Genomic DNA, 117,041 nt, shown 5'->3' with positions numbered 1-117,041 from the left:
TTTATTTCCAAGTTTCCCATGTTTTGTTAAAAGGTGGCCCACAACTGGACTTCCGAAGTCCATAACTTTATCAAATTTTATCCGATTGCAAAGTGACATACCTCGAAAAACTTGTGGCTTGATTCTCAAAAAATCTGCATTCAAATTTTTCATTTTAACGTTGATCCAATTTTTGACCCATTTTCATGTCATTTATTTCCAAGTTTCCCATGTTTTGTTAAAAGGTGGCCCACAACTGGACTTCCGAAGTCCATAACTTTATCAAATTTTATCCGATTTCAAAGTGGCATACCTCGAAAGACTCGTAATTTGATTCTCAAAAAATCTGCATTCAAATTTTTCATTTTAACGTTGATCCAATTTTTGACCCATTTTCATGTCATTTATTTCCAAGTTTCCCATGTTTTGTTAAAAGGTGGCCCACAACTGGGCTTCCGAAGTCCATAACTTTATCAAATTTTATCCGATTCCAAAGTGGCATACCTCGAAAGACTCGTAGTTTGATTCTCAAAAAATCTGCATTAAAATTTTTCATTTTAACGTTGATCCAATTTTTGACCCATTTTCATGTCATTTATTTCCAAGTTTCCCATGTTTTGTTAAAAGGTGGCCCACAACTGGACTTCCGAAGTCCATAACTTTATCAAATTTTATCCGATTGCAAAGTGGCATACCTCGAAAGACTCGTAATTTGATTCTCAAAAAATCTGCATTCAAATTTTTCATTTTAACGTTGATCCAATTTTTGACCCATTTTCATGTCATTTATTTCCAAGTTTCCCATGTTTTGTTAAAAGGTGGCCCACAACTGGACTTCCGAAGTCCATAACTTTATCAAATTTTATCCGATTGCAAAGTGACATACCTCGAAAAACTTGTGGCTTGATTCTCAAAAAATCTGCATTCAAATTTTTCATTTTAACGTTGATCCAATTTTTGACCCCTTTTTATGTCATTTATTTCCAAGTTTCCCATGTTTTGTTAAAAGGTGGCCCACAACTGGACTTCCGAAGTCTATAACTTTATCAAATTTTATACGATTCCAAAGTGGCATACCTCGAAAGACTCGTAATTTGATTCTCAAAAAATCTGCATTCAAATTTTTCATTTTAACGTTGATCCAATTTTTGACCCATTTTCATGTCATTTATTTCCAAGTTTCCCATGTTTTGTTAAAAGGTGGCCCACAACTGGACTTCCGAAGTCCATAACTTTATCAAATTTTATCCGATTGCAAAGTGGCATACCTCGAAAGACTCGTAATTTGATTCTCAAAAAATCTGAATTCAAATTTTTTATTTTAACGTTGATCCAATTTTTGACCCATTTTCATGTCATTTATTTCCAAGTTTCCCATGTTTTGTTAAAAGGTGGCCCACAACTGGACTTCCGAAGTCCATAACTTTATCAAATTTTATCCGATTCCAAGGTGGCATACCTCTTTCGACTCGTGGTTAGATTCTCAAAAAATCTGCATTCAAATTTTTCATTTTAACGTTGATCCAATTTTTGACTCATTCATTCATTCATGTCATTTATTTTCAAGTTTCCCATGTTTTGTTAAAAGGTGGCCCACAACTGGACTTCCGAAGTCCATAACTTTATCAAATTTTATCCGATTCCAAAGTGGCATACCTCGAAAGACTCGTAATTTGATTCTCAAAAAATCTGCATTCAAATTTTTCATTTTAACGTTGATCCAATTTTTGACCCATTTTCATGTCATTTATTTTCAAGTTTCCCATGTTCTGTTAAAAGATGGCCCACAACTGGGCTTCCGAAGTCCATAACATTATCAAATTTTATCCGATTTCAAAGTGGCATACCTCTTTCGACTCGTTGTTTGATTCTCAAAAAATCTGCATTAAAATTTTTCATTTTAACGTTGATCCAATTTTTGACCCATTTTCATGTCATTTATTTCCAAGTTTCCCATGTTTTGTTAAAAGGTGGCCCACAACTGGACTTCCGAAGTCCATAACTTTATCAAATTTTATCCGATTGCAAAGTGACATACCTCGAAAAACTTGTGGCTTGATTCTCAAAAAATCTGCATTCAAATTTTTCATTTTAACGTTGATCCAATTTTTGACCCATTTTCATGTCATTTATTTCCAAGTTTCCCATGTTTTGTTAAAAGGTGGCCCACAACTGGACTTCCGAAGTCCATAACTTTATCAAATTTTATCCGATTCCAAGGAGGCATACCTCTTTCGACTCGTGGTTTGATTCTCAAAAAATCTGCATTAAAATTTTTCATTTTAACGTTGATCCAAGTTTTGACCAACTTCCAAGTTATTTCTTATTTTCCGATGACTTTTAATAAAATGACTCAAAATTGTTCATTATTATACCCGTTACTCGTAGAAAAATATTTAAATATTTCAGAAACGTAAAAATGCAGTTTTATTGTGTTTATCAATACCTATCTAAATGTAGAAGAAATTTTTCAAATCGGACCATTCGTTAAAAAGTTATGCGTGATCAAAGTTTCTATCTCCATCTCCCTCGCACTCCCTTTACCTGAGTAACGGGTTTCTGATAGTCGGGGCACCCGACTATAGCGTTCTCTCTTGTTTTTAGTAATATAGGCATACAAATTGAAATGTAGTCGTTTTGTAATAACTGCAAGGGTATAAACTTCGGCTTCGGAAGTTTGCTTCCTATCTTGTTATTTTCTATATATGTAATATATATATTTTCTATAAAATATAAAATATATAAATAAAATAAAAAATTCTTGAGCGTCACCATTGCATTCCTACAGTCAGAAAATAATAAATGTTGTTTATAAAGACTGTAGCATCTTTCATCGAGCCAGCCTTATCAGCTTGTTGTGATTTGGAAGAAAATGAAAGATAGGGTTTTATTGAGAAGTACAGCGTCTTCAGTGTAGAGATGCGCGACGACTGAAGCAATATAGATGGTATTTCGAGGTGGACGATGTTCACGATGATAGAGATGCCACCGATAGAATGAGAAGTAGCCAGTTTGCTAGTTTGATTTACAGCTCAGCTTTTGCCTTCCGAAAATATTTAAAAATTGCAACTGTAATTAGAGACGCTGGTGTGAGAGAATTAAAATGAGTTTTTTTTTATTACTCATAACATATTTTGTATGTTTTAGTATTTGCACGAACAAAAAATACACTTTTACTTTAAATATTGTATACGTTATTTAAATTAAGAACCATCCTTAAAGACCAAAATCTTAAGACCATTATCCCAAAATTAGGTCGTCGATATAATCATCAATTGCACGCAATATATTCCAAACGCATTGGGTTCTCTTTTTACATAATATATAATCTCTGTAAGAAAAGGGTAAAAAACGACTGTTTTTTTGCTGCAGAATACGTTAAAATTGTCGGACAACACATTAATTCACTTCAAGTTTTATTTTCAGGGATTGCAGTTGCAATACAAAAGTATCTTTTATTTTTTCAGAGATCTTGGACAATGCTACATCGACAAAGCTGTTTATGCTGATTAGAGAAATCTGAATTTAGTTGGTTAAGAATATCAAGGCATATGTGTAGATTAGGGCGGACCAAATTTATTGAAAGTGCATTAAAGCTCACTGCATTATTAATTGAGAGAATGGCCTTAAAATCCATTCTCTCAATTAATAATGCAGTGAGCTTTAGTGCACTAAGAGTAGGGTCTGCCAATTAACAAAGTACTCACTCATAAAATGTATCACTGATCAAATAATTTGTTAAATGTGGCATTCGATAGGTATAAGTCATTTCTATGCAAACTTTGCTTCTATAATTAGAACAATTTTTTTTTGATAAGAAATATAAATTTGGTTCTCGGTCTGAGTAAAAACTGCTCACAATTAATTTCGTGATTTTTAATCTTTAATCACAATGCCCCATCTGAACTTGAGTACCCGAAATAAAATTTCAGATTCTCTCTGACGACGAAATTTTGTTAAGCGATCGAAAGCGAGCGTTATCGCTAACACTATCTTACAAAATAAAATAAACTACAGCTAGATATCTAAAATCGGTTAGCTGGAACTCAATAAAAAATAAAATATGCATAAAAAGGTGCGAAAAACATGAAATACATTTTAAATATAAATATATGATTACAAATTGTAAGTTTTATTGACGGAATCCAACTGTTGACATTCCCTAATTTAATTGTGTTAAATAGTGTTAATTATTCCGACATGTCAACAGCATTCAAGATTTCCTCTTTGCAACAGTCTTAAACTTCTCGCCGTAAATGAAAGAACAGTTTCGGACGAAATGCGGTACCTTTTAGTACTTATCCTTTGCGGGATTGCCGGACTTACAAAATTCACAGACGGACAGGTGAGCTTATTTGATTATGCGTTTCCATGTTCTCGAAGAGAAAATTATTTTTCTATAATTTATGACAGCGTCTCAACAATTTTGACTTTGGCCCTGACTTTGGCCCTGACTTTGGCCCTGACTTTGACAGCATGGATATAAACGAAAAAAAAAAATTAGCAGAACTGCTAAGAGACTCTTCTTCAAAATATCTCGAGTTAAAACGGCTACATGAAGAAATGATGCAGAAGATGTTTTTCACAGTGGTAACAAGTGAAAAGGCGTACCATATTGAAAATAATGAAAAACTTACTTGGTCAGAAGCTTGGAATAAATGTACCAGCTATGAAGATACTTACCTAGTTAGTCTAAAAAATGAACAGGAATGGAGCGCTTTAAAGGAACACTTGGATTCGCAAAGCAGTTATTTTCTCGATATCAGGAACTATAATTTAGAAAAAGAAACTTTCCTTAAATGGGAATCGGGAACACCAGAAAAATTGAATTCATCTGAGGAATGCGTGGAGTTGCAATCAGGTAACCACTTTATGAATAAAGTGAGCTGCTCTAACAAAAATAAATATATATGCGAAATCAAATTGTCTGAAGAGCAAAAACAAAAACAAGAAATGATTAAAAATCATAATGCAGAAGTATCAAAAAATAATTTTAAATGGCTGATGTTCAAAGTAATACTTTTTATAGTATTAGTAATAGCAGCCGTTGTAAGGTTAGCAAATGCAAATTCTTAAAAAAAATTTTTTAATTTAAAGTTTTTTATCGCTCAAAATTGTATTGTTCCTAAGTTTGTTAAAAAATATTCTGTGTACAAGCAAAAAATACAATAAATACCCATTGCAACTTTTTGAAACATTTCGAATACATTTGAAATAATTTGTAATTTTATTTTGTGTATTATGTCCATAATTATTGTCGCATTCTTTCTTACTTTGTCATATATCAATGACGTTTCAGCATGTCAAAACGTCCGCATATCCCAACAAAATAAATATATTATCACCCGGACTAGCATACAAAACAAATCCATCAGAAATTCACTCACATTTGTAAAGGGCAAGTACGACATTTGCAGCATTTTCCCCGAATTCATTTGACATTGCATTGTGTACCATTTTCTATGGGAAAATCCTTAGCGAAGCGGCAACCAAGTGAATTTTGACGAAATACTAAGGAATCCAATGAAGCGCCAAGGATAATGGAAGGACCTCGAGGAGCGCGATGAAGAGCTGCTGACCGCACCATTCATTTTGTCATTTTGCAAACAAGTCGCTGTAAAAGATAAGTCGCGCCAAGTACGAAACTTAAGCCACTGAAGCGTAAGATACACACAACAGCAACAGGACGATGATGACAAGGATGCTGTGAGGCAAGTGGAGCAGTAAGAAGATTTACAACAGGAAGGAATAAAGGAGCAGCATTAAGAAGTACCAGAGAAGGACGCTAAGGATAATTTTCCAAATAAGAGATATTCGATAATATACAATTGCAATGACCACATTAATTTTAATTTTTAGAAAACCCTTTTCTATCATGTTGAAACATTTTAATTAGTTTGGTTTCAGTACAATAAAGTTTCTATTTTGCATCTTAGCATTTCAATAAAGTATTTTTGTAAACATTATAGACACGAGTAAGTGTTTTCCGCAATGCTTTCATATATTTTGGGACGAAGGTTGGATTCCTTAAACAGATAGAAATAAAATTTGGAAAGTATGTATTGATTGCCAAATCGAAATAGCATTCTTATGATAGGTATAAACAGGAAATGGTCGAAAAACTTCAGCACCTGCAAGTGGGACTTTGACGTACATTGCGACTGAGACTGGCACTTCGACTTCGACATTCAATATGGCCAAGCGACCGCAACGAGGACTCAAAGGACGAAGGACAAAGGACGGGCCCGAAATGTTTCGCTACAAAATTTCCAAGAAGATGAATGGTGAGTAGTGCCAAGCACAAGAAATGGGGTCCGATGCCTGTGGTTTATTATTTTCGGGGTGCGACTGGTTTTGCGGTTATGTCAATATGACGACAATAGGATTTGCCACGATAAGCTTCTCTGTGGTCCTTGATTTCCGAGAGCTATTGGGCAACTGGGGATTTTCCAGCTGCTCTGACGTCTGAAGAGTTAGCTGATAAATGAAATTCGCAAAATAAATGCATTGAAGTGAGCTTAACGCACCCCCGTTTCTACCATTTTCCGCCTGTGTATTTCCCCCTTTGCCGACTGCCGACGTCAGCAGTTCATAAATATTTTTCCTCATTTTGCCGAGTATTATTTTATTCCCACTTGTCAAAGCAAAGTGGAACACAATCCACACAATCCAAAATAAACCATGTCGTTGCCAATTGTTTGAGGCTTCCGAGACAAATATCTCAACGAATTTTTGATTGGCTTTTATTTCTACGTAAATTATATATCAAATTATTACTTTTGTTTTTCGGACTGAACTCAAAAAATGCATATTTGCAAATATTACTTCTGTGATATTTAAAATAATTAATATCCAACACAATATTGACCAATAATTTAAAAATGGTTTGGGGAAATATTCGATTATTAAAAAGGGATCATTTCCACTGTTCTCTCTCAGATAATTTTGAGTTCCATTACGGTTAACCAAATAACTCACTTAAAGAAAGTTCATTCTCATTAACCAAGCTTATTTTTATTATTTATAATTTTTTGCAGCTTTTGAAACTGTGCAACATTACTAAAATACGATTCAAATATTTAAATAAACCTAATAAATAAAGATAACTGTAATTTTGAAATATATCTTAAGTTGCTGTATAAACTAGTATATGTCAACGACCAGTTACAGATTAAAAAAAATATTTTCAGATAAATTCAAAGGTTTTAACGGAGTGGAAAGTGTTTCAATTGTGTACAACAACAAGAAATATTATCCTCTTAATTTTTTAAAATTAAAATAAATGAAAATATTTCTGTGAGTTTGTTATTTTGATTTTATTTGCAGACGTAAGTGTAATTATTATGCAATATTTTTGTGACACTCACACTATTTGTTTCCAATTAACAAATTTAATCGACCCCGATTTACTATTAAATCGACACTCATTTATAGTTATGGATCACACCTGCCTGTCTGCGCCATTAAAATTGATGTACGTGGTGAACGCTCTCAGCCATGCAATTATCGTTGTTTTGTCACATGCAACATTCGCATTAATTGAAGTGCCACATGAAATATTTCCCATTTAATGGTGAGTATTTTAAATAATTTTAAATGAACCGGGCACGGTCATTCCAGAGGGCCATTAAAGATATAATAAGTGGATGTAATTTATGGGTACAGTTTTTTAAACCGCAAAATAAGCGTACAAAAATAATAAAGGGATTTTTCGCATTTAAAGGTATGCCAGTTGATTTTGGGGCGGATCCCTTTATTTTTTTATTTTTTTGCAAATCTTGGGCAAATAACTCATGCAAAGGACTTTGAAGGCTGCAATCTCAGCAGGTGGATTGGGGAGGATTTGCGGGGGCCTTCTAATATGGCCATATATCTTCTGCTGACATAACTTTTTATGCCCAAAAAGGACTAAAAGGACTGAGCGTGAGATGAGTGCCAGTCCCTGTCGCCGACGTCGTCGTCCTTGCGGGGGGTGACCTGTAAAAAGGGGCGCCGGAAATACGCTTCACGTTTTACTGAATTTGAAAATTTGAAAATTATTCATGAGCATGTGGAAATTAAATTCAGGTCCACACAAAAGAGATTTATTTGCCCGCCTATTGCCCTCCCTTTTCCCCCCATCTATTCGTCTCTTTCACTCGGCATGCAATGAAATGAAATGAAAAGGCAGCAGAACAGGACCAAGCGGCTATTTATTTGCCTGGAGCTCTGTCTCCTCCATAAGGATCTTCAGCTCCAGCTCCCTTTTCATCTCCATCTATTGCCTTCAATTTTTTTCGTCGCCTTCTTAGTAGTTTCCCCATACCCTTTGTACGAGTTAACAGAAATATTATATCCCAGTTTTATGTTTCATTTAATAATACTATTTATTATGACCTTAAATAAAATAATCAATTCAATTAAACCAGTGCCCTAATAATAAGTTCTTTGTATTGAAGAGATCAGAGCCGAATCTAACATTCCAGAAGACAATATAGTTTACGAACTTTAAAACATAAAATTTTCTTACAATTAGGTATTTAATTATATTCACAAAATAAATATACTTTTCAGAAAGTGTAAAATTAAAATTATAAATGGTTTGCCCCTAAATCGTTACAAAATTGCATTTTATATCAAACGTACACAATATTCCCATTGCAAGTGTATCAGAAGCTTTGCCTTTTAATTTTCCGCATTTTTTTTTATGTCCGACTTATCGCAAGTTTTCCATTATAAAATTAGGTCAGCTGCAAAAATAACTCAACTCAACTATTTTACCAGTCACTCTTTTTATATATATTTTCTGAGCTGCGGTCGCCGGACAAATATTTAGTCGGCGGGGCGTTGGTGGAGTAAGGGAAGGTGGATGGAATGGGCGGGTCCGGAAAATGGAAAAAATGCTAATTTGTCAGTTTTACGCTGACATTGGTCCGGATCCGAAAGCAGAGACTTGATTCAGTGCCCCAGGAAGACGGCATCCTCCCATGGCCATGGCCATTTCGGTTCCAGGCCAGCCCATACCATCCGATTCCTTCTGATGTTGGTTTCGTTTGGTCTGTTGTCATAAAAATTGTTTCCATTACATTATGCTGATTTCGTGCATTTATTCAGGCCGACTGCCGCTTGCCTCTTGGATATCTGCTTTGTAGCAACTTAATTTCCATTTTTTTTTACTGTTTGCCCCGGTTTTTTCCCTCCTTTTTTCGCTGCGAATTCCACTAGTGTGTATTTGACCAAAAAGCAATTTCTATTTTCTTCATATCGCACAGAAAAGTTGAATTTGTTGTGCTGCAGATAGCGATGCTAGAGGAAAAAAGCACTGGTCAAACAATATACCTAATTTTTTTAGCTTTTCATATTTTCTGATTGCCCAGGACAAAAAGAAGAAAAATTGTAGTTTATCCTGCTTTTCGATAATGGGGCTGATTTCATAGAGTTTATTTGGGGAGCTCAGCAGTTGGTTTGATTGGAGTGGCAAATTATTTGGGTCACTCTATCATATTGATGGCATGGTGAACAGAATCCATTTTAGGCAAAAACGATACTAATTTTTCTTGATTTATCTCAAAGGCCAATCTAAGTGATACATTTTATGTAGATCTAATTTTATTTTAATATACAAATCAATGTTTGGAACAAGTTAATTTATATTTAAAATTTAGATTACCATTTAATTATGTTTCTGTTTAAATAAACATGTTTAACTTATTTTTTAAATACATCAATTGAAAATCCACTGTGGAACACAACCATTTATCATCCGTATGCTACTCATAAAAGAGCATACGTTTGTTATTAAGAATTTCTTACATTAAAATATGAACGTTGTTTAAAAAATATGGTACATATAAATATAAAATAAAAATGTATGAAATAAAATTTCTCAATTTGTATTTTTAAATCAAAGTTTTTTTTACATTCTACATTATGTAATAGCATTCAAAAAGTACATATATAAAGTGTTTGTCCAATCAAAAAGCGTATTGTAAAATGTTTTAATAAATTTAAAAAAATTTAAATTGGCTTAGCTTAAAAAGCGAACAATTTAAAATGCATTCGCTAGCTAAATTAAGTTTCAGAAACTTTAACCATAGCATTGAACACCTTACCTGAAAGGGAACAAAATAACGCAAGCCAATCGCATCGAACTCATCAAACCGCCAGTCAAATAACCAATGGCAACAACAATAACACCAACAACAACAACGCGGACCACCAACAACCCGAACAACGTGCGACATGCAACGCAACCCACCAGCAACAACAACTAAAAAAAATTTTAGGGTAACGAAAAACGAAGGACAAAAAATAAAGAGGAACTCGCAAAAAAAAAACTGTCACTTTACGCTGATTGCATCAATTGAAGCTCCACTGTGGCGCACGTCCATTCATCATCCGGTTGCTTCATCAACATGATGACATGACAGCGGCGGTTGAGACGACCCACCGATACTTCTACCCCTGTACCTCTGCCCCACCCACTGAACGCCCATGGAACCACCCATAAGACCAACCTCCTGAAAAACCACCCACTATTCGCTATCGCCTTTGCTCCTTCGCGATCTACGCATGGTCAAACTAAACGAAGGTTTCAAACTAAAAACAGAAAGGAAAGAAAAGAAAAAACTTTAAAATAAGATAGAGTAATTTAAGCAAAAAGTATTTAGTATTCTTAAAAATATACACATTTGTTATATTATAATATTATATTATGTATTTCATAGTTAAAACATCTTTACTTATCAGATACAAATTTGTTTTTATTTTCTTTCGGACTACAAAATCGAAAATGGCTTTTCTTAGAATATTTTTATTATTTACTTCGAAAGCAATAAACTAAATTTTTGAAAATATTTTCCAAAACAAAAGGCAAGTTTTGGCACAAAATAAAAAAACCCGGTTTAAGGGTATAAAAAGAAAATGAAGAAACAAAAAAAGAGTGAAAAGTTTGCAACTTCATTTCGTGTTTTTGGGGTCTTTTTGATGGGGGAGGGGAGTCGGTACACAAAGAAAATAACGGATTCTTGCGCAAACAGAGGACTAAACGAATTTCGAAAATAGAATTACAACTTTTTCGCCCAGGACGAAGACGAAGGCACTGAACACAGGATGTCTAGAGCAAATTTGTCCGTTCGCTTGTTTCCCGAAAAGGAATTGGCGCTTGTGTTCCTCAAATTAGTGCAACGAAATAAATGGCGGTGCTAGCAACAACAATAGCAGCAAAGGAAAAAGGATGATCTAGGGATAAGCGATAGGATACTCTTACCCAAGGTTTTTATTGTCTTAAAAACCTAATCAAGTTTTATCGGTCAGTTTACGAAACTAAACTTCTTCTCAGAGTCTTTTAAGATATGTTTTAGCTGACTTTACTTTTGTAAAAATGTTTTTGTTTTAAGACAATCTGTATCGAATCACTAATCACGTTATTAACTTAGATCTCAAAAATGTTATTTTCTTGCCACACACAGCTACAAAAATTATCGCAAACTAAGCCCTTTAAAGAGTACAGTGTTAAGTTAACATTTTAGAGCTGAACATCGAGCACGTTTTGCTGCCCCTCAGCCCCCGATTCCTTTTCCCCCAATTATGTGACCCTGACTGTAGCAGGTAATGTTCCAGAGAGTAGAATGCTAAAATCTCACAACCTTACATGACCAGGACTTTTGTTCATAGCTAATTCCTTTATTACGATTCGTTAGAGCCAACTTTGATGCAGGCTTTTGGGCCAAAGCAACAACAATGGCAAATTGGCCAAAAGTAATCAGGCAAAGGAAAATGAATCTTTCAGGAGCAGTTACTAAGCCCCCTCCTAACACCTTTTCCAGCCCATTCCGGATCAGACCTTTTCCTCCCCAGACGAAGTCGAAAAGTTGAGCAGCTTAATTGCTTTCATTTGGCTTTGCACTCGATGCATCAATATGACGTTGATTTTTAATACTGCCAGCAGAGAGAAATCAGTGTGGAATAGAGGAGAATGGGGAGAGCTGCTCTGTTGGCTACGAAGAAATTTTCCAGTGCACTTCACTTGGCAAACAATGATGCAAGAAATTGATTTTCAACAAGCTCAAGCTCAAGTGCCCTTCACCCCATCCTTCACTCACCCATTTTGCCACCCCCAACTCCCAATCCCCCTTTTTTCCTACTTGAGGGCGGCGACGTCTGCCTTGATGATGAAACGTTGTCTAAGACAATTGCTTTTTGGCCAAAGTGCAAGAAATAGATAAAATTAGTGAGGGGCGTGGCTGCCTCGAAAGTGCTCCTTGACAATTGCAGAAAAGGAAAAAGGACTTTCTCTTGAGTGGTGGAAATGCAATCCTCAAGCAGCTGCAATCTCGGCCAAATCCCAAAATGGCTGAAATACGGTAAATCCCTTTTCTCCACTCGATTTCCCCATTTGTTTTGTTTAATTTGTGAATTAAATATATTTTAGCCACACACTTACTTAAATTAAATTTATACTCGTTTTCCGTTCCTTATTTTCCGCATCAACGGCATCCTTTGTTTGAAGCAACTGCATTTGCATAATGCACAATTATATATAGCTCTCTCATATTTTTCTTTCATTTACCTGGTCGCAACTTCTGCCCACTCGCTATGTTAATTAAAAATTATTGTAATTTTTTAACGCGTTATTATGCTCGAGCACTCGACCTGGCCAGCCATTTTATTTATTGAAAGCACTTTTTTCCGCGCACACGGCCACGAAAATTTCATTAACACAATGGCCCGTTCACACTCGCATTCATAAACAACGATATATGAGCCTGCCTGCAGCAAAAAATGCATTTGAGGTGCCTCCAACAGAAGCAGTGAGACTTGTCCAAGCATCCCAATTAATTCTTATTTTAATAATTATTTTAAATTCACGTTCTTTGTCATTCTTCTTAATGTTTCGAAAGGTAAATTGAATTTACTTAATTTATTTAGTCAAGCCAATTGGATTATCTTAAGACAATGTAATGTAAAACAAACCGGTTTGATGAAATTAAAATGTATAACGAAAATGGAATCTCTGTAACACAACATTCTCTTGAACTTCGATTAAATTACGAATAAGTACGTGAATAAATTCTGACGCCCATTACAAAGGTTTAACATTGATTTTAACGAAAGGTATTTTTATACCCTTGCAGAGGGTATTATAATTTCAGTCAAAAGTAAAGCTATTTTGCATTTCTTAATTCAACTTAAAATTTTTGTATTTCTTAATTCAATTTGCTTATTTTTTGGTAAATTTTTAATTCCAAAATTTGTTTGCCAATAATAATACACTAAAGAAAATTCCTGCATCTGCATTAAACTTTTTTAAATAGGGAGAGTTCATAGTACTATCGCACTGATTTAACGCCAATTCCTATTGTTCTGTGTTTTCAATGGCTTTTTTGGTCCTGGTCAGGGAGAAGGATTAAATTCCAGATGGCTGCTTCATTATTATTTCGGCTGCCAAGCCATCATCGATGGCTTAGTTTTCACAAAACAAAAAGCCTGCAGGTAACAAAGGCACGCACACACACACGCACACCGAGAGTATTTCCCCACACGGATACACCCACACACACGCACACACATCACTCGGAGAAATTGTCATTATACAATGCAACCGTGAATAATAGGCTGACCCAGATGAGGTGCATTAACCAAATGAACCGCATCGCAAGCCATAACAATATCGCATACACCCACGAAAACACCGACAAAAGGCTCACACACACGCACACACACACATAAACGTATCTCCTGTGTGCGGCCCACGCGGCGTATGCGTAATGTGAGAACTTTAACATTTCGAAAACTGCGTTGGTGGAGAAAAATAGAGAAATGCCAGGAGCCCAGGGGAGTTGAGAGTTATGGAGTGCAGAGCGACATAATTGAATTTTAGTGCTGAACTAAATAAATTAAAACTTTTGCCAATCGGCTGGCGAAATTAAATAACCTATCCTTTGGTCATTAAGTTCAGGAAGTGCAGCAAAACTGTGTGCTTAATATTTCAAATGAAAGTGAAAATAAGTTTGGACTTCTTTAAACTTTATGTCCACCTATTGAAAACTACATTTTCGCTCCATTAAATAAATTTAAGGTAAGAAATACGTCATTTACGGAGAATAGTTTTGTGTGCTATATGCCTTATTCAAAGTAAAGTGCTGTTATTTCTATATAATGTGTATAGAATGAGGGGATAAGAAAAACTATGTATTATTTTGAAATCACTTAAACATATATATCTTTGGGTTTTATTAAAGAAACAAATAAATTAAAAGTATAAAAAACACAAACTAAATCAACCTTTTCTTTTAGACACTTATGCTGCTCCCACCTGGCTTTAGTGGTTTTTGGTTCAATGTGGCATTTCCATTCCAGAAACCCAAAAAAAACCTCCTTAAATAACATATTACCCTGGCTTAGAAAATTAAATCGACAATTTACTCTACAGATGAAAGTTTGTAAGATAGTTAGACTCAAATATTTGTTTTGAAAGTGTAAGTTACGTTTTTGACCCGTTCTTAAACCGATTTTATTTTTTATCTTGAGTTCTGGTAAACCGATCATTGAGTGATTATTTGAATATAAATAAAAAATTTTCAGCCTTCCAATACAAGCTTTTGGGATTGGTTTGTTAATAAAGATGGTAGAGCTTGACAAACTTTAAATATGTTGTTCACATCTAAGAGCTGCTTCTATAAATTTGACTTTAAACAACACACTTAGAAAAGCGCAAATGAATTCTATCTCTTATACTCAAAATTGGAACTTTAGCAAGGCTATAAAGCAATCAAACTCAACTTCTAAGGATTTTATAAGCTTAGGAAAACGGGTGTTTTCAATACAATTAATAAGTTCGCAAACCTTTACGTTTTCCGGCCTGCGTTGCTCAAGTGCATTACAGAATTTTCTTGTCCGCCATGGTGGAATGCATTTCCATTGGATACACCAGTCCGGCTACTAAATGCTACCAAGTTAGCTGGCAGCCAAATAATGCCAAGCGAATGCGCCACACAAGTTCTGGAATCGGTTTCAGCAAAGACTTACACAGCAAAAAATAAATGAATTATCCTAGAATTAAGTCTGTTCGCATGTATCATGCATTAGATAGGGCATTGCATTTTAAATTTTTTCATCGTACCATATATTTGGTGTTTTCTAAAAGTAATATTTACGTGATGTATGTAACCGCATGCTATAAAATAATACATAATAAAAATGACATACAAGTATATCTGTTTCTTAAAACTGAAATTGCTTATTCCAAATAGACATCATTTGTTCCTTGATTTTCTTTTGACTTGTTTTGATGTTTTCGAACTTTTTTCCTGTGTGCAGTTTAGAAAGCAAAACATGGTTCAATATCAATTATCGAAACGAGACCAATTAGGCTCCGCCGCCCTTCCTCTAATTCGAATTAATAAGCAAATCCCAAATTGGTGTCCTGCCTCGTTCTGAGCAAATTCCATTTCATTGAATTGTCGATCAGCTTTGCTGATTGAAAGGAAACTGCATCTGCAGCTCAAAATCAAACTCAAACTGCATCGAAATTTCGTCTTTCAGGCTGACGAGAATTGCTCGTTTGCACATGAGCTTAGCTGAAAATTGCAACGCGAAACACGTAGAAATGCGGTGGTGGCGAACATTCATGGGAAAGAGATTGGAGCCATGGCCAAATGATTGGCCGTGTCAGAAGAACTTATCATGCATTTCCCCAACGTCCGTCGATGGTTCAGTTCCCCCTTATCGGTAGAGCGATGGAATTTCAATTACACCCCAAGGATGGTAGATATGCCACAAACCAAAAATGTGAAACTCTCAATAATTCATCATCATTTTCGTCAGTTATTTAGTAACCCTGCCATTGACTGGCAATTGTTGCAGCTAAGAAAAGATAAACTTGAATGGAATATATTGCAAACTTCAATGAACACTTTAAGTACTTTCTTCTCTGTAATATAAAATACATTTTAAGGATTCTATGAACCTACCACCTTTCAATACTCATTAAATCTTTAAAATTGAATAAAAAATCTTAAAAATGAAAATGTATGCAAAGTGAAATACAAAAAAATATATAACATATATTATTTATATTTCTTATTTATATTATATTATATTATATTTTTTAAATATTATTACCTTTATAAATCTTCCATGGAAAACGCTTAAAAATAGGTACCGAAATTCTCAATTATCGTCGTTTCTAACTAAATACACAAATAAAAGGAAAAAAGAACATAATTACAGAGTCCTAAAACACAAAATAGCGAACAAACATCTGAAAATTTTTAATGGCAACCGCCCAAAAATGAATTCAATTAAAAAACAAACGGAAAATAAAATCATAAATCCTTAAACATAGTTGTTTCCAACTAAATTCATAAATAAATGGAAAAAAGAGCCATAAATACAAAATGAAAAAAACACAAAATAGTGAGAGCGAACTAATGGCAGCGACAATGCGCCGCAATTACGAAAATAGTTGAAAACTGTGCGAGCGACAACGGAAAAAACGGGAACATAACCAACCGAGAATACCGGTTAAACTATAGTAAATATTTTGCAGCAAACACGAAAAAAGAAACCACTATATATTTATATATGTAGGTATGTGTGTTTTAAAAGCGATGTGGCACCGTTAATATTTTTCCTGCCAACTGTCAGACAACAAAACCCACAACAACAGCGACAAGTTGGCTAACACGCATACGCCGCATACGCCAGGGAAAGGGGGCCAAAATGCAGAGATGCAGGAGGCGTGGCACTCGGGATTGGCAATGGGAAGAGCAATTTTTTGGTTCATGAACATGCTGCAAAAATTAGTAGCGAAGCGAACCAAACACAAAACACACAACTGACAAAGGAAATTGTTTGAATGGCGAAGCAAAAATCGACGCAACCATATCAAATAAACTTCACAGACAACAGAAGAGAACGAAAATTAAGTATAATTATATATTCTCCTAATATATAAATAAACGTATGCTAACATATGGTCAGTTAAAATTAAATAACAAAATATTTTAAATATCTCTAGAAGTTAAGTTATAAAACAAATGTATATTCAAAAATATACATCCATTTTTAAAGTTTATTATATATTTAGCATAAAATTTAGTATAACCCATCTTTTATAAACAGTATGTATATAAAGCAATAACCTCAAACAAGGTCAGTTATAACACCAGCCTGCAATGGTAAATATAATACAACTGCAGAGACCACAGCAAATATTGAAAAACAACAAATGCCGAATACTTATCTTGTAAAATGGCGCAACAACAACCATGATAATAATGTAAGCAAAAACGCTGATAAAAATTGCCAAATGTTTTGTATGTTTTACATGCAAACGTTCTGTTGATGTTGTTTTTGCCATGGTTTTTGGTGTTATTACTGCTGCTCCGGGGTTTCACGATTGCATAAATATTGCCAGGATATCCGCACGGCCAACAAATCGCTGCCATACTTTTATATTTTTGCCAAAATGTAATGAAATTGAAAAAAAAAAATAGATAGGTAGAATAATTCAAAAACAGTTTTGCCTTGGGGAAACAAAATTATGAAAAAAGGCAAATTTTACCAAATGAGTTTTGCAAATGTTAAAGTTTCATTTTTTTTTTTTGCTTAAAAGACGAAAACAATTATTTCTATTATTTCTATAATAATTATTCTATATTTTAAATTTAAATCATAATGTTGTCATAATTAATGTCATGAAAACCATAGAAGTAAAATATAAAGAAGTATAATGTCCCTATAAAACTAAACTAAAAATTAAACATAAAATGTTTGTTGTATATGTTTGCATTTCTACCAATCCTGGTCAAGGGGAATGCAAAAATTAATGCAAATCGTTTAGGAAAATAAATTTAACCAGCATTCCGCCCCTTCGATTTTCTGGACCCTTTTTTTCGATGCAAAATCACTGGCAACCACAAGAAAATGTTCGACCTTTACCGCCTGATTATGAGTCCAAGTTTTTCGTTTGAAACTTTCCGTTGGCCCCATCGGCTGGGTTTCGGTTTGCAATGGCTTTGCTATGCTTTTTGCCTTTTTCGCCTTTTGATTTTATTATTTTTCCATTTGCAGCAGATTGGCTTAGGCCCAGCCAAAGGAACCCAGGAGAGTGCTCCACTCTCTGCCAGTTTCTTCTTAGCTGCAATCCCCGTGGGCAATTTGGAAGCCATTTGTTTAGTCCTTTTTTCACCTTCTCTTTCTTCTTGTTTTCGCTTAAAAAATGTCAAAAAATTTGATGGAAAAATGGTTTAAGCAGGTGGCCAAAAGTCAAACTTGTCATTTTTGTCATTTCTTCAATTTAAATTTAGTATCAAAACTTTAAATAATCCTAAGTGAAAAAAAAAAATAAAAACGAATGAGACCTTTTTCTGAAATAATGTTACACAAACAAATTGAAGACTACTCGATAAGATGTTTTGAATGTATCTGAAGTAAAATCTTTTATAGGTGACATAATTTTAATAACTTATAAATTTTACTTGTACATTTGCACATTTTGTAATGTCTCAGCTACTTTCCTGAACTTTTTTATTAAAAACAATCAATTTGAAAGTCACCTTGCTACATGTATTATTTTATGGCAGAGAGGAACTCGTAAAATCATTTACAGAAAGTGCATTACAAAAAGGATTAAGGAATTACAAAACAATAACAAAATATATTTTTAATATTTTTGGCTCGGCAAAAACACCTCTTACAATATTACATATTAAACATAGATATTCCATTATATTTACTGAATCCGACAAATATTTACAGCCAAATATTCGCGCATGAGCCTAACAGTATCACTTTAGAAATTGTGTAAATATTTCATTTACAATTTTTGTTGCTGCGTATGCCATTTGCTTAGGGTATATTTTTAATTACCGTAGTTGCATTGGCCAAAAATGCCAAATGCAAAAGACAAACGCAACAACAATTTCAATTGCAACTCTTTGTAAAGTAAACAACTAGCAAAAATAAAACAAAATGCAGGCGAAAGCCCCAAAAATAATATGGGGGAACACGCAAATTGTTAAGCTGCTTGTAAGCCGCAATGCAAATGCGGCTTTAATCAATTAAAAAATTTTCCACAAGCAAAAAGTTGCCATGTGTGTCAGTGTGTGTGTGTGTGTTAAGAAAAACAAAGCAAATCAAATACAAAATAGGGTTGGGAACACGGGGCGTATGAGCAACTTTTGCGGCCTGTTTCCAAACGCCCGCCTTCCCTTTACTGTCATGTTGGCAAGGCTTTTGCCAAAAATTTCAACTTTCTGCCCCTGGCACTGTGTTGTTGTTGGCTCTGCGGTCTGTTGGCTTGACTTGACTTTTGGTTTTTCCCTGAGCCCTGCTGAATCCTTCGCTGCCTTTGTTTGTCCTTGCCTAATGCTGCTCATCATCGCATTGTTGTTGCTGCGCTGAGTCTTATTTATGCGACATTGTTGCTATTGCTGCCGCCGCTATATGCAAAGATAATAAGATAAATGTTCTCCAAGGACTGGCCGACAACGTCGTTGCTTATGCGAGCAGGACATTTGCACAAATGTTTTGTGATAATAAATATTACTCAGTGCCCCATCACCGGGACCGGTCCTCGCTCCTCTGGTCCTTTGGTCCTTGGGCCAATGTTTGGGGACTGGCTTGCGGTCGTTCAGAAATGGCAACAAAAGAGCTGCGAGCTTGCGGGGGAATAGGAGATATTTCGAAAAATGTTGCATTTACTTTTGTATCATGTCTGCGGTCCGGTCACGGATCTGGCTCATATTTTATAAATGCCCTTCACTCGGTAATTGAAATTTACTTTGAAATTATCTGTATGATTTCGCCTTGTCGAAATATGCAGCAACCAAAATTTTAGGTAAAGCTTTTAGTGAAGATTTCATTTTGATTATTAAAATATAAAATGTGAACTTTTTGTACTTTATCTAATAATTTTACTTTTAACACTGTTTAATATGTTTATTAGACTAACAAACTGTGCCTTATTGAAGCTATAAAACTTCATTACTAATAATTTAATATGTTTTTACTTCCCCTTTAAGCTCTTTAATATAATTTCATTTTATTTAAATTTCACAACTTTTGTTCATTTTTACAACTATTTTCCTTCCTTTTTTTTCTCCCAAACCCAACCTAATCTAACTAAACTTTCAACTTATCATTTTGTAGTTTGCAACAAATTTTGTTTGGTGAGAAGGAAATCAAATTAGACAGTCATTTTTGCCCAGCAGGAGGTAAAGTATCAGGCCGCACAAGGGGTCTACTTGAAACTTATTTTCTAATGAATTTATAAAAACATTTCGGAACATTTGGGAGAATTTTGTTGAGGCCATATAAGCGAAAAGTGGATTTGCATAATTGACATGTGCCGAGTTTTTGGTCAAACCGCAAAGCAAAAATATATTTATACGAGCTAGATTTTAAACCAAACTTTGGAGTATATTTGACGAATGTTTATTGGTATATGTTAGTTTAATCGTTCAATTTGCGGTCAGCTAATTTTAAATGAAATCAAATTTGGCAATTTGAGAAACCAACGCAAAACCCATTAACCTTTTTCAAACATAAGATAACATTTAACAGTTTTTATTAAATGGTTTTCTCTAATTTATTTACTCTTTTAATCGATTCTTAACAACACTTACATTTTTTGTCAAAAAATACCGACTGTAGGTTTTGAAAAAACTCCAATCTTCTGGTATATTTCAACTTTTATTCTTTTCTTTCTCATTTTTACCAAGAAATACGTCTTAAGATGTTGTTTTAGGCCTGACTTCTCCGGCATATACGAACAGAAATTGATTAACAAAATAAATTGAAATGAAAGGGGCTCGTAAAAGGAAATTCGCCAACATAAACAGGAGGAAATAAGTGGGCCGGAATGGGTCATAAAACCAATTGGTCATCACCCCCATACCAGATGCCAATGGAGTGCAAAATATACCCGAAAGACGAGCCGCCCGTCTGATGAAAAATTTATGCCTCACGTGATGGTCGCCGAACGGAGACACAAAAAAAAAACACAAAAAACGACTGCAAAAGGGAAATGAAAAACCGTAATCATTTAAATAAAATTCAGAGAAGGAAAAGTAACCTCTGATTATCTGAGGAACTGAGGAAGTGGCTGTGGCTGTGTCAGTGGCACTGCCAGTGGCACCATCAGTTTAACTCGGACAATGAAACCAAGCGAGTGAAAAATTACAATTGTCACAACAGCAAATCGGTTTTTCATTGCTCCTCGTCGCGCGAGACTTTTCACGGCGCATTGAAGTTGATATGAAAATAATTGCATGGAAATTCTCGCCACCGGGAGATCTATATCTCCACTTTTCCACCTCTTCCTCTGTCACTTGGAAAATCATTAATCTTTGGCAAGATCTTTCCGCATTACGTATACGACGCGTTGGCCGCCGTCGAGTTTAATGAGTTAATTTTCAATTCCATTGGCGTGGCGAAGAGCGGGGCAAAACAGGGAAAAATGCTAATTTTACACCGCCTGGCATCTTGCATTCCAACTCTAACCACCCAAGCCACCCCGTTCATTAGCCATTAGAGCACCATTATGCGTTGCATGTTTAATTATGGACCTTTTGGTTTGGGAAAAATGGGAGGGAAATGGCCGGCAAAAGTTTAAGAATTCCATTAGATAACAGCCTTGATGACTTTCAAGTGGCTCACAGGCATTTATGGTCTGGTTTGCATTCGATTGGCTCATCGAGTATTGATTGCTGGATATTGATGGTGATTGCATCCGTCCAGTGGACCCATTAACGATGCCATTGTAAGCCTGTTATCAAAGGGCTTGGTCCGGTCGAGTTTTCAATTCCTTGTAATACCTATTTGTTGGAAAATTAAAGGAGTTGTTTGACTGGACTTTACCTTGTAATCCTTGTTAGGCAAGTTTGAAAAGATTGTTTTCGGGCAGAACTTTGCACAGCTTTTGTTGGTCAATGAAATTCAAATTATTTTAATAATCAAAAAAAGTTTTGGTTAGATGGGTGGGGATTATATATTGTTACTTTACTTTTAAGACACTAAAAATATAATATTGGATACATTACCGCATTATTTAAATAATATCTTTAGTTCGATTAATAACGATCTTGATCATTTTTTTTTATTTAATTAAAATTGTATGAAAACAGCTTAATGTATCATAACGATTTTCTTTATATTAAGAACCATCTAAGGAGACTGATGACATTGATGAAATCTATTATTTAAGTTAAGTCCCATCGACATTTCACCGGCTCTTAAGCTTCGTAGCCAGCATCCAAGTAATTAAAAAATATACGCAAATTACTCGACACAATGGAAACAACAACGGCAATGGCAATGGCAATCATTATGATTGCACGAACGTAATGCAATTTAATGGCCAACAAACAGGGGACAGGAGGAGGGAGGGCGGAGGATGGAGGATGGGGGCGTGACCGCACTCGGACAACGGAGATGAAACAGAAACAGCCAGCAGCGTTTGAAGTGTTGCAGATATTGGTCAAAAGTGCTGCCGCCGGGTTTCAAAACCTTACACTTAAATAGAAAAATACCGAAAAATCTATTCGAACTATTTTCATGTTTTTAAATTCATTCTCTTTATATAAGATTCATTCTATATATATAACTTGAAATCAAAACTGAGGAAGAACAACATTTTTGTTTAATATTAATAGCTATCTAAAAAAATAGTAAAGCTTTTTATGTCATTTATTTATAAAATATAGGAAAATATTTTCTAAAAATTAAAGAACTTCTCAACTTTAAATTATTGACAGCCCATCTGCTTTTTAATTTAAGAAACCAACCATGTATTTAATTTCTGGCTCAAATTTCTTAAGATAATCTGCAGAACAGTCATCTATTCAGATAATTCTTGTTTTGTTTCAAGTTTATAAATTAACCACAAAAATGGTGAGGTCTTAAAAATTTCTAAAATGTAAAAGAATTTTTCTTTTGAGTGTAGAGGTGTGGTGGGATACAGGAGTGGACGACAAAAGCCATACGAGAGATAAACGCCCACATGAACAGTTATCACGCAGGACACAAAAGAGGTTGGCTGGCGGAGGAGGCGGAGGGGGCGGATGAACTGATGGACGGACGGCGACAAAGTGCGTTCACACAATAATAATGGAAATAATTTAACTTATTGGATTTTAATGGGATTACACATGCGCAACATGGCCAGTGCGGGTATTAAAAGTTGGTCAACTTCAGTAATGGCCCTTGGCCAACTCTCCGGCCCAGCGGAAATGCCAGCCGACCAACAATGATAACGGTAATGATAATGATGATGTTGATGGCCTCCGGTTTTGGGGAGGATGGAAGGGGAGTGGCACATCGGGGCGTGGCACCCGAGCGGTCCATTTGAAGCTGATTGCTTTGATTGCATCTCGTCTGGCTGACTTATCGATTGTTTTGACTGCAGGATTAAACATTTTTTTTTATAATTATATGAACAGCCCCGATTCCAAATATATTGTGCCATATAACAGTCTTAAAATTATTAATGCTTTTAAATAACATTTTGGAAATCATAATTAATTTATAATAATCAATTTTAAGGTAAGTCCAACAAAAACTTTTTTACAGCCTCATCTTGCATAAGCCTTTTGTTAGTTAATGTAATAATACTGATGGATTAAGTACCTAAAAAGGTTTATAAAAGTCATTTGAAAGCGTTCTTTCTGTGAAAAATAATTCCTAACGCGAAACCCCCGCACATATTCAAATTTATCTGCTTATAAACCCTAAAATCGGCTCTATTTTAAAACCGCACAAATACCGCTGGCTAGCAATTTGTTGGCTAGGGCATTTTCATTTAAAAACTTCAGTGGTCTGGCGTCTGATGTCTGGATGTCGGATGTCTGACCCACTGCCGACGGGCCAAACTTTAACTGCTGTAGTTACATTTACGGTTACAACTTGGCCGGGCCCGAAAAAAAGTTTTTCCGTCAGCCAGTCGTCATTTCCATGCCCAACGTCATCAGGGCAACTAACCAACCACATCATTTCCAGGCGCAAACTGCCACCATTTCCATGTCGGAGGGATATTGGTGTAGATGGTTTTGACATGTATACTCCTTTCTGCCAGTTCTTCTTCGGTAAAATCCGTATTTCGGCTTACATATGTGAAAGCATTCTGGACAAAACTTCTCCAAAAGTTTTGTTTCTATCACACGCAATTTAAGAGTCGGAAGAGACTGGATCCGTTGACCATATCTTAGTAATTAGATCTTCATGCTAAATCTCAAATCTCTAGCTCTTAGATCGCAGTTTCCGAAATCTCGACTTTGATATGGATGAATATCTAGCTTGCCGAATTGTTTTGTTACACCCTGTGAGCCAATTCTTTAAACTCAACATTTAAATTCTATCATCTTTGGAATGTAAGTTTCAATTAGCGTTACTACTCTGCGAGATGAAGATCATAGCAGTAATCCTATTGGCAAATCTTGGCTGCAGTGAGTAGTACTTAATAAGCCCTAGACTTACATATTTGAAAATAATACGACGCAATTCACAGTCCTATGTCAAGTTGAAATTCTTATCAACAATGCTAACCGGCGGATGCGAGATTATGTTGAAAAGTATAAAAACAAAGCTACTGGAAACGCTGAACTCACCAAGTGGATAGAAGACCTTTTCCATATTTACACCGATAAAGACTACGACACTTTTCAAAGACTTTTAAAACTACATACATTTGTGGCATACGATGAGGACCGTAAACAGCTAGAAGATAGAATTACTGAGCGCATTAACGAGCTCAAAACTCTTATTCGCTTGAAAACAGGAGGTAAACGATGTGTTATGCACTACGAAAAAAAGCTAAGCTTAGTGCAAGGCGCATATAAATTGCACAATGATAGGAAGCAACGCATTTTGATTGAAAGTGGTGGACCATGTTCAATCATAGCTCGAAAAAAAAGAAAACAAGATCCCTATGAAGATTATAATGAAAATGAAAGCAAAAAAGATGATAATGAAAATTTTAATGATTATTACTAAAGCCAAAACAATGCTTGATTTTTCAAAAATCCATGTATTCATGAAAATTATATATAAGCAGTATAATAATTAAAGCTGTTTACATTTTGGCAATAAACTGTACTTAATATCCAATACAATTGAATCAAATTATATTCTCTTATGTACCATTTATTACGTCTCTTGAGCCAGATGGGGTTATTTATTAGCTTAATTAAAACCGAAGAATCTTTTATTCGTAAAGCTAAATCATTTAAGATAAAACTATTTGCGATGTCGGTCATATAATAGCGTCTCGAATCATTTTGTTACACTTTTTAATACTTGTAGGCTAACTTATATTACAAGTCAGTTTTAGTTAGCTTTTCGAATTAGCAATATGAAAATTATAGCATTATTTCTATTGGCAAATATTGGCAACAGTAAGTACAAAAAATAATAGATTTTCAACTCATATAAAGATACCTCCAATAGTCCTAGGCAAAACACTTGAGCACGAAAATGCAAACGCAACAAAGAAACTAGAATATATTGTGGAAAAATATAAATATTTATCCACTGGAAATGCTGAATTTGCGCAGTGGATTAAAAAACTTTACAAAGTTAACATGGGAAACTCAATGATGGAAAAAATGAAGCTGTATGCTGAATTTTTGCTCTATGATGATCGTCGCCAGTATTTGGAAAAGAAAATTAAAAATCGCATAGACACGATTAATGAGCTAATTAAAGATACTAAAAAGGATAAAAAGTGTATTAAGTATTATCAAAGACAGAAAAAGTCTCTCCAAATGGCCTACAAGTTTGCAAATAAAACAAAAATTAATAACATTTTTCATAATTCGAAAACTTGCGAGGAAAAAACTGAAAGCAATGAAGACAACGACCTTTACAGTTATTACTAAAACAAATTAAACGAATGAAAAAAAAAATTTAAGTGTTGTTCTTTATTTAGCCCTTCCAAAAGGTAATCAGACCGCACAATTTTAAGGTACATACGCTCTTAATTTGGTTATATTTAACTAGTTTATACAAAATATATATTTTATTATTTTACGAATTTTGATAAAAGAAAATTTTGCATCGAGTTTCAGCCACTGTCTATATTGATTATAATCAATCTTGTTGACCGTTCTACCACTTCGCTCTTTTTTATTGCATCCCCATTCGGCCAACCGCACTTTAGCTTCATTTACAGTTATTTGCAATGTCCCACCTGCACACACTTTTACCGCCCACCAAACAACGTCCCCGCCCCCGCCCACAGCCACGCCCCCGCAGGCAAAACCGCAAATTCAATTTTGGTTTAGAGCCTACAAACATTTTGCAGCGTGTTTATGTCCGCTGCATTGTTACGAGTAGTTTTCGCTCCTGGCCCGCTTTTAATGCAATTTATGGGAAGTGTTTGCCCCGGTTTCGGTTGCCATTGACCACAAAACGATCTTTTGTGATATGGAGAGCGGACTGGGTTGAGTTAAAATAGTGGTCGTGGTCAATAGTTGGATTTTCATTTAAGCATGACCGGGCACCAACTGACAGTTCTTAGTGGCCATGTCCGCATCACTGTCGGCCAGGATAATAGTCATCAAGCGAACTGGGAACAATTTCCCAATTTTGCATATTGCATTTGTATCTAGATCGGGTACTTGCCGGGACTTGGCAATATTGAAGTTCGTCCGCGAAGGAATTTCGTTTACCAAATTTTCCGAAAATTAATAAATCAATAAATAAAAACTGCTTTAAAATAAGTAATCTAATCTCTATTTTCTAGATTTTTCTCTATTCTATTGCTAATACGACTTAGTTAATTAAAAATGCGTCTATAATTGTTAGATGTATGCCAGAAACGTATTAAAACAATTAGATACGTCGCCACCGTACCACCTGAACAAAAATATTAATTTTACACATCATCGTATTTCTAAACTAATTTTATTAAATCGATTTTAAAACTGTTGCTTAATTTTCTCATAAATATTTGCTTTTCTTGGCCGTTTTTAATTTTTTGCTTGTTTCAAAATCATAACCTCCTTTCTTGACTGATGATTGTGATTGTTTTGCTTTTAAATTCAAGGTCATTGGACCAAACTTATGGTTATAATATTTTACAGATTTCCAAGATTTCTGAAAGATCTTGTGATGGAATCTCAATATATTTGTCACAAAACAATAATGTAGCATTTATGAACCATAAATATCAAATTTCTACATGTAAGAATTCTTTTATAAGCGTATAAAACCAATTAAATTTATATCAGTAGAGCTATGTTAGATCAAGGTTACATTAAAAGGTATTGCTGACTCATTTTGAACCCAGTTCTTCATACAAATTCATTCAATATGTAATGGCCGACTTTATTAAAAAATTGGAAAAGGTTTACATGGAAGTCGACCAGTAGACCCAGACAAATTTTTAAATCATTAGTAGTTAAGATAACGCAAAATAAAGATAGTAGGTACAATTTTGAGCGGAAGTCGAGTTTCGTCTACTTCTTGTCGAACCGGACGAGGCGCGTGTCATCACCAACCTCCTTGAGATCCTGGGAGTCGCGACGGAACCGATAAGTGCCCACATCCTGGTTAGCCGTCTCCGGCAGCTTCACCTTGATGCCTTTGTACTCCGTCTGGGCTTCCCTGATCTCTGGCACCCGTAGAGCCATCTCAGCCTTGTACTCTTCGTCACTGCCAATGTCCACATCCTTGCTGTTCTTCTGCACGGTAGGATCCTCTTCGTCCTGATTCCAGCCATCGATCTCGATGGGCACAATGGGATTGCCGTCAACGTCTAGTACCGAACTGGGTGCACCAGCTGGCAGGATTTCTACGGTGGTAGCGGGAACAGAGTCCTCCGTCGATGGTGACTCGACAACATCCGTGCTCTTTGGTTGAATTGCATCCTGGAAAAGGGGGGTGTCCATCGATGTCAACGAATTGACGAAATTACGATTGAATTCGACGTCATTCTTGGCCATATCATTCATATTAATATCTATCACGGTCACGCCATCGATGTTCCTCGGACGACTAAAGGTGAGGCACGTACGTCCAGTGGACATATTGGAGCGCGAGGTCAAGCGGGAAACGAGAATCCTCTGCAGCGCCAGCTTGTTCCTTAGCACCGACAAGTTGCGAAACATGGTTTTAATCGATGGGTTTAAGTTTTGGAATTAAACACCTATCACACCAAAAATTCAAAATTGAAATTTTAAAAAATTACGGTTTTTACAAACAAAAAATCGAAGGTCTTGAGTTGCCGAAATTTTTGATATGACTGAAGTTCACAACTTGGCTCAACAACTGACACAGCTCGAATGGGGAAGAAGTTAATTCCAAGGCCAAATTGTTTTTGAAAATGTTTATTCTGATAAGGAGAATAAACATTAAACCTCTTAAAACCTTTTTTTAAAGGGTTTGTAAACAGGTGTTTGTTTCCATTAAATCTTCCATTATATTAAATAATGTTATATGTTTAAAAACAAGTTCATATATTTTTGCACTTTCTTAATAAGTTTATTTATTTTAACAATAAGATTGGTCCATATATATATTTTATTTAAAATTCAACAGGCTTTTTAACATTTTATAATTAGATTCCAAGGAGCCTAGTAATGGCTTTACAGATAATCTATGGAATAAGATTTCCAAGAAACAACTAATATTTAAAATAATGATAAATATGTTGAAATATGTAGCTTCAATTAAGTACCATTACATTTTAAGTCAAATTAATTGTGGTACTATACTACCCTAGTTTAGGTAGAATTAAGAAACTAACAAAAATCCTCAGGGGATAACATGCAAAATGTACTTATACCTAATTATTTTAAATTTTATTCAACTTAAAATTCCAATTAACAAATACTATATAGTACATACCCACCACTTACTTAGGGTAGCATACATATTTAAATTTTAACGTTTTCGCTTGGGGGCATTTCCGGATGCCTTTAGCGCCTTCCGCTTGCCTGTAGTGGAGGTTTCTGGCTTCTCCTCAAGGGAATCCTCCGCTTTGCCCGTTCGCACCTCGCGATTTACTTTGTAGGCGGCACCCATCCGCTTAATGTTCTCCTTGTGCACGACTTCGTGTTTAACAATGCGGTGGGGATAATCTGTGCCCAGGACGCAACCGTATGCACGCTGATCCGCTAGCGAGGCCTTCCAGGGCTCGTAAATACAGCCAGCTGGATATTTCGAGAGTTCCGGCACATACTTCCTGATATAGTGCCCCTGGGGATCCGTTTTCTTGCCAAACGCCACGGGGCTATAGACGCGAAAGTACTGATGAAAGAATGCAGAGGCGGAGAGCCACATCCAGTTGCCAGCGTTCAAGGCCCAATCCTGATCCAACAGCAGCTGCTCAAACACCCGCTGCCCTTCCTCCCAGCTGATCCATAGATCTCCGCGTGTGAGAAAACAGGCCACCGCATGCCGAGCCAGGTGATGGATCCATCCCTCCTGGCGCAACTGTCGCATTATGGCGTCGATGAAAGGATAACCGGTGCGTCCATGCGTCCAGGCCTCTAGGTGTTTTGGCTGCTCCTGCCATGGTATCTGCAGGCAGTAGACATTGCCCAACATCCGATCGAAATTGGGTTCAGCAGCCGCCACTGTGTAGTAGAATTCCCTCCACAACAGTTGGCCAATTAGGGATACAGGAGGCTGCGAGTGCTTTGTCTGGCGCTTGAGGATCTCTTTCAGCTTCTGATGAAACAATCGTGCACTGAGACATCCAAATTTTAGGTAAGGACTCAGTACAGTAGTGCTGGGCTCCAGGGAATTGGGTGCCGTGTTGGGTTTCTCAAAGCGGGCCACCCAAAGTTCATCGCTTAATGATTCCTTCATGCGGCGCAGGGCCTCTGTTTCACCTGGATGATTTAATTATGTATAATATAAAAAAGGAACCTACACTTTTTTAAATAAACGTAATCACCTCCGGGAAACTTATTGAGTCCCAGTTCCTCTGGTCGTTTGACCAATTGTTCCATGGTAGGACAATCATATGCCGTTGAATCCTCCTGCTCCACTTCATCTTTGGGTGGGTCATTAATTCTCTTTAACTTCTCTGGAACTCCTAGAACTTTGGGTATCTTAAGTTGCTCCACAATGCCCAGAAACTTTTGATATGTAATGGGAGCCTTGCCAAGATTCTTGGCTATAACCAATTCCGGATTGTAAATAGTGTGAGAGCAGTGGGTTTCCACCTTGACACCCTCTGATTTGGCCAACTTTTGAACGGCTTCATCTCTGGCCAAGGAGTAAGGTTCGATATCCGTCTCAAAAGTCAGGAGCTCCACACGCCAGCTCTTGAAGATCCGGGGGAAAACCTCTGCGGGCTTGCCGCGCACCACAAACAGACGGGAATCTAGTTTCCGCAGCTCCTGATCCAAATCATTTAGCGTTTGCTGCAGGAATCGCCACCGATTGGCGCCCACCTGCATCCAATCGAGTATACCAGGATCCAATATAAATATTGGGCGAATGAAAAATTGACCTGGTGCTGCGTTGGCGGCAGTGAAAACCTGCGATAAAGCGGGATTGTCGTGCACCCGGAGGCCTTTGCGAAACCAGTGAACCAGTGTAGATCGTTCTGCACACATTGTAACACGTGTCCGTAATTAAAAAACGGTATCTAGATAGATTTAACGAGTAAAATGTTTTTCAAATACAAAAGCGCCTCACAAGACCTGCCAACTGTTTTTACTGAACTCATTTACACTACGCTGCAAGAGTAAGCTTTCATATAAGGTAGAAATTGTTGTATTTGGTTTTTCAATTGCAGTATGTTTCGCCTAAAACTATAAATAAATTCTTTTAAGAACACCTAAAATATTTAACATTTTGTATCAATATGTTTCATATATAGTACATTAAATTAATGAACTATAAATGTGTGAGTGTATAAATTTTATGCTTTTGAGACTGAACACCTAGAGGACTGGACTCATGGACGCACCGGTTATTCATCGACGCCATAATGTGACAGTTTACTGTTGAATATATTAGTATAAACTTGTTTTATACTTAAAAGATTTTCAATATTTTCAACGTGTAATTAACGAACTTTAAAATTTGTGTCTCCCGCTAAGTGTAAACAGCTGTTGAGTAATTTAAAAATACTAAAATACCGCAATTACGACCGAGTTGGCATCCACTATTTTCGGTATTTTTCGCAGAGTATTTTTGGTGCACAAGCACCGGTTGCCAATATAAAATTATAATTAATTTTACCCGAACCAAACAAGCAAATCGACGTGAATCGAACACCCCAACGGGCTAATAATAATCGCCAGAGAGTGGTAAGTCTCCGAGAAACCCACAATGAGCGAACCGCCCGTTTAACCAAGATTCCTACGCACTTCTTTTTTTTTATCAACAACAGCGAGTGAGGAAAGGAAAACACGACGGAAAAGCGAGGAAACGCGGCGGGAAAATGGACCTGCTCGACACGATACTCAATGCCATGGATGCCCCGCCTGCCAACAACGAGCAGCAGAAGACGATGATCAAGAAACAACGCGAAATGATGGAGCGGATGCAGAACAAACAGAAGGAGGAGCTCCTCCGTTTCCGGAAGTATGTAGACGAACGGATGGGAAGATTCGCCAAGGACGACAGACAAAGCATCGAGTTCCAGCCGCTGGACAAGGTGCATCGCTCAGTGATACACGAGATAGCCGAAAATGGCGGTTTCATTGCCATGAGCTTCGGCCGCGAGGATGTGGACCGGCATTCTGTTGTGTACAAAAAGGAGCATGCTCCCGGTGAGGATGAGGTCACGGCCAGACGAAATGGCGATGGCTGGAATGCGGAGATAGCCAAGGAGTATGCCGAGCGACGGCGGGAGCGATTGGCGCAGGAGCAAAGTGACAAGGAGGCCTCAATTTCCGAGGCGGCGAACTGCACATCCTCATCCACTTCCGGCGATCATGACTCCAGCGAAGTTAAGCCCACAACCAACTACAAGGCCAAGTACGCCCACCTCATCGGAGAGTCGGCCGCATTGCAGGCGGCCCGTAAGACGGAGACCAACCAAAGCTACGGATTCGTACCCAGTAAGAACAAGAAGGACATGCGTTCCATCGAACAAACGCTAGCCGACATCCAGGCTAAGAAGCGTCTGCGACTGGCGCAGCAGCAGGAACTGGAGCAGGAGCAGCAGGCGCTGGAGGCAACCACATCCACAGGGGACCCATGAGTTTCCTGGGACACACTTAGTATACAGATAGCTCACTCAACGCAAGACTGTCGTAACCCAAAAAATATGATTATACTCTGTAAGGGCTCCTTAAACCTGTAACTATAAAAAGAGAATCAGCCATTTTTGTCTTGTTCCCAACTCCTAATCGATTATAGTTGAAGAAACATAACACGATCAAATTTTATTTAATCAAATTAGATTACTGGCAATTGTTTTCATCCAAATATTTTTTTTAAAGATCCACTTACATGAATTATATGTTCAAAAGGGAAAAAGGCATGGTAATCATCTCTCTTTTTATGGTTCCAACTCAATACTTTTCCCCAAAATGCCTTATTTTTCGCGTTATGACAGCTTGTATCGAGTGAGATTAGTTTTGTTGATTCAGATTAGTCACATGCAAGGTCATCGACTGCCATGTAAATCATAAGTAATAAGCAATTTAATTTGTTGGCCAATTAGGATGCGAGAGTTAGAAGTGTTTAGACCAAGTTATGTATCCGCAACGGCGTCCGAATCGCAATATCTATTTATATAATAAAAATATAGAAAAACCGACAGATTCAAATTAATCTTGGAAAGGGGGCGCCACCCGAAAGACACCAAAAAATACCGAATAAATCGAAGTTGGTATTTTATTTTTATTAATTTCACGAGCACAAGAGAAGTCGCACTGCGACAGTCACAGTTTAAAACACCAGATAGGAACCACACCACGTGTTGCGAATCAATAGAAACATAAATTAAAATAAAGATGATTTTAAAAAGAAGACATCGAGAAATGTATACCAATTCCATTGGCAAATATCTCTTTAACAGCTGAAAGTTGAAAATTTTCCTGAAAGATGTACGAATCTGGAAATAAACAAGTTTTTATTGGGCAGCGTGGTACCATCGCCCAAAGAGTCTCATTTCGAGACCTCTCAGGACACATTATGAATCGTTTTAATGGTAAGTAATATTTTGACTAAAAATATATCTTAACCAACATGATGAGATCTTATGATAGGGACATCTGAAGTCTATGACTGATTTATCTTGATAGTAGAACTGATTAAACAAATAGCTGGGTCATAAATGTAGTCTTATCTGGAAACGTACTTATTATTATATTTTTTCTTTTAGATGGAATTGCGGTTGCCTGATACAAGAAGTACCAGAAGTATCTTATAAGTAAGTAACATTTAAAATACTTATTTCCACGTTTTTTATGATGACACCTTACGATAGGGACATCTGATGTCTATGACTGATTTATCTTGATAGTAGAACTGATTTTACAAATAGATATACCTTATGTGTATCACTATCTTGAAAAATACTAACTACTTTAATTTTTAATTATTTCAGGGAACCTGAATATATTTGTTGGAATAAGTCCAAAAGACCGATTTTTTAAGGACTTTGTAAGTATTAATTATGGTACTGAAACCCTTGATTCTTATGATGAGATCTTATGATAGGGACATCTGATGTCTATGACTGATTTATCTTGATAGTAGAACTGACCGTAAAAATTATATTTAAAATGTTTACTTATGACGCGATGTATTAATTCCGATATTTTTAATTTTTTTCAGGTTAGTTCATTGGAATTTCGTATAAATCCACCGATTGAACCCAGGCTTTGTAAGTATTATTTTTTGTTAAGTATAAACTGAATTTAATAATAACATTTATGATGAGACCTTAAGATAGGGACATCTGATGTCTATGACTGATTTATCTTGATAGTAGAACTGATGGCATATGTTTAAATTCTTAATGCATTTCAAATTCAATGTGTTCTTATACAGATATTTTTGTTTTCCAGATGGATTTCCCTTAAACAAGTTTTCGAAGGATTTATAAAAATAAAACTTAATTTTTAATTGGTAAGTGTTATTTTCAAATAAGTTCTTTATTTCTTTCTGATGAGATCGTATGATAGGGACATCTGATGTCTATGAATGATTTATCTTGATAGTAGAACTGATTTCATATTGTTTATAACGCTTTTTATAATTACATTTATATCCTAATCCAGGTTTTTGTTTTTTTTTTACAGAGTTTTGTGGATGGTAACCAAAAAAAGGATTCTTTGATGATATTATTTAAAACAAAACTATATGTTGTTAATTAAACGTTTATAAATAAAAATAAATTTATTTTACTAAAGGCTACTTTTTTAATGTTGCTAAACTTGTTTTGTTTAAGTACAAATTCATCTAAGTATAAATGATGCTCAATAAGTTCAATCATTAAAATTAATGCGATCAGTTTAATAAACAAAACAGACTTGTCAAAAGTCATATAATAAAAACTAGTCTAATGAAAAATTACTAACCAATATATAAAGGAGGTCGATCCTCGAAATATATACAGTATTGTATTTTCCATATGGTTTTGCTTTTGCCGAAATTATTTCTAGTTTTAATAAGTGATATTGAATCAAGAAAATCAATAATTTCGGAAATTGCATTTTCATATCATAAAACAAAATTATAAGAATTAAATTTCTCCAAACTTCAGAAAAAATGAATAAATAAAAAATAGATATGTATTATTTGTTTTTGATTTTATCAGAGATTATTAAAACAAAGATGTGCTATATTTCCCGCCATTTTTCAAGAGATATGAATCAACATTACACCCAAAGCAATATCCGGGATGTAAGTTGTTACTTAAAAGTGCATATGAGCATAGTATTTAATAAAATAAAGCCAGGGAAAAGTATTAAAACATTTTTAAATTCAAATTTGAAATGTAGCAAAAGATTTAATACTAAGCATTCATTTTTGTAACATACCTAATTACTTAAAAATTTGGTATATTCTTATATTAATTCAGAATAATAGTGCTTGATTCTGGAAATGTGGCATTTAATATTTAATGTATTTTATTTACAGTTTACTGTACTTGTATATTATGCCCAGGTTGGCAGCTTCACTGCCAGCTGTTTCTGATAACATTGAAATTCAATAAAATCGCCGCTTTATTTTTGTGCAATTTGTAGCCAGTCAAGTTCGGCGACTACACCAAATATGCAGCAGCCCACCAAAACAGATTCACGTCGTCGTCTCAATGCGGGGATTTCACCGCCAGCAGCCTCTGGAGAAGGGGAATATATCAAGGTGGTGGAGTCCACCTGCGAGACGGATGGATTTGTAAACGAACAGTGGACGGAACCGGCGATCCGAGGTCCTATCCCCTGGAAAACCATTGCAATCATCCTCTTGCTTTTCATCGGTGGGATAGTGAGTAATAATTATTAATATCCTTCGATTGTTTGGTACATATATATACATATATATATGTACATATATGTATGCAGCTTCTGCACCTAGTTCGTTTTTGGAATACTTTTAATTGGTAAAAGCTAAATCTCACAAAAATATAAAATTTAGCATGTATTTATGTTATAAATACTTCCTGTTTTATTTGTTTTTAGATCTGCATTGCCTTCGCCATTCTGAACTGGCTGACGGACACGAGCAGGGAGCGATCGGATCGCGTGTGGGCGTTGGGCATTATCGGGGCATTGACCTTCATCCCGGGCAGCTACTACGTGTACGTGCTTTTCAGCATTCTGCTCAACCGAAACGGGTTCACCATGGACCACATCCGTAGACTCGGTTAAGAACGGAAGGAGACCACATTCCATTTTTCGTCAAATAGGTTTTATTGCGTTTACACTACAGTTATTCACACAATTCATTGGCATAATTTCTTTAGCAACAATATTAATTTGTAGTTCATAATGATACATGTGTATTGCCCCGGTAATTGTATAAAAATATTTTGTAAATACGAGTTTGTTATCAAAATGTATAATGCTTGGCGTGGCTTTTAGTGCGCGGAACATTTGCTATCTATATAAATACACCACGGCGTAACGCTTGTTTAAATATGTATATGTTTTACAGGCATGGACTATAGGTTCTATTAGATTTATGTTATGGCCATTTTCTCTATCAAGCTTAGGGTACAGTTTATGTTTTGTGTTTGAGCTTAGTTATATACAGTGTTATGCGTTATATTTTGTATCTAGTTTAGAATTCTTTACAAACAATTGCTTTTCGTATTTTCGGGTATAACAGAGCAAGAATCAAACTATTTAACGGGAGCGGAGGAGTGGGTATACACAATACATACACAAACATAATAACGAAATTAAACTAGCGACAGTTAACATTTCACTGCTCCACGACAGTAACCTCGATAGGCGGAATGAACTTCCAAACATGCACCTGCTGCTCATCATAGCTGGAGGAGAACATTACTGATTGGCCGCCGTTCTCGGTTTCCGCCGGACAGGAACGGGTTAGCAGTGCCTCCGACTGCTTCTGCGGATTACTGGTGCATTCTATGCTGGCCTTGAAGCGTCCGGGCGTAAAGAATATCACAGAGCAAGTGTGCTGTTTCTGCTCCTGCTTCTCTAGTATGGGAATTGCAATTCTAAGGGGTTAAAAATATAAGATATTTAACATAAAATTAAATTTCTTTAAATGACTGAATGGAATATTCCTCACCTATTTGGTCCTGAAATGGCCACGCGTGTCTCCAAATTGTAATTCTCCATTCCGTTCAGGTAATCCTGATAGAACTTAATGCTCAACACCAAGTTCCTGAGCGGCTGCAGGGATTGATTGGCCAGCTGGATGCTAAGCAGCGAACGCTGGCCTACCGTGCACACGATCTCACTGTGCGGCTGCACAGGCGTCTCCTGGAGGCTGATGGCTAAAATTAGAAAAAATAATAATAACGAAATTGATAAAGATTCCAAACAGCTTACCCCACTCCAAAGGCGATACAGCCGTCAAATCGACCATGGGCTGGGTGAGAACAATCCCTCGCAGGGAAGCGATTCCCTGAATATCTGTTCCCGTCAACAGCCAATTGATTTTCACACGTTCAGCTATGTGAATTGAGCAGAGTTTGCTCAAAGCATCATTAAACGACAACAGCTGGGTGCGAAAGCAGAGTTCTAGAAGGCAGGGGATATCATCATTACTTGATAAACTTATTTTTAAAATGAATTTATCATACCCCTTTCCAGATTCTCAGCTACTTCGGCTGCCCGCGCAGCAACCACTTGCTCCAGGGAGCAACGATCCACTGGTATGGGCACCCGGCAGCTCTCTTCGGCCTCGATGAGTATATTCTTGGTGTCCGTATAGTTGAGCGACATCTCTTGAGCGGTTAGGTTGGAAATGTCAAGTACCAGGTAAAATTGTGAGGCTCTGGATATAAGATGGATCAAATGAAAAGTAATTCTAAAATGAATAGCATCTTCACTTACACCTCAGCGGGAAGGACATCCCAGCTCGTTATCTGCGCGCTGGGCAAAAGTTCTAGGTTAAAAGACACCGCACACTGGCGGCAGTAGCCGGCCGTTAGAGCCTCTCCGCCGGAGTACTTTAATCGCACTTGTGCCTCAATGTGCTGCGAATATTGCGAGCCAAGGCTGGAAGGTCCTGCTCCTCTTCCTACGCCGCCTGGCTGCAGACTCAAAGCAGCTAGCGATGGCTGGCCGCCCGAGAACGTTGAACGAAAACTGGAGTTTTGAGGCTCATGCCGACGATGTTGCGGGGAACTGACTCGCGAGGGCAAGCTGGCGTGTCCGGAGGTGGAAATGTTGGAGTAGTGCGTAAGGGACGCCGCACCGTAATCCCCGGCAGCAGCGCTCGAATGGACCGAAGCTGGTGGCTGGGGACAAACGAAGTCCGCTTCGGCATAAACATACAATATAATTTCAATCGAGCTTTGGGGAGACACTGGTAGCTTGCTCTGAAAAATAAATGGTATACCCATTAGCTATAAATTATTTTCTAGCGCTTTAATCTCACCTTTAAAGCCTCTTCATCTATCCGAAAGATCTTTTTCTGCAGCTCCTGCTCCACATTCGAGTTGATGTTAACCTCCAGGTGCTCCAACGCCAGCGTTGTACTCTCATTTGTGATCGTTATCGTGCAGCTAGAGGATTCACCATTGTAAAGGGTCAAGCTGGCGGAAGTCACTACAATATCGGCACTGTTCAAGTTGCCAAACGTCGCGGTCTGGGGCAGGGAAGTTTTTACGGATATTTTAGGAAGCGCGGGTATTACATCCACTAGGTAGTTGGGCGGAAAGCTGCGCCCCCGCATGTGCTTCAGCCGGCAGTTGGACTTTACGCCGAGCGTGTGTGTACTGTAGCCCTGCAGATCCAGCTGTCCTGGCTCAATGGGCGTTCCATGAAGCGCGACATACGTGGGAACATGTGGCTGCAGAACAATAGTCTGGGGCAGAGACTCAAAGACGACACCGTTCGTCAATAACCTCATGTCCGTCACGGCCAGCTCAAAGGGCAGAGGATTGCGCAGGCGCACGGTGACCTCACTGAGATCGTTTTGCACCCACTGGAAAGCTGAACAAATAAGGAAGTTAGTAAGGAGGATACTGTATATACTGTAGCTGCTCACCTATTTTATTTTTGTCCTTTTTCTTGTCCCTTCTGTCGACCGAATTAAAGTGTATGGGCGTAAAAAGAAACGGTCCACTATCCGCCTTGGCCACCTTTATTCTCTGCGGTCGCAGGTGGGCGGGCAAATCTTTGACCTGTAGATCGAGGCAGTAGGGCAGATCCGTTAAGTTGGCGGGCGGTATCACAGTGCCATTCTCGAGCACTAAAGGAACAGGTGATCCCTCACACTGTGCACTTAAATTCTGAAAGAATTCACCATTAACTTAGGGCCTTTAGTTATTTTTGGTTTAATTATTTTACCTGCAGTTGCACAGCCATCTCGCTTTGCTCCGTGGGCGACATGTTATCCCACTGGGTCTGCAGCAGGAAGGTCATGTGGCGGGTGGCTAGAGCGGAGTGTCCCAAACGTCTGGCGGCTGTTATTAGGCTCTGGACCAGATCGATCTGCAGCGCCGGCCAGCCGGCTGCATTCTCCAGCACCTCCAAAGGATCCAGACATAGCAGATACCCCGTAAAGCTGCCCAACATGAGGCGATAGCTCTGATTCCAGTCCGGCGCCTGGCTGCCCTGTTGTACATGTTTCAGTGCAGCCAGTCGTTGGAAAAATGCCGCCTTCCTTTGGTATCCAATCTGCTGGTATAGCTCCGTAATAATCTCAAATCTCTTTACTCGCTCCGCTTCGCTCATGCTCAGGTTAATGTACAGCATATTCTGCAGGAACATGGCCACATCTAGAGGCCGATTCTGTTCTATGCAAATTCGCGAGGCTTTCAGAGCCGCTTCCGTTTCAATGGTCGCTGCGCGGCTGTATTTGCTGTAGTTAATGATGGCCTTGCGATAGTAGTTGGTGATCTCCTCCGCCTTGAGTATGTTCCCCGGCAGATCGCCGTTCCTCTGGTGTCCCGGAATCGGTGCCGCCGATATCGTCGATGTGGAAGAGGACGAGGTGGTCGACGTATCCGAAGCGGACGAATTGGTGGCCGTGGTCACCAGGGAAGACACCGATGAGCAGGAAGAAGAGTTTGACGTTATACGCTGCTGCTGCTGCTGTTGCTGGGAGCAATCCACATTGTTTGTGGTGGCTTCACTGGCACTAATCTTCTTGGTCGCATCGCTGGCACGCCACTTTTCGGGAGTGTTTTTCAGAGGTGACGTGCCTGGAAAATTATTACGATTTACTAAAGAAAATCCAAAGTGTATTTTCGATACTTACCAGCCTCCTGAAGCGAAGAGTTCCTATGCAGCGTCTCAATCTCTCGCATTTGGGGATACAAGAGTATCGCTGAGGCAGCACACAGACCCTCTTCTGTTGCACCCACCCACAGGGAATCGCCCACCGACCTCAAGGTCTCATTAGCATTGTGGTACAAACTCAGGGCATCGTCCACCAGACCGGCTTGCAGCGACAGATCTGCTAGGTTTTTCATCACTCGACCTACGCACCTTTTTCTATTGTTTCTCGACTCCATGTCCAGACCCACAAAGTCGCGTTTTTCGAAGGGCGCCAGCAGCAGGCTCACCTTGTCCGCTTTTTCTCGCGATCGCTCCAAACGTCGCGATTCGAGGACCCAAAACAAAGCGCTGGCAAAGTCCCCAATTCGAGATTCTAGATCCGCACACGAATCCTGTTCGCGATAGAAAAATGCTTGTGCTTTGAAGTTCGAGGGCGTAGTGAAGTCATCTTGAAGGCGACGGCCTCCAGCTGGTGGTGGTGCTAATGCCTCGCCAATGGTTTCCAAGGGCGTTTCATCGGGTCCAAAGAAAATGGCACGGGATTCGTACAGAGTGGATCCATAGCGAACTTTCAGGGACTCGTGCTGGCGGCACAGCTCATTGAGTTCTGTTTGGTTATCGAATTTGCCAATGGTGATGAGTCCGAGCAGACGACGATGGGTCTGAAAGTCGCCCCAATCGTTGTGCTCCACGGGGTGATCATGGACGAAGCGGATCCAAATAGAGCGGGGATTGCCAGCAGAATCTGTGAAGGATTTCAATGAAGATTATAAGGGTTTGAAAGAAATTTGAGTAGGAGCACCCACCATTCACCCGGATGTGGCTGACACGTCGCACTTTCTCGAACGCCCGCTGGAGGATGCGGGCTCGCGATGGTCCCACGCCGCGAAGCAGCACCAGCAGGCAGCTGTGGTGCAGGGCGCTCTGCTCGTAATCCGGCCGGGACATCGCTGGCTCCACAACACCACCACCGTGCGACAGCATCAGGCCAACGGCCGCACGCATTTACACCGCGCTGCGGCTTCCAAATCGATTCCCAATCCCAGTCTGGACCGCGATCCTAGTCCCCTTTGCATCTGCCGAATGCCTTAGTGATTTTCCATTTCGCTGCCAAGTGGTTAAGTTCTCGTTTGGATTCGATTTCTTTAGAGGAACCGCCTCCTCCCCCTTTTCTTGATCGAAGTGTCGCCTGCTTTCACCTCGCTTTTCGCCTGCTTTCTGGGCCGATTCCTAGTCCACGGGACACCTCACCATGGGGACTGATATCAAGCACTCTTGGGATCGCGAAAATCCCTGCAAATCGTTATATAAATGGCGATTTGAGCAAAGAAAACTGTTTGGCAGTTGCTTTCAGCAAAGAAATTGTCCAATCAGTGCCTGTCGACTAGTCGCTGTGAATGGCTAATCGCAGAGATTGTCGGTCGACAGGGTCACACTAAGAGATGGATGCAGTGCTCTAAAGCGGATAAAGTTTTTTAAGTCCTTTAATTAAAAAAAAAACAAATGTTTTCAGTCTAAACATTGCAATTATATTTCATTTTGAAAATGAAATTACTCTTTATAATAAATAACGTTGTATATTCCAAAGCATTTGGTTTTATATTCGAATATAATTTAAGTTAAACTTATTTGTCTCTCTACTCTAAGATTTAAAAAAAACCACGGCAGAGCGCTTGAAATTTTGCTGAAAAAAAAGCCATGTATCGATTATACCGATGTTTTAAAATCATCGATGACATCGATGTTTCCCCACCTCTAAATCACACTTTGCCGCTTTATTGTTTATTTTTGCATCCTTTTTATTGTTATTAAAAGCAATGAATTTACTACCCAAAACACGGGAGGAATTCGCTCAGACGGATTATTGGAACGAGTTCTTCAAGAAGCGGGGCGAAAAGGCCTTTGAGTGGTATGTTTATGGGCAGTTAAAGTTTAAAGCCTTTTTTGGGGAACACTCCAGCAACATGTGTTTTTTGCTCAACTAATAATTATGTTAATTCTAAAGGTATGGCGAATATCTGGAGTTATGCGATCAGATCCACAAATATATTAAGCCGGTGGACAAGATCCTGATGCTGGGATGCGGCAACTCCAAACTGAGTATGGATATGTACGACACGGGATTTCGGTAAATATTCTCAAGCCATTAAACTATATTTCCATGATAAATATTAAAATAAAAATAATATTTAATTGGTGTATTCCCTCACTTGAAAATTTGTTATATTTGTCTATATCAATTTATCGTATCATTTGTATTTTTTAATCTTTTAATATTAATACTTTTAAAATTCCGATTTTAATCCTTTACGCAAACGGTTATATTCAAATAAATTGTTTCTTCTTAACAGGGAAATTACAAACATTGATATCTCACCCGTCGCAGTAAAGAAAATGTTGGATCTGAATGCCAAATCCCGACCCGATATGAAATTCCTGCAAATGGATGCCACAGCCATGACTTTCCCAGATGAAAGTTTCTCAGTGGCTTTGGACAAAGGAACACTGGACGCACTGTTTGCAGATGATGCTCCCCAAACTCGTCTGGTGGTGGAAAACTACTTCAAGGAGATACTAAGGACAATGCGGTATAATCATTTACCCCTTTTTTAAGAGAAACATTTTTATTATCTCCCATTTTTATATTTTAGCAATGGTGGTCGCTATGTAGGTATCTCTCTTCTGCAAGAGCACATCCTTACCTTCCTGTTGGAGTTCCTGCCCAAGCATAATTGTATGCTGCGAATTGTCCACTGCCTGGGAGTGGAACAGGCCAACAAGGAGAAGAATGCCGACGATGCCTTGACTCTGCCCGTTTTTGTTATTGTTGCCACCAAGTTCAAGAGTCTTCCAATGCCTGTAAGTATATTCTAAGAATTGGAATTGTATTTAAAAACGTCTCATGGTTTTCCGAATACCTTCGTTCAATTAGTTTATTTAATGGTTCCATTTTGTTTTATGCTATTTACTTTGGAACACTGCATTTCCATTAAGCACTTTATAAATACATGTTTTTCTTACATTCGAATTATATTTTTCTATCAATAGATATTGTTATGTTCAATACAGTTTAAAAAAATATTAACAAAATCAAACTAAAGTTAGTAAAATTAGTTTTAATTAAAAATAAGCATAAGACTTAATTTATAAATTTTTCATTTCCAGATTCTCGAATTCGGTTTCGGTAACGATAAGATGCAGAGGTTCGCCACAACCTCCGAACTGAATAGCGCCGTTTCCTCTGTACAAAAGGCCGCTTTAGTTTGCAACGGTTTGGCCAGATCCAACATAGCTGGACACAACGAAGTAATCATGGATTTGCACCGACCTTCGGAGCAAACTCCTCGCTATACGATCCACATTCTGGATAAGCCACCAGCCCGAGGACTGGGCAAGTATGCGGCGTTCATTGTTCCCCAGGGAAGGGAGGTGGAGTGGCTATTTGCCACGCCTGTTGGCCGGAAAAAGCTCCAGGATTCCGCAAACTTCCAGCGACTGGCTGTGGTTACCCTTCATCGCGATCAGGTTTATAGTACGCTGGACGAAGTTAAAGTAGAGTTGGCCGATAGCATAAAAAACCTATCGCCGGCTGGACTTAGTGAACAGATTCCATATCTATCTCTCGGATCTGATGTGGGTAAAAGGGAGACTCTCATCTGTGGCTTCTCAAAAATATCAGGAGATTTCCGCATCGAGGAAGTGGAGGCCAACGGCAAAACCCTGCGACGCCTTATTTTCCTCAGCAATCAGTTTGTCGTACAGTCGGAAGCCCTAGTCAAAACAGGTAATTATAGAACAAATATATTTTTTTAAATTTGTTTCATGCCTATAATTATTTATAGTCAAAATCAAAGGAAAAAAGGAGCGCAAGAAGATCGACTTTGGCTACTTGGCATGTCAACATCATTTGTACATGTCCGTCGGTGTTCAGCTGGCCACCACACTGCAGAATCCCAAGAAGGATGTGGAAAAGGATGTTCTGGTCATTGGCTTGGGCGGTGGTGGACTGTGCAGCTTTCTTCATTCCGCTTTGCCGTAGGTTCACACCAAGTATATCAAGGTTACTTTTCTTATCCGAAAACCATTACAGTAATGCTAGAATTACGGCTGTGGAAATTGATCCTATTATGTTGGAGGTGGCTGAGCAGTATTTCGAGCTCAAGCAGGATCAACGGTTTCATGTGGTTATTGATGATGGGCTACAGTTTGTGGAGCGCTGTTGCAATGAAGGTGAGAACTTATGAATTCGATTTTAACGGATATATTAATGTGATGTGTTTCCTTTCCCAGATATTCACTTCGATGCCGTTTTGTTTGATGTTGACAGCAAGGATCTTAGCCTGGGCATGAGTTGCCCGCCCCAAAGTTTTCTAGCCAACAAAATCCTGCAGCACATCAAGGAGATCATAGGGCCTAAAGGTCTTTTCATGCTCAATCTTGTGTGTCGCGATGAAAGTCTTCGTGCCGAGGCCCTCGACAATCTGCACAAAGTCTTCCCCGCTGTGTGCAGCTACAAATTAGACGAAGACATCAATGAGATTATCTACTGTGCCAATGATGAAAAGTACAAAACTGTCGAACAGTGGAAAAAGAGCATGGGCACCGCTGGCCGAGGTTTGAATAGTGCCGTCAAAGAAACAAAACTGGCCAGCGACGATGCCCTCGAGGTAGCAGAGTTCCTAAGCGAGTTGAAAATATAATCTTTATAAAGACCCATTAGCAAGAACGATTACGTTTTTAAATAAATGTTAATTGTATTTAGTTATAAATAAAGACTAATCTATTAACTAATTGTATATAGAAATTGCTAAGAATAACAAACTAAATGTGGCAATAATTTGCAAATGTTTCTTTCATCACTTAAAGTACATAATCGTGGGATTTGGGCGAATATAGCAAGAACGACGAGGCTTGGAATATACGTACACAATTAACCTAGGCTGGTTTAAACTAGCAAGCAAGCACACTACAAAATATATAAGTACTATACTTAAATTTGTTGTTTTTCGCTTAACAGTCATTTGCATTTCACTGCAACACAAAAGGAACTCTCACTTTTTCTTCACTTCTCGGGCCTCTTATAATCCTCAAAAAATAACAATTCGTTTTGTACAAACAATTTATCGAATGGCTGGCCGAACGCAACGGTGTCTATCCGAATCGATAAGAATAATTACAATATGCGCTGGTGTAAAAACGTTAATTAGATCGAAACACTGGGTTGTAACTAAAAATCAAAGGCCTTGCGAAATAGGTTGTTAAAGGCGCGTTGTTTCTTCTTGGTGGTGGATGAGGTGGTGCTGCCACCACTGCCACTTCCGCTACTGCTACTGGCCAGAGCACCCGGTGTTGCATTGCCATTCCCATTCGGGGTGATGCGTCCCTCCCCGGAGGACAGAATGGCCTCGCCCAGTATCCGGAAGGAATTTTGCGTGGCGGTGTTCGAGTTGAGGGGAAAATTGACCTCCGACAGCGACGAGCTATCTAAACTGGCGCTGGGCAAGCTTTTGCTGGCCAGCTTAGCCTGCTGTTGCTGCTGGTGCTTTTCGCCTCGCTTCAGGCGGTACCACTCCCAGGATGTGGGCTCATGCACCGAGTGGCTGTTCTTGATGCCATTGAAGCTGTAGCCCTTGTTTTTGCTCTTGCTAAATGGTGACTTGAAGAAAGCCGGCGAGGACAGCCGACGCGATTTCTTAGTCCTCTGTTCCTTTCCGGTTTTCCCATCCACTGTGTCCAGTATTTGATAGCCCGAGGGTCCTTCGGGCATGAATTCATTGTAGGCCAAATCGGTGGTGGGTATAAAGTTGGCCAGATCATCGTCGTCCAGCATCAGGCTCTCATCGAAGTCGCTCTGCGTGGCCGGTTCTTCGGCAAGTTCATCCTGCGTGAAGCTGGCGGGCGCAGATTCCTGACGTTTGAGAGCCAGTTGTTGCTGTTTCTGCTGGGATTTCTTTTTGCCCGCCTTGCTGGAGCTTTGCTTTATACTTTTAAGGGTATCTGAAATGGGAATTACTTGTTTATGTTTTGTTTTAATCGGTGGCTACTTTATCAAGTACTTACCCACATCGAAGAACTTGTCCGTTTGTTCGCCGCAGTACGTTTCCGTAGTGTCCAGACTGTTATGCCAGGAGTGCTTGGCTCCCTTGCGTCTGTGCAGAGAACCCCGAACATTTCCACTGCCATTTGTGACTGAATTAAGCATATTGGCGGCTATATTATTGTTACTGCCGTAGCAAACGGAAATCTTGCGCTGCCTGTTCGACGGATCCTGCTCCTGCAAGTTGCTGTCGCCGCACTCTTTCAGAATAAGCATGGCTTCCTCGCTGGGACGCCGTTGCTTGGGCGTGGTTTGATTGGGCATCTGTTCGTAGGACTTACGGCGATCAAGCTTGGGTCTGATAGCCACCGGTGGATTGCCCGGCTGATCCTTCTTTAACAGCTGCTGCTGCTGGCGGCGCAACTTGCGATAGTAGACGGTGCCCAAAACGAGCATGAGGAAGATGCAGGTGCCCACGATAATGATGACCAGGATGCAGGCCTGCACCTGGTAGGAGAGCGCCCTCACCTCGCCGGCCAGCTCGGCACTCTGCTGCTGATACAGCTGCTCCTGCTCAACGTAGCGCCGGCTCTGGTCCTCTAGCTGGCGCACCGTTAGGGTCTGTTGTGTCAGCGTCTGCTGCAGCTCCTCCACCTGCTTCTTGTAGCGCCGCGAGAGCTCCTCCAGATATTGTCCCGATAGCGACATGTTCCGTTCGAGCGCCTGCAAAAGACAGAAAGCGTCGTTCAACGCCAGCGGTTAGCGAATGTTGTGGGTGGTACACAAGAAAAATTAAGTTAGAATGCAGGCTCAATATAAATTCAAGTCGAAACAATATTAGCTAGAAGAATTTTACAACAATTAAAGCCTTCTCAAAATATCACTTAGATGTTACACGATTACACGATAAAAAGGCAATCGATTTTTTTCAAATGAATAAAAACCAACATTAAGCCTTTGCTTTTGTTTAACAAATTCAATTGCTGAAGCTAAAACAAAAACTTTTTTTTTAATATTATTTCTGCTATTACACAGATTGCTCAGTAACCCGTATGCAATTTTTATTTGTGTAGTTTTAGTATGGTTTCGAATGGTTTCGCATATGTATATTGATGACGTCGGTCGGCAAGGTAGCGAATCGGCTGGCAGAACTGTTACAAGGATGAAGCACCGCACAGTCCTTCGGCGGAGTCCAAAAACGGGAAGTGGCTGCCGCTTGTAATGAGCAGCCAGCACGCAAGTTGACTATAAACAAGTCAAAAGATATTGGAAAGCCGAGAGGCGAATGGAGGATACACTTTGTTGGATTAGAAAGTTGGTTGTGTTTCTGAAAGCTTAAGGAAATCCTAGAGACACTTTCAAAAATAAGCCTGGCAACGAGTGCATAAGACAGGAACTATTGGATAATATTGAATCAATCAGGTCTTATTTAGAGTACGAAAATTGCAAAAGTAATTTTTATAATTAAATATAAAAAGGGTGCATTTAAAAATAGAAATATTTTATGTTTTTTGATTTGAATATGAGAATTAAAGGTCTTCAATCGTTCACTATCTAAGAATATTAATACTAAGTTACTAAGTTACTAAACGTTTTTGGCATTAAAGGGTATTGAAAGATCTTTAATCAAAGGCCACTTGCTCTTAAAAGAAGTATAGTAAGTTTCTTTGATGCATAATTCTGTTAACACCAGGTTCCAAACATAATTACATGACTCCTTGCAAGTGTATAATTTACTGTCCCCCCTTCATAATACGTGGGTGGTTGCCAAGCTAGTTTCTAGTTTGGTTCTTTGTTAATTTCTGTATTATTCGCCACACCAACTGATGACGCACATGAATGGGCGGAAACCCACTTGAAAGAGTATGCTTGGAGCACTCACCTTTATGCGATTGGAAAGCCTGATGAACACACTCTCCGACTGCCCGCCATTTGTCAGCTTCTGCTGCAGATTTACACCGGATCCCGTGACTGCTCCTCCTGCCCCGGTGGCGCCTGCCACTCCAAGATTGCCGTTGCCATTTACCACAGCTGCTGCAGCGGCAGCTGCTCCACCGCCAGCGGTAATTGAAGCCACCGTGGTGGTCAGAAGATTGTCAATACTCTCCCAATTATTGGGATTTGCCTCCTCAATTGCTAGGTCTCCATTTGCCGAAGCTTCACTAGAGGATTGCGGCACATTGGGACTCGGAGCGTTGGTGGAGGACTCCAAATCGCTGGCTTCCAAAGTGGTTGTTAGAGTTGGTTCCGGCGGGAGCTGCATTTTGACCACCACTTCCTCGGATTCCGCAGGCACATTGAATATATTGACATCGGCTGGCGTAGAGTTTGTAGTGGAAACTGTTTCGCCGGAGTTCGACGACTTATCTTCCATTGAAGGCACTTCTTGGCTGGATTCGGGCACCACAACCTCCAGACTGGGTGTAGGGGGTTCCTTCTCGGGGGTTTTTCTTGTTGCACTTCCTTCGCTGCCCTCACAGTCCTGACGAACTCCGGCAGCTGTGGCATTGTCTTGTAGTTTTTCTGCTGAGCTGACATGGTGCTTTATGGCTGGCGTCTTCGTTTGCTGTTGATCGGTTACATTCTGCTCCGCTTGGATCACTTTACACATGGCTCCAATGTGTTCCGCTGGCAGCATGCTGAGGAAATAGCTCTGCTCCTTGCCCAATTTACTCGAAAAATCTGAGCCCATCAAACTTATCCCGAAATCTTCCTGGCACACGCGACTCTGTAGGAGATCTGTCCTCAAACGACTGATGCTGAGCAGCACTTGAAGCTGCTGGAATTGACAGGACACAAGGCTGTTAATCCTCTCCACCAAAGTGCTATTGCAATTGCTGCAGCTGTAGGAACCAAATGCAGGCGTTTGGCAAAGCAGAGATTCCGCTGACCATTTCAGAGCCTTTGTGGGCTTCACCAGCACCTCGGCTGCCTTCTTAACCATTTGCATAACTGCATCGGAGGCGCTCTGAAAGATGTTGCCACCACCTCCCACAGCTGCTTTTTGCTCTTGCGCTCCATAGTCATCGTAGAAATCATCCATGTCATCGCTAGGTCGGATTTCCGTTTCGAAAGCCTCGTATTCGGAGGTGCCGAACACTCGGAATAGCGAAAGTGGACAAAAATGCTCATTGGCATAATGCGAGGTTATTTCCACGCGCACGAATTTTCCAAATAAATGAGGATGTAGCTCGAAGGTCTGAATTGTTCGCTTGTCCTCCGCCGCAAAGCGACCCACATTGCTCCAGTCTCGGGTGGGGAATCGCTTCGAAACGGCCACCGTAAAGTTTTTCGGGGACGAACTGAAGAGCTCATAGTTGGCCACATCCACCTTCTGTGCCTGAATGGCCTCGCACAGCTCTACGACGAACCAAATCCGACTTTCGCAAATACTCAGCATGTACTCATCTGTGGATTGGGTAAGCACGGCTTCCGTATGTTTGGACTCGGAATTGTGTGCGATGATCTTGGCTCCGCAATCCGGCGATGCATAGTTCTTAGATCGCAGCTTCAGCGTCGGTGGCTTTCCGGTCGATGATCCCGTGTTATTTCTTCGTTGGGCGGAATTATTTACCACCTGCTGCTCCAGTTCCATTGCCTGCTCCCGGCTGGCCTCCGCCTCCATTTGCTTTTGCGCCCACTCTGAGAACACCGGCATGGGCACCTCCTCGTTGGCATTCGTTAGATTCGCCGCGGCGTCTGTGTCATTGGATGCAGGCGATCCTGGCGATCCTCCTGCAGCCTGCAGCTCCTCGCTGGTCTCATTCCCTTCGACGGCAGGCGTAGCTTCCTGTGTGGCTAGTCCATCCAATTCGATGCCTCCTCCGGGATCGTTTATCTTCGGCATTTGCTCATCTGAAATATAAAAATAGTTTTATAACAAATAAAAAAAAAAATAAATAATGGGTAAAATAATGTTTTCTTTAAATTAATTAGATATTTGCATTTAAGAAGCATTTAAAAGGGTTTAAATAGAAGTTTTAATTATTTAGACTTCGTATGAATATATTAATAGGATAAGCTTGAAGCTTCAAGAAAGTGATCCAAATAATATTTGTCTAAACTAGAAAATTATTCAAATAAAATATCACTCTCAACGCTAATCCTAAATATAGATTTAACATATTCTTACCCTTTTGAGGGATTTCTTTGTCTGCCTCAAACAATTGCAGAGTTTCATCCTGATGAGGATGCTGCTGTTGCTCTTGATTCTCATCACTATGGTTGCTCGCTGCAACCTGGGAATCATCCAGGATAACCGAATCCAGGCGATTCTTCACTCGATCCAGAGGCAGCTCAGTAACTGTGACCGTCGGCAGCTCCGTAATGATCTCTGGAAAGCTGAAAAAATTGTGAAATTAATATCTAGATATAAATGTACATATGTAGGTCTTTAGGTATGTATATTCTAAGACTTTGAAGGTCGTTTAATATCCCACCTCATGAACACTGTTGATATGGCTATTATTTGCGAGAACCATATAATCCAGAAGAATATTAGAAACATGGTCAGGTTTGTTTTAAGCTTTTTCAACTCACAACAAATGAACTTCATCACGAATTGTAGCATCATTTTATTTACATTAAATTTTTTGGGCTCTAATTGCGGGTGATAATTTATTTGTTAAATTACGTATTCGTTGATTAAACAACCACAGCTGTGACCCTGCTATAGATTTAATAGCTCACTCGCCTGTATCCGCAAACCAAGTCAGAATCGAAATATAAGCCACGTTGAAATCTTATCCAGCTGATTGCCGAGAAGTAAATATCTAGAGCAAGCCATAATACTTGAATGACGGAGGTGCGAAGTGTGTAAATATGGAAACAAATACTCCAAACTCACAATGAGAACGTTTTGTTTTTAATTTTTTTTAAGAGCGAACTCATTGCAGCTGTGAAAAACGTCAGCGTATGGGAAACTTTAAAAGGGGAGGCAAAAAAAACCAGACATCACTCAGAGAACTCGATGATCCACATTTAAAAGGCAAACGTGATAGCAATCGCATATTTATTAGTTGAACTTAGTGACAATTATTTTAATCATTTTGGGGAATTCACAGTACTGAGAGCTTTCAAATCTGAGAATCAAAACAAATTTTAAGACAACAAGATTATAAATAGAAAAATAATTTCTCAACTTTGTCATTATGGCTACAGCTTTGAAAATATATATATTTAATATATAAAAATATTTTTGCAATTATGTCGACATTTTTGTGTAAAAATGATTTTAAGATGCTCGTGTCAGAAGAGATCTGACAGGGCAAATGTAAAAGCCATCAAACTAATTAACCAGGCTGAAAAGTACAATGCATCATATATGCCATTCAAGGAAATGTATATGAAAACAAAAATTGTGTCAAATAGGTGATTTTAAAAATCTTGCGGGGGCGTTGACAGTTTATAAATAAATTGATCAAATTATGTCAAGTTGAGAACGCGATAAGTGTAATTATTTTCGGTAGCGATAGCCAAAATATATTCGTCATTTCAATGTTTTAAGGCATTTCTTGGTCACTGACCGCTTTCAACAATTCGCATAATAAATTGGGGGGCTGAATAAACTTTGTTCTCGTGTTCATATAGTACATTTATTGTAGGCATATATTATGTCATGGCTGCAGCTCTTTTGTTGCCTATAAAAACGCTTGCACATGTGGATTTCCTGCTTCTTTATGCACGAGATTAAGTCGCAATCAGATTACTTTTGCTCTTTTCTTTGGGTTTTCCTATTTCCGTCGCAAGAGTTAAATGTGGATTTAAGTACAAAGAAAATATAAACCCAAATAAAACGTATTTGCCTAGTCTGTTTTTATTTAGTTCAAATGGTGTCTCTTGTTGGTGTTTTTTTTTAGAAATTACAGCTGAATTTCAGAATTTAATATTAATTACTTTTTACATTTTCTATTAAATTTACCGTATAATCGTTTATTAGTTACTTCATTAATTACTTTATTAAGTAAAACAGAAATAAAATGATAGCCAGCGAATCATTCACTACAATGTGAGCAACAACAAGTATTATGCCCAAAAATACAAAAAAGCACGAACTCGAGTAAACCAAAAAAATAAATACAACAAAAATGCGATTTTGACATAATAAAAAATCAACAAACGGTGTAAGAAAAAATACAAATGTAATTACAATTAAAATTAAAAGTCTCTGACATAGTCAAATAAAATTGTTGAGGGGCTATTATGTATTATGTTTATTATGTTTTAAAATATACAAATATATAATAACTCAAGTATATTGACAAACTATTATTATCTTTAACAATAATTAGTACAAACTAGAGAAATATAGACAACTCTCGGTTTAAATAAAGTGGTCTTCGTCATCAAAAAGTTGAACTATATTTCTTACGTTTTTTTTTTAAAGCATAACCAAATCTTTTAACCGAGACACAGACACCAGACGACTTGGCATCGTCTTCATCTGATCTTCAGTACTCCGAACCGGAAACTTGAGATGACAGCAGGGACAAAAAAATTAAACTCTTGAGTGGACTTGGCCCACCTCGAATCTCTCAAAGCGTCACGAAACAAAGTGGTTCAAAAAAAAAGTGAGAAAATAACCCTTTCGAGGGGCGACATGCAACAATTAGTGCACATTTGTATGCATTTTTATTGCATAATAAACAAGAGAGTGTCTATAGCCCAAGCGGTTTACTTAGCTCTTTCATTTGTTAAAAGGCGCAAGCTAATTAACCGAAATTAGCAACTGTTAGTTCCTCTTTCACCAGCTTAAAGGAAAAGTGTATCAACTAGGAGCTAGACAAACGTGTGAAATGTGTCCAATTTGCATGTTTCAAAGAGGGCGAGAAACTTCCCATTTGTGCCAGGCCAACATATGTAAATTCACCTCATAGACCTATAGACCAAGTATTCTATAATAATTATTGGCCTGCGCCGCGAGTCATGTCAACAACGCCCACAATCCTCCAAGCTCCCAGCTCTGAAGAAGGAAAACTCCCCAGCTGGCTGTGCATATATACATATATATATTTATGACTTGTCTGAACAACAAGGCAAAGTAAAGTATTCAAACTGTCTGCCATGGCAGTAAGTCAAGCCATGTAAGGCATTTTGGGTTAACCTGGCCGTTCCGGCAGTTGCGTTTTTCTTGATTTTTTTAACCAACTTGTCTACACGTTTGTCAGGAATTTCTGGCTTTTCTTTTCGGCTGAATTTTGAATAAATTAATAAATGTAACATGTTCCAGCAACGATGTGAAAATTGCTACAGTTTTTTCATAGTGTAAAAAGTGAAAATATTTTATAGGGGCTGCACTTGTATAGGAACTCTCGCTAAATACAGTTTGATATTTCTTGACAAAAATTCCAAAAGAACGGGACACATTAGACACAAAATTTGTTAAAATATATTTTTGTCACTATTAGTCATATAGTTTTTGGTAATATGAAAATGATCTTATTTCTGATGATTTTAACTCTAAACTTTGACAAAAAAGATTCTTTTTTTTAGCCAGTTGCTAATTCTCTCATACTAATAAGAGTCCAATTATGACAGTTAGTAATTTAGATTTCGAGCACAAATCTGAAGGTTAGCCCAGAAACACGATGACTTGAAGTTCTACCAAAACAAAACTATCAAAGCAAAAATGTTTGCATGCATAATTATGATTGCAATTTTCACTATATAGATCTTTATATGTCTGGACTGCAGCCAAGAAGTATTGGGTAAAATATTTATAATGTCTTTTGTCGTTATTCTCGGAGAGCATTGAAATGTCTCACGCACATAAAATATAGCACAATATCACAGCTAAATATTTTCTAATGTGGGTGTTACCCACTAACAATTATTATAGATCAACCATCTAGTATTTGTTCCTCACAAATCTTACGAATTCTGTTTGCTCTCCATCAAAATTTACACAACTTTGAGTGGCTACAAATAGTGATTTGATGAACAAACTAAATTATAAGCATTTGGTGGCAGTTTAGCTTAATGGCCATCCGGTTGGCAGATTAAACATTAACTGAGCCAAAGCTACAATCAATATTGCCACTTGGCAAACAGAAGGTGTTGGCGGAAATAATTGCAATTAAGAGCTATTACTCATATTTACTCGATCGATATGCGAAATCATATTGTCAGACTTGTTTTGAGGAACTTTAAACTCGAAATGGGAATTGGTAGAAGGGATGTCAGCTGTGGTTTTTGATAGTATTTATTTCGTTAGATGGAGGTCCTTTCAAAGAATTTTTTACATTTTTATGCCACACAGAGGAAAAATATTACAATATTAAAAGAGGAATCTTCTCATTAAAAATCATATTAAAGTCATTTAAAGGACTTTTTTGAAAGCATACTACATTTTATTATTATTTCGAAAGTAAAATAAATTTGCAACTTTTTCGTGCTTAAATTTAAACTAGATATTGTTATGTTTTCTCTCTGTGTCGGCAATTACTTGACAATTCCAAATTAAATCAAGTGTCTTGAGTAAAAGTGCACTGCAGGCACATCTACACACACACACACACGCACACGCGAGCACGATCGTTAGCAAGGATATTAAGGATACTAGATAATGGATCCGATTCCGATTCGCGATCTCAAACACCCAAAGATGGGAGGATGAGAATGAGGTGGCACCACCGGCAAGGTAGCGAAGCGCACGATCGCACCACTGGAAATCGAAATGAGAACTGAACGTATTACAGAGTCGGCTCTAGGTAATTGTGGTCCAAGTGTGCAGATATATTTGCCGCCATATCTCGGAGAGCCGCGATATCGGACAAAACAAGCTCCCAGAGCCGAAGAAAAAGAGAGTCCGAAAGAGAGCATTACCTCAGCACCCGAGACATCGACAACCACATCCACATCGACATCCACATCCACATCCACATCGACATCTCACAATCAGCTTGGATCGGCCTGCACTTGCATCTGACTGCTTCGACTGCATTTTGCCGGCAAACTTGTCGCACAGCTTCCCCTCTTCCATCCTAAGGAAAACTAACGCCTCTCTCTACTGTCTCCAAAAAAAATCCAAATTGATGGCCAGAAAGGAAAGCCCCTAAAAGTGGCAATGCTTCAAATGCGCTCAGTGGTGCCAGTGGATCATTTTTCACCAGCCCCTTCTCGAGGAAGTATTCGCTGGCTTATATATTCAAATAGTTTTACTAAAAGATTGGGAAAATGAGGTACGGATTACCCAGTTATAAACACGATTTAAAACTATTTACCTATCAAAATATTAAATAATGAGATATTTTTAAAAAATATACTGGCTAAAAACATGTACACGTCTGTATAATTTGTGTAAATGAAAAGTGAATACCAATATAAATTTAATAGGTAACATATGTACTTTTATTAGCTAGGTATGCATAACTAAATATACGTTTTACTTTCTTTCTTGTTGTACTAATTAATACATTGAAAGAAATAGTAAAACTATAAGATAACAATTACATTTTTATAAAGTGCACACAAAATAAATCCCCTTTCGAATTACTTTCGTGTCACTTTAATTGGCTAAATTGAGATTGGCAGTATAAAAATGTATAAAATAATAATATCTTATTTGGTACAATAAAAATTCCGATCGGGATAGTCATTTAAATTTTTATATGTTTTTTTTTTTCAAGCAGCTTAAGGCTCTATAGGATTTCTTTGCTAAGTCAGTTTTCCCAAGCATTTTTGTGGGCCGCATGGATTGCCCGGGGGCCCAGCTGCATTTGGGTGGCAAAAGGTGTCGGAAACGGCTTTAGCCCCCACAATGGATCCCCGATCTCGATGCAGACTTCGACTTCAGTCCCCTTGCACAGGAAGCCCGCTGGTCTGGGGTTGGCCCCGCCTTGTGACAGGTTTATGTCTAAATCTGTTGGCCAGCCAGGACCATTAGCATGCAGCGTGGGCCAAGCCCAAAAAAACTGGGATATATCCTCGTGCAAGTATAACGCTATATATATATATATATATATATATATGAATATAAAATTTTTACCATGCCCGTGAGTCTGGGCTTTATAGTTTATGGTCGGCGATAGCGATCGATGGCTGGACAGAGACATCAGGCCAATAAATATGAGCAAATATTTAGCCGAGCATAATTGCAAGTGCAACGGAAAGTGAAATTGTTAATCGTAAATTTGCAACGTGGGCACAGACAGATTGCACTGCTGGCTAAACAAATAAGGTCTATAAAATCAAATTTGCCTGGGTGAAAGACATAGCCACAGTGCCGACAATTGTCTTTGATGCGTATATGTTTAGCAATTTGTTTTGACTCCTTTTGTGCAACAGCAAAAAGGTTATGCGGGCCAAAAGTGTCAATTGAATTGAACGATGCCAACTGCAGCAGCATCAGTTGCCGATGTTGCAGCAGCAGTTGCAATTGCAATTGCTGTTGCTATTGCTATTGCTGTTGCACTTGCCGCAGCAACTCCGCCATTGAAAGATAAACACTTGTAATGCGAAAGTGTTTTCGAACCCAAAGCGCTTACACAATGAGCCATGGCAATAGCAGCAGCAACATCAGCAATATAACAGCAGCAAATGCAACACTAACTGCGACAGCAACAATAACAGAAACTCTGCACCGAGAGAAATATGAAATTTATTAGTTTTTATTTAATTTATAAGAGAATTCATTGCTCTGCCGTATTAAAACTCATTTTTATCAAACTATTTATGTTATAAATAACGTTTTCATATTTTCAAAACTATACATTTTAGTTTGATTTTTACAAAATCACAGTTTTTAACTACAAAGGTATCAAATCTGATTCATTTGCCATTGGCCTTAAAAACAATAACTTAAAAAGAATATTTTAAAACTATAAAATAGTATTTAATTGATTTGAGTAGTTAACTATTTTGTTGTAACTTCAAAAATAAGCTTTTATATGAAATACCAAAAATAAAAAAAATATTTTTAAACATAAATTCTATAGAAAAGTTATGCATCAAACTATTATGAGTTTGTTTGATATTCGCCCTGTGCAGTCACTGAAAAAGTTAGGTACACACACGAGTTGTTAAGTGGTTGAAGTATTGGCAGTGCCTTCAGTCAGGTGAGTGGGTGACTATGGGCTGGAGGGGATGATCAGGAGAGGGGCTCTAAGCTGCGAAAGAAAGTTTGAATCGCACCTGGGGATTTTATGGGTTTTTTCTGGGTGCCTTAGAGGGTGGATTCCAGTTCAGAGTTTAGGTCACTGCAAAGCAATTGAACTTTGTGTTAAGATCGCTGCCAAGATCCTCGATCGGTAGTTAAGATAGTGCTTGTTTTTATGCATTTTGCATAGCATGTTTATTGTAATGTAGATGTACGTATCTTCGGACAGTTTAGACAGTTGACTAAATAAATAAATAATCGTAAAATGACTTAAGAAATCTGCTTCCTGAAAAAGTATGCATACGAAAAAAAAATATAAGGTATAAAATACAAATTTAGGTTTTTGAAGAACTGCAATTAGATTTAACGAAAATTCGGCAAATATAGCTCCTAATTATTACAATTTTACTTGTTATAAGTAATAGTTGATAGGTAATAAAACAATAAATATTTGAAGAATTCAAACTTTGTATCATCCCACTCATAGGCATATTTCTTTAAAAAAAAAAACATCCCCCACAACTCAATAAACCTCCATCAAAAGTGCAGCCACACAAACAGTTTCCACTGAAGAATTTCGAATTAATTTGTTTAACAACAAAAAGTGTATAATAACTCAAAGTCGCGGCAGCAGCTGCCTTGCCCCTCCCCTTCCGCCTGCCCTCCCACCAGCGGTTTCCACCACCCACTTCCCCCCGCCCGCAGTAGGACACCTACGCGTCTCAAACATTTTTCACTCCGCACGATGCCAAAACGTCTACACGTCTACGTCTATGTCTGGTGGTCTCTCCACCTCCCCGGTTTTTTCGCCAGATAATCAGTAACAAATAACAAATGCAAGAGACCAAAACAAGGGGAGCAAAAAGACATGAGAGAAAAATGCCGGCAGAAACCGGCTTTTCACAAGACCCTCTCTCTCTTTGATTGCGAGTGTTTTTTGTTTTCCGATTTTCATTAGAGAGGCGCCTAAATAAATGAATGAAAAATGGACAACAAAAAAATGAGCGAAAAATGCGAGAGGAATGTCTACGAGAAAAGACAGGTGAAGGCGTACGACAGCGGCTTAATCGATGCAGTTGGACGAGATCAGTAATCGGCGATCACCTGGCGATCAACGATCAGCGATCGAAATTGATTGACGAAAGTCAATGGGCGCACGCTCACAATCAATTAAGTATTCGGACATTGAGGCGAGGCGATAAGATCGATCATTTCATTCCGTCGTGGGAGAGGATCGTTCATGCCGCTCGTTGAGCGATCATTGACAGCAGATCGGGGTTAGTTTATATCTACGTATATAAAATAATCCTGTGGAGTTGTAAGTCCGAGACATTTGCATAAGTGCCAATTGGCTGATCGCCGTTAACGATCTGTGAATTTAATGGGCAAGTCCATGGGACACGCGAAGAAAAGAAAGATCGTTTTGGAATCAGGGCTTTAAAATTAAAAATATGTATCGATTTGGAATTATATATGTAATTCCTTTTTTTTCTGGTTTATAAATATAAAAATTCTCTTAATTTCTATAATATTTGGTGTTTGATAACTAAATTTTTTATTTGATAAATAGATTGTATAGAGCCTGCTTTATTGTAAAGCATTTTTAATAGATAGCCATCATGAGTAAACTTTTTTTTATAAGACCAACGAACTACCACTCTTGTCTTCCCTGTTATTAATTTACACAAACGGATAATGAAATTTAAAGTATTCAAATTTTCAAATAAATCTTGAACATTAATCAAAACATTATTGAAAAAAAATTCCAATGTTTTATAAACGTCATAAAGACGTTTAAATTAAAAAAGTAATAATAAAATGAAAACAATAAAATAAATACTCTTAAACATTTTTTCTTGTGCAACTGCGGTTTATTTTACATATACACATGATAATAGCTTTTTGCCAAGTTTGATTACGCTAAACAAGCTCATGATGCATTTGAAAGCCCAAATTGTAAAGTCTCCTTGAGGAGTCCTTTGCATCGAAAGTGAAAGTAATTCCCCGACCAGCGAAAGATTCGCTCGCCGATCACCTGACAGATACTCGGATACTACACACAAACTACATATATACAGTCTCTAACAGCAAATGTGTGAAATGTCTGGAAGGCCGAAATGGATTTTGATTCTGTCGGCTGCGTGCTACCGACGCGGCTGGAAAAATTTATTTATGTCTGTCAGGAGGCGCTGGCGAAAATTGTTCGAGGAAAATGCAAAAAATGAAAGTAAATTTCGTACTGATAAAGCCATTTATGGGACCAGCCAGACACAAACATGACATCAAATCGAAGCCAGCTTTGATTCGATCCCATTTAACACTTTTACCACCCTCGATAAAGCAGCGCACTAAAATCGAGTCGCCAACGATATGGTAATATGTTCAACGATGCCTTTAAAGGATCTGCGAATAAACGTTGCTGATTTGATACCTCGTAACGGTGGGTAAGCCAGGTGTTTATTGTTTGTTTTCAAAAATTTGTAATATACAAAATGTATTCAAAATAAAAAATAAAAATTATGCTTTTTCTTATTGGTGTTTAACCAAGTTTTAATTTTCTTTAGCATTGCCCTTTTTGTGTTTATAATAAACGTTTTCCTTTCAAAGAAATCATTGTTTCTACAAAAAATTTTACGAGCAATGGTGTTTTTTAAGAGCTACTATAATCAATTGGTAGAGAGTAAAGAAATGGGAAAACAGTGCCGAGTACTTAAGTCCGAAAATTGAATACTTTTGTTTTATATTATTTTCATTGGCACTTGTTGCACCCACAGTGCCTGCAAATCGTAAACCGAAGTTCATTTTTTTTATACTTTTTGGGATGAATGAAATGGCCGGCCACCAAAGATAGGCCCAGACTGACTGACGGAGGAGGCATTTAGAAAGTAAACTCACGCCAAGGAGGCGGTGGGGAAAATAAATTGAAAAACTGTAAAGCAAATTACCGGCAAAAGGCATTGTGACAAGACAACGCGTGGGTGATAGCCGAAGCTGAAGCTGGAGCTGCAACTGCAACTGCGCTGGATTGGAATCGGTATGGAAATGGCGTTGGGTTCGGGCACTGGGCGATCACGTCTGGACAGAGACAGTTTCATATAAAATTCGCATATAGTTTGGCCCCCGGTTACGAAATGCCCGCAATGAGTTATTATTTAAAATATTTTACCACATGTCGGCTTAACTGCTAAAACCTAATAACCCCAGGGCTATATAAGCACTTAAATTGGCGAAAGGAATTTCTAGAAATTGTCGGCGGTTATATAAATCGACATTTATTTAAGCAGTAGTTAATTTTGATTAATTTATTATGTTTTAAGTATCGTGAGTATAAAAACTAATTTTAGTAGGTTCCTCTATTCTAGAGTTTAAAAAAAAATTAAGAACCAAAGCCTTTTTAGTTTATTAACAATTCATTAAAACTTAATGAAGTCAGAAGATATGCCAAATTAAAACGGAAAATTATTTCTAGGAAGTTGGAGAGCTGAATAACTTTAGAAAATGTATTAGTAGAAAAAAACAATCGTTTACAAATACTTTGTGTGTTTTGGCATAAATTCGTGTTTTGGATTTAATTTAAAATCTGAACCGACTTGACTTTGAGATAGCCGAACTGCTTTTCTCATCTTTATGCAAAGCAAAAAATGGGTTTTAAAATGCAAAATTCCACACGTGTTTTCAGTTTAAAACTAAAAATTATTTACCACAAAATATTCATAGATGAAAAATAATTGATATTTTTGGCGCTTATTTTCTAGAAATTGACATTAGCGAAATATTTAAGTCATTCTATAAAGATAATTACTTCAGCAAATATAATTAAACTGTTAACACCTTTCAAAGACAAGTTCATAGGAGCAATGTGGATGCACATAAAACCAAACTAAAGCAATTAAATCTAGAACTAGATACGATTACCTAATGGCGCCAGCGAACGTCTAAAAATAAACGTCAGTTACGTAGCAATTACAGCACTTAATCAATATAAACTTGCGGGGGTAAAATTCTATCAATGAATCGTAAACAAATGCATGCGGTTGGTATACTATGTTATACTATACCATGCATGTATAGCGTACGAGAAACACATACACCATACCCTGTGGCTGCCGAGCAAAACAATTATCAGCAATTTTAAGTGCATTTGCAGTGACAAAGATTAACGACGTAGCGATGTCGCGTGCAAGTAAGTAAACAGTACTCCGGGAAATGCCTGAGAATATTTCAAAAATCACAACTGACAATATTCGCCACGTAGCCGGCGAATAGTATCAAATAGCCCATCGATAATCATATTATTGGACAGTGCTATTTATAGGAAACAAAAGCAAGCCCCCAGCAAAACATTCAGCGGTGACCTTGCCAGCGACCAAATGAGTGAAAGTCGTCTTTGATCTCGCCCAGATGTTGATGGGTTGCGGCATGTGAACGAACTTAAATCGTGCCCGCAGCCCCAAGACGTGACAACAAAAATCCGGAGTACCTGATAAGGGTTAGTCGGAGAATCCAGAGCCCCTATATAATAAACGAATAGCTTTAGTACAGCTGATAAGACCACAACTTGTATATGAAGGCTAAATCTTGGGAATTAAATCTATTTTCTATAACGTCATGAAGTAAACATTAAACGTCGTTTGAACAAATTTATTATTATTTACGGGTAAAAGCAATAGTATTTTGTTGATTGAAAAAATTCAATTTCCTTTTTAATTATCAATAAACAAAAATAATATTGCTTTTTTAATAATAATCCAATATTTTGGGCACAAAGGAGATATCAAAATAAAGGAAGATTGCATTTCACCCATGCAATAAAAATTTTGCCATCTTTTTTTATCTGCCTCGCATTTTTAACCCCTTTATTTTTCTTTCTTAGTTTCTTGTATTCCTCTCTGCACTTCGGCAAAGTAAATTAAAACAAGAGAGAACGCTATAGTCGGGTGCCCCGACTATCAGATACCCGTTACTCAGGTAAAGGGAGTGCGAGGGAGATGGAGATAGAAACTTTGATCACGCATAACTTTTTAACGAATGGTCCGATTTGAAAAATTTCTTCTACATTTCGATAGGTATTGATAAACACAATAAAACTGCATTTTTACTTTTCCGAAATATTTAAATTTTTAAAATCGTATATAAGCGATTGTGGGCGTTAAAGGGGGCGTGGCACCTTTTTGAAACAAACTTGCGCTGCGTAGGAACTTCTAAAATCTACATGCAAAATGCCAATCTTCTAGCTTTTATAGTTTCCGAGATCTCAGCGTTCATACGGACAGACAGACAGACAGACAGACGGACAGACAGACGGACAGACAGACGGACAGACAGACGGACAGACGGACATGGCTAGATCGACTCGGCTAGTGATCCTGATAAAGAATATATATACTTTATAGGGTCGGAATCGCTTCCTTCTAGCTGTTACATACTTTTGCACGAATACAATATACCCTTTTACACTACGAGTAACGGGTATAATTAGCTTTTCATGTATAATTCATGTTCAAGTTCAAGCAAATAACTCACGTCAATTGAAAAATACTTTCGTATTGATAACTAAAATTGCGCCAGCGGGAAATACTCCCGTAGAAACACAAATAGAAGGCACGTCAGTGGGTCAGAAAAACTTATCAGTAAAAACCCAAACGCACCCAATGTCAAGCGCATAGGCTTACAAGTGGCATAGGTAAAAATAGTATAAAGGGGAATTTTTTAAATATTCATTAAACTGTTTACTGTTTTGCAAATGTTAATATATGTCTAAATATAAAATTGAATAGAACGATTTTTCGTTAATAAAATAGAAATGTCTTACAAATAAAAGCCCTATACTTTTTGGTTTCTTATTACAAACAATATTATAGTTTTGGAAATTGATTCACTTATACAGACTCCCATAATAGTGTATGTTATGAAAGATAAAAACTAAAGTAATTGACTCATAAAAAAATTATATTGAATCATCGAAAAACTATTCTGAAACCGTTTCTATTATTTACAGCTGTAAATTTAACATATTACCACTAATATATTGGCCGCAACTGTAGATCAATAAACCACTCACCTTTCTTCCGTCTGCGTTTGTTGTTGCTGAAGCTCCGGCGATTGTGGCTCCTGCCCCAGCTCTTTTGGTTGTTCTAATTGCTGCAATTCACTAAAACTATGCACATTCCCGGCACTATTACGATTATTATAATTTAATTGATTATTTGGCACTTGGGCGGTGGATGAGGAGACATCATCAGCGGCTAAATCGAATTCACTAACATATTCACTATGGCTATTTGCAAGATGTGCGGTTGATAACGCGGGCTGTTCCACCTCCACGGGCACTGACGTGTCCCCAGATTTTGGCCGGGAGTCCGGGGAGCTAATAGTGGGCACCCCTTCTTCATTTGAAGTGGGTAAGGCTCCTACTAGCCCTTCGTCGAGTGGCGGGGGCGGAGGGTCCGGTTTTTGTGGCGCCGCCTGTTCTTCCGGATTTAAGTGGGTTTTACCAGCTGCATCTGCATTTCCAGTTCCCGCTCCCTCTGCTGATCCACCTCCTTTGTTACTTGGTGTTTGTGCATCTGCAGCTGCCACATTGTCGTACAACCAGAAACAGCAGCTGCAATATCGGAAAATCCCCTTAGAAAACCCCGATTTATGCAGTCTTCTGTTTTTCTCACCTCAGCAGTAGATTTATGTACATAAAGCGCACCAAATGCAGTCGCATGTGCATCGTTTTAGTCGCTTTAACTTAACTTAACCGTGGCTAATGCCTAATTGGCTATTTTATTTTTTTGCAAACCGACGGGGCACGGCGTTCGCATTGACTTGCGAAAATACATGTATATTGTCCTGCCAGCGCTTTTGTCATGGGATTCGTTGAAAATCGAAATCGATCTAATGGCTAACAAGTATCCAACTCCATTATTAGTTAGTTTAAATAATAATAATAAATTAAAAGGCGCTGCAAAAATGTCAACGCGCACGTAAAACAACAAAAAACTGGAGATGGTCCGGTCAAGCGATAGGCGAGGTATCGAAGTAGCAGATATTAGGTGAAGTAGTCACAGTAATCGGCCTTTAGGTTGAGGCCTGGTGTTATCGATAGACTTCGTTGCAAGTGCTTTTGTTTGTCACTATCGATGCAGGCGCTTGGAAATAAATCAAAATAAAACAAAAATAGGTGGAAAGTAGCTCAAAAATGTCCTTTCTGCGCGGCTCCGTGAGCTATGTGTGGTGCACAACCAGTGTGCTGGGAAAAGGGGCCACCGGATCCGTTTTTCAGGTGAGTTTGGCCGACTGTCTTCTGAATTTTCCTTCTGACTCACTTTCTTTTCCCACTTTTCTTGACTTTTAGGGGGTCAACAAGATCACCGGCGAATCGGTGGCGGTAAAGACATTTAATCCCTACAGTCACATGCGACCGGCGGATGTGCAGATGCGAGAATTCGAGGCTCTGAAGAAGGTCAACCACGAGAACATAGTGAAGCTGCTGGCCATTGAGGAGGATCAGGAGGGACGTGGGAAGGTGATCGTGATGGAGCTGTGCACCGGGGGAAGTCTGTTCAACATTTTGGATGATCCAGAAAACTCGTACGGACTGCCGGAACACGAGTTCCTGCTGGTGTTGGAGCACCTGTGCGCCGGTATGAAGCACCTGCGAGATAACAAGCTGGTGCATCGCGATCTCAAGCCTGGAAACATCATGAAGTTCATCTCGGAGGACGGGCAAACCATCTATAAACTGACTGACTTTGGTGCCGCCCGTGAACTGGAGGATAATCAGCCGTTTGCTTCGCTTTACGGTACGGAGGAGTACCTCCATCCCGATCTCTACGAACGTGCTGTTCTGAGAAAGTCCATCCAGCGATCCTTTACCGCAAATGTGGATCTGTGGTCGATTGGGGTTACTCTTTACCATGTTGCAACTGGCAATCTCCCTTTTAGACCTTTTGGTGGAAGAAAGAACCGAGAGACCATGCATCAAATCACCACCAAGAAGGCTTCCGGGGTGATTTCTGGCACTCAACTGTCGGAAAACGGACCTATTGAGTGGTCGACCACCCTGCCACCGCATGCACATCTTTCGCAGGGATTGAAAACATTGGTGACACCTCTGCTAGCTGGACTGCTGGAGGAGAACAGGGAGAAAACCTGGTCCTTTGATAGGTTCTTCCACGAGGTAACGCTTATTCTGCGCAAGCGCGTCATCCATGTGTTCTTTACCAATCGCACCAGTTCGGTGGAAGTATTTCTTGAGCCCGATGAGCAGATTGACAACTTCCGGGAGCGCATTTTTCTTCAGACTGAAGTGCCGCTGGAGAAGCAAATCCTACTTTTCAATAACGAGCATCTGGAGAAGAAGGTCACTCCACGAACCATAGGTAAGTCAAAAACTTATGAAAAACGTATGTAATTGTAATGGTGTGCATCCCATCACTTCCAGCTAAAGCATTCCCTGTCACAACAACAGAGCAACCCATATTTCTCTACAGCAATGATGACAACAATGTCCAGTTGCCACAGCAATTGGATCTGCCCAAGTTCCCCGTGTTTCCTCCTAATGTTTCTGTTGAAAATGACGCCAGCCTGGCTAAATCCGCTTGTAGTGTTGGTCATGAATGCAAACGACGCGTGGACATATTCACCTCCATGGATATACTTATAAAGAAGGGGGTGGAGCATTTCATAGAGATGCTTATAACCACAATTACTCTACTTTTAAAGTGAGTTGAAGGTTGGCACTTTTGTTTCATAACCATTAATGATTTTATTTTAAGGAAAACTGAGAGTTTTGACAACTTGCTTTCCACTGTGATTGACTACGCAGATGTGGTTCAAAGCATGGCGAGAGTGGTGAGTGGGCAATACTTCCCATTAAGAATTTCTTCTATTTTGATTATATATTAGACAAAGGGAGATCAGGAGCTAAAAGCCCTGTTGACCGCCTTGGAAAATGTCAAAAGCGACTTCGATGGAGCTGCCGATGTGATTTCACAAATGCACAAACATTTTGTCACAGACGACGAACTCAAGTTAGTTTAAAAGACTAAGCAAATATTTGTATTGTGAATATTTATTAAATTTATATAATTTTAAATAGCGACCAATGGACATCCTCTATGCACGGCAAGAAGTGTCCCTGCAGGACCAGGGCTAGTGCCCAGGCAAAATATCTGGTGGAACGGCTGCGTGACTCATGGCAGCACTTGCTACGAGATCGTGCCACCCGCACGCTGACTTACAACGATGAGCAGTTCCATGCTTTGGAAAAGATTAAAGTAGATCACAATGGCAAGCGCATTAAAGCCTTGCTTTTGGAAAATGTGAACCCGACAGTTGCTCAAATCGCAGAATGTCTTGCGGATTGGTACAAGTTGGCCCAGACCGTCTATCTTAAAACACAAATTCTGGAAAAAGATGTGCGAGATTGCGAGCGCAAATTGAATGGCATACGCGATGAACTTTATCACGTGAAATCCGAACTAAAGCTGGATGTAGACACAAAGACAATTAACAACAATAACCAGCTGGCCAAGATCGAGGAGCGAAATCGGTTGAGGGTTATGCAGCAGCAGCAACAGGAAGTTATGGCTGTCATGAGAACTAACAGCGAGATTATAAGTTTGCTTAGCAAACTGGGTATTTCAAACGGAGGTCTTGAAAGTAGTTAGCCTGTCAAATGGTGAAAGGGAGAGGATTTTATTCGCCTTTGCGTACCTTGTAAGCTTTAAATAAATGTTTGTATGAAATTTAACACTCCTATCGCTTGGCAAGGTGTTGGATTCGCAATGTGGGACTAGTTTGGGGTCAGGACTAGCTTCGTTAGAATATCATTGCTGTAAAATATTATTAACAAATAACACTCTTTTCGTCATTAAATAATTTATTTTATCATGCTGAAATACAGTTAAATTTTCGGTAATAGTAAAGTTGTTATTGTAATTTAACTGTCTATACATTAAAAAGCGGACTAGACTTCATGGCACATACAATTTAAAAAATTTTATAATGCCCTATGGCTAGAATGCAATGTATAATTAATTATTTACATTCTATAAACAAGATTACTTTTGACGATACTGATGATGATTTTTTCGTATGTTGGCTCCGTTGTGTTGTAGTCGCTGGGAATGTAATTTTGTGGGAATATGATCACCGGCATCGACGCGGCGCAGTACTTCAGCATAAGATAGATCTAGTTTTTTGAGTTTATGTAAATCTTGCGATACCGTGTTATGATAAAACTCAACACCGTTAAGCTCTATAACACGTCCACGAGAAGTTTGAGGAGTATTCATATTTTTATTATAGATTACCATTGGCGAACCATTCCAGTTGCTTGAAGAAGGTGTTGTCCGTCTACGATTACTGCGACTAAATTCCGTGTTCAATGTGTCCGTACACAACTTTGAGCTTCCTTGTCCACTACGGTTATTCATGGCAAGAGGACTGTTTCTGGGTGTGAACTCACGGGAATTAAATATTTCGATGCGATCACCAGATGCGCTCTGGTTTCGGTGCTTTCGTCGGTTCTTCTTTTTGATTCCGACACCTACTGTTAAATATTCGAGGGGTTCCCGTTTGAGTGGAGTAAGTACCTGTCCATTTTCCTTAATCGGCTTAATAGTGGCCTCACCGACAGTCGTTTCCTTAGAAGAGTTACTTATTAGTGTTGATTGCGTAAGAGCCGATTGCTGATTTCGGACTTCAAAGATGTGTTTTTTGGCTGTTTTGCGTTCCAACTTGGTCACACACTCGGACATTGCTATGGACTGATTAGATATAATCGAGGATACGACGCTTTGTGTATCATCGATGAATTCATCTGGAGATTCCTCCCTTTCGGGTGTTACTGGCGGTACTTTTGCCGGGACCAATGGTAATTTTTCTATAACCTGTGCGTCGTCTTGCAGGGACGGTAATTTGTCTACTTCGTTATTATCAGCAGCTTTCTTGAGCACTCCAAAAATCTCCTTGAAAAGATCCCTGTACTCCGGACGATTACGAAAATGAGATTCAATGGGACTGACATCGTCATAAATACTAAATTTACAATCATTTCCATTACTAATTGAGCAAAGGAAGAAACTAGGTCGCTCGTCGGTTTGTGTGCACTTATTGCTAGTTTCATCCGAGAATCCCGAAGATGTAGTTTCAGATTCCGAAAATTCGGTTGGAGTGCGTTTACGAGTTGAGTCCAACATAAGGTCAGATTCTTTTGAGCTATTAACAACTATTTCTGTTTTTTTGCTTTGATTTAATTCAGTTATAGTTTTGCCATCTGAATTGTTAGCAAAATTGGTCTTGGCCGCATTTGAGGTTCTCTTTACTTCCACCAAAGCCTCGTATTTTTCGACTAGGTCTCGATACGGATTTGGTTTATCGCTGACATTAGGGTTAAGATCATCGGGAATTCGAAAACGTTCTTTATATTCGACTGCACTGTCGCACTTCGAGGTGTTTTCGCTGCAAGATTGTATGCTTCGGTCGTCGTCTTCGTAGATTTCTTCGGTCGGAGCGATGGAGGATTGATCGTCCATATTGGTATTACTTTCGTTAATATCCCGGAGACAGCGACTGCACATTTGACCTTGTCTCACGTCGTCGAGGAGGGAAAACTCTTCGTGCATCGACATTGTTCCCTCGTTGGCACTGTTTTCGAGCAGACGACTTTGCAGACCCTGGTTGTCTTGGATTATGGTCACCAACTGTTCCTCCAATTCGGTGCAACGTTGCTGTTCTGCCAGAAAATCACGTTTTATGATCTCCATTTCGCTGAGTAGCTTTACCAACTCCTCGTTATCTTCACCCTTCACAGCGGTCGTCTCGCACATGGTGGCACTACTAAAGGAGAGCTCCTCCAGACCCGTTGAGTTGGCCATTGCCATTGCCATAACGTCCAGCTTGGATAGATCCATATTCTGTTCCTTGCATAATGACTGAATGCTATGGCTGGAAACGGAACCCTCGGATGAATGCTGCATTCTATAACGCTCCTGCTGATATTGATCCACTTTACGTCGTTCGGTGCTCAGAGATTGTCGGGCATCGCCTAAAAGTTGATTGAGTTCCTCGCATCGGGCTTCCAAGACTTCGGTATTGGTTGTCAGCGATTTTATTTGCTTCTTATCTCGATTCTTTTCCATGTTAAGCCGCTGATTAGCACGTTCGAGATCTTGAATACCCACCTCCAACTGCTCGTACACCTTAAGCCTTGAATCATTCACCTCCGTCATCGCATTTATATGCTTGCGAAGATGCAAGATTTCAAGCTCCTGCTCATCTCCCTTGATTTTGTACTCCTTTATAAATGTTTCCAGTTCCTTATTACGTTCTAATAGAGTTTTTCCAAGTTCGGCAGCTAATTGTAGGTCATCAAGCATGAACTGTGATACGTTTTCACAGCCAGCCATACCGTGATTGGATTCCTCCATCTTGGACCTTCGGACCTTAGAAACTTTGGCTTAATGCAAAAACTGTGAAAAAATTTAAGATTTAATCGATTTTAGTTGATTTGGTAATTAAGCTTTCAGGGGAAATTAAGGATTACTTGTCAAATGTCCTCGCAATGGTGGAAAAACAGCTACAGCAACAACAGTAACTTTTTTACTGTTTCATCCCCAAAAACAAAAAGTATGGTATTGCACTGACTGCAAAAAAAAGCCCTACATAAATGCAACTGCATTTTTTTTCAGCGGTTAATTTTTATTAAATATTATTGAACTATAAAAAAAACAAATCCTGTTTCATTATACATCCGGTAATAATCTTATTGGAATGTTATAATAGGGGGATTCCAGAAATATATATAGATTAACCCTAGGGATTTCTTAGGCTTTTTCGTTTCAAAACCGTATTTCATCTCTTAATACTTGTTTTTTGATTATACACATCAGAACATTACACAATAATAAATAAATATAACATTAAATATTTTTATTCTGCATTCATTTGAATTTTACAGAAGCAAGCTTATGTATTGGCTAGATTCATGAATCCCTCTAATATATATTTACGGCTTATTAAAGCCTCACGACTGATTATGTGAAAGATAATGTGGAATTAGAACTCACAGTCTTAAAGTAATTTATTTTTTTATAATTCGCTTAAAATTAGGAAATAAAGTTGTTTTAGACCATTTGTGACGCCACCTTGTCACAACTTTAGTTCGATAGGTCGATTTTAAAACCGGCTGGCCACACTTATTCCCCGGCGTTCTTGTTTTGATTTTGTTTTTAGTCGTTTATTTTGATTTCTTGAGAGGATGCACCCCCCGCCATGCTGTACACTCTAGTCCTGGTAGTGGAGTTTGTGGACGAGTTCCTGCTGCGTCCGCTGGCCATCCTGATCGATGCGGTGGTTACCGGCGTGTACTACTTCCTGTGGGGCAGCTACTTCGTCGGCTACTGTTTGGTGGAGGGCAGCACCCGGGCATGGAATCTGGTGAGATGGGCGGCCAGCGAGATCCATAGGGTCTACTGCGACCTGTGCCTCATTACGCTGGATGTGACGGACTACTTCTACGGCGGCACAAAGGGTGGCCTGAAAAATGCCCGGGATTTTAGCCAAGCCTTGGCCATGTTCTTTTGCAATTTGCTTATCGAACTGGGGAATGGCACCTTGTGGGTGTTAATGCTACTCCCAAGGTTCATACTCTTTATCATGGACTACCTCCTGGACTTTTTGGTGCACTCCATTGTGGCCCGTGGCCTGAGCCTGCTGAACAGTGTTTTCCGGCTGTCGATCGGATTGTCCCTGCTGCTGATTCTTTATATGTTCCGACGTTATGTGTACCTGCTGCTCATCTACCTGCTCCAACGGGCCCGCATCGAGATCTCAACAAAGACGCAAAGCGTCTACCTCTGGACTGATCAGCAGTTGAAGCGTGTTATGCAGAACCTAAGGAATGAACCGGACAACGCCGGATCTCCGAATCGCGGAGGCTGTGTGGTCTGCATGGAGCGTAGCAGGAACATCGTGATCATGCCCTGCCGCCACCTCTGCCTCTGCAAGGAGTGTTCGCAGCAGCTGCTTCTCCACTTAGAGAATCGCTGCCCAGTGTGCCGGAACGACATCATGTCCTTTCTACCAGTCTACATTTGATACTGCCTATTTTTGTAAATTGTCTAAAACCTAGCATAAATGTATATAAGACTGCCAATTGGAATTTAGCTTTTAAGTACTTAATATCTGATTAAAAAATTAACCAAATGCAATTGGTTAAAGACAATCTTTAATAATAATAATAAAAATAATATCTTTGGTTGGACATCAAATACAGCAATCATGTTTATAATTACAAAATATATTAACTAACATCCTAAAATACAAATTTTTATTAACACAAAGGCTTATCTTAAGACACCATTAACCACCAAAAAAGACAACATATTTAAACCCAGCTTCCATTTCCCAAAAAATATCCAATACTAAATTGTTTTATGTATTTATTTCAAACCAATGAAAATATACGATTTGTTTTGTATACATTTATGTAAATACGGTTTGGTTTTTCGTATAACTAATTTGCTCAAAAGACAGATATAGAAAAAACGTTTGTTTTGGGCTTACATCTTTATTTAATTCAAATGTAAATTTAAATTGAAATGAAATGATTCGCTTTGCTGGGTATCGTATTGCAGATTTAATTGAATTGCAAGTTAAATGTTGTTTCAACACACTCACATGCGAACTGTTTTGGATACTTAACTGGTAAATGAAACGATCAAACAAGATTAAAATTACACAATGGGCCATATAGCATCGGTACTCATCTATCAGATAGATATATGTTATAGCGTCTTTAGGTTTCACCTCTCTTTCTGCTCATCGCTAGTAGTAGGCGCATAATTGGGTTGGATATATAGCTTAAGTTATCTGTTGTGTGGTTGGGCGAATTGGGGATATAGCGTCTGTTGCAACAATAGACGCGCTCTATTACGAATAACATTATCTTTCGAAAAACGTCTAGTTAGCTTTATAAATTTAATTGTGCTAATTTCTTTTGCTTTTTCTTTTCATTTTTTTTTTGTATAAAGCTTTATGCGCTGCTTCTAGTTTAATCCTATCTGTTACATAGTAAAATATATATTAATGTGTATATATCATTTTAATAGCAATATTAAAAAGTTCTCATTTAAAATCGTTTCATCGAAAAATTTCACGTTTTACGGTTTTTGTTTCATTTTGTAACTGTATCTCAAAAATATGAATCCACACTTGACATTCACGTAGTATATATGTATGCATTTATAAAATTACAAAAGAACAATAAACCAAAATATATATGTATATGCTCGCTCCGGTATGGCCATATCCAGCAATATATGTATATATAGCTATTGTGCCAAAAGTAACTTGTAAAAGTTGTCGCTCTATTCAAAATATATGTGTAAATATGTATGTAGGTTTGATGTTTCCATGTTGTGTAGGTACAAAGTAGGTTCCTATAGCTAGATATATCTTTATAATATTCATATTCATGTGCATGATTGATATCCAATGTATTCATTGTTGTAACGGCTAAAAAATGGCATCGCTTTGAGGGTTTCGAACCCGAACCTATCTAACGTCTCGTTTCAAACTATTTTGGTCACCTTACTGTTCCTGTTTAATCCTGTTTTATTATCGCTCCTAACCGTTACAAGTTCAGGTATAGTTTAGCTATGTTTTTAGTTAATTTAATGTGCTTTTTCCTTATGAAATATTGCTCTAACTTCTCAACTCCCTTAGGATGTGTGTTTGAGGTGGGTGAACTCAAATGAATCGGGTCTCTTTGAAATTCTCTTTCCTAGTATTCAATTTCTGAACTTTGTGAATTTGTATTTATATTTTATTTGAAATTTTAAGGGTAATCTATATATTTGATTAGAAAAAATATTAGTGCATCCATACCTTAAACAAACAAAAATTGAAAATGTCCCATTTATTTTAAATCAACCCAATTATGTTATAGCTCCAGCTTAGCCGCATGTAGATCATGGTTTATACTTAGTTTAGCTTGGCCTAAGTTCTTCTTTTAAAGATAGTACAAAATCTAGTTGTTGAACATTTGATGTGCTACATGTACAATAATTTATTAATGATCTATCTAAATTGTATAGTTACTGCGAATTTATTACTCGTCCTGGTATGCCAATATATTAAATAGATTTAGTAACACTTGGGTTTCGGTTCTACGTGTTCCGTGCATTCGAAAGCTTGAAGAGATATGTTATTCACATTGGTTTTTGTGTTTTTGCTTTTTAGTTTACATTTAGTTATAGAAGTCTTGAATTTTACACATAGAAAATGTCTTTCGTTAATACAAACGTTAATTGGAAAGTTGCTAAAGGCTGTACTTTGAAAATTCCTCATAACATACATTTGAAATATTTGCTATCTAACGATCATTTTATTTCTTACTTTTTGTTATCAAAGAAAGGTGGTACGTATAAAATAAACCATACAAAAGTTAGACATAAAAATATATATTTATGCGTGTATATATATTATAGACGTATATATAAATATATATAGAGTTCAATGCCAATCTATCACAAAATCACATAGAGGGGTTTTCTATCGAAATAACACACACATATAGAGAGAAGGATCCAACGATCCATTTGCGTTTCTTTGAGAACTTAGTTGGAGTGGTTTAAGATTAAATAAAGTTTTTCTCTCGTTTGGAACGTACAAACTACGGATATACAAGGGTTCTGGATTACCGAATACTTAGGCTTACTCTACAGATTATTTCATATATATATATATATTTAAGCTTATGGTCTAGCTTGTGTGTTTGTGTGCAACTCTCTCTGTGTCAGACACAATCATCACAAAAAGGTACTTAAACTCTCATTGTGCACTATTTGGTGCATTGATAAATCGAACAGAAAAGTCTTAGCCTAAAACTATTAGGAGCCTTAGTCTAGGTTTTAACGGAAATACTTGGTTGGGTTATCAAAATTTATGCGGGTCTTTAATATATATTAGCTAAGGGCAAGCATGGCTTTGCTATATGATATGATAGTAGATTTCCACAAATTGGCAATAGATTGACAATTTTTAAAAGAAATTTTAAGGAAATAGTTGGGTATTTAATTTTCAAATGTTGTATTCCAATTTGTGGAACTTATTTTGGGTTATTCTTGAAGAGAACTACTAGTCTAAGGTATAAATTATATAACACTATGCTGCACGCTTTTATTTATTTTTTTTCTTGCCTAAAACAATTGACTAGAAGATAGCAAAAAGGCAAGAGAGCGTTCTGTCCGTCCGTCCGTTAGTGCTGAATATTGAGCAAGCTTTGAGTCCGGGGATAGAAAGTGTTTCCATTGCGTGTCCGTCCATTGATTTTGACAGTTGAAATTAAACAATTTAACAATTAACGTCAACAAGTTGTAATTTCCAGCGCTGACGAGTCACGCAGGAGCTGGTTTTTTACACTGAAAAACCCCTTTCTCAAATATTCATGTCCGTAATTATCGAAGGGGCCGGGCTGTCCAGCAAACTATCTACCACTACTCTATAGATATGGCCTGGGTCTGCATTTTATTTCGGTTTTCTTTTTGTGAGATTTATTTATTTCAGGGTTCTACTAAAGCTAGTTGGGTCATTTCCTATATCTTAAGGGGGCATGGCTTAGGGCTAGTTTAAGGAAGCAATGTTGTAATGATACGCTTGATCGCCTCTAGAAGGGCAATGTGGTGACGAACATGTTCTCGATGAGGGCTGGCGCCGGCACCAGATCCTCCAGCTTCAGATAGAAGATCCGCTGCAATCCCTGGACGCTGAGGGATCGCAGCTCGGGCAATTTGGCCAGCAGCCGGCTGAAGTAGTGCTGCTTCTTCTGGGCCTCGGCGTTGTAGGTGACATGGTCCCGCAGACTGCCAATGATCTTCATCTGCAGCTGCTCCACTTTCTTCGGCTCCCGCAGGCCATGGCGCTCTGAAGAATAAATAAGCCATCAATTTTGGAAATATTAATTTTATTACAAGACATTTCAATTTTAAACTAAATATGTTGGTTAATTAATTAATTTTCTCAACAACTACATTGCTTTTACAAAAACTTTGTCCTAAACAAAAAAAGTGAACATGGCAAAAATATATATAATCATTTAATGTTAATGTTTTAATACACAACAAAATATTTTATGAAAATATTTTGAGTTCTCTAGGCTTTACTTTAAAAATCTTTAGAGCAAAACGGTTACGCAATGTTGTATTTACTACTAATAAGAAATTAAAACAAATTTGGGAATTATCTTCAGATATCTTTAGAGGTATATTTATATTTATAATTTAAGTTATATTTTATCTGTAAGTCAAATGAAAAATGGTCTTTTTCTTATTAAAATAAAATAACAACTCGATATATTTTTGACGCTCTCAATAATTAAATAAAATCAAATTTTGCCCATTTCCGGGCACATCCATCTCTTATTTAAAAGTAATTTACCCACCTGTGATCAGAGTGAGGGCGCAGAGGCAGGCGAAGGCGGAGATGTCGATCTCCAAATTGTGCAGGCTGTGGCTGAACTCCATGATGTCGTTGAGCCACTCGCCGAAGGATCGCAGGCACTGGGTGCGATGCAGAACGGTGCCGTTGCAGAAGATCAGCTTGGTATCATCGCTCCTGGCCCGGTAGGCCAGCCTCAGGACAAACAGTTCCAGCGAGGCGCTCTGGAAGAGCAGCTCCTGATCCTCCGGCAGGAGATCAAAGAAGCCGGGAATCTTCTCGGCAAACTGCTTGATCACGTCCACGGAACTGGTCAGCAGATGGTAGAACTGTTGCACCTTGTCTGCCTCGCTCATCGACAGCTCCTCGTAGTGGGTGTAATCCAGACACGAGGGATCCGGTGTGGTGTCCACATGACTGCGCACCAGGGCCGTGATCAACGAAATGGGCGGCGATGGCGGCGATTCCTGGGGAGATTTCGGTTTTGAGGGTAATCGACCCCGTCGTCCCTTTAGCGAATCCGTGCGCACCACTTCCTTGACCATGCCCACGACCAGACACTTTTGGAATCGACAGAACTGACAGCGATTACGACGCCTCTTGTCCACCGGACAGTTCTTGTCCGCCAGGCAGACGTACTTGGAGCCCTTCTGGACGGTCCGCTTAAAGAATCCCTTGCAGCCCTCGCAGGTTCGCACTCCATAATGCTGACAGGCGGCGGTGTCGCCACAAACGGCGCACAATTGCGACGGAGCCTGGAGCAGGCGACCCGCCTGGAGATCCGCACTCGCCGGCGAACTGGCCGCCGAGTTGGGAGCCGAGCTAAGCTGGAGTGGATGGGCATGGGTGTGCCTCTGGCCCAACGTGATCTTGGCCAGCTTGGGACTCTGAACCGATGAGCCGGCGGGGGAGACGGTTCGCTGGACCGGCAGCGATGCCCGGCGAACGGGTGGAGGACCGCCCACCGAAGGCGATGAGATGGTGGCCGCCGCCGCCGCTTCCACGGCCGCTGTGGCCGCCGCCAACTCGGAAATCGTGGGGAACGTGGGCAGCGAGTAACGCTCGCCATTGTGCGAGTTGTAGTTCTGGGGGGTAAACAAAAGTTATTCGTGATTAGTTAACTTTTCAAAAATGTATTAGTTATTTTGATAAAAAACAAGAAAGGAAAGCTAACTTCGGGCGGAGCCGAAGTTGATATACCCTTGCAGAATACTCTGTAAATTATATTCTCCAAAATTATTCATATGATGCATTCTTAATACTCATAAAAAATCCCAACTTCCTAACTTTAAAAATACCAAAGTTATGGCATTTCCAATCGTTCAGTTATATGGCAGCTATAGGATATAGTCGGCCGATCCTTATGAAATTTGGTAGGTCGGATTGGCTGGCCAAATATAACACCCATAGAAAATCCCAACTTCCTAACTTTACAAACACCAAAGTTATGGCATTTCCGATCAATCAGTTATATGGCAGCTATAGGATATAGTCGGCCGATCCTTATGAAATTTGAATTCGATATCTTTAAAACTGAGAGACTAGTTCGCGTAGAAACAGACAGACGGACAGACAGACGGACAGACGGACAGACGGACAGACGGACATGGCTATATCAACTCAGGAGGTGATCCTGATCAAGAATATATATACTTTATAGGGTCGGAGATGTCTCCTTCACTGCGTTGCACACTTTTGACCAAAATTATAATACCCTCTGCAAGGGTATAAAAAGATAAAAAAATTAAGGAATTAAGTAATATTTCATAATTGAAACGGCTGAATTGAAAGTGTTAAAAGTGTCTATTCAACACAACCAAGTCAATAAACTTATTAAAAAATATAATTTTTAAATATTTTCAATAATGTTCTGATTTAACAAATCAATAAAAAAAAAATCAAAAAATAGCAAGTAAATTCGCTATATCGAACACGCTCGATTGAAATATCATTTAAAAGATAATTTTAATTTTAATAATTTTATTTTAGTATTTAAATTGTTTCGTTATTATAGTTACACTTACATGTTGCTGGTAGCTTTGCTGCTGTTGTTGCTGCTGCTGTTGCTGCTGTCCGTAGAAGTTGTCCGCGGCCGAGACGCCATTGTATTCATAGAGGGAACTGGCCGAGGAGCTTGGTGAGAGATTGGCGCTGGCATTGATGGCATTGAAGTGCCCATGGTAGTTGTAGCCACCACTGTTGTTATTGCCGCTGTTGCCGCCGTTGTTGTTGCCGCTGTTGGGATGCGACATTTGGGCCGCCTGGGATTGCAGGGTGTGCAACTGTTGCAGTTGCGAGGGGGCGGGCGGACTGGCACTCCAGCCGCCGGAAAGCGGCGGGAAGCAGTCCTCGTCCATCTTGAGGGTCAGCACCTGGTCAGTGGGCGTGGGGGCGGCGGTGGAGGAGGAGGAGGCCTGCTGGGGGCTGCTTCCACTGCTGCTGTTGTACTTCAGGGAGTAGGTCTCCTGGAAGCTCGGCAAACTGCTGCCGCAGGACAATGGCCCACCGATGGGCGAGATCAGCTGGAGTTGCTGCTGCTGTTGCTGCTGTTGTTGCTGCTGTTGCTGCTGCTGTTGCTGCTGCTGTTGCTGCTGCTGTTGCTGCTGCTGTTGCTGTTGCTGCTGGGCGTGCAATGCAATAGCCGGATCGCTGCTGGAACGCAGACTCAGCAGGCAGAGTTGTTGCTCCTGCTCGGAACTCAACTGCTGCTCGGGAATCGAGGACAATCGCTTGTCCCGCAGGCAAGTCAACTTGGTGAGATTCTCAATGGAGCTGGTCAGGTCCTCGGCGGGATTGTCCGGATATCCACTGGTGGTCGGGGAGAGCAGGGAGTTGTTCGAGTCCGAGGGGAAGAAGAGATCCGAGAAGAGTTCGCTGTGGGAAACCACAGACGCGTCGGTCAGGTTGCTAATCAACTGATCCTCCTCATGGGAGAGCAGCGATTCCGACTTCAGCAGGTGCTGCTGCGGGCTCACAAGTTGCTGGTGTTGGTGTTGCTGTTGCAGATGTTGCTGCTGCTGCTGTTGCTGTTGCTGCTGCTGCTGGGTATGATGTTGCTGATGGAGGAGGTGGTGGTGTTGGTGGTGTCCAGCTGCCGATGGCGACGTTGTGGTGGTCGTCGTAGCGGTTTGCGTGGAGAAATTATCGAAGGGCGACAATGAACTAAAGGAGCTCTGCAACGAAAGACAGTCGGCAGTCGAATGAGTTAGTGAGCTCGTCATTCCCGTCTAGATATCCTAGCCCTAAGGGTGGAGTCTAGCTTTTCCGGCATGCGACATGCGCATTTCCCCCAGCAACTGCCATTGGTTCTTTGGTTAAAATAGCAACCCCTAAGTCGCGGAAAACTCCTCGCTGATGATTTCCTAATTGGTTATGCTTATGCCAAAATGTTTTCCCAACATATCTCACCTAACAATAGATGTCTAATTGTTGTTTTTGTGCCTGCAATTGATCTCCTCACCTCACCACCGCGGCAACTTGACTCCACTCGAGAGGAGTCACCTCCTAGCAGCTGGCAATTAGCGTGGCCATTCATTTTGGGCTTGCCAAATTTGCATAGATTTTTGCACACCTTATGTTTGGTGAATTTATGTTTGGGAAATTTGATCTCAGCAGGGGCAATTACAAATTATGAAAATATTTTGAAGAGGGTTTTATGCTTCTAAACAATATATTTTTTTAGTTATTTAAAGACTGTTTATTGCATTAGTTCACTTTTGATTGTCTAAGTTGTCTGCGATAAAATATTTCTATATTATTCTACAAAAAAAGGATCTTTAAATTATAAACTCAATATTAATGCTTTACGTGCATTTGAGGTACTAAACATTTTGGCACAGAAATATGTTTAATTTATAAGTTTTTTTTTCATCGATTTATTGTTTTTATTTCGGTATTGGTTATATTGGTATTATTGCGTACATGTACAAAAAATAACTTGATGATAAGTAAGAATATCTTCTTATGCTTTGGTTTTTAGTTACCTTTTTTTTTTGCTGCAAGAAGCTTACAAATAAAATATCTTTTTGTAAACTTACATTGGGTTGCAAAAGTAACATGCTTGTTGTCGCTTGGTTATTAAGCCTCAGTTGGCTGATTTTAGTTTGTGTGTGGATTGCTGCTGTCACCGCTGCCGTTGATGTTGCAGTTGCAGCTCCTCCTGTTCCTGCCGATGTTGCTGCTGCTGTAACAGCAATTGTCGTTGCTGTCGCAGATGTTGCCGAGGTGCTGGCAGCTACTGTTGCTGCTGCTGCTGCTGCTTGGCTGTCGCAGTTGCTATCAGTTTTCTCGCTTTTCAATTTCCCCGCAACGAGTGGTTTTATTTTCCTCGACTCAGTGGGTGATGTGGCTGCTGCTGTTATTGCTGCTGCACCTGCAAGGATAATCGAGGAAAGGTCTTTAGCAATTTAGAATACTCAAAGTCAAGCGGGCATGAATGCCACACGGAGGAGTCTCAGGGGTGAGCTTAATGCTAAATGGCTGGTGAAATGCCAAATCTGCGATGATATGGGCAGATTCATATTGCTGCCGTGCTAATGTTGCCGCTGTTCGTTGCCCAATTGTCTCGCGTTCCACACGCAAGCCGCCGTATCGAATGTCTTAATTAGAAATGCTCAGTCTCAGTCTCAGTCTTTTTAGTTGTCTCAGTCCCAGGCTCGGCTGTCCACATAGATAAATATATGGATATATTTTGTATATCCCAAGAGGCCGAGACACCTCCTCATTGTGTCGCGGGGTTGGCCAAGAGGCAAGCTCACGTTGCAACAAAGATGTTGCTGTGGCCACCAGAAAATCGGTGAAAAAACGCCAGAAACAAACCTAAACGAGGATCACATCTCCATCGTTCGGTTAATGCGGCACATAAAATGTAATAAATTGTGTTGTCCGATGCTGCACGGTTCCGTGGTCTGGCCACGTTGCGGGTGTTCGGCTTTTGATTATAATAAATATTTTGGCTGATTCGCATTGCAAAAGGCAAGCAAAAGTTCGCTGCGCCACTGCGAAATGATTTTTCATAATTTGCATAATTTATACTGGAAATTGAAGTTGGAATTCTTGAAAAATAAATATAAATAAATACAATACATTATGGGAGCACCCTCATATTATTCAAAATTAATCCGCATTCTGTTAACTAAGTTACATTGTCATAATCGTTTAATTTTTGCACTAACAATTCTTTAGATAAATACAAAAAAATAGGGAGCAAAAAATGTTAAGCATTGAAATTAAGCATTAACAAAATAACCCAAATTTTAGGTAACTCATAAACTGTCAGCGATTTCTATTAACCATTAATTAAAGTAGTCATAATCATCAGACAATCCTCGAAAAACCTATTATTCACACATGCTCATATTTCGCTAATCAACCGATGTTTTGTGTATATATTTTTCATTTAATCGTTTTTCAAAGATTTTTCCAAAACTTCTGCTGACTTGTGGCCGCCTGACTCTTTTGACACTTTTTATCTGCGAGAATTAGTTATAAACCGGCAACACGAAAATAATAATCATAGCCCACTAGATTTTCTGTTGTTGTAATATTTCCTAACGTGTGTTGTCTTGGCTTGAATTTGACAAATTAATAAATGTTGCTGCGGCTGTCGTGTCAGTTGTCTTAGACAAAACCAAAAACCGAAAAACAAAACAGAAAACGTGGACACAGTTCAAAGGGGGCAGTCATAAAAAAATAATGCAAAAAAAGATGGATAGATAAAGACATACATAAAATATATACAATTAATAAATATTCATGATAGGTGAATTTGAAATATTGCACAAAATAATGTTTTTTTGGATTGTGGGAAATAAAAATTAAAAATTAAATTGATTTTAAAATTGGTTTCGCTTTTATGAAACAAACAATCTTATAAAGTAATTAAAATTCTTATAATCACTTAAACATACAAGCATTTGCAATTTGGAAGCAATTTTTTGATTCTATTAAAATTTCCAGTTTTTCCGTCAATAAAGGTAATTAACAATTAAATTGTTATGCTTGCCATACGCATAAATTGCCTTTAAGATAATTGAATGATGCGTTTGGCAACAACCAAGAATTCAAACTGATAATCATACAAGCTGAGCCAATCATTTGAAAGTGCCAAATATTCGAAAAAAGTTGCAGAGAATGTAGATATGTATTGAAATTCATCTAGTAAAATAATTTTGGAACTTATCCATTGCGTTAGGAAAAATGTTTAGGTCCAGAAGACTGCAAAGAGTTTTTATATTGCACTAGATAATAATAAATGTTGTGAGCGTCCATTAAATAGCTTGGTTTGATAGCTTGGTTAAGTACTTTTCTGTGTATGTCAAATGCTAACCGATATGCAAATGAGTTGGAATTCCTTAAAACTTACAAGGCTGTTTAGGGCCCACAAATTGCCCATGATATAAGTGCATCTTCTTTTGCATTGAGCAATTAACTGACAATGGAAAAAGGTCCAACTAGTCGCTGGGTATTGCATAAATCAATCAAATTGTCTCTCACTCGGTCGCCTCATTGAGTAATAGATCCAATTTCGATATGAAACAGAAATTGGGTTTTCTTCTCTTCTTTAGTTTTGTGCCTGTTTATTTTTTTTTGCACAACTTTAAATACCAACCCCATTACCCATTAAGCAACAAAGATGGCTAGTACAACAATGAACAACAATTGATGAAAATCGACAATTAATAGTGAAAGTCTAGGCCCAGACGAAGCATCATCATCAAAGGTACTGCAGGAAGTTAGTTTGCTTTGGGGACTGAAGACTGGGGACTGCAGACTGGGGACTGTAGACTGGAGACTGGGGACTCCTCCATGTCTATTAGGCCATGAGTCTGGGCTTTGTCGCTGTCGTGGATTTCAAAGGCGATAGCATCGAAGCCGCCAAGTTGCAGTCAAGAAAAAGCGCAGAAAACCTGCCCCAAAATGAGTAAACTCCTTCGGCTCGAGACTGAACCGAACCCGAGACCCATTTGTATACTTCTCACAGATCTTCACACGGAGACGTAGACGTAGACTTTGACTGTGGCACCCACTGACTCAATGACTGAGTGGCCGGGCATGGGCCATTTTGACCCGGCCGAAAAGCGAAGACGATCCGACTCGCATTACCATTTCTTTGGGTCACTGCACAAGAGACTTCCCCCCAATGCCCCAATCCTCCCACCCTGTCAATTTCGGCAGATGCCTACATGTCCAGGTCCATTGATCAGGTCCCCAGTGCCTAGTGCCTAGTGCCTGGTGCCTCTGCCTTCATTGCGAGTTCGCAGTTCAAAGTACAGAGCCTGAGCTCTGAGCTTGCCAAATAATATGTATTAACGATATTATATAAAAAGAAGAAAAACGAAACAAAAAAAAATTAGCAAGCTTATGCAATGGCCAGGTTTTTTATTTTTTTTGCTCCTCAGCATTGTAATAAATTTGTTAACGAGCCGGCCAGAAAATCTCCCTCGACTCGGGTCCCGAAAAAAAAACAATTAGAAAATCGCAGTTTTCGGGGAAGATGCAGCCCCAAAAAAAAATGTTGTAAAAATGCATACCCAACCCAAAATACAAATTTCTTAATGTAATTTGCTTTGGGGCCATCGCCAGACAATGGTTAAAATGGGTAATCTTAAATGTTTATCGCGCACTCTTCCCGGTAGCATTTTTGGCAGTAGCCCACGGTAGTTTAATTCAGCATTTTTTATTTCTATTTTTATTTTCTTTGTTTGCAGATCGAAGACTTCAGCCAGAGCCGCGTCTTCGATGAATTGCTTTCTAAATGACCCAAGGCCATATTTGGAATGATATTTCATATTGATCTGGGAACTCTGGCTCTCTGGGCGGAGGCATTGTTTCAGGCCATGTCTGCTGCCTCACAAAAAAAGGTGTGTTTATTAATAAAAAAAAAAGAGAAGTATAGAAAGAAGTGAATATTATAAATGTGGGAGAAATAAAAATCTTTACGTGACTTTTGACATGCCAAGAAAGGAAAATATTCAATTCTCATTTAGGGCAATATTTACGGTAATGTTTCGTGGAATCAATTGATAAAATCTGATCTTTATAATGGCTTAATTGGCTGAACATTTCTTGGAAATTTAATTGTTATAAAAAGTATTTTTTTATTTTTTCAAAAAGGTTTACATTTAATGCTAAAGGCTACCAGTAAACTTTATAATTAAATATTAAATTGCTCTTTAATGCATAATATATAATTTAATTTTGGAAGAATTCGTCTTTATGTTCAGGTTGTCAAAGAAATAAGTTTGATTATGATTTGTTCCGAGGTAAGCGTAACCCATAAAGATTCTAAAAAAACAAATCCTTTCAGGGAAACTTCAAATCAATTAGCACCCAACATGATGATGATCGTGTCAGTCATTCTCATTTATATTGAGTCTTTAAACAAATCGCACAATTGTAAATAATATCCAGTTAACTGTTGGTCTTTAAATCAGATTTAATGAAATCTTCGACGCGAACATACATAAGTCTAGCCAGGCATACAAAATGGCTAGCACCTAAGCTCTGGGGATATGTTCCAATCTCGTATCTATTAAAACCCCATAACGCCACACAATTAAATGTAAACTGAATCTGTGTCAGCCATGTATTGTACAGATGCAGATGCAGATGCCGATATAGAACTATCCGTGGCAAAAGGTCGAAAGTGTTGGCTATCAACTGTCGAGATGAACAACAACAATATCATTAAAAGACAATAACATTGTTCAAGAATTTCAATTGAATGAGTCAAGAGCAGCAGGGAAAAAAAAAGAGTTGAAATTGTCGCAACAATTCGTATAAATCTCTTTGCGCCACTTTGAATGCTAAGTAAACCAGCGGCGACCACATCGTCATCGGTTTTTAATCGCTGCAAAAATCACCGAAGGCCATCTTGGACATTTCATAGTCGCAATCCCCGCTCCCTCCGATTTATAAGCCAAATCAAAACGAACCCGAGACGACCATCCGAGCGGATTGAAGTCATTTTTGAGCGCATCTCAACCAGTTGCTCGTGTGTATCTGTATCTGAATCTGTATCTGTATCTGTATCTGTAGCCGCTTCTGCCTATATGTCTATATCTGTGTGTTTGCCAATACCTGTGGTTTGGCACTTGTCGCCAAAATGCACAGAAAATAAATTTGCAATTTAATTAGAAAAACATTGGGCATTGACTTATCTGTACCTTAACTACAATTCCATCCACCTAGGTCCGATTTCTCAATGACAAGTTAAGTTTTGAAATTGAATTAAGTGGCTATGGTCCAAAATTTTAGATTAAGTTAAACTGATGTTTCGGAAGCATTTACTTTCTTACTATCATGTTAGAGTTTATCTGAATTTGACCTCATATTAACTTTCTCTGAAAGATTTCTAACTAGAACCTTAACATGATATTGATAAATCGACCCCCTATAAAAGCTTAAATTTTAATGAGCATCACTAAGAAAAAACATTAAAAAAAATATGCCCTTAGAATATTAAATATTATTTAAAGTAAAAATAGCCATTTAAATGTGTGGGATCTAGTTTTTAATTGAATTTATGTCATAAATGTTATGTTATAGCATAAGCCAATATTTTTCCTCTGTTGTGAATTACCATTATTTTAAACATTAATTTTTCTGTGTGCACTTGCCCAAAATCCTCAGCAATGGGTCAACGCTTCGCAGCCCAGTGTCCACTTGGTCATTATGCAAAAGCGGATTCGTTAAATTAATGAAAATTTGTGTAGAAAATAAAAAATAAAACATCAGCAAAGAGATAAAATCCACTGCAACCTGAGCTGGTTAGAAGCGGTGTGAGATATTTGCATGAAATGCGAATAAAAAAATTCTGCCGTTAAGGTGTTAGCCGGGAACAGTTGCAGATGCCTCGATCGCTCTGCTCATTCGCATTGTGTAAACTGGTTTAATTGAATTGTTATATCATCGGCTTCATCATCATCGATGCCAGTATCAGTTCTTTTCATTCGCTGCCTAAAGCGAAGCAGCCAACGTATGAGTCAGTCTAGTAGGTATATCTAAATATATCTGAATAACTTAAGATTGCCTGACTTAATTTAGATGACTTGTTCGTGCAAAAGTATTTGATAATCCCCTCGAAATGGGCTTGATTAATGCAACATTGACTCAAGCATTTTTTTTAAATGGAATATGTCTGCTTTTAACAAGAAAGTAGATATACTAAAAGAAAGAAGATTTAATACTATTATATGGCTTAGGGTGCCATAAAAAAGATAAGTTCGATGCACACATTTATAACTAAATGAACTATGAAAATCTTCGGTAAATTAACATAGTTCTGTTGCCAAACTAAAAAGAGAATAACTACAATATTTCTTGATATAAATAGATTTAGGCTTGATAGATTTGCATTTAATAATTTTAAATAGATAAAAAGTATCTACTAAATTCTATAAAGTAAGACATAAACTTAGGATATATGCCTTTAAAATTATAATATTTCTTGCTAACGCTTTTAAATTTGAATAGATTTCCCAAATATAGTTCAATCATGACTCCTCCATCCATTTAGAAGACCCTCAACCTCGATTGATTCTCCACTCCCAGTCCCACTTCCAGTCGCATTTCCAGCTCCAATCCCACTTCCAATACCCATGCGAATTACCCAGCTTAGGTCTTAGTTTTTTTCCCCACATTTATTATACAGATTGAAGCCGCCTAATTTGCATGTTGAGCGGCGCCCCACCAAACTCGGCTCACTCGACGGGTCAAAGGTGCACATGATGCTGCAGTGCATCAGTGGTGCTAGTGGTGGTGCAGTGGTGGTACAGTGGTGATGCAGTGGTGCCAGTGCCTTTGCCTTCGACTTCGCTCAGCCACCGACTGATTGACATGGCTGAGACAAAGATAAATAAGCTGCCAGTTTTGGAACGCCGCTTACATAATTACGGGCATGGAATGGATTTTCGTTCGGTTTCTGGCTAAGATTTTTTTTCGATCCGTTGCCAGGCGCATCCGAATCGCAAAATTAAAGCCACTAAAGAAGGTGCAGCTGAGCTCGAGGTGGGAAGATTGGCCGGCAAAAAAATAAATACAAAATATTTGGCACAATTTTTTTTTGTTGCAGGGAAAAAAATTAATAAAAAAGTGATTATTTTAAACTTATACATATTTGGAAGGATTACTTAAACTTATACTACTAATAAAGGCAATTATTAAATAATCAATTAAAACAAAAAAAAACAAATAAACAGTTTGCATTCTTAAGCACTTTTTTTTAATAACTGTCAATCTTTCTATGTTTTGAACAGTACTTTTGTAGGGATACTAATAGTTGGATTGTAAAAAAACATATAAACGTCTAGAGATTTTTGTGCTATGTTAAAATATAATTTGTCAAATTAAGATTACCATTTTTTCTTTAAATGTAAAATCAATCATTAGAAAAGATCAACATTTTTTCATGCCAGTTGCTTTGTTGATTTTCTGTAAGTTTTTTCCAACAAACTCTCCGAAATATCAGCAAGCTATCAAAACACGCGACGTCTGGCAGTAGATATGTATGTTGGGACTGCCGGTTCGAAACTCCTGCGCTTCGGAATCGTATTAGTGTTAATTTCCAGCTGGCTTCTCTACCCTTTTTATGCCCATTGTTGCACGTTTCAGTTTTTCTTTGCATTTGGGTTTTCGCTTTCATTCGCTGAGCAAACATTTGGAATGGAGGAGGGGTGGGGGAGTGGGAGTGGGGTAAGGAGTATGCGGGGGATCGGTTCCCAAATCGATTAAACCCCGCCAAACCCCCCGAAGTGTCGTAAACAAAGCGAGCAGCTCCGTGTTTTTCCCAGCAGGTTGCAGCAGCCACAAACACCAAAGGCAAAACATGCATTAAAACGCCAATATTGCCTTTTGTCTTGCCTTCGTATCTGCAAGATGCACAGTTCAGCCCCCTCCTCCTCCCCCAAGACCCCCAAGTCCGCGCAAATTGAGCCTAACCCATATATTTGTCGTTTGGGGGCTGTGCGAGGCGCGCTCGTGAAGATTTGATTTAGTGTGAGTACGGGAAAATTGCTCGAAACGAACGTTTGCATATCTAAATTTGAGTTTTGTATCTGCCAGATACAATAGATTTATCTATTTGGGAATTTGCCTACCTTTGGCGCATGCACAAAGCGTTCCAAATGGCATTGCGGCCAGAAAATAAAGAAGAGATTCTTGGGAAAATCTTGTTGAAACAGGAAACTGTTGAGATTTTAAAGGGGGTTTTTTATATTTAATAATCAGCTGTAATTATTACTTAAGACTCGCAACTAAAATACAATTATTATGATATGGGCTTAAAAAAATGATTTATCATTTCAAAGATTTTAACCGCTTTTGGTGATTTATTTTTGGAAACCAAACCTAACACGGTTCTTAGCATGTCCAATTGTTTAGACTTCCTACTCACCTCTTACTTTACATTAAAATATTCATATATTTAGAAACGCGAACATATCGAATTACACATACGCCCATGGGCCACACCATCCTTGCTTCCTTATTATTTTTTAATAGGCCGTAAACCCGAAGACTCTCACTTTCGTTTCTCCATTTTATGTTAGGCACATCCCATACCCATATTCCCCATTTTTATAACGCCCACGTCATAAAGGGAAAATGTCCATTTGGCGCACTATAAATATAAAACACAAACACGATCGCCCGACAAGCAAACATCATCATCAACATGATCGGCAACTATATGGCATAGCTAAACCCATCCCGAGAGCACATCCCCATATTCATTCACAGATATAAACCCAAATTGACATGACGTTGTCGTTTTGGTTTGGTTTAAATTTTTGCCAGTCTTGGATTTCTGCTTAGGTTTTATTTTGGATATTGGTATGGTGTGGTGTGGTGTGGTGAGGAATTCGTGGCATCATCATCGGCAACAACTTGACTCTGAGCCGAAGTCAACTTGCTGCAGTTAAAGCGTGTCTTCAAGACTGTTATTAAATCAATAATGAAGCACACGAAGCGCCCCGAAGCCTCATCATCATAATGATGATCGGGCTACATCATTAGCACTAGTTGTTGCTATTGGTAGTGTTGCTGTTGGTAGTGTTGCTGTTGCTATTGCCATTGCTGGTTGTCGGCTTCTCTGGCACGCCGGCTGACACACAAAAAACATCGTGGAGTTCACGGAACGCACCCAAAAGCCAAACTCCGTTTTTCTCCGATTTTTCGTTTTGGTTTTTGGCATTAGACAAGCTTTGTTTTCCAGCGCGCTAGGAAAAACACCAAAGTTGGTCTCCAGTTTTTGGGGGCGCTTCTCCCCGAAAGAAATCGAATTCGAACTATTAACTTATTGCAGTCAGTGTAAGTCAAAGTCGAGACGTTTGCCATATTTTTCTTCTATTTTTTTTTTCATTTTGTCGTTTTCGGCACATTCCAGCCACGTTTGTCTCTGTTTCAGGCTCGGCAAGGTGTCGGGGTTAACTAAGGTGTGATAAATTTTTGCCATCGATAGGTCGCCCTAGTCTTGGCGTTTTGTTTTCCGTTTTTCGTCATAATTGTTTTATTATGGTCGTGTGGGTCTTGGCTTTTTGGGGGGCGCCAAACTCATTCTCATTGCAGGGATTAGAGGCAAACAAAAAACAGAAAAATAAACTAAGGGGCCAGCATCGTGACTACGCTCCCCCATAACGAAAGCTCGGTGCTATAAAACCGCCAAAGATCTTGTTTTATTTTCGGGGTTTTATCGCATTTTGTGTGGGTTCTCACAGTCCGCGGAAAGTTGTCTTCTGATCCCGGCCAAAACCATTAAATTCAATTGAAGGCACTTGTTTAAGTACAGTAGAAACTTTTCTTAGAGGTCACAGATGTTAATTGCGATACAGTTGACTAGGTCTAATTATTTAAAATATGTATTATCATTTCACAATGATAATATAGCTTTTCATACATTAAAGTAAATACATTTTCAACTATTAAAGTAATAAATAGTTAACAGACTGAATTAATAAAAATAATACATTTTAATTTTACATTTTGTATAGAGAATATTTACTAGAGAAATCTAAAAATTTTAAAAATATTCCTTAACCAAATTGAAATTGTGGAAAATAGTCAAAATGTTTTAATATTAAAAAAAAAAACATTATTATTAAAATTGAGTATATTTAGAATCTTAGGTGAAATAAATAAAAATGTAATTACCGAAGAACAACAATGTTTTTAAATAAAGTATAAATTCTTCTATCTATGGCCTTAAAAACATGAATATTCCAGAATCCAGAATTCTAGTTTTACTTATTGAGGTTGTTCTGTATTTTCATTAGTGACTGCCGCATCTTTTTTCCCATTCACCCACGCAAAAACAGTAGTTGTGTTAACAATGCCGGCTTCGATTTTCCCCAAGTTTGTTTTTACTTTTTGGTGGTAATTAATAGTCAAAGGCAACAACAGCGACGCCTTGGCCAAAAGACAACTACAGGCTCTCAACTTGTGCATAAAAATTTGTCCATTCAGTGGCTGTAGCGTTTGGTGTTGCTGGTGGTGTAGATGTTGCTGCTGCATCTGTTGCTGCTGTTGCTGTTGCAGTTGCAGCGGCAACACGCAAAGCAACGTTTGTTTGTCTATTACTTAATTGCCAGTCCAACTCAGGGATAGATCGAAGCGGTAAGGTAAGTGGGAGGAGGTGCCTATAATAACAATTAGCGTGGCATTTTAATATGCATTATTGCTGTGAAAAGATCGCAAACTGATTTCACCGCCAAGGCAGCAGTATTTGGCAGAAGAGTCACGACTTTTTAGCAGGACGACGAGGAAGCCATCTCCATATGCGTTTCTTTTATACTTGAATTCGGCGGGGAATCTTAATTACACAATTAATTTGTTGAGGCATGCAAAATAAATGGCTTGGTCTGTAAGGCAGCCCATTGAGTTTGCTGAGGATAGGTTTCAGTTTTTGGCTAAACGGTGATGCTAACTTTGGGTACCCGCATATGAAACTGATCTTAGCTAAGCACTCAAATAAGATCTTTAAACAAAAGACAAATAAAACATTTGCCCAACCTTTGTTTAAATGTTTAAGTATACATTTCAATGACGGAATAATTAGTACCGTTTTAGTTTTACTATTACAAATCAAGTCAAAATAAGTTGATATTTTAAAATGCAATTTTTAGTATATATAAATAATCTATTAATGTATTATGAAAACTAATTTTTATTTCTCTGCAAACCTTAATTTACATGTGACACCTGCCTTGAATTATCATTTTATTTAACACAAACCCAAAGAAATACTAATAAACTCCTTTTGCGTGTATTTATAACAAACATTTTTAGATCTGTTAATTGTTTGCTTTGATTAGCTGTGCAATCTAAAATAGGTAAACTGACACCGCTATAAAAAAAATAACTACAACACTATGCTCCACAAAAGCTTGGCCGAAGAAATAATGATAATCTCACTGTTGACAGCTCACTGAGCAGCGACACGCAAAATAAAGCTGTAAGAACATAGCGCCAAATGTATTATTTTTTTTTTATGGTTTTCTAATAAACCAGTCGAAGCTCCATGGGAAGCGGTGGCAAAAAAAAAACAACAGACAGATAAATTGATTACAATTTAATGCTGCTGCCGTTGTTGCCATTGCTGTCGTGGCTTAATTTAGTCAAATCAACGCTTTTGTGCAAGAATGTATCTAAATCTTCTCTTTTTAGCGCATTTAGCAGCGGACTGGTCAGCTTCGAATGAAAGCAAAAGCAAAATGCGAAATCAAAAGGCAAGTTAAGCGCACGAGCAGCAGCGATTTCGAATATAAATCACAACACAAACACAAGTCACAGTTATGAACCAGCAGCAAAAAAATGAAAAGAACTGCGGATGATGCGGCGCATGCGCAACGCTTTTCTGTGTTTTATACCCTTTTTGGGGAGTGTTAACGTCCGGTAATGTGGGATTTTCAGATTTTTCAATTTATTTATTTAGCTGGGTTTTTTGACAATGTCAAGATTTGTAACAGTTGAGCTGACTTTTAATTATACATAAAAAAAGGTTTTGTTGTCTAGAAATAATATTTTAAAAAATGTTTGCCCTTAGCTCGGATTTTTCGTCTTTTCGACTTAACAATGGGTTATAAGCATAAAAATCGTATTTAGTTCAAAATTCAAACGATTTCCCAGTTTAAAATCTACTTTTAGGTAACTAAGTCCTTTTTATTTTTAACTCAATAAAAGTGTGGTTTAGGAAAAATTGGGAATTTGAAATTAGACAGCTAATAAATGGCCTTATTAGCTGTTTAATTTCAAATTCCCAATTTTTCCTAAACCACACTTTTATTGAGTTAAAAATAAAAAAATATATTTTATATGTATAAATAGTTATTTATTAAAATTCACTTTTTTATTTTGTCATAGGAGAAAGGAGCTATGTTCTGGCCCTTTTTTTTATAAACATTTAAATATGTAAAACTGAACTATTTTTATATAATTTTCAAATAAATTTCAAATGATTTAGAAAGAGTATATAAAGACTCTGATCCGAACAGCATCTTTCTCTTGTGTTACTTTGTTAGCAATGCTTTTGTTTGTCGCTTTATTTGTGGCGATCAGAGATTGCTGCGTTTGGTTCTAAGATCGCATCGGATCGGTTTTTGGGGGCTGGTGGGGAGTGGGTGTTGTTCGGGTCATAAATTCAGAGACTAACTATAGAAGCATGGGGATCCGAGCCGAACCGGTTGGATCACTTTTACTCTCATCGTTAGCGGATTGTCGGTCGCATCATGGGTTCTCGGACCTCTAGCCGTCTCTTTCCACTGAGCCGTAAACCAATTTTAATTTATGCTAATTGTTCCAAGTTGGCAACATCAATTGGGCGACAGCACGCGAGAAACGCAGTCAAATGCGATTCCGAAATCATCGGCATTTATTTTGACTTTGTATTTTTTTTTTCGTCTTTTAATTGGAAGCCAAAATTTGTTAGACCTTCGCGGATTGGAGCGTTGTAACAGCCGAGAAACTGAGGCAAAAACTATGGCATTTTTTGCACGCATTTCTTTCGCTGCCAGCCGATTGATGCACAAGGTCGGAATCGGTGTCTCTTGATCGATGCACAATTGCCGGCAAGTGATGGCTGCCGATCTAACGAACCATCGCTTCAGCGATCCACCGATCCACCGATCACCGATTATGCTGATTGGCAACTACAAAAACTTGCCCCATAATTCATCGCATTTTATTTTTATTGTACTTAGTTGGATACTTTTTTTTTCATAGTTATTTTTCCCTCTTTCTGTGGCGTGTTAAATGCATAGCGAGGTTCTGTTTCATCCGTTAGATCCGCAATGCCCATTCCGTACCCCCGCTTTACATACATATACGTATTGTTCGGCCATAAATCATCCGGAGCTGTGGGAATCGAGGTATATCTCGGAATCTATATCTGTATCTGTCGCTGAGCTGCTCTGGAGATGGCGAAAAGTTCAATGTTAAAGGCAAACACAAAAGAATTTGCCACAGTTCAAAGCATCATTCATTATCCAATTGCGATCGAGCCGGAGCGTTTAGACCGTTAACAGTTAACTGGGCAAGTCGGCCCCAAAAGCCAAAGAGGTCCAAACAAATTGAATATCCAAAGCCGAAACTGGGCGCGTTTCGGATCTGCTATTTGTCTTAGCCTTTGTCTTGTTTGGTTTGCATTGGTTTGCCCAACGCTGGTTAGTTAGCGCTGCTTGTTACCGATTTGTGAGGTTTGTGGTTCAAGGCTTTCGATTGACAGTGGCTCAAAGGACGTGGAAGTGTTGCTTGTTCGCTTAAGTGGGGAGCGGCAATTGATTTACTAAGCGATCATCAATATTCACAGTCTTCTATGGGATTTTCACCACTGTTTACACCTTACTGACTCATATTTATACTCGTTTTCTCTTCTTATTCCCTTTCATTTACGACTAATAACTTATAAATATAAATACTACATTAGGGCATTTTCGTGACATTCTGACAACTTTAACATTAATAATAGGTATGAATTAAATAAAAGAACAAATTATATTATTTAAAATTTTTTGAATTTAAATTGACAATGTCTTATCTTTAAAATGTGTTTTGAAAATACCCCGCTAACGAGTTATTAATTCACATTTATTTACAGAATAAAAATATTTAAATTAATATCAGCTCTAAATACATAACTGTCATATTTTTAATCAATTAATGGGATTTGCTGTACATTTTGAATGCTGATTTGTCACTGGTCAGGATTTAATAGTGTCATAACTTAAGCCAAAACCTGTAGCCCCCGAACATTATTTAACTTCCAAATGGACGTATTTAGCGGGCTCTGAAGAGAGTTAATTAAATCGATTGCAAAATAAATGTGTTAATTGAACGAAATATGTTCCCAGCTGATGAGGATGGACGGAGTGCTAGAACAATGCCTTGGGGAATACTGCAAAAAAAGATCGAGATGACCACATAAGTGAAGGCTTCTTGGCCTCAGACTTAAAGTGCAGCACATGGAGACACACATCTCCGCCATTTGGTCAACCAAAGTCTGAGAACTTTCAAGTCACCTGCAGATGCACATGGATACTGAATACACGTTTAAGTACGGCTAAGTTTTATTCACCGTCTGGCACATCGCAATCGAGTTTTGTTGACGGCTCTTAAGCATCTGCAAAATGTAACTAAGCGCCGTTTTTTCTTCGTTTTAACTGGCACCGGCTTTAATTGAGTATATGAGAATGAGAATATTAGATTTTCAAGGCCAGAGTCCGCTCGGATCAGCGCGGCTTATGGCTTAGTTTCGCAACCACGATGAAGTCAAAGCTCCAAACGCTGGAGAAGATGGTGGGCGCCCCATCAGTTAACTAGAACACAATGCGGGCATTCAGATTTCAGGCTATAAGACAGGAGCTTAGAGTTCGGTGGTGCTTTAGGGGATATTTTTTTATAAAGAATGCCAACTTAATTACTAAAAAAACCCTCCTTACTAAAGTCATTAATTTATATAAAAGAATAAATATTATGTTTTTCTAATAATAAACATTCGAAACTAAAAGAAGAGCTTTAAACTAAATGAGTTTTTCTCTAATTTGCTAGCAAAGTTCTTAAAAACAAAGCACGTTTTTAATAATAACTATAAAAAAATAAAATAAAGAAAAATAAATAACTTCTTTGAAAAACCCCTTTCATTTGCAGCCTTTGCCCAAGTTGCAAATGAATTGAAACAAACTTTGTGCTCATAACAAATAAAGTTAAATTTTTTTTTGGTCAGTCAAGTGATTGTCCCGCAGTATTAATTTGCTGCTAAAAGCAACTCATTAAAAGCGATATTATAATGAATATAGCAAAAATTAATTAAACATTTTTATGATGCACCAAACAGTTAGGACAATAAAACTGAAGATACAGATATATACACACTGTGGAGATTCATTGGGAAGAATGACTAAATGTATTCTCTTAGTAGCGCATAAATTAACCGCTTAATGGAGGTTGGCGATTACACTTGTGGGTGCCGCAAAAAATATCGCACAATATTTAGATCCTGTTCTGAGTAAGGTGCGAATGTAGTAATGACGTAAAAAATGCGAAGCTTTCAAGGTGAGACAGGAAAATATATGTATAAACTTTTATTAGATTTAAATGAGCAATAAGTGCCTTTACATCATTTTTCATCAATTAATATTTGAGGTTTACAGAATTAATGAAAATACATTTTTTAATTCGAAACTGTATACAAAACTTCTATTCATTAACAGAAAAGTTATTTTCCACTCCCCTTCATAAAAATTCATTTTATTTCTAACGCACAAAAACATAAATCTTTGCCGGTTATCGCTTTGAAATCGTTTGGAATATTTCTCGCAGACGTGTTCTCTGCTAATCGATTCATTTATAATTGCATTTATCACAACTCTTCAGTCGTTATGCCTGACAAACCAAAAATAAAATTAATAAAACCCAAACTAGATATCATAAAAGAATTCTATGGCCATATATAACAATCTAATATTATAAAAAACTTGTTATATTCCCGCTGCAAGCTGCATATCTCGACGCGAAAGTCAAAATTTAAATCATAAAAAATAAGAAAGAAGAAATACAAATTCTTTTCTTTCGTATTCTAATTTTATAAGCGGAGTAGCTAATAATTTCTCAAGGTCAGAGTTTGAATCACGATTTTTTTTTTTGGTCAGGAAATGCGCACAGCAAAATTTATGAATTCAAGTTTATGAAACTGCCAAAAGTGGCAGAGAAAATGCAGATTAGGTTGAATAAACAAAATACATTTTTGTCAGAGAGAAGTGGACTGCTGATCCGTTATTTTAATTGCAATGTTCTGAATTTGAGCAACGAATTTATGGCAAAAAGCAGTCTGAAAAATGCAAAAACCGGCTAAGGCAAAATTATGGAAATTCAAAGATGTATTTTATGGCCCAAAGACACATTTAGATACTGTGCGGTGTGAGTTCGATGCGAACGCGTTTTGCATCGAATGCTTGATGTCACTGCTGCCAGTTATTTGACAATCTTGTCACATCGATACCTCTCTTCTTTTTTTCCCTGTGTTATTTTTTTTTTTTATAACCAAACTCCGTCGGTGTCTGCTACTCAGCTTGTGTTTGACTTGGTAATGAGACACGCTCGCTGTCGCTGCTTCAATTAAGCCAATCTTGATGTGGCTGATTGCGATGGCATCTTTGGCTGGAAGTTAGCTTGCAGCTCGCTAGGGATTTTATTTTTATTTTTATATTGTGTGTCTTCTAATTGTCAGGCTACTGGAAATCTGCCGTTTAATTGGACATTTAATTGCTGGACAAAAGTTTTTGTTTACTCTTCTCCCACACGTGGTATACTTAATATTACGCATACGCAGAGTGGGACAGCGAGTCGGCATAAGCGCAATGCTTCCGTCTCGCTTCCGTCTTGACGTCACCAGTTCTATTTGGGACTTGGCAACAGCCGCTGGCCACGAAAAGTCCTGCGTGGCTTTATCGATCCGCTGTGAACCCCAAGTCGAGTATTGTGGCCGTCCAAAGCCAAGGACGTCATCAGTTTCAAGTGCGTGTCGCACATATATAACGTATTTATTTTTACATATAGCCAGCCAGGTGTGTACTATATCTGGTCTGGCTTTGATTTGTGTTAACTCTGCGACTGTTTCGGGCCTTTAATTATATGCCTCTGGCACGAGCCCCCCAAGTCTGAGTTGTTTGCTTTTCTGTTTTGCTTTGGAGTTGTATAATTGCATGTCTTTTGTGTTCGATTATTGTTCATGTTGCATGTCTCAGGGGAGCAGAAGTCGGTTCTTTGACGCACTTCCCTCTATGATTATTCGTTTTTCGTGGCTTAATTTATGAGCTGTGGGCTAGGCTAGGCTGAGTTTTCATAAATTATTGATGGTTAATAGGCTGTGGTTTCACTATCTTAAAGAATTTCGGCGAATTGTTTAAACATTGTCTTTGCTTTAAGTCGTATTACAGTTTTTTATAATTAAAAGCCTTTTTTGCTTAATGGTTCGTAAAATATAAGCCACCGTATTTTTCATAAATTTGTAATATATTAATAGTTTTATTGGTACTATTAATTTAAATTTTTCAACAAGTTTCAATTTACTAAGCCTGATATGAAGCTTTGACTTTAACTAAGTACAATAATTTATTATTTAAAAGAATAGCCTTTCTAACACAAACATTTTAAAATATAATGTTCTTATTGGTATTGCATAATATTTTGAAAATATTATGTTCCTAAAACTTTAAAGTATATCCATTTAAGTCTGAAATCCACATTAAATTTTCAGTCTTCTTTATTTTGGTTACGCCTAGAAATTCGAATTTTCCTGCTTAAATTCCGCACACGATTCCCAAGGTCCTTTCGAACCGACCCAGCCATAAAAAGAAACAAGCCCAAAGTTCTGATGGTAAAAGAAGGCGTGTTATATCAACCGATTGCAGCAAGGACCTCAGCGGGGTATCTGTGTGTGTGTTTGTGTGTGCGTGTATCCTGGCGGTATCTACAAGTGTGAAATCATCGTGGGGGGCAAAACAAAAACAAAAACAAAAGCGAGGAGGAGCGAACACCCAAACGACCTTGAGGGCCACGTGAGAGTCGTGAGGCACTCTCCGGGCGAAAAAAGTGGGGTGGTCGTGGTTCGGTCGGGTTCAACTTTCGTTCGCAGCTGTTGAAAAAGAGCGAAAGAGATGCGAAATCAGAGATACCGACAGAATGACGACCCCGACCTAGCACTTTCCCACAATGACGTCACAACGCCACAGTAGTTCATTTCCAGGGGGTGTATCTGTGGCCTGTATATATACGTCTATATATATAGAGTATATTCCCCTTTGTATTTGTGATGATTACGCCATTAAAGGCGACTGGAAGGGGCTCGTTGGGGGTCTTCGATTTTTCCCTGCTCGGTGTTATTTTTGCACGTGAGCTCTACTTCTTCTGCCTCTGCAGTAAGCCAAAAAGGTGGCTGTTTAAAAATAGTTATAGCCAAAGGGCGTTGTTTTTCTTTTTAGTAAAGTTTCAGTTACGGTTCATACTTTTTACAATAAACATTAGCTTGAATTCCGCATAGCAGTTGAGCCGAAAGGATAAAAAAGACATATTTTGCCTTTATATTAAACTGTTTTTGACACTGTCTTAAATAAGAAAATAATAGTATGCTTTATATAGCATCAGTTTTTAAGCCTAATATTAAAACTATGTAGTTCCAAATTTTCGCCACCAAATAAATTTCATAACAATTTGGTAAGTATTTAGGTCGAAGAAGTGATTTTAGTTAATATATTATTATTTTTAAATGATTGGTTTCTTGACTTTGTTAAACACCTCAAAATACTCTGCAGTGTGATCGGTCTTTCTGTGGGCCGTCTGTCTGCCAATCAATGTGATGCCGCAGATGCAATCTCAGTTTCTGCCGCATCTTCAAACTTCAAGTGCGATGACGACAACGAAACGCTAACAAACAAGTTACGCGCCAAAACATGAAATAAACAAGCCAATTGACAATGTAACCGAGAAAAACATGGAATTATTGGCTAACAAACTAACGAATTTAAAATGCACTTTAAAAGATATGTAATGTATGAAGGATAAAAATTAATAAATCGTGTAAGCACTTTTTTATTTATATTTTCTTTTGTAAAATGTGAAATAAAATATTATTAGGCAATTATTTTATTTTGCTTATCTAAGGATTGATATAATTGATTTAATATGAGTACAATCAAGATGCAATTATATTAATTGTTAAGGTATTTTAGACAAGAAAAAAAATCAACAAATAGCATATTAATTTTGAGAAAGCCAACATTTTGTTAAAGAGTAAAAACATAAAAATCTTTTCAATTTGAGCCTTACTTAGGCAAACAACAAAAATTTGTACATCATGTTGTTGTAAAGTCGTTATTTTTTCCACATCTTTTTTCATTTGCTTGGCGGATTTTCATTTTGGAAAAGAACCGGCCGAGCAGACGAATCTTCTAGCTCGGCAACAGACAGTCAGACTATTAGCAAACAATTTTTGTTTGATTACAAAACCAATGACATACGCACCAAGGGGAAAACTTGTTAACTTCAGCTTCTTTTTCTTATCGTTTTTTTACGACTTTTTTCACAACTTTGCGAACACATTCGTCAAGGTGCATCGCACAGGAAATCCAAGCAGCAAATAATTAAAATAATAAAATTAACTAGGCAAACATTATGGACAATAAATTTTCTTGGTTTCTTTGACGACGCATTCATGCTTGATGTTCGGTTTTTCTGTTGTTGGTAAATATTTCTTTTGGCTATAATTCTTAACGTGTTTTTCGGCATTTTCTTGTTTTGATTGGAATTTATTGCTTGGCCTGTTCTCTCAAAAATTCGTTAAAAGTTGTGCAATGCTTTTTGTTGCATTTAATTACAGCTTCGATAATTTGAATGGAAATAAAGTAAACACCTAACTATAGGATGTCAGGTGGTTAAAAAATTTTGAAAGCAAATTTACAATTTTCAGGCAATAAAACGAGGCATCTTCACAAAAAATTAATGCGTTGAAAAATATAAATTTAGGTTTATTTTCATATAATTTATACAAATTAATTTAACATAATAGACTTCTGAAGAAAATGCTACAGACAATTCGACTTCCTTTAAATTTGTTTTCATTGAATGTATAAATTGCTCAATTTGATGTAAATAAACTAAGTTTAGATTTTTTAAATAAGTTGTGATAATACTGATGCCTTATAAAACATTAATGCATTAATTTTGTTCCAAGAAATGGTTACCTAATTGTCATTTTCATATCAAACTTATTCTTATATAAAATTGACAGATTCAAGGCAATCAAAATCCTAATAAAAACCTCAAAAATCAAATCAAAGCCAAATCAAGCTCATCAAGTGCATGGCAAAATTAAGAAATAACCAAAAATTCACAAAGAAAAAGAAAAACAAGGCAACAACAAGAGGCCAACGGCCAGGCAATCCAATCAGTTTCAAATTAAGGTTTACATATGCGAGAGCCGCCAGCAGCCTGCCAGCCGAAATTGACCAACAACCGGCAACAAAGTGGCCAAAATAAAAGAAAATACCCGGGGAGGGGAAAACGTCCAAAGGAAAACCTGTCCGATGTCCAATATTCGATGTTGGATGAACTCTGGCGACGCCTCGCCATAGCAATGCATTCCCATGCCGCCGATCAGCAGATGATAATGACGATGGTGGTGGTGGTGCTGGTGGTGCTAGTCGCTAGTCGCTAGTGACTGCTACTTGGTGGTGCTGATGACACCGACTTGGCTGGGCCTCAGCCGCCGCCTGACTACACGTTCTTTTTGCATGCCACCAGTGTGACATCCACATCCACTGCGCCTCGTGATTTGTGGACATTGCACTCGAAGGGAAAGGAAATTGCATAGAAATCGAAATCAAAACAAACGTAGCCGTGGAATGCTGAGGAAATGGCAGACAACCGACTCGGGTGTACCTACTTGTTCATTTTTAAATAAATATTTTTTGAGCAATTAGAAAATCCCTTTTAAAAATCCCAAAATTTCGTTATCTGTTCATAATTTTATATACACTAATGCGATTTATTGGCCATGAGACATTATCTAAATATAAAAAAATCAAATGAAATTATTCCAACTATTTCCAAGTATGTAGTTTTAACCTATATAATTTAATATATTTAATTTAAGGAACTATAATTTGTCGTTTTTTAATGCGATTACCAAGTAGCAAAGGGTTAAAGGTTTATTAGGTATTTCTTAAATAAATATCCTCTTGTTTAAAATAAATGGAAGCTATTATAAACAATAGAAAAATTAAACTGGAATGACTTCCGCTATACCTATATATTACACCCCAAGAATACCCCAGCTAACAACCAACTATGCGGAATTGAAAACCACTTGAAATAATTTCATCGACCCGAGAAGAGTTCTATTCCCGTTTAGACAGAAATACCTCGAGCTTGGACATCAAACTGAACGAGGAGCAATGGTCTGTGATGGCGGGGAAATTGGACATAAATTGGTGCTGGCTAATTACACGGCAATTGTTTAATTTTAAAATAAAGCAGACGAATTTAGAAATAATTTTAGCAATGCAGAAGCAAATGAAACGAAAAAGTGCGCGCGGAATTTACGCTTTCCGTATTTATTTTCGTTTTCGAATCGCTGGCATCGTGTGAACCAATTGAAGATGAAGTGCACATTGAGCAAATCGATCGGCAATTAATAACGAAACACGCTCACAATCAATATAATAAACACAATTAATCCAGACAAACTATAATTATTACGTAATTGAGGTGGGCTGTCCATTATGCATCTGATTTGTATTCCTCGATAAACCAACGAGGGGAACTGGAACTAATGCTGGTCTATGGTGTATGGTCTATGGTTTTTGGTTTTCGGTTTTCCTCTCGTTGATGTCTTGGCCATCGATCAGCGGTTGAAGACAATATTGGCACCTCCCTACCCGCCGCATTTCGTTATAAAATTCGCATAAATCAACGCAAATAATTAAGCAGTCGCAGAGCAGTCCCCACGAGACGCTAATATCGAGAGTTTCCAATCCATCTGCCCCAGACGCGGGCATCTCATCCCAGCAGACATACAAGATCCCAAATCAAAACAAAACAAAAACCACCTCAAAAAACACAAATTAACAAATTCACTTTTGTGGTTTTTACTCATTCGCATAGTGCGAAAATGGATAGCAAAAGTGCGAGACGAGAGTGAATCCATCGAAGTTAGTTGAGATAGGTTGGAGATAGATTTAAAAGATTTAAGATTAAGATTTAAGAGGGGAGGAAGCTTAGTAGTTTTTAAAAAAATGTTTTAAGCTTAATTGATGACAGCTTAATGGAGGTAATAGGTATTTTGAGATAGTAAGTCCACTTTTTTAATAGGTAAAAGTATATTTATTGGAAATTACGTTATGGGTTTTTGGAGTTTAGTTTGGTTTTTTTTAAGCTATATGATTATAACTCAACAATTTGGACATGGAATATCGAAGTTTATCAGTAAGTTTATGTGATATAATAAAAACCATTTTATTATATGTAAACCGCAATATTAATATTATAAACGATTAAATAAAACAACACCTGTTTAATTATTAAATTTAATGTGTGCTTAAGATTATTTTTAGTGCTTATTTTTAGTTGATGATATTCTGTGATAATGGTTTTTAATGTAAGTCCAAGCCAACAATTAACGGAACTTAATGTTCACAAAATTGACCATCACACATGTACCGAAGAACAAAGAACATGTGGACATGCAAAAATGTTGGCATCCTAACCATGTTAGTAGGCTACACCACTAACGCCTCTCGATACACCTGTGCCGTCGACTTTATGGTAAATTTATATAAACATACATATACATAAAAGTACTGAAGAAAAAAATCAAACGCAACTTGGTAGGCGACTACTGGTCTTGGCAGCCGTCGGAGTTGAAGATGGAGTTGCTCCATGGAAACCGGTGTGCGGGGAGTGTATGGCTATTTCATTTTTTTTTTGGGTATAGAGTATCTCCATGAGGAATGGCCAAAAGCGGCAACAATCAACAATGGCCATCCCGACAGCTGCCGCGGAGATAACTCACAACGCACGACGGATCGTGAATAACTATACAATAAGGTAGCCTACGTTTTATTTTATTTTCTTCGTTGTTTTTTTTTTGGGTGTCATAGATATGTGAGTAGGTATTTTATATTTTTGCATCATTTATCAAGCTCATTTCGCTGGGGGTTAATCAGTGAGGGAAGCCAAGATCATCATGATCTTTGGTCGGGGAAGTGCATTGAACAACTTTATATGTGGAAGAGGCAAACCTTTTATACAGTCGCTTTGGGCCATGATGAAATGCAATTGGCTACGCCCAGGAGATGTTGCCATGTTGAACAGGGCGTATGAGCAATCAAGGTGAATAGCAGGGGAAAAGAGTTAAAGAAACAATATTTTCACACGCCCTGTCGTGAATACGAAATAAAAACAAAAAACAAGCCAACCAAATGTAAATACTCGTAAGAAACAAAAAAAAAAACGCTGACTTGTGATTATATTATAGGCAATTAGCCAAATCATCCCAAGAGACGACGTCATCAGCACGTGGCTAGGCATAAAAATAATATAATTAATATAATTCCGAACCAATTATGATATTTATAGAGATGCAGCTGACGCAAAGAGAGTGCAATCTTTTGCATCCCCCCAAAACTATTTCGTCATCTATTTTCATTTTGGCCCGCCGACGATGACGTTTTCAGCACTCGTGCCTGAGGAAAATATCCGTACTGTGAAAATTGTGTGCCGTGTAATCCGTTAAACTGGCTGATTTCATGGCCTCGCTGGCGTCATGGCTTATATATACTACCTAGGGATGCACCTCACCTGGTCATATGTTCTGTGCGGCTCTTCGGCGATTTGTTTTGCTTTGGTTTGTCATCCGCTGTCGGGCACTTTTGGCGCCCATCGCCATTATGGTAATATATAGCCAACTTATAAATAGAGATGTTTGTTTTGCCACAGCTAATAGTGAACTGAATTTTAGAGCACTTAATTTAAATTTCAATTTTTGCCATCAATTTGTAACCCTATGGGGGTTTTTTAACGCAGTTTAAAAGGTAAAAACTTATTATGGTTAGAAATAAAGTAATTAAAACAGTATTAAACTTAAATGTTTTCAAGTAAAATTCCACATAAAACTATTTAAAGCATAAAAATAATTGAGCAATAAAAAAGAAAAAAAAATCTTATATGAGTTTATAAATGCAAAGTCATTATAACAAAATTGTTTAGATTATATATAGAATAAAATTTGGTTCTCATTCTTTTAAAACATAGTCTGCTTATGTGCATTTATGTATGAGCTCATAATTACCAATTGATAAATTGTTAAGAGCTGTGCAAAGTTAAATAAAAAATTAAGTATATTGCAAAGACCAATGTTTTGCGGTATTTATGACTACTAAATAAATTTAGAACGCTTTTAACAGCACATCTAATAAATTCCTTAAAGTGAAGGCTGATGTGCCAGTTCAATTAAAAAATACAAATTTAACCACAATATGTTAAAAAGCTGACTGCTGGGAAATACTTAATAAGCGCTAAGTGAGCCGCAAAATACAACCGCTTAAGAAGTGGCTAACCAATTTGGCCACAGCAAATGAATTGGTGAAGCCTTTCAAGCCGTTGCAGCTCCACACGGCTATTGGCGATTTAGTGGGCTCAATAAATCGGATTTTTTTCACCTTAAACCCCAGCTCTATCCCCTCAAACCACCCACAACCCACTCAAAGAAAAAGAAAAACCAAAAAGATGACAGCTATATCACTACTGCCATCGATCTTCCTCCCAGTTGTTTGCGCTTCAATCGATAATATTTTTATTCGCTGGTTCTCGCTGGTTATTAATAAAATGCATTGGCCATCCCTCCCGTTTATTAGTGAGTATCTGTGTGGCATTGGTACTCGCCGTGTTTATTGTGCAGCTTATAAATCATTTTGCGTCAGGCTGCGTCCGCTGCCGTCTGCTGCAACTGCGACGCTTTGCTGACGCTGGTAAACATGTGTACGACACCAATAACAACAGCGCAACTGGGACGCGCCGCAGAAGAAAATCCATACACATACACACACACTCAACACTCACAAAAAAAATGTTAACTTCACACACACAAAACTAAGGTCAAAAGAATGGTAATTGACATACGTAACATTTTACAGTTCAGAAAGTTAAATACAACTTATACAGGTGTTTAATTGTTTGAGTCTACTAAAAACAACGTAAAAAACTAAGTCCGAATTATTTATCTTATTATTTTTTTCAATGCATTTCAATTTCAAAAAAGTTGGAATTTCAAATTCAGCCGATAAGGGACGTAAATTATTTCATATAAGACTTTCCATTACATAACAGACCAAAGGTGCTTCTCCTAAAACAACTATTTAAAATAATATTTAAAAATAATGCCAACTTAGGGAACACTGTTACCTATTTACATACTTTTGCTAAACAATTTCCAATTTAATACCTAAAAAAATATATATTTTGTTTTTACTATTATTTTAAGCACTTGCTTGTTTCTTTAAACAAAAGCAAATATTTCAGAAATTCGACATAATTCAATATATAATGCCTACCTATTCATAATATAAGTATATTTCTTGGAAAACTGCAACCCTACTATTATTTTGACTATAACTGTGGCTGCACTCATATTTTTTTCTATTTGCTTAATATTTTTACCATTTTTATGATGCACTTTGAGCACTTTTCATGCAAATTTATGTCGTCATTGTGCGTTGTCTAACTAACCCCGCAGCCACGCCCCCTTTTTTGTTCGATATGCCTTTTTCTTTTGACTTTTTGGCCTGCCCTCAGGCGGATTGGGCAAACAGTAAGCCAAATGCAGGCGCTTCTCGAGAGATTTGGCAATGGGCAACGAACATTGCGTATACGCCGCGTGTGCTGTGCGATTAGTGAATTAGAAGGAAACACCAAAACGGCGTTAAACTTGAAGAGAAACCATCACCGAATGACCAAAAGGAAAACAAAATACATACACGTGTTTCCATTGGCAAAAAAGTGGCTGTTGTTGGGTGAATTGGAGGTGGTGGAATTGGTGGAGTTGGAGGTGCTGTTGGAGGAACTGCAGCAGGCCAGGTGATTGATATCGCAACCGTCGGGAAAGAGATTGCGGCAGGGATAAATCAAAGGCGGCAATGGCGGCGGCAAAAGGTGTTGCTGGTGTATATGTTGCTGCTGTGCGTGTTGCTGGTGTGTATGTTGCTGGTGTTGTGCCGGTGTGTTTAAATTCTGTCTGTAGCAGGAATTGTTGTTGATCTCTTGGAACAGGCTGCTGCTGCCGCTCTCATACAGCGATGTCTCGCACTTAATGGCCGGCTGATGGTGGTGGCCAATATGATGATGGCTAATATTCGTATTGCTACCGCCCTCTTGCTTCACCACAATCAGCGAGGCAAGGCGATCGCGCATCATAGACCACGATTCTTAATTAAAGCACCCAAAAGTGATGATGATGATGAGACAGTCAGGTGCACACAAAAACACAAAACAGGACACGGTACACAGTACACAGGACAACACAGATATTTTATAGTTTCTATATAGGCACCTGTTTGGCGCCCTGAACGGCGCTGGTGATCCAGCACGGCGGTTCCGAGTTTGGCGATTTATCCCTCAATTTTGTGGCCCACTCCTTTTTCGCAAAAACTCTTGTTGCAATAGTTATAATCGGGCTTCATTTTCCTGTCCTTGCCACAGCTGTTGTTGTGTGTCCTTAGACTTGAACTTGCCTTCTTTTATTCGCTTTTTTTTCCGGCGTTTGCGCAATGGCCAAGTGACGACGTGAGCGACGTAACGACTTACGCACGCTATAGTATATAGCTTGGGTCTATATATACATATACATATATGTTTTAGATATTGTAGTAGTAGGAGGCACAAGGACGTTGCTTACACTTTAAACACAGATACACACACGCGCACGGGCAACCCGAAATTATTATTGTTCTTCAGCACGTGCTTATGGATTTGTAGAAAAATGTTAGCAAAATGTTAGTTCCAAAAATATTTATAGGACTCTATGAAAAATAATTCGAAATTGTTTAAAATTTAGTTATACCACATACGAAGCGTTTGTCAGTCAAAAAATATCAATAGTTCTCTCAAGAAAGTGAAGTATATTGAATAGACTACACATACGCCGTGTTGTCAACCGTTTGAAATTATTACACATACGCAGCGTTGTCAACCGGCTTCCGTTTCCGCATAGAACGAATCAATAAAGAACAACAACTTGTTGCAATTGTTTAACTCTTGAGCACTCACACCTAAGGTTTGTTTTCTTTTTTTGTTAATACTGAACGCGATTTCTATAGAGCTATGTGGATTTATGTTTTAGATTGATGGATTGAAATTCGGAAATTCAGAATTTCCGAATCCGCCTGGATGTATATTCTCTTTAATGTTGGATTTTCCGTGAGCGGTGGCTGTTTTGGTTAAAGTTGTTAACAATGCGGCGTCTGTGACGCGACTGAACTTATCTTTACGGTTACACGCGACTATATTCAAAGCGTCGCGGCGGGCAGCGCTGCCTCAGCTGGCGTTTTGGCTGCGCTCTCGGGCGTCGCGTGTGTGCGAGCGAACGAGCGAGATTGAGAGAGGGAGTGGGTGTGCGAGGGGGAGGCAGTGAGCGAGCGGGACACGACCTACCTTTGCGGCCCGGCTATTACGTCATTTGCGGCCAACAACAACTGAGCGCAGCTCGTGCGAGGAAAATCGATGACGTCGTTGTTAGAGCGCCTGCGTCGGAAAATCCGTACCATACTCCCCTCCCTTTTTCCCCACCACATGGCCCGCTTTTTCGAATGCAGTGCAGTGGGACAGTTTCGGAAACGGAAATTATGTGCGTCATAAAACCGACATTGGCCATCTCTTTTGCTCGCAGCCAAAATTGATGGTTGTTCTTGCTGCCGTTTCACCTGCTCTGCTGTTGCCACACCTCCCTTCCCTTACACCCACTTTTCCTGCATTTTCCAACCGCCCACTGGGCATCCTCTTTTCTCCCGCTGTCATAACTTCCGTTCCTTTTAGTTAATATACACGGGAAACAAATAAATTAATAAGGGAATTACTAACGAGAAAGGATAGCTATGCAGTTATTAGGCTCTAAATAATAAAAGTAATACAATTTGAGAAGCTTATTTAGTTTTATTTATGGCGAAACCCCATATATCCTAAGCTAAACAGATTTTAATTCCTATGGTTAGTCACAATTAAAAATTTTTGTTTGTTATTTTAAACATTTTTTTTATATATGTATAACAGTGTTGAAGACTTTTACCAAATAATTGATACCTAATCATTATTTATAAGTAAATTTTTATAATTAAAAAAAAGAAAAATGGATATTTCTCTTTATCACCAAAAGCTAAATTTTTGTTCGAATTATCTGCAATCTTTTTCATTGTGTAGAAAATTTTGTGTTGGCGTTACAGGGTTCAGGACATCCCGGCTTTTATGTGTGGGCCAAACCAAGGCAAATTTCGCGGGAATATGGACCAGATTTCAAGGAATACGGTAATTTTACTGAATCCCACTTGTTTAACTGAGGTGGAAAGTTGTTGTTTCTATGTTGAATGGGAGGTTACAAATTTCAAGAAGAATAATAATCTAATGAAATACAAATTCAAAAGATTTAGTATTTCAAAGGACAATTTATGGCGAACCATTACAGTTTTCTGTTAATTGGCTTAATTTTGCAATTAAACTGAAGCTTTATTTGGGCTTGGGAGTGCCGTGGTACAGAAATAAAATAGCTTAAGTTAATTTAAGTAGCTATATAAATGATTAATTTTTGGAAACATAGCCATTCCATGGCTATAATACTTTTTTTTCTAAGACCGTTAATTTCTATGTTAATCTATGTTAACCTCTTTAAGCCAAGACAAATCGATTTCACACCAAATCCCAGGCCAATTTCCCTTTTCCACTTTAACAAAATACCATCCTGCCACTTCATAAACCAGATCACTCCTTTTCCTCATCCCCAAACATAAATAAGTTGCACCACAAATCATTTAGGCAATATACCAATAACACGATCCAAATTTCCCCTCCCCCTTCCACTGTTCCCCGGAAAAGCGGGAATATTAATGCACTTTACCATTGACACCGGCGTTTGCAGCTCGTAAACAACAACGGGGAAAATAATACGTTGAGATCTTCTCTCCCAAGATCGTGAAATAAAAGGAAAAAAAAATTAAGACCCGAACACCCGACTGCGCTGCCCGCGTCGACTGAACGGAGAGTGAGAGTCTCGCGAGTGGTCGTTCGGAACCCGATCCGAATTCTTCGGAGATCCGTAGACTCGTCTTTGAGGTGAGGCCGGTTAAGATTTCGTTTTCATTCGGCTATTTTTAGACAGGTTCCAAAGCAAAGCCACGTTTTCTAACTGTTGTTAGCGTACGAGCCGGAGATCTCGGCCCATGGAGCTCTCCTCCACTTTGGAGGCCCCAGACAAAACGTGAGATCTTTGGGTCGACGTCGACTGCGACTGCGACAGTAACTGCGGCGTCGACTGAGGCAGAGGCTGAGCAGAGTCGGTGGACTTCAGTTTTGGGCGCAGTGGGCTCTTCCTTTCGTTTTCGACTAGATTTTTTCCCATAATGCTTTTGCTCGGGTCCGACTCTCGTGGTGCTATCATGGCTCCGGGGGAATCGGATCGGTGCAGGTATGGGTATAATGTGCTGTGCTCTGTGGTGTGGCTTCCCATGTACATATATATTAGTTTGGATTTGGGAGCGACGCAAGTGGAACTGGTCTGTGGCAGGCACCATGTGCATGCGGTACAGTGGCTTCAAATCTATCGGGAAAATAATCCTGCCCTAATCTTAAAAGGGTTTTTTTTGGATAAATTATATGTTGAGTATTTTTCTATTATTTAGTAAAGTTAAATTGTTCTTCAAGATTTAAATAAAACATATCAGTATTAAACAAAAATACACCATTTTATAACGCTTGATATTAAAAAAAACTTTTTTATCGAGCCAAAACGTACAAATGCTGGTTATAAATTGTATATGATTTAGCTGCCAAAAACAAAAACCTAAGCTTCGTTATTTCTCCAGTGTTCTGTATATTTTTTTTAAATTAAGAAAATCCTTGCTTGAGACATTCTCGTTACTTAATTAAGGAGTAATCACTGAATTAAAAAATTGATTAGCTAGGTATTTATTTAGAAAGTTGTGAAATAAAATTAAAATGTTTTTAAATTTTAGTTTCTGGATTTATTATAAGCTCCGATTACTTTTATTGATGCCATTTCCTCTAATCAATTAAAAAGCAAAGGTGGACCACTGTATGGGCTGCCTTTCTTGATGTTTTTTAAGTGTTGCTGCTGCTGTTCCTTTGGCGGTGGATGTGGTGGTGGTGGATGGTGTATGGTGGATGGCGGTGCTAGTGGTACTAGTGGTGCTGGTGGGGCTAGTGGTGCTGCTGCTGTTGGCTGACCCGCTGGTGGCCCCAAAAAGTGCATGCAAACAGCTTAGCGTTGGAGTCTCGTTGTTGTTGCTGCTATCGCTGATGTTGTTGTTGCTGCTATTGGGTTGCTTCCAAAGAGTTTCGATTGCTGTTGTTGTTGTTGTCGGCGGTTTTATTGGCTGTATTAAGCATGACATGCCAAGCCAAAGTCGCCGTCTCCGTCGAAGTGGAAGTCTACGTCGACTTCGGAATCGGCACTCCTTGCTTTTGTCTCTCTGCCTTTTGTCTATTATTTATTGTTGTGGTCGTAGTTGCACTGCGATGATATTCTAAATGTGCCGAGCCAAATTCGCTTCGTTTTGGCCAAGTCAACTTGGCTGGGCCTTAATGCATGTATCATTTTCGCATCGTTGCGCCGCCAGTTCGTGAGTTTAATTTAAGGAATTTTTGCTCTTTTTGATTGCTATTTAGGCTTTGATTTTGCTGGCAGAAAAAAAAAAAACAGAAACTACCCCAGCCCCCCTGTAAATTTCAATTAGCATGCGGCACTTTGCATTGTTTTTTTTGTCCTCATCTATTGCTGCCGCATTTGCAACGGCGCCTCTCGGCTCATTTGCATAAATTGCATTTTGGGATTCGCCAACCCTTTTTTATAAACTTCACTTTCGATGCCCACTTTTTGCCTTGCCCAAAAAATTGTGACTTCCTCTGGCTAACTTAAAACGAAAAAAAAAAATAATACCAAATAGAAAACGAAATCTAAAACTCCGCTGACTGCTTAGCCTGCAGGTGCATTTTGTGGCGAATTATTGTCATTATTTTTTCTGCCTTCGTTTAACTATTAATATTTGTAACTTCACATAAATATATAGGTGTATTCCTTTTCGTTTTTTTTTAGCCTGGCAATTTTGTGCTATTTTGTGCCTAAATAACATTTTTGTGGGGGGTTTAAAAGGGGAACATGTCATAATATCATCAAGTATACGCCCAGTTGGCATGGGTATCTTTCTTTGGCAAAAACGACCGAAGCAATGAGGCAATGCACATTTGCGGTTGTAAGTGGGGTAAGTCGATGGTTAGGCAGATGATTTACGGGCTCACAGGTAAATTATTGCGGCGGGGGCTTGGATAAATATGATTAAAGTCATGTTGAAATATGACTTAATAAAAAAGGATTTTTGGGTCAACAGCATTTTGGAATATCGAGGCCTAGGAGGACTTAAACTAAAAATAAATAAAGAAAGCCACATAAAAACAAGTAGGGCTTAAAAAAAAGAATGATATATGTTATTATTATTATCAACAAAGGAAAACTTCACTTAATTTAATTTTGAACTGGTCCTTAGCTTTTTAAATATAAATATCAAAATTCTTCATAAATTAATTCTTCCTAAAAAAGTGAAATATAATCAGTTATGAAAGATATCTTTTAGATTACAGATAATAGATACAAAAATTAATAAAATTTTACAATTTAAATTTAGGTTGCATATTCCTTGTTTAAAATCTGCTTCAACTTCAGGACCAACTGCTTGCCATTTCCCAGCCAGACCGCAAAACTTATCCCATTATCCCCGACAGCGGCGACCTTGGGAGCTCGCACTCAACCACCCACCAATGCCGCCCGCTGAGCTCAGCTGTCCCGCTGTCTTGGAATTTAATTCCCTGCGTAGCAATCGACACGCCATCCGGCGATTCAAAGGGGAAAGGAACCAGAGTGGATGAACGGAAGTGCGGCATTGATTTTATGGTCTGCTTCCGTTGCGTCTTGACCGCGTCACGTCTACAAGTTGCCATGGATCCCCACAAGCCCCTTCGTTTCATCCTACTGCAAATCCACGGGGCTACTCGCATTTTCGTCACGCACGCCCCTAAGTAGGCAACACTTTTTGTGGTTTGCTTGTGTTGTTCTTATCTATCTCTACACTGGAAAAAAATTGTAACGTATACAAAAATGATCTGCTACTTGAAATACAGCAGTACAATATTTGAAAAGTTAACACATCAAGTTAAGCTGATAAATTAGCTAAAGCGTTTTATAATGCTTAAAAAACCAAATAGTTATCCTGTTTTATCTTTAGCTTCGAGATATAGCTAATTTTTAGTTAACCAATAAGTTTAATTTTGTTATATAATACAAGTAAAACTTTATTTCAAAAACAATTTAACTAAAACATAAAAACTAAACGGCTAAAATTAAAATGAATTATTGATAAATTCTGAAACTTTTTTTTCCTGTGCTTATATGGATTTGTGTCCCATTAAATATGTTCCGACGGTATCTCCACACTGTCGTGTTATCAATGGAATTGAATTAACTGACGCAGCTCCTGCCCCTCTGGATATAAAATATATGTATATATGACGTCGGCACAACCTCAGCCATACACACTAAATACTGTGCGATAGAGGGAGACAGATGGAACCGGCGTTTTGCTGTGTGTGTCTTTGACCTCAGTGGACAAGCCCAAAATTATAGATATGCCTTAATACGTGCTCATATATATTTCCCACATTGTGTATATACGCAGGTTGAGTGGATAGTGCGTGTAAAATCAATAGATGGGTCAGGGATGGGAAAAAGAGGATTTTAGCCGGGTACTCTAATGATTGGCTGTGTTTTCGGCTGTAATTACTTTGTCTAACCACTCTAGTCTAAATTATGGATGATGACTGTGATTTGGGACTTCAGTTGAAATTAATTTTTTTACTTCAGAAAAAAGTTTGTTTCCTAAACTTCACAGGAAGTCCTTCAAAGTTTTATTTATACAATATTAAATAAATCACTTAGGGAAAGTTTTATGAATATATATTCTAACAAACTGAAAAAGTGATAATTTATTATTTTGTAACACTAACAACAATAATACACCAAAAATAAAATGACCTAAGATTTAAGAAGAATCTTAAGAAAATAAGATTACGAAATGACCCTAAATACAACATTGGTAAATTTGTTAGGTAAATTTTCCTAAAATATATAGGCTAAAGAAAAAAATAAGACATATTTTTAATAGGATTAAAACCAAAGCATTTCCAAAGTTTGTTTATTTATATCTGAGCAACCGAGTATTTGCAAAAATGATCGTAAGCTTGTTAAAAAATATTATAATGCATAATTATAAATTTGAAATATTTTCCTTTTAAATTCAGCTAAAATGTTAAATCGATTTTTAAACCACTTATTAAAAGGTAACTTTTCTATTCTTACGTCCCCACAAAAAGGATCCCATTAGCTGAAACTTCACAGGAAGTCCTTCAAAGTTTTATTTATACAATATTAAATAAATCACTTAGGGAAAGTTTTATGAATATATATTCTAACAAACTGAAAAAGTGATAATTTATTATTTTGTAACACTAACAACAATAATACACCAAAAATAAAATGACCTAAGATTTAAGAAGAATCTTAAGAAAATAAGATTACGAAATGACCCTAAATACAACATTGGTAAATTTGTTAGGTAAATTTTCCTAAAATATATAGGCTAAAGAAAAAAATAAGACATATTTTTAATAGGATTAAAACCAAAGCATTTCCAAAGTTTGTTTATTTATATCTGAGCAACCGAGTATTTGCAAAAATGATCGTAAGCTTGTTAAAAAATATTATAATGCATAATTATAAATTTGAAATATTTTCCTTTTAAATTCAGCTAAAATGTTAAATCGATTTTTAAACCACTTATTAAAAGGTAACTTTTCTATTCTTACGTCCCCACAAAAAGGATCCCATTAGCTGAACATCTCATTATGCTTCAGTTGTGGTTTCAGTTTCAGGTTCAGGCTGTGGTCCATCAATTGACTTAGTCGATTATCAATTTCCTGCGGTAATTGGCGTGCATTATTTATACTCCAACGAGCACGGTGGCTAGCTGATGGCACGCATCTAATGACGTCACAGGGAAAGCGCGAGCGAACGGAGAAATCGATTGGCGAAACAAAGACGTCATCACTTGTCCGTCGGAGGACATGCGCAGTGGAGCAGAGCGAGACAGCAGACGTCGGGCATGAATGAATGAGTGAAAATTAAAATGTGGGGAAAGGGGGGTACAGAGGCACAGACAGGTGGAAAACAGCCAGGTGAGTGGGCAGCGGCAGAGGAAAAACACCGGCCGGCGGCTCAATTTTCCCCTACTGTCTAGCCATCTCCCTTCCGCGATGACGTCCTTGTTGTGCAACTAGTCGTCTCGCTCTCGTCTGACGTCACTTGTCCTTGGCTGGGTGGTCTATTTTTGTGTGCAACCACACCACCCACCCATGACGTCATGGTTGTGCTCGCTCCGTTGCAGCGAAAGTGCCCGGAAATAGCCAAAGGATAACGACACGTGCAGCCCACTCCACTCTTTGTAGTCCATTTTTTTCAATTTTACCCCCAGTAAAAATAGTTTTTGCAGTGACCATAAAAATGCAGCGTGACATAAATGGCATGGAAAGCTGGGTGGAAATAAGGCTGAAAATAACTATGGAATATTTTAAAAAGGGAATAAATAAATTTAAGAACATTACGTTGGATAAGCCACAGGATTTATTTAAGATTTTCTTGTTATAAAAGATTAAGAAGGTCAAAATGAAAGGATTGGTTCTATTACATATTACTTATACTAGGAAAATTTTTGTTATTTAATTAATCTTTTGTTATTAATTTATTTTAGAACTTAAATAAAAGTTTCGGAAAAATAAAATAAAAAATATTCTTAGTATGTACTTAATTCGTATAAATGCCTACCGAAACCTATTTAAAACTTCTAGCTTCAATCAAAAATCTTAATTATTTAAAAATTTATTTACAAATATGACATGAGAACATTTTCAAAATCAAAGTATTAGTAGTATAGAAAATTTGTAATGTAATGAAAATGAATATATATATGTCTTCACGAAGTAAGTCAGTAGAAAATCTAAATTATATAACTGACATCTAAACTGATTAATGAGGAATCTAAAGACACCTAGGTTCACCTGACACTGAGTCGGTTCTCAAGCAAATGACATTAGGGAAATGGCTTGCACCCCAATAGGAGCAGATATCCGCCTCGGCTCATTTGTAAATCGCAGTCAACAATTGATTTATGCAGATGGATGATGTTCTAAAGGTTGCCCAGGCGAATGGATTGAATAACTCGAATGCCCCATCAGCCGGCGGCAATTCGATACCGTCACAGTTTTTGCAGTCCACCAGCAATGTTCCGAGTACAGCATGTGAAAACCGCCATAAATTAAATGGCCAGTACAATCTGTCAGTGATAAAGAGCACACGATGTTCTAGACAGAACCACAGGCAGCTCCAATTGCTAGCTCCCAAGATGGAAGAAGATGCCGCTGGCACTAAGAAAAAATGTAGTTATAATTTAGTTACATATTTTTGGGAAGCCGAACAAATGGCATAGAACAAATATCACAAGATATATTTGCAGGTTGCGTTTACATTTTTCTAGCTCTAGTTAATAATTGATGTGAAAACTTCCTTTTAGAAAAAGGCATCTATATTAATACAAATACATTTTAAGTTAATATTTAATTTTTAGTAGCCTAAACTTAGAGTTTGTAAGCATTTAATTTAAGAAAATGGTCGGTCTTGGAATAACACCAAAATAATCTATGTGTATATCCAATTGCAACTGCAGACATCTCTAATTGCCTGTTATAAACTAGAAGAAGATATTGGTACACTGAAAGCAGATACTAAGCGATTTGTTGCTAATAAAATTATTATATTTCTTAAGCAAATCAATAAAATTATATTTTCATCCTAAAAAAGAAAAAAAACGTGGAATTAAGAATAGCTTGTTAAAGTAAAATACTTTTATTTAAATGTTTTTACTTCTCTCAAAGTCGAGGAGTATGCACATTTGAATTTGGTTAAACATTCGTTAGAAACATAAGTCTGTATAACAATATTGGGTTTTTAAATGTTTAATTATACTATGTCGAAACAAAAGGAGTAAGTCAGCAAGTAAAATTTGTGATATAGCTTTACAACCCCATGATAAGTTTTAAATAAAAACGGAACCCTTTAAGTCGTGACTTTGAAGAAAACCTACATTGAATTACTTCAAATATTTTTACTCCCTATTTTTTTCAGTTTCTATGTCTGCGGCAGTGGCAACCAGTTGCATGTTCGGAGGCAACAAAGTGGCATCTTTTGGTCTCTCTCGGCGGCGGTTGGCCATTTTCTCACCTGCGGCGCTCAAAGGCGACCTCGACCTGTCTCAAGCTAAGGCAAGCCGATATGTTCTGTCTATGTGTATATATATATATTTGTATATTGCACTTGGATAGTCGAGAGGCTCCACTGTATTATTTATTGACATTCAGTGTGGCAATAGCTGGCCGCAGTGGGCCATGTTTTATGTCTCTATATTCTAAAATTGCATAGATTTGTATCAATTGATAGTGCAGAACAGGACGGAGAACTTGGTCAGCAATTGAAAGGCAACATGCAATCGCGTTGTCTGCCAGCGGCTTTTGTCAAATTGAAGGTAGCTTCTATGTGTGCCCACAACATACTATAACTATGCCCGTTGTGTGGAGATCCGGGGGATTTGGCCAGTAAGCCAGAAAGCCAGACAAAGTCGGGGCACCTTGACAAGCCTAGGCACGTCTTCGACCGGCAATTGGCCAGAGATGCTGGCCCAGAGATGCTCGAAGTCGGGCTAACTTCGTGGCTTGGCTGATTGTTTTTCCCCGCAATTTGGTCTTCTATTTCTTCGATTCTTAATGCGGGTTATACCCTTGCATCGTGTTATAGAGTTTGAAAAGATTTAATGCCAATAAGAATAACTGTGGTAAGCCAAAATCATTGGATTTGTTAAAAGTAAACATACGCAATACCTATTTTAAAAAATTAAACATTTATAGTTTTCTACTTTATATATTATAAAATATTTTATATATTGACAGGAACACGTTTTCTTAAATAAATAAAAATGATTTTGTGTAAATAAAATGTATAATAATATAATGTAATTATTTTAATATTTTAAAATGTTACTATGAAATATATAAACACATTTTTGAAATTGAAGGCAAAGCGATTGAAAATATTATTTTTATAAAAAAATTCTACATCTTTAAAGACTCTGATCAATTTTAGTTCATTAAATATCTGCACTTGTATACATTAAATCTCTAACCCTTAAGAGTATTTGCAATTCTGGTCATTTAATGTCTAATAACCCTATTTTATTTTATTTGTTGTATTTTCCTC

General features: G+C 38.2%; 13 protein-coding genes and 5 non-coding genes across 22 annotated transcripts; 12 read left to right on the top strand and 6 right to left on the bottom strand.

Moving 5' to 3' along the window:
- The first annotated feature begins 24,338 nt into the window (after nucleotides 1-24,338).
- On the top strand, nucleotides 24,339-25,083 carry LOC108042305. Its single transcript, XM_017120519.1, has 2 exons — nucleotides 24,339-24,407; nucleotides 24,470-25,083. The coding sequence occupies exons 1-2, from the start codon at nucleotides 24,365-24,367 to the stop codon at nucleotides 24,952-24,954; spliced, it is 528 nt and encodes a 175-aa protein (XP_016976008.1). The 5' UTR covers nucleotides 24,339-24,364; the 3' UTR covers nucleotides 24,955-25,083.
- Nucleotides 25,084-25,304: 221 nt separating this feature from the next.
- LOC108042306 lies at nucleotides 25,305-25,857 on the top strand. The gene is made up of 2 exons (XM_017120520.1): nucleotides 25,305-25,355; nucleotides 25,408-25,857. Exons 1-2 carry the CDS (start codon nucleotides 25,313-25,315, stop codon nucleotides 25,836-25,838), a joined length of 474 nt encoding a protein of 157 aa, XP_016976009.1. The 5' UTR covers nucleotides 25,305-25,312; the 3' UTR covers nucleotides 25,839-25,857.
- A 1,410-nt stretch (nucleotides 25,858-27,267) lies between these two features.
- On the bottom strand, nucleotides 27,268-28,210 carry LOC108042304. Its single transcript, XM_017120518.2, has one exon. The coding sequence runs from the start codon at nucleotides 28,068-28,070 to the stop codon at nucleotides 27,420-27,422; it is 651 nt and encodes a 216-aa protein (XP_016976007.1). The 5' UTR covers nucleotides 28,071-28,210; the 3' UTR covers nucleotides 27,268-27,419.
- Nucleotides 28,211-28,464: 254 nt separating this feature from the next.
- Nucleotides 28,465-30,616, bottom strand: LOC108042324 (cryptochrome-2). The gene is made up of 2 exons (XM_017120543.1): nucleotides 29,864-30,616; nucleotides 28,465-29,798 (listed from the first exon to the last, which is right to left on the bottom strand). Exons 1-2 carry the CDS (start codon nucleotides 30,528-30,530, stop codon nucleotides 28,846-28,848), a joined length of 1,620 nt encoding a protein of 539 aa, XP_016976032.1. The 5' UTR covers nucleotides 30,531-30,616; the 3' UTR covers nucleotides 28,465-28,845.
- A 492-nt stretch (nucleotides 30,617-31,108) lies between these two features.
- Nucleotides 31,109-34,293, top strand: LOC108042325 (sperm-associated antigen 7). Of its 3 annotated transcripts, XM_044459728.1 has the most exons (7): nucleotides 31,109-31,229; nucleotides 31,313-33,082; nucleotides 33,257-33,304; nucleotides 33,482-33,537; nucleotides 33,712-33,760; nucleotides 33,945-34,005; nucleotides 34,179-34,293. In XM_044459728.1, the coding sequence occupies exon 2, from the start codon at nucleotides 31,364-31,366 to the stop codon at nucleotides 32,126-32,128; it is 765 nt and encodes a 254-aa protein (XP_044315663.1). In that variant the 5' UTR covers nucleotides 31,109-31,229; nucleotides 31,313-31,363; the 3' UTR covers nucleotides 32,129-33,082; nucleotides 33,257-33,304; nucleotides 33,482-33,537; nucleotides 33,712-33,760; nucleotides 33,945-34,005; nucleotides 34,179-34,293. The 3 variants fall into 3 exon arrangements, with proteins under 3 accessions (XP_044315663.1, XP_044315664.1, XP_016976034.1); XM_044459729.1 differs by lacking the exon at nucleotides 33,482-33,537; XM_017120545.2 differs by lacking the exons at nucleotides 33,257-33,304; nucleotides 33,482-33,537.
- LOC123037852 lies at nucleotides 33,115-33,189 on the top strand. The gene has a single exon (XR_006417659.1). It is a non-coding gene; the product is annotated as a small nucleolar RNA Me28S-Cm2645 (small nucleolar RNA).
- LOC123037848 lies at nucleotides 33,336-33,410 on the top strand. Its single transcript, XR_006417655.1, has one exon. It is a non-coding gene; the product is annotated as a small nucleolar RNA Me28S-Cm2645 (small nucleolar RNA).
- LOC123037849 lies at nucleotides 33,569-33,643 on the top strand. Its single transcript, XR_006417656.1, has one exon. It is a non-coding gene; the product is annotated as a small nucleolar RNA Me28S-Cm2645 (small nucleolar RNA).
- LOC123037850 lies at nucleotides 33,804-33,882 on the top strand. The gene has a single exon (XR_006417657.1). It is a non-coding gene; the product is annotated as a small nucleolar RNA Me28S-Cm2645 (small nucleolar RNA).
- Nucleotides 34,036-34,109, top strand: LOC123037851. The gene has a single exon (XR_006417658.1). It is a non-coding gene; the product is annotated as a small nucleolar RNA Me28S-Cm2645 (small nucleolar RNA).
- A 752-nt stretch (nucleotides 34,294-35,045) lies between the features above and the next one.
- On the top strand, nucleotides 35,046-36,024 carry LOC108042315. The gene is made up of 2 exons (XM_017120531.2): nucleotides 35,046-35,367; nucleotides 35,562-36,024. Exons 1-2 carry the CDS (start codon nucleotides 35,155-35,157, stop codon nucleotides 35,748-35,750), a joined length of 402 nt encoding a protein of 133 aa, XP_016976020.1. The 5' UTR covers nucleotides 35,046-35,154; the 3' UTR covers nucleotides 35,751-36,024.
- LOC108042314 (protein brunelleschi) lies at nucleotides 35,774-41,191 on the bottom strand. Its single transcript, XM_017120530.2, has 10 exons — nucleotides 40,613-41,191; nucleotides 39,787-40,551; nucleotides 38,874-39,730; nucleotides 38,572-38,815; nucleotides 37,960-38,516; nucleotides 37,413-37,900; nucleotides 37,160-37,353; nucleotides 36,906-37,097; nucleotides 36,643-36,850; nucleotides 35,774-36,568 (listed from the first exon to the last, which is right to left on the bottom strand). The coding sequence occupies exons 1-10, from the start codon at nucleotides 40,809-40,811 to the stop codon at nucleotides 36,307-36,309; spliced, it is 3,966 nt and encodes a 1,321-aa protein (XP_016976019.1). The 5' UTR covers nucleotides 40,812-41,191; the 3' UTR covers nucleotides 35,774-36,306.
- A 363-nt stretch (nucleotides 41,192-41,554) lies between these two features.
- LOC108042311 (eEF1A lysine and N-terminal methyltransferase homolog) lies at nucleotides 41,555-44,597 on the top strand. The gene is made up of 8 exons (XM_017120526.1): nucleotides 41,555-41,715; nucleotides 41,812-41,934; nucleotides 42,158-42,394; nucleotides 42,458-42,665; nucleotides 42,972-43,590; nucleotides 43,649-43,841; nucleotides 43,897-44,036; nucleotides 44,097-44,597. Exons 1-8 carry the CDS (start codon nucleotides 41,624-41,626, stop codon nucleotides 44,504-44,506), a joined length of 2,022 nt encoding a protein of 673 aa, XP_016976015.1. The 5' UTR covers nucleotides 41,555-41,623; the 3' UTR covers nucleotides 44,507-44,597.
- Nucleotides 44,536-63,920, bottom strand: LOC108042307. Of its 3 annotated transcripts, none has more exons than XM_017120521.1 (6): nucleotides 63,604-63,920; nucleotides 63,000-63,542; nucleotides 49,976-50,184; nucleotides 47,726-49,698; nucleotides 45,867-46,566; nucleotides 44,536-45,803 (listed from the first exon to the last, which is right to left on the bottom strand). In XM_017120521.1, exons 1-6 carry the CDS (start codon nucleotides 63,654-63,656, stop codon nucleotides 45,034-45,036), a joined length of 4,248 nt encoding a protein of 1,415 aa, XP_016976010.1. In that variant the 5' UTR covers nucleotides 63,657-63,920; the 3' UTR covers nucleotides 44,536-45,033. The 3 variants fall into 3 exon arrangements, with proteins under 3 accessions (XP_016976010.1, XP_016976011.1, XP_016976012.1); XM_017120522.2 differs by lacking the exons at nucleotides 63,000-63,542; nucleotides 63,604-63,920 and adding exons at nucleotides 50,283-50,442; nucleotides 54,287-54,510; XM_017120523.2 differs by lacking the exons at nucleotides 63,000-63,542; nucleotides 63,604-63,920 and adding an exon at nucleotides 50,283-50,496.
- A 114-nt stretch (nucleotides 63,921-64,034) lies between these two features.
- LOC108042310 (serine/threonine-protein kinase TBK1) lies at nucleotides 64,035-66,680 on the top strand. The gene is made up of 6 exons (XM_017120525.1): nucleotides 64,035-64,208; nucleotides 64,281-65,307; nucleotides 65,370-65,649; nucleotides 65,704-65,779; nucleotides 65,834-65,958; nucleotides 66,027-66,680. The coding sequence occupies exons 1-6, from the start codon at nucleotides 64,125-64,127 to the stop codon at nucleotides 66,595-66,597; spliced, it is 2,163 nt and encodes a 720-aa protein (XP_016976014.1). The 5' UTR covers nucleotides 64,035-64,124; the 3' UTR covers nucleotides 66,598-66,680.
- Nucleotides 66,681-66,791: 111 nt separating this feature from the next.
- Nucleotides 66,792-69,591, bottom strand: LOC108042308 (cerebellar degeneration-related protein 2-like). The gene is made up of 2 exons (XM_017120524.2): nucleotides 69,477-69,591; nucleotides 66,792-69,402 (listed from the first exon to the last, which is right to left on the bottom strand). The coding sequence occupies exon 2, from the start codon at nucleotides 69,358-69,360 to the stop codon at nucleotides 66,991-66,993; it is 2,370 nt and encodes a 789-aa protein (XP_016976013.1). The 5' UTR covers nucleotides 69,361-69,402; nucleotides 69,477-69,591; the 3' UTR covers nucleotides 66,792-66,990.
- Nucleotides 69,592-70,130: 539 nt separating this feature from the next.
- Nucleotides 70,131-71,413, top strand: LOC108042326. The gene has a single exon (XM_017120546.1). The coding sequence runs from the start codon at nucleotides 70,205-70,207 to the stop codon at nucleotides 71,027-71,029; it is 825 nt and encodes a 274-aa protein (XP_016976035.1). The 5' UTR covers nucleotides 70,131-70,204; the 3' UTR covers nucleotides 71,030-71,413.
- Nucleotides 71,414-73,654: 2,241 nt separating this feature from the next.
- Nucleotides 73,655-105,823, bottom strand: LOC108042299 (probable nuclear hormone receptor HR38). The gene is made up of 5 exons (XM_017120512.2): nucleotides 105,388-105,823; nucleotides 79,408-79,742; nucleotides 77,395-78,543; nucleotides 75,375-76,455; nucleotides 73,655-74,857 (listed from the first exon to the last, which is right to left on the bottom strand). The coding sequence occupies exons 1-5, from the start codon at nucleotides 105,821-105,823 to the stop codon at nucleotides 74,601-74,603; spliced, it is 3,258 nt and encodes a 1,085-aa protein (XP_016976001.1). The 3' UTR covers nucleotides 73,655-74,600.
- Nucleotides 105,824-117,041: the final 11,218 nt, after the last annotated feature.

The sequence above is a fragment of the Drosophila rhopaloa genome, unplaced genomic scaffold (assembly GCF_018152115.1).
Source record: "Drosophila rhopaloa isolate 14029-0021.01 unplaced genomic scaffold, ASM1815211v1 contig_2, whole genome shotgun sequence".
Classification (NCBI taxonomy): Eukaryota; Metazoa; Arthropoda; class Insecta; order Diptera; family Drosophilidae; genus Drosophila; species Drosophila rhopaloa.
The sequence above is the reverse complement of the archived record's forward strand: the minus strand, read 5'-3'. Positions and strand labels throughout refer to the sequence as shown.

Excerpts from the sequence above, each read along its gene's own strand:
- LOC108042305 (XM_017120519.1), top strand. The coding sequence starts at position 24,365 with ATGAAGATCATAGCAGTAATCCTATTGGCAAATCTTGGCTGCA. Across the intron at positions 24,408-24,469 it reads ATTGGCAAATCTTGGCTGCA|TCCTATGTCAAGTTGAAATT; the intron begins GTGAGTAGTACT and ends CGCAATTCACAG.
- LOC108042306 (XM_017120520.1), top strand. The coding sequence starts at position 25,313 with ATGAAAATTATAGCATTATTTCTATTGGCAAATATTGGCAACA. Across the intron at positions 25,356-25,407 it reads ATTGGCAAATATTGGCAACA|TCCTAGGCAAAACACTTGAG; the intron begins GTAAGTACAAAA and ends TACCTCCAATAG.
- LOC108042304 (XM_017120518.2), bottom strand. The coding sequence starts at position 28,070 with ATGTTTCGCAACTTGTCGGTGCTAAGGAACAAGCTGGCGCTGCAGAGG.
- LOC108042324 (XM_017120543.1), bottom strand. The coding sequence starts at position 30,530 with ATGTGTGCAGAACGATCTACACTGGTTCACTGGTTTCGCAAAGGCCTC. Across the intron at positions 29,799-29,863 it reads ACTCAATAAGTTTCCCGGAG|GTGAAACAGAGGCCCTGCGC; the intron begins GTGATTACGTTT and ends TAAATCATCCAG.
- LOC108042325 (XM_017120545.2), top strand. The coding sequence starts at position 31,364 with ATGGACCTGCTCGACACGATACTCAATGCCATGGATGCCCCGCCTGCC.
- LOC108042315 (XM_017120531.2), top strand. The coding sequence starts at position 35,155 with ATGCAGCAGCCCACCAAAACAGATTCACGTCGTCGTCTCAATGCGGGG. Across the intron at positions 35,368-35,561 it reads TGCTTTTCATCGGTGGGATA|ATCTGCATTGCCTTCGCCAT; the intron begins GTGAGTAATAAT and ends ATTTGTTTTTAG.
- LOC108042314 (XM_017120530.2), bottom strand. The coding sequence starts at position 40,811 with ATGCGTGCGGCCGTTGGCCTGATGCTGTCGCACGGTGGTGGTGTTGTG. Across the intron at positions 40,552-40,612 it reads CAGCCACATCCGGGTGAATG|ATTCTGCTGGCAATCCCCGC; the intron begins GTGGGTGCTCCT and ends AATCCTTCACAG. Across the intron at positions 39,731-39,786 it reads CTCTTCGCTTCAGGAGGCTG|GCACGTCACCTCTGAAAAAC; the intron begins GTAAGTATCGAA and ends ATAATTTTCCAG.
- LOC108042311 (XM_017120526.1), top strand. The coding sequence starts at position 41,624 with ATGAATTTACTACCCAAAACACGGGAGGAATTCGCTCAGACGGATTAT. Across the intron at positions 42,395-42,457 it reads GAGATACTAAGGACAATGCG|CAATGGTGGTCGCTATGTAG; the intron begins GTATAATCATTT and ends TTTATATTTTAG. Across the intron at positions 44,037-44,096 it reads GGAGCGCTGTTGCAATGAAG|ATATTCACTTCGATGCCGTT; the intron begins GTGAGAACTTAT and ends TTCCTTTCCCAG.
- LOC108042307 (XM_017120521.1), bottom strand. The coding sequence starts at position 63,656 with ATGCACATGCGACTGCATTTGGTGCGCTTTATGTACATAAATCTACTG. Across the intron at positions 50,185-62,999 it reads CAAACGCAGACGGAAGAAAG|CTTTCCAGAGATCATTACGG; the intron begins GTGAGTGGTTTA and ends CAATTTTTTCAG. Across the intron at positions 45,804-45,866 it reads GGACAAGTTCTTCGATGTGG|ATACCCTTAAAAGTATAAAG; the intron begins GTAAGTACTTGA and ends TTCCCATTTCAG.
- LOC108042310 (XM_017120525.1), top strand. The coding sequence starts at position 64,125 with ATGTCCTTTCTGCGCGGCTCCGTGAGCTATGTGTGGTGCACAACCAGT. Across the intron at positions 64,209-64,280 it reads CCACCGGATCCGTTTTTCAG|GGGGTCAACAAGATCACCGG; the intron begins GTGAGTTTGGCC and ends CTTGACTTTTAG. Across the intron at positions 65,308-65,369 it reads GGTCACTCCACGAACCATAG|CTAAAGCATTCCCTGTCACA; the intron begins GTAAGTCAAAAA and ends CATCACTTCCAG.
- LOC108042308 (XM_017120524.2), bottom strand. The coding sequence starts at position 69,360 with ATGGAGGAATCCAATCACGGTATGGCTGGCTGTGAAAACGTATCACAG.
- LOC108042326 (XM_017120546.1), top strand. The coding sequence starts at position 70,205 with ATGCTGTACACTCTAGTCCTGGTAGTGGAGTTTGTGGACGAGTTCCTG.
- LOC108042299 (XM_017120512.2), bottom strand. The coding sequence starts at position 105,823 with ATGATGCGCGATCGCCTTGCCTCGCTGATTGTGGTGAAGCAAGAGGGC. Across the intron at positions 79,743-105,387 it reads TTTTGCCAATGGAAACACGT|GTGCAGCAGCAATAACAGCA; the intron begins GTATGTATTTTG and ends TTATCCTTGCAG. Across the intron at positions 78,544-79,407 it reads TGTTACTTTTGCAACCCAAT|AGCTCCTTTAGTTCATTGTC; the intron begins GTAAGTTTACAA and ends CTTTCGTTGCAG.